The sequence below is a fragment of the Hyla sarda genome, chromosome 1, assembly GCF_029499605.1.
Source record: "Hyla sarda isolate aHylSar1 chromosome 1, aHylSar1.hap1, whole genome shotgun sequence".
Classification (NCBI taxonomy): Eukaryota; Metazoa; Chordata; class Amphibia; order Anura; family Hylidae; genus Hyla; species Hyla sarda.
In genome coordinates this window covers 427,058,760-427,202,938 of record NC_079189.1, presented here as the reverse complement: position 1 = coordinate 427,202,938, position 144,179 = coordinate 427,058,760, and the positions used below count along the sequence as shown (strand labels likewise).

Sequence of the window (144,179 nt, the reverse complement as noted above, 5' to 3'; positions counted from 1 at the left end):
AAAGAGCAGTGCGTGACAGACAGCCCAGAAATCTCAAAGAACTGGAAGACTTTTGTAAGGAAGAATGGGCAAGGATACCTCAAACAAGAATTGAAAGACTCTTGGCTGGCTACAAAAAGCGTTTACAAGCTGTGATACTTGCCAAAGGGGGCCGTTTTTTTCCTTCTGTTATTTTGAAAGTGAAAATGATGGAAATAAAATCTAACTTTTTTTGACATATTATAAGAATGTCTAATCTGTAATTTTATGCCTTTTGGAGATTTTTCCATCTTTCCTCGGCTTCTTTATGCACATTAATACAAATTTTTACCTGGGTGCCCAAACTTTTGATCCCCACTGTACATGTTACTTATATAGGATAGTTGAATTAACCCTAACCCACTCGTATTTGTGAGGATTGGGGTTTTTGTTTGAAGTTCCATGCAAATCTATAGTAAATGTATGTTCCAGCATAACATTCAAATGCTGGAGTTTTTTTTGAAGAAACTTGATATACTTGCTGCTTATATGTGTAACCCCTGCAGATGGCGGATGGAGACCACAAATGACTATTATGCTGTTAAGAAAGACTGGAGCTGTGATCACATGATTAGCAGCCATTTCAGGAGAGATAATGCTGATTGGCGGAGACTTCGGTCACATGATTGTGACATGACACAGGTCCTGTGCCCTGAGGATTTGCGCAGACGACTACAAGCTTAGCTAGAGAAAAGACGTGCTTCTAGCTGTGAGAGACTGCACCACAGAGACAGCACGTAGCTGAGAGAACTTGCTTCACACAGGACCACACTAGCTGAGAGAGAGACCTGCTGGCAGAGACAAGCACTGTGTCCAGATGTCTGGTGAATACAGTGAGAGGAGATTGCTGCTGGACTGACCTGGTTAAGGGTGTTGTAAGGGTAAGATAAAGCCTCTTCCCTGTTCCACTACAATGCATCTGTCTCCTTACTCAAAGTAAAGACTCTGAGGTCCAGTGGCGGATATTACACAGCTCAGGCTGCTTCAGTGACTCTGCGGAGCAGTATTTAAAAGGGCCCCAACACTCCTATGTGCACCAACGGCCATTAGGGCGAAGATAAGGGAGTGGGCCGGAGGTGTGCTAGTGGGTGGGTGAGGAAAATCCACATTGCATTCCCATCTGTGTTACACTATTTTATTATCCTATGTATGTTGTTCATTTGCCACTTACTATATAAAGTTAGTTCACATTAGGCTGTGTCAGTCTCATTGTACCAAGTATGTTCCCAGTGGGACTCCACATCCCTACCCCGGATGCTCCACTGGGTGGAGGCACTGCTGCAGACACGTACCCCAGCTCCCAAATAGCGGAGGCTCAGGATCCGCCTGTCAGGGTTAGTGAGGTAGCTAGGGTAAGGGACCCCAGAGACACTAGGGGGCGCTCTCAAAAACCCACTACATATGTCAAATAAAAGATAGGTCAATTAACATAAATCCACTGGCTTTCATAAGGATTGGGGTTTTTGTCTGATGAAAGTTTTATGGGACTTCCGGGACCTTACTGCACAAGCTCTGCATCTCCGGAATGCGTTGGTCCGGTTTTCAAGTTATGTCCCTCCCACAAGCTACGTCCACTTCTATTCCGGTCTGTTCTTGTATGTTGGCCCGGCTTGGGATCCAAGCACCTCTCGCAAAGGCACAACCCCTTCTACAAAGCCACAACCTCTTCTATGTTCAATCCGCTTTGTGTGTTGGTCTGGCTTGCAAATTACGCTCACTCCTACAAAGTCAAGTCCCTGTCTATTTCCAACCTACAATCTCTTCATCACAATTGAGAATGAGGACATGCACCTGAGGATGGGACATGAGGACGAGATATGAGGACAGAAGCGTCCTATGTTGCTTTTCTTCTTCCACAAGGTTTAGGGAGAAATAAACAGGCAACGCCGGATACTCTGCTAGTTGCATATTAAATTCATTAGGAGCACACATTCTAGTATATAATATAGGGGTATGTGGTAATTTATAAACATACTTCTAAGTACAGGCGATGATATGAAACACTACATAAATAAAATGTAAAATGCAGAAAACTAGTGACTAAAGAGCAATTATATAATTTGTATCAGTTTACATTTTCAATACACCCATATACTGTAGTCCACACTGACACTCCAGCAGATAGATAACATATTAGGTGCCGCAGTTCATAAATATTTGCAATGTAAATACCTTTCAAGAAACATTAGACTTAAATTCTTTAGATCTATGTGTAATGTTTGTACAACATTTGCAAGTAGTATTACTGCACCTATAAGTGCCCAGTATCATTGGTTAATATAGCATATTAGTTTTTTTTATTGTTTTTTATTTACTGGGAGCCTAAATATATTTCAAGGATCTAGTTTACCGGAAACAGAGAAACGGATCTAGTAGAGTAGCTTGTAAAATAAAGCATATTTTCTTGTTGTTACAAGTGTATGCAGTTGTGGTGGTCTTTGGTGATAGACAGGTCTAATTCTAGAGCTTTATTGTGACAATTAGTAATCATAGAGTGGGGTACCCTTCTGACCTGAATCTGTTGGTCAATACTTTGATCTGACAAATGTAATCACTTTTTTGGTGCAGTTACGCTGTAACGGCGAGCGCTCCGGGTCCCGTTTCTCCTCCGGAGCGCTCGCAGCGTTACACTCCTGCTTGCAGCTCCCCGGTCAGACTCGCTGACCGGGAGCGCTGCTCTGTGTCTCTCGGCGGGGATGCGATCCCCGCGGCGGGATGTGCACACCCGCGGGTCGCATCCCGTTTCACTCACCGGCCCCGTCCTTCTGTTCAGTCCCGGCGCGCGGCCCTGCTCTCTACGGCACGCGCGCCGGGTCTCTCAGATTTAAAGGGCCAGTGCACCACTAATTGGTGCCTGGCCCAATTAGTTCCAAGCACTCCCCACACCATAAAAACCCACTTCCCCTTCCTGTCTCTGCCGGATCTTGTTGCCTTGTGCCCTGAGAAAGCGTTTCTGTGTGTTCCATTGCCTGTGTATCCAGACCCTTGCCGTTGCCCCTGACTACGAACCGTTGCTGCCTGCCCAGACCTTCTGCTACATCCGACCTTGCTCTTGCCTTGTCCTTGTGTACCGCGCCTGTCTCAGCTGTCAGTGAGGTTGAGTCGCTATCGGGTGGAACGACCTGGGGGTTACCTGCCGCTGCAAGTCCATCTCGCTTTGCGGCGGGCTCTGGTGAAAACCAGTAACCCCTTAGATTCCGTTACCCTGGTAAGGCCCGCGCCATCACCTGACACAGAGGATCCACCACCCGTGTCCTCCCCGCATACCAGTCCGGATCCTGACAGTAGATCCGGCCATGGATCCTGCTGAGGTCCCGCTGCCCAGTGTCGCTGACCTAACCTCCGTGGTAGCCCAGCAATCACAGCAGATCATGCTACAAGGACAACAGCTGACTCAGTTGACCGCTATGCTGGAACAGCTTCTGCCACAACAACAGTAACCATCTCCTCCGCCAGCTCCTGCATCTCCTCCGCAGCGAGTGGCTGCTCCCAGTTTCTGCCTGTCTCTTCCAGACAAGTTTGATGGGGACTCTAAACTGTGCCGTGGATTCCTGTCCCAGTGTTCCCTACACCTGGAGATGATGTCAGACCAATTTCCTACAGAACGGTCTAAGGTGGAGTTCGTGGTCAGCCTCCTGTCTGGAAAGGCCTTGTCATGGATACACCGCTTTGGGACCGCAACGATCCTGCCACTGCTACAATCCAGTCCTTCTCAGAAGTACGTAGTGTCTTTGAGGAGCCAGCCCGGGCTTCCTCAGCCGAGACTGCTTTGCTGATTCTTGTCCAAGGGAGTTCTTCAGTGGGCGAATACGCCATCCAGTTCCGCACCCTCGCATCTGAGCTATCCTGGAATAATGAGGCCCTCTGCGCGACCTTCAAGAAAGGCTTATCCAGTCACATCAAAGATGTCCTTGCCTCACGAGAAATTCCTGCTAACCTGTCCTACTCGTCCTCCGCATCCGAGAAATTCACCCACTCACCTAGTTAATAGTGTTGCTCGCGAATATTCGCAATTCGAATATTATTCGCGAATATTGCATATTCGCGAATTTGCGAATTTCGCGAATATAGCGCTATATATTCGTAATTACGAATATTCGTTTTTTTTTTTTTTTTTTTTTTTTTTCTTCACAGTACACATCACAGTGATCACCCCTCTCTGCTTCCAGCTTGTGTGGTGTAAAGAAGGCTGTAATACTACTGTGTGAGACTGGCGTGCGAAAATTTGCATATGCGAAAATTAGCATATGCTACTTTTCGCATATGCGAATTTCCACATATGCTAATTTTCGCATGTGTGTATTTTCGCATACGCGAAAATAAAACGAGAATATAACGAATATGCGAATATTCGCGAATATATGACGAATATTCGTCCATATATTCGCGAATATTCGCGAATTCGAATATGGCCTATGCCGCTCAACACTACTAGTTAACGTAGGAGAGTAGTTGCTAGGAGTGAATTCTTCCTCTCCACGATTGACTTTACCTGTGCGGATTGCTATACCCGCTAATGCTACTTCCTTCTCCGCTGAGGCCTTCTTGGACTAGGGTTCAGCAGGAAGTTTCATTGAAGCCTCCCTAGTCAACCCTAGTCAACAGATTCAACATTCCAGTTATCCGTCTTGTCAAACCTCTCTTCATATCATCCGTCAATGGAGAGAGACTGGTCTGCACCATGCGTTACCGCACTCAACCGCTACTCATGAGTGTTGGAGTTCATCATCATGAACATATAGAATTTTTTGTGCTACCCAACTGCACTTCTGAAATTCTTCTGGGCTTACCCTGGCTCCAACGTTATTCGCCTAGCCTCGACTGGCTCACCGGGGACATTAAGAGTTGGGGATCTTCTTAGCATATTAGATTTTTTTATTGTTTTTTATTTACTGGGAGCCTAAATGTATTTCAAGGATCTAGTTTACCGGAAACAGAGAAACGGATCTAGTAGAGTAGCTTGTAAAATAAAGCATATTTTCCTATTGTCACAAGTGTATGCAGTTGTGGTGGTCTTTGGTGATAGACAGGTCTAATTCTAGAGCTTTATTGTGACAATTAGTAATCATAGAGTGGGGTACCCTTCTGACCTGAATCTGTTGGTCAATACTTTGCTCTGACAAATGTAATCCCTTTTTTTGGAGCAGTTACATTGTAACGCCGAGCGCTCCGGGTCCCGTTTCGCCTCCGGAGCGCTCGCAGCGTTACACTCCTGCTTGCAGCGCCCCGGTCAGACTAGCTGACCGGGAGCGCTGCTCTGTGTCTCTCGGCGGGGATGCGATCCCCGCGGCGGGATGTGCCCGCCCGCGGGTCGCATCCCGTGTCACTCACCGGCCCCGTCCTTCTTTTCAGTCCCAGCGCGCGCGGCCCCGCTCTCTAAGGCGTGCAAATGCCGGGTCTCTCAGATTTAAAGGGCCAGTGCACCACTAATTGGTGCCTGGCCCAATTAGTTCCAAGCACTCCCCACACCATAAAAACCCACTTCCCCTTCCTGTCTCTGCCGGATCTTGTTGCCTTGTGCCCTGAGAAAGCGTTTCTGTGTGTTCCATTGCCTGTGTATCCAGACCCTTGCCGTTGCCCCTGACTACGAACCGTTGCTGCCTGCCCAGACCTTCTGCTACGTCCGACCTTGCTCTTGCCTTGTCCTTGTGTACCGCGCCTGTCTCAGCTGTCAGTGAGGTTGAGTCGCTATCGGGTGGAACGACCTGGGGGTTACCTGCTGCTGCAAGTCCATCCCGCTTTGCGGCGGGCTCTGGTGAAAACCAGTAACCCCTTAGATTCCGTTCCCCTGGTAAGGCCCACGCCATCACCTGACACAGAGGATCCACCACCCGTGTCCTCCCCGCATACAAGTCCGGATCCTGACAGTAGATCCGGCCATGGATCCCGCTGAGGTCCCGCTGCCCAGTGTCGCTGACCTAACCTCCGTGGTAGCCCAGCAATCACAGCAGATCACGCTACAAGGACAACAGCTGACTCAGTTGACCGCTATGCTGCAACAGCTTCTGCCGCAAAAACAGCAACCATCTCCTCCGCCAGCTCCTGCATCTCCTCCGCAGTGAGTGGCTGCTCCCAGTTTCCGCCTGTCTCTTCCAGATAAGTTTGATGGGGACTCTAAACTGTGCCATGGATTCCTGTCCCAGTGTTCCCTACACCTGGAGATGATGTCAGACCAATTTCCTAGAGAACGGTCTAAGGTGGAGTTCGTGGTCAGCCTCCTGTCTGGAAAGGCCTTGTCATGGATACACCGCTTTGGGACCGCAATGATCCTGCCACTGCTACAATCCAGTCCTTCTCAGAAGTACGTAGTGTCTTTGAGGAGCCAGCCCGGGCTTCCTCAGCCGAGACTGCTTTGCTGATTCTTGTCCAAGGGAGTTCTTCAGTGGGCGAATACGCCATCCAGTTCCGCACCCTCGCATCTGAGCTATCCTGGAATAATGAGGCCCTCTGCGCGACCTTCAAGAAAGGCTTATCCAGTCACATCAAAGATGTCCTTGCCTCACGAGAAATTCCTGCTAACCTGTCCTACTTGTCCTCCGCATCCGAGAAATTCACCCACTCACCTAGTTAACGTAGGAGAGTCGTTGCTAGGAGTGAATTCTTCCTCTCCATGATTGACTTTACCTGTGCGGATTGCTATACCTGCTAATGCTACTTCCTTCTCCGCTTTGGCCTTCTTGGACTCGGGTTCAGCAGGAAGTTTCATTGAAGCCTCCCTAGTCAACCCTAGTCAACAGAATCAACATTCCAGTTATCCGTCTTTTCAAACATCTCTTCATTTCATCCGTCAATGGAGAGAGACTGGTCTGCGTTACCGCACTCAACCGCTACTCATGAGTGTTGGAGTTCACCATCATGAACATATAGAATTTCTTGTGCTACCCAACTGCACTTCTGAAATTCTTCTGGGCTTACCCTGGCTCACACGTCATTCGCCTAGCCTCGACTGGCTCACCGGGGACATTAAGAGTTGGGGATCTTCTTGCCACAAGCGATGTCTCCACCCAGTTTCTTCCTGCCAGGTCTCCACGGCTACTCCATTGCCAGGTCTTCCTAAGGCCTATCAGGACTTTTCGGATGTCTTTTGTAAAAAACAAGCAGAGGTCTTACCTTCTCATAGACCCTATGACTGCCCTATCGACCTGCTCCCTGGTACCACACCACCCCGTGGTAGGATTTACCCACTTTCTGCCCTGGAAACACAAGCTATGTCTGAGTACATACAAGAAAACCTCAAAAGACGTTTTATCCGGAAATCTTCTTCTCCAGCTGGAGCTGGATTTTTCTTTGTCGCTAAAAAAGATGGATCTCTCCGCCCTTGTATTGATTAATGCGGTCTCAATAAAATTACCGTAAAAAAACGCTATCTCTCATCTCCGAACTCTTCGACCGACTGCGAGGTGCTAAAATTTTCACCAAACTTGATCTAAGGGGCGCATATAACCTAATCCGTATTCGAGCAGGCGATGAATGGAAACCGCCTTCAATACCAGAGATGGTCACTTTGAGTACCTAGTCATGTCCTTTGGTCTATGCAACGCCCCAGCAGTCTTTCAGGACATTGTTAATGAGATTTTTCGGGACATGCTGTACTCCTGTGTGGTAGTCTATCTTGACGACATCCTAATTTTTTCCTCCAACCTAGAGGAACATCGCCTTCATGTTCGTCAAGTGCTCCAGCGACTACGCCATAATCAACTTTACGCCAAAATTGAGAAGTGTCTATTTGAACGCAGCAGTCTTCCCTTCCTGGGATACATTGTGTCCGGACAAGGTCTTCAAATGGACCCTGATAAACTTTCTGCGGTAATGGATTGGCTTCGTCCCACTGGCCTGTGAGCAATCCAAAGATTTTTCGGATTTGCAAATTACTATCGTCAATTCATTCCCCACTTCTCCACCATCGTTGCTCCTATTGTAGCACTGACAAAGAAAAATGCTAATCCAAAATTCTGGCCGCCACAGGCGGAGGAAGCCTTTAACCACCTCAAAGCCACCTTCTCCTCTGCTCCGGTCTTGTCCAGACCAGATCCTCAGAAGCCCTTCTTACTCGAGGTTGACGGCTCCTCTGTTGGAGCCGGAGCTGTTCTCCTACAAAAATCCGCTAAAGGAAAAAATGTCACTTGCGAATTTTTCTCCAAAACCTTTTCTCCTCCAGAAAAAAACTATTCCATTGGAGACCGTGAACTATTGGCGATTAAGTTGGCCCTTGAGGAGTGGAGACATCTTCTGGAAGGATCCCTTCACCCCATCTCCATCTATACAGATCACAAAAATCTGTCTTATGTCCAATCCACCCAGCGGCTAAATCCTCGCCAGGCTAGGTGGTCGTTGTTTTTTGCCCGTTTTAACTTTCAAATCCATTTTCGTCCCGCAGACAAGAATGTCAGAGTTGATGCTCTATCTCGTACCACCGATGCCTCTGAAGTAGAGACCCTTCCTCAGCACATCATCCCCCCTGAGTGTCTGATTTCTTCTGCTCCTGCTTCTCTGGTGCCTATTCCTCCAGGAAAGACTTATGTTCCTCCCTGTCATCGCCTCCGGATCCTCAAATGGGGCCATTCCTCCCTTCTGGCTGGTCACACTGGAATAAAAAAGACTTTACAGTTGATTGCCAGACACTATTGGTGGTCCTCCTTGGAAAAGGATGTGACCGATTTCGTACAAGCCTGTACAGTATGTGCACGTGACAAGACCCCTCGTCAGAAGCCTTCAGGTCTTCTCCATCCGCTGCCGGTGCCTGAACAGCCTTGGTCCCACATAGCCATGGACTTTATCACTGATCTTCCTGTATCCCAGGGCAACACTGTCATCTGAGTGGTTGTTGATCGTTTTTCCAAAATGGCTCACTTTATTCCGCTTCCAGGCCTTCCTTCTGCGCCACAGTTGACAAAGCAATTTTTTTTGCAGATTTTTCGTCTTCACGGGCTTCCCACGCATATCGTCTCGGATAGAGGCGTTCAATTTGTGTCTAAATTTTGGAGAGCTCTCTGTAATCAATTAAAGATCTAATTAAATTTCTCATCCTCCTACCACCCGCAGTCCAATGGACAAGTGGAGAGAGTGAACCAGATCCTTGGTGACTACCTGCGACATTTTGTCTCCTCCCGCCAAGAGGATTGGGTTGACCTGTTACCCTGGGCTGAATTCTCATACAATTTCAAAAACTCTGAGTCATCCGACAAGTCTCCGTTCTTTGTGGTGTACGGCCGTCACCCGCTTCCCCCCCTCCCCATCCCCACTTCATCTGGAGTTCCTGCCGTAGATGAATTGACCCTGAACTTCTCCTCTATCTGGAAAGAGACTCAAAAGTCGCTCTCATTGGCCTCTTCTCGCATGAAGAAACATGCGGATAAGAAGAGAACAACTCCTCCTGCCTTTGCCCCTGGTGACAAAGTGTGGCTCTCTGCCAAATATATTCGGTTTCATGTCCCTAGCTACAAGCTGGGTCCTCGTTACCTCGGGCCATTTAGAGTAAAAAGCTCCATCTTCCTCCTTCTCTTCGTATTCCTAACTCCTTTCATGTATCCCTTCTCAAACCTCTCATTCTTAACCGCTTTTCCCCCAAGGTCACCGTTCCTACTCCTGTCACTGGGTCCTCTGACATCTTCTTGGTAAAAGAAATCCTTGCCTCCAAGGTCGTCAGAGGTAAAAAAAAAAAAAAATTCTTGTTGACTGGGAGAATTGTGGCCCCGAAAAGAGGTCTTGGGAGCCCGAGGACAATATCCTCGAGAAGGAGCTCATCCATAGGTTCCTGGGCTCCAAAAGGAGGGGGAGACCTAAGGGGGGGGGGGTACTGTAACGCCGAGCGCTCCTGGTCCCCCTTCTCCTCCGGAGCGCTCGCAGCGTTACACTCCTCCTTGCACCGCCCCGGTCAGACTCGCTGACCGGGAGCGCTGCTCTGTGTCTCTCGGCGGGGATGTGATCCCCGCGGCGGGACGTGCCCACCCGTGGGTCGCATCCCGTGTCACTTACCGGCCCCGTCCTTCTGTTCAGTCCCGGCGCGCGTGGCCCCGCTCTCTAGGGCGCGCGCACGCCAGGTCTCTCAGATTTAAAGGGCCAGTGCACCACTAATTGGTGCCTGGCCCAATTAGTTCCAAGCACTCCCCACACCATAAAAACCCACTTCCCCTTCCTGTCCCTGCCGGATCTTGTTGCCTTGTGCCCTGAGAAAGCATTTCTGTGTGTTCCATTGCCTGTGTATCCAGACCCTTGCCGTTGCCCCTGACTATGAACCGTTGCTGCCTGCCCAGACCTTCTGCTACGTCCGACCTTGCTCTTGCCTTGTCCTTGTGTACCGCGCCTGTCTCAGCTATCAGTGAGGTTGAGTCGCTATCGGGTGGAACGACCTGGGGTTATCTGCCGCTGCAAGTCCATCCTGCTTTGCGGCGGGCTCTGGTGAAAACCAATAACCCCTTAGATTCCGTTCCCCTGGTATGGCCCACGCCATCACCTCACTGACACAGAGGATCCACCACCCGTGTCCTCCCCGCATACCAGTCCGGATCCTGACATATGCCTTATTCTTTTGTATTACCCAAAGGGAATATTTGTTAGCCATATTTGCCTGCCCATATAGTCAAGATAGCCTTTGCTATCTACAGCTTTACAAAAAAAGTTTTTGAGCTAATAGTATTATCAGGACTATGGGAAACAACCACATCTAAGAATTCAGCATGATATTGAAAGATGTTGTGTGTATTTGTATTTAGGTTGTTAACAAACCTCTCTAGATCTTCTAGATTTCAACCCCCAAGCAATACAAATATTATCTATGTACCTCTTATATGATATACAGTTGGCAAAGAGAGGATTCTTGTAGATAGAAAATTCTTTTTAAAGAGTCCCATAAATAGGTTGATGAGACTGGGTGCAAAGCTTGCACTCATCGCTTTGCACATATCCAGTACTCTCCACCAAGGACACAACAGCATTTCATGGCGGACTCCCTTACTCATTGCATGCATGAGTTAAGGGTGTCTGCCCCAAAAACACCATCATGTCCCTGGTAGAGAGTGCTGAATATGTGCAAAGACTGCAGCTTGCCATATCTGTTATTTACTATTCACATATATTGCTTCATTACATTTAAACTATGAAAACCTAATTGGAAAAATAAGGGTGCATGCACACCACGTTTTCACTATGCGGGTGCCAGTTCCGGCTGGGGAAGGGGAAAACCGCACACTCCCGTATCACAGCCGGACCGGCGCTGAAATCCATTGACTTTAATGAGCTGACCAGAGTCACCGTTTTACTCCAGTCGGCTCATTTTTGTATCCGGTTTTCTGATCGGACCTCAAAACGTAGTATACTATGTTTTGAGGTCCGGTCAGAAAACTCAATGAGGGGCATTTACTAATCTTTTACTATGTAGTCTGGTTTTTACCCTGTTTTTTTCTACTTCATTTTTGACTATGTGCGACAAATTTACTAAATTGTTGCACGGCATTAATAAATTTGGCACACATAGGCAAAGGTGGGAAATTTACTTCATGTAGTAGAAAAAATAGTCTGTTCCTTTTTCCTGCTGTCTGAATAGGTTTGGCTGCTGGTTTCCTTCTGGATCTTTTGTTCTTGAGTTTTTTTTTAGCTTTTTCACCACATCTAAATAATTCAATAACTACAGTGGTCCCTCAAGTTACAATATTAATTGGTTCCAGGAAAACCATTGTAAGTTGAAACCATTGTATGTTGAGACCATAACTCTATGGAAACGTGGTAATTGGTTCTAAAGGCACCAAAATGTCATCCAAAATAGGAAAAAGTGACAAAGAAAAATAAGTAGATAACTAATATAGATAAAGCAAATCCTTACATATAAAAGTAATAAAGATCTGCTGGGAGCTGTAAATCACTGTCTATGTCAGTGTTTCCCAAGCAGGGAGCCTCCAGCTGTTGCAAAACTATAACTCCCAGCATGCCTGGACAGCCAAAGGCTGTCCGGGCATGCTGGGAGTTGTAGTTTTGCAAAAGATGGGGCCACCCTGCTTGGCAAACACTGGTCTATGTAGAGGACAGGAGCTTCTTCAGGGGTCCTGTACAGTACAGGCAATGTCCCAAACAAGTAATGGAGTCGCCCTCACCTGGTGTCCAAAAGAGCAGCTAACCCTGATACAGGTAAAGTGTACAGAACATGTAATACCAGACACCAGTCAGTGCATACACTTCAGTAATACAGGGGTTTTACCAGTGAATGCCCATTTTGATTGGTTGGTTCTTCCAGCCATTGACACGTTTTACAGATCTGGACTGTCTGTAGCATTGTATGTTGAGTCTGGTTTCAACTTACGATGGTCCAGAAAAGACCATTGTATGTTGAAACTATTGTATGTTGAGGCCATTGTAAGTTGAGGGATCACTGTAAATTGTAGTCATGGCTCAGAAGTGGTAAACGGCGTTTAGTGTGTGTGTGTGTGTGTTTATTACATTTTTTTAACACAGTTTTTTTCTCCCTAAATGTACTTACACTTTTTTTTTTTTTTGGTTACTTCTTCTACAGATCTGTGTATCCTGTGGACTCCTTCGGATTCGGTGGACTACTTCGATGACCAGCGTTTTTCTTTGCTTGATGTTAATAAAATGGTTAATGAAGGCTTGTGGGGGAGTGTTTTTTGTAATAAATTTTTTTTAAAACCTGTTGTGTTTTATTTTTATTTTACTTTACTAGACAGGCTTAGTAGTGGAAGCTGTCTTATAGACTGAGTCCATTACTAAGCCGGGCTTAGCGTTAGCCACAAAAACAGCTAGCGCTAACCCCCAATTATTACCCCGGTACCCAACACCACAGGGGTGCCGGGAAGAGCCGGTACCAACAGGCCCGGAGCGTCAAAAATGGCGCTCCTGGGCCTAGGCGGTAACAGGCTGGCGTTATTTAGGTTGGGGAGGGCCAGTAACAATGGTCCTCGCCCACCCTGGTAACGTCAGGCTGTTACTGTTTGGTTGGTATTTGGTTGAGAATAAAAATAGGGGGACCCTATGCGTTTTTTTTAATATATTTAATTATTTATTTAAAAAAAAAAAACGCATAGGGTCCCCCCCTATTTTCATTCTCAGCCAAATACCAACCAAACAGTAACAGCCTGACGTTCCCAGGGTGGGCGAGGACCATTGTTACTGGCCCTCCCCAGCCTAAATAACGCCAGCCTGTTACCGCCTAGGCCCAGGAGCGCCATTTTTGACGCTCCAGGCCTGTTGGTACCGGCTCTTCCCGGCACCCCTGTGGCGTTGGGTACCGGGGTAATAATAGGGGGTTAGCGCTAGCTGTTTTTGTGGCTAGCGCTAAGCCCAGGTTAGTAATGGACTCTGTCTATAAGACAGCTTCCACTACTAAGCCTGTGTAGTAAAGTAAGAAAAAAACACAACAGGTTTTAAAAAATTTTTATTACAAAAAACACTCCCCCACAAGCCCTCGTTAACCATTTTATTAAAATCAAACAAAGAAAAACGCTGGTCATCGAAGTAGTCCACCGAATCTGAAGGAGTCCACAGGATACACGGATCTGAAATGAGAAGAAAACAAAAAAAAATGGGTTAGTACATTTATTATCACCTGCTCACACATCTCCCGCCCCGCATGACTACAACTGCCAGCATGCCCTTACAGTAAGGACATGCTGGGAGTTGTAGTTGTGTGGTGCAGGAGATGTGTGGGCAAGTGACAAGCTTGTCCCCTGCCCCCAGCTGCAGGACTACAACTCCCAGCATGCCCTTACAGTAAGGTGGGGCGGAGGCCGGGCACAGTGTTTCCCAACCTGGGACTTGTAGTTTTGCAACATCTGGAGGCACCCTGGTTGGGAATCACTGTTTTAGGCCAGTGTTTCCCAACCAGGGTGCCTCCAGATGTTGCAAAACTACAAGCCCCAGCATGCCTGGACAGTCAAAGGCTGTCTAGGCATGCTGGAAGTTGTAGTTTTGCAACATCTGGAGGCAACCTGGCTGGGAAACACTGGCCTAAAACAGTGTTTCCCAACCAAGGTGCCTCCAGATGTTGCAAAACTACAAGTCCCAGCATGCCTGGACAGTCAAAGGCTGTCTAGGCATGCTGGGAGTTGTAGTTTTGCAACATCTGGAGGCAACCTGGCTGGGAAACACTGGCCTAAAACAGTGTTTCCCAACCAGGGTGCCTCCAGATGTTGCAAAACTACAAGCCCCAGAATGCCTGGACAGTCAAAGGCTGTCTAGGCATGCTGGGAGTTGTAGTTTTGCAACATCTGGAGGCAACCTGGCTGGGAAACACTGGCCTAAAACAGTGTTTCCCAACCAAGGTGCCTCCAGATGTTGCAAAACTACAAGTCCCAGCATGACTGGACAGTCAAAGGCTGTCTAGGCATGCTGGGAGTTGTAGTTTTGCAACATCTGGAGGCAACCTGGCTGGGAAACACTGGCCTAAAACAGTGTTTCACAACCAGGGTGCCTCCAGATGTTGCAAAACTACAAGCCCCAGCATGCCTGGACAGTCAAAGGCTGTCTAGGCATGCTGGGAGTTGTAGTCTTGCAACAACTGGAGGCACCCTGGTTGGGAAGCCTGCGCAACTTACCGGCTTCCGTAGGATCCAGCGCTGCACGACACTGCCGCGCGACACTGCCACGCGACAGTGCCGCGCGACGATCTCCGACAGCGATCATCGCTGGAGCCTCGGAAGGGTAAGTGAACTTCTTCGCCGGTCCCCTTCAGCTGTTTAGTTTTGCAACAGCTGGAGGACTACAGTTTACAGACCACAAACCAGTGGTCTGCAAACTGTGGCCCTCCAGCTGTTGCAAAACTACAACTCCCAGCATGCCTGGACAGCCAATGGCTGTCCAGGCATGCTGGGAGTTGTAGTCTTGCACCATCTGGAGGCACCCTGGTTGGGAAACACTGTTTTAGGCCAGTGTTTCCCAACAAGGGTGCCTCCAGCTGTTGCAAAACTACAACTCCCAGCATGCCCGGACAGCCAAAGGGTGTCCAGGCATGCTGGGAGTTGTAGTCTTGCAACATCTGGAGGCACCCTGTTGGGAAACACTGTTTTAGGCCAGTGTTTCCCAACAAGGGTGCCTCCAGCTGTTGCAAAACTACAACTCCCAGCATGCCCGGACAGCCAAAGGGTGTCCAGGCATGCTGGGAGTTGTAGTCTTGCAACATTTGGAGGCACCCTGGTTGGGAAGCTTGCACAACTTACCGGCTTCCGTAGGATCCAGCGCTGCACGACACTACCGCGCGACAGTGCCGCGCGACGATCTCCGTCAGCGATCGTCGCTGGAGACTCGGAAGGGTAAGTGAACTTCTTCGCCGGTCCCCTTCAGCTGTTTAGTTTTGCAACAGCTGGAGGACTACAGTTTACAGACCACACACCAGTGGTCTGCAAACTGTGGCCCTCCAGCTGTTGCAAAACTACAACACCCAGCATGCCCTGACAGCCAAAGCCTATGGCTCTCAGGGCAGGAGCCCGGGCTGACATTACAGTGCAGCCGCCCGGGCTCCTCATACGGCCTCCCTGCTACCCCCCCCCCCCCTCCCCTTGTCTCCCGCCCGCGCCGCTCAGCTCCCGCTGCTACAAGACTACAACTCCCAGCATGTCCTCACTGTAAGGCCATGCTGGGACTTGTAGTCTTGCAACAGCAGACAGATGGAAGTTGTGTGGCGCTGGCAGGTGAGAGGGGGGGATATAAATCACTGTAGTGTCCCGGTAGCGCAGTGAGGGTAGCGGGGAGAAAGTATGTCGGAGCCCGGGCGGCAGTAGCTTTTCCTGCTCCATGTTGGAACTGGAGTAAATTTAGTCAATTTTTATGGCCGTTGCGACAGTTTATTGCGCAACTGCGACTGTCTCAGTTAATAAATTCCTGACCACTGCAAGTAAAAACTGAAAACTTGCGTAAATTAAGCGGGAAATTTTTTTTTTACTTTCTAGCTCTTGCTAGGGAAAGTCACACAATTTATAGGGTAGGCGCAATTGCGACAATTTTGCGCCAAAAATAGTCAGAAAAAAATGACTAAACCCCTTAGTAAATGCCCCAAAATATGGGTCAAAAATTAGCCGACCGGAGTAAAACGGTGACTACGGTCGACGCCGGTCCGGCTGGGGTACAGGAGCGCATGGTTTTCCCCTCCTCCAGCTGGATCTGGCACCCGTATAGTGAAAACGTGGTGTGCATGCACCCTAAGAGAAAACTAAAATGTAATGACTACGAGAGTGTGAGTTATTATTTATCTGGATATTACATTGAATCTGTGCTAATCGGTTAAAAAGACATTTACCAATGACAAAGTAAGAGGTAGGTGGAGTGTCCTTAAAAATGATTTCAGGGACTTAGGCTGCAAGCTTAAGGCAAGGACCTCCAAGGTAATATTTTCTGAAATATTACCTATACCACGAGCCACACCAGAGAAGCAGCGGGAGATCAGGGAGGTAAACAAGTGGCTCAGAAGCTGGTGTAGGAAGGAGGGGTTTGGGTTCATGGAGAACTGGGCCGACTTCGCTGTCAGTTACCGGCTCTACCGTAGGGACGGGCTGCACCTCAAGGGGGAGGGTGCAGCCGTGCTAGGGGAGAAGATGGCTAGAAGGGTGGAGGAGTGTTTAAACTGGGGACTAGTGGGGAGGGAACCTACAACATAGAGGGGGAAGATAGTGTAGATAGAGAGGGGGGACTTAGTAATATACCTGGAGGTGGAGCGGAGGGAGGGGTTTGAATAGTTAATAGGGATAGGCTTCATAGGATGAAAAATCATACACCATTGTATTCCATTATGACTAATGCCAGAAGTCTGTGCAATAAAACTGGAGTGGTTGATGTCTGAAGAAAATTATGACATAGTGGGTATAACAGAGACTTGGTTGGACAATAGCTGTGACTGGGCGGTCAACATACAGGGATATAGTCTATTCAGGAAGGATCGGACAAAACAGAAAGGGGGAGGAGTTTGTCTTTATGTAAAGTCCAGTCTGAAGGCCGCACTGCAGGAGGATATATGGGAGGGAAACGATAATGTTGAGTCATTATGGGTAGAAATATATGGAGATAAAAAAAAAATTCTGGTAGGGGTTTGTTATAAACCGCCTAACATAATGGAAGAGGTAGAAGATCAACTACTGAAGTAGGTGATACTAATAGGGGACTTTAACTATTCTGATATAAAATGGGAGACTGAGACCTGTGAATCTCATAAAGGAAACAGGTTTCTGACTATAGCTAAAGACAATTATCTGCCCCAAATGGTGCAGGGCCCGACCAGAGAGGGCACCCTACTAGACTTAATATTAACCAACAGACCTGATAGAGTAACTAATGTGCAGGTAGAAGGACACCTAGGAAATAGTGTTCATAACATAATAAATTATAACTTGTTCTTCAATAAGGGAATCTCTCGAGGGGCCACAAAAACAATGAACTTTAGGAAGGCAAAGTTCGATCAACTCAGAGAAGCCATTAACAATATAAAATGGGATAATGTCCTCAAAAATATGAATACTGACACTAAATGGGAGACTTTTAGGAATATCTTAAATTCTCACTGTAAGATGTATATACCTTACAGGAATAAAAGGGTCAGAAATAAAAGAAAACCAATATGGATGAATAAAAATGTTAATGGGGCAATAAATGACAAAAATAAATTATTTAAACTACTAAAACAGGACGGCAGTGAAGAAGCATTAAAAAGCTATAGAGAAAAAGTTAAAATATGTAAAATACAGATAAAAGCTGCAAAAATAGAGACAGAAAGACTCATTGCCAAAGAGAGTAAAAATAACCCCAAAATGTTCTTTAACTATATAAATAGCAAAAAGGTCAAAAATGAGAGTGTAGGCCCTTTAAAAAATGATGAGGAAGAAATTATAAACGGGGATCAGGAAAAATCAAATATATTAAACAAATTATTCTCCACTGTATTCACCGAGGAAAATGAAATGGCAGGTGAAATACAGCGAGATGAGGTAAACTCCCCAGTACAGGTCACCTGTCTAACCCAGGAAGAAGTACGGTGCCGCCTACAAAAAATCTAAATAGACAAGTCACCAGGTCCAGATGGCATTCACCCCCGCGTTCTAAAGGAATTAAGTATTAGTCAAGGACACGATTGAGTTTTTGGGAGTAATCAACAAAATCCCCTGGCAACCTGGGAGCTTACTGTGTAGCATTGATATTGAAAGCCTATACACCAATATTAACCAAGATATGGCTGTTTCTTGTATATCAGAGTTACTCCAAGGTTCAGATAGAAGTTTGGAGTTTAGGGAGTTCATAATAGAGGGTCTTTCTCTGGTTCTGTCGAACAATATTTTTCAGTTCAATGAAATATGGTATACACAGAGAAGTGGTGTAGCTATGGGGACACCCGTAGCATGCACTTTAGCAAATCTTTATGTTGCAGTGTTAGAAAAAAGATTTATTTTCTCAGAAGTCAACCCATACCGCCGTTTTATTTTGGATTATGTACGGTTTGTAGATGATGTACTTGTAGTTTGGACAGGACCAGAGAAAGACTTTGTTTCTTTTGTTGATTTTTTGAACGTGACAAACAACATGAATTTACACTTTACACATAGAGTAAATTACAGTGAAATTTAATTTTTAGATGTATTGGTAAAAATTTATGACAACAAAATACAAACAATAGGGTATAGAAAACCAACAGCAGGGAACTCCCTGCTTCACTATACCAGTTATCACCCACCGCATGTTAAAAAAGAAATGCCCTATGGGCAGTATTTGAGGCTTCATAGGGTTAATAGTACTTTGGAGTCTTACGATATGCAGGCAGATAGTCTTACCATGAGATTGCTAAGTAGGGGTTACCCCAAGGCAGCCTTGGAGGCTGCATACTTAAAAGCTAGACGCCAAGACAGAGATGCCTTATTATTAAAAACTAATTGTAAAAAACGCATGCAAAAAAAATGAAAAAACGAAATCCTCTAGATTCTGTTTCGTGTTCCAACATAGCCCTTTGTCTAATACCATCAAACAATAAAAAAAAAAATTGGTACCTTATTCAAAAAGATCCCGCCTTGGTAGATTACAGTATACAGAAACCGATTGTTGCATTCAAATGGGTCCCTAATTTAGGAGATATATTAACCAAGAGCAAGTACTGCGAAAAGAAAAATGAGAACTGGTTAAAAAAATCTATACCTAACGGTAACCACAAATGTGGTAACAGCATAACATTACATTAGGGAACTGCAACATTAAAATATTTCATTTATTACAATTTTATGGGAGGAAAAATGCATGCAGTGGTGTCATTCCATTATCATGGTTCCATGATATTACAAGTACAAATGTGATATATATATATATATATATATATATCATTAGGCTCTAACACAATCGCATTAATATGAGTGATAATCTCTTGTGATTTATATTTTTGCTGCCCTGCATAAACAATAGCACAGAAGTACCAAAACACATACTGTATATGGATCTGTGTGAATGTGTAGCAGTGAGTAAGATTGTTGTTCCCATCCTCTGCCCGAAAAACGCATGGGAAATCTATATAATAGGTTTCTTTCAAGATATCTGTATAAGTTTTGTGCATAAATTATTAAGTGGTTACTATAACTTTTTAGGATAAGCTGCCAAGTCTTACATGAGGGATGAGGAATATCACTATTTGTGGCTGTTCTATAACTTGTATGCCATTTTTTACCAAATTAAAGCTTTACAGGCTCCAACTCAAATTTTTTGTTGTCTCTTTTATTAGAAGGTAAAATCTAGCTACTATGATGTCTCCCTTAAAATGCACACACACAAAATGTAAGCAAAGTTTGTAGAAAGATTAGAAATCATTTAAGTATTTGCAAGTTTGTCGTAGAAACTGTAAGGCTATTCTAGGACAAGCCTTTTCCAAAAAAAATCCTGTATGTGACCAGTATCACTCTTTCATCTGTAGGTCTCAAGTGAGTGAAAAGCAAATGGAATTCATTTAATACATCTGGAATTGCTATCAGATTCAAAAGGCTAGTTCTGCTAGAGAATTATAGTGCTTAAAAGGACTGTCAGTTCTGAAGTATCTGTTGGGTGCACAATATAGGGGCCAATATTCAACAAAGAGAGAATGTTTTTGGATGTTTGGTAAGTGTGATTGATATGTATTTAATATGTTAGAATGTCCATATGATTGGCATGTCACTGTCTCAGGATGGGGGAAGTACTTTGGGTTTATCTAAATTCATAGTGAGTCCCGATTTGGGGCCATATGTAGTGATGATGAAAGGTTTTATAGCGTGTTTAGGGTAAGAAAGGAATAGCAAGATATCATTGGCAAAGCCATATCTCTTGAGCATTGATCTAAAAGCCTTGTGTGTATGTAATGTATCTGTGTGTGCGAGAGTCATAGCAGTTAGTAGGGGTAGGAGGCAATCCTATGTTCTGCTCTAAGCATAGAAAGGATTGTGTATTGAGTTCATTAAACCTTTATTGACAAAGCCAATTTTCATTTATGCGGTTTCATTTTTCCTTCTCACCTTTTAAAAGCCATAACAAATTTTACTACGACAGTGCCAAATGAGGGCTTGTTTTATGAGGGACCAATACTTTTGTACTGAAAGCAACAACAACAGGTATTTCTAAAGCACTGTTTAAAGTGCTTTACAGGTATATACAAACAGGGGGGGGAAGTCTAAATTATGACCAGATTATTAAAATGTCCCCAAGTTTGCACATTTGGGAGATTTAATTTTTACGCAATGAACTTTATGATAAAAATTACATGTAGACTATGAATACAATGATACCCAATTTATGTAGGTTTGATTTTACTACCGTATATACTCAAGTATAAGCCGAGTTTTTCAGCACCCCCCTCAGCTTATACTCGAGTGAACTCTCCGCCCTCACTGGTCTTCAACCTGCGGACCTCCAGATGTTTCAAAACTACAACTCCCAGCATGCTGGGAGTTGGAGTTTTGAAACATCTGGAGGTCCGCAGGTTGAAGACCACTGCCCGGGCCTTTGTCATCATCCAGCCCCTCATCCCCCCTTTAGTTTTGTACTCACCTCCGCTCGGCGGGACGTTCGGGTGAGCTGGTCCGGGCCATCTGTGCTGCAGGACCGTCCGGTGGGGAGGGATAGTCGTTCCAGGCTGTCCATCTTCACCGGGGGGGGGGGGGGGGGGGGGCTCTTCTCCGCACTTCGGGCCCGGCCCTGGAATAATGACGTTGCCTTGACGACGACCACTGTTAAATCAGACATTGACAAGCGGTGATGATGAAGGGGGTGGTGTGGGATGATGACAGGGTAATGATGAAGGGGGGATGATGAGGGGGATGATGAAGGGGGGGAGGATGACAGGGTAATGATGAAGGGGGGGGAATGATGAAAGGGGGATGATGACAGGGTAATGATGAAGGGGGATGATGACAGGGTAATGATGAAGGGGGGATGATGACAGGGTAATGATGAAGGGGGGGATGATGAAGGGGGATGATGAAGGGGGGAGGATGACAGGGTAATGATGAAGGGGGGGATGATGAAGGGGGGGATGATGACAGGGTAATGATGAAGGGGGGATGATGACAGGGTAATGATGAAGGGGGGATAATGAAGGGGGGATGATGACAGGGTAATGATGAAGGGGGGATGATGAAGGGGGGGTGATGACAGGGTAATGATGAAGGGGGGGATGATGAAGGGGGGATGATGACAGGGTAATGCTGAAGGGGGGGATGATGACAGGGTAATGATGAAGGGGGGGGTGATGACAGGGTAATGATGAAGGGGGGAATGACTGGGTAATGATGAAGGGGGATGATGACATGTGATGATGATGAAGGGGGGATGATGACAGGGTGATGATGATGAGGGTGTTAATGACGGGGGTCTGGATGATGACAGGAGGGATTATGTATTTCCCACCCTAGGCTTATAGTCGAGTCAATAACTTTTCCTGGGTTTTTGGGGTGAAATTAGGGGCCTCGGCTTATATTCGGGTCGGCTTATACTCGAGTATATACGGTACTTTAATTTTTATTTATTTATTTTTTTGCCTATAACTTTTCTATCTCCAGAACACACCAGCAGCTGTGATATATACATTTAGATGTTACAGTCACAATTGACATGATCGCTGATGTCAGTCATGAACAGTGAGTGCTGGCTTTGTAGTGAACTCTTCTCCTGTAATATTATGAATGAGTTAAAGGGGTATTTAACCCCTTTTTAAAAATCATAATCAACTATTTCAATCTTTCTACCGCTGGTCTGCTCTTGTTCCTGCTTCCTAGATGAGAGCGTACTCAGTCAACCATTGACTGAGGTTGGATAACACTATTAAACTAAATGTCGCCAAATACAATTGTGGTTCAGCATTCTTATTTCTAACTTCCGCCTGCAGTAAAGTAGATGATGAAGGCTAATAAGAGTCTTCACCCTTCCACAGACATACCCTATCCTCATCCTTCCACAAACATATCCTATTAATCAGCAATTAATATTACATTAGTTGTATTCTTGCAGTATGAGAACTTTATTTCATATGAGAACAGAGATGGGTAGATGACAGGACTCAGAAATGAGCCTGCATATAAATGGTTTAGAACTAGGAACTGACAATGTCTTAAGATTAGGTCTCTGGATTGTTATCTGAATTTCTTAAAGAAGTAGTCCAGGATATATTGTACCACTCCTATTTTTCTCTGCAGCTCTTTGCCCACAGGAAGTCCAATAGTTCTTTTAAATAGCTGACTGTCGACTACCCATTCTTTTGATTGTGGCGGCCATCTTGTGGTCGACTCAAGTTTTCCCAGCATCCTTTCTGTACTTCCTTCTTCCAGCTGTTATCCTTGTCAGCAACTTAGTGCTGGAAAGATACAGATGACACTATGGGACTTGTAATATATGCAGCAGTGCGCCAAGCTTTAGGAAGTACCAGGATTTTTGAGGGAATGTAGGCAAACGGATCAAGCGATTTTCATACTGACAAGTTCTACGTGATGGTGAGCAAACATACTTACAGATGAGCTTTAATGTTTTTTTTGCATTTCCCTATCCTTGAGTACTACTTTAACCAAATCTTATGAAAGGATACTCAAAGGATTAGTCACAGCAGTGAATCACACCAATGAACTGCACTACATGGGATGTGAGGCCTCTTCTGTGTTTTCTAGCAGTGTAAGCAAATTCTTTCCTAAATATCTTAGGTGTTAAGTTGGCATGCCTTTAGCTCTGGCCACAGCAGCTAGAACAACAGAGTTTGCACTATTTCATGTTTATGCTCCATGGCTAACGAAGTCGCCAGCGCAGGTTTCACTTGGTATTGAAGGAAAGAAAAAAAACAGACCATTTTGACAAATTTTGATCAAACAGATCTATGATTTAAAGGGGTACTCCACTGGAAAAAAATTTAATTTTAATCAACTGGTGCCAGAAAGATAAAAAGATTTGTATATTACTTCTATTTAAAAATCTTAAGCCTTCCAGTACTTATCAACTGCTGTATGCTCCAAACAAAGTTCTTTTATTTTTTAATTTATTTTCAGTCTGACCTCAGTGTTTTCTGCTGCCACCTCTGTCCATGTCCATGTCCATGTCCAAATCGGTTTGCTCTGGTGATTTGCTCTTGCTCTGGAGAGTTCCTGAGATGGGCAGAGGTGTCAGCAAAGAGCACTGTGGTCAGACAGAAAAGACATTCAAAAAGAAAAGGAATTCCTCTGTAGCATAAAGCAGCTGATAAGTACTGAAAGGATTAAGATTTTTAAATATAAGTAATTTACAAATCTGTTTAACTTTTTGGCACCAGTTTATTTTAAAAAAAAATGTTAATCCCCTTTAAAAGATTACCTTAAATGTTCAGCACCACACAGAGAAGGTGTCTCTAACCTTTCATTACATTGTTACCTTTTTTTAGCTTATACGATCAGAAGCTAGCCATAAAAGGTGATAGAGATGGCAACTTTCAAGTCCCATTCCATTAATTAAGGCTGCAGCAAAATGGGTTCTTCTTGCAACAACACTAAGAGCTATGTAATAGCTGAATCTACTGGTCTACTGGTCTAAAAGTCATACAGTATATGTGTAGGGCTACCTTAAGTGTATTTGTCATACAAAAATAAAAAAATAAACTTTTAACATGTCGCAGAGACAGAGTGAAAAGTTTTGACCAGTTGGGGTCTGAGTGCAGTAGCGCACTTCACCCACTAGCTTGTAGTTTAACTAGATGGCCCCATAGACTTTTAATGCTTCTGTCCACTCGATTGAAGGATCAGTGGAAGTTTCAGCACTGAGAACCTGGGATGGCAGCAGCAAGATAACAGAGCAAATGGTGTGCTGAGAAGGTAACCAGGCGGCCATGGCCACAGGAAGGAGCTATTAACCAATGGGTACAGGCCACTCTTGTTACAATAACATTTCATCAACAGAGATAATGCAATGGTCCTAGAGGAAATCCACCTCTGTATTAAAATCTCTGCCCCATATGACTATTTTTAGTGTTTTAGAACATTTATGTTGTTGTGAAAGCTAATTAGGTGTGGTGGGAGAATAAATGTTGAGGATTTAGTATCTGTGAGAGTCCCACAATATGTCTAAATAGATATAACTGGCCTCGCAGTAATGGCATGTGTCATATTAGGCATAATTGATGTAATGAATGTACATTTTTCTCTAGTTTTGGTATAGTAGGAAGCTGAAAGCGATGTTTTATCCAAATAGCTTTTAGAGTATATTGTTACCCCGTATCAGTGTTCATACCATTGTATGTTCTGCAGTAGAGAGGGAAACGTGTATCATATGTATGTATCATATGTGAGTACTGAATATCACTTTATATATATATATATATATATATATATATATGTGAGGTAATACATTATTATGAATGTGTGTGGTTTAGAAGTAATATGATTAGGTGTTATATGGTGCTATACATTACATTTTATGAGGGGGATTTAGTTACATAAGTATGTTTGTTGGGAAGGGGAATCACAATTTATTTTTGGCCCAAATGAAAAAAAAGAAATGTCTAGCTACAACTGTGGCCTGGAGTAAAGCACATTCCACATGAAGAAAATAAGAATGAGCAGGTTATTCTGCCTTAGGACCTGAAAAACTTGTATTTACTGTAATGACAAGTCCTTCAATTCTGCACTGAACAAGAGAAGATTACATTAGGCATACTTAAAGATTGAATCCATCTAGAGATGAGACATAGTGAGACAGCTGAAGTTCCTTAAAAGTCATTAGAAATAGTGATGTCTAATTATTGGAGTATGAGCTGTTATAGCGGTGATAAGGATTGCCTTCTGGTATGCCATCTAATGGTCCAACATATCCAGAAAGTGCGGTCTAAAAAACTGGTCAAACAAGAGCAATGGTATTCTTACATGTAGTAAGGAACAATCTCCAATCTTCCCCATGGAAATAGCAGCCAACTGATGCTACAATGTGAACATAAATGGTTACAAGATGTAACACGAAGCACATGAAGCACAAAGCCTTTTCAATGTATAGCTTGGGAACACATATAAACAAGCTGTGATTTTTCATTTTTGACCAGTGTTCCTTTAAAAAGGATTCTCCACCTTCAACCGTCCCTATTCCTTTCTAACAATGGGGAGATTTATAAAAACCTGTCCAGAGGAAAAGTTGCTGAGTTGCCCATAGCAAACAATCAGATCACTTCTTTCATTTTTCACAGGCCTTTTCAGAAATGAAAGGGGAAATCTGATGGTTGCTATTAGAGATGAGCGAATAGAAGCTGCCAAGCCCGAATTCATTACGAATTTCATGAAATATTCGATTCGCAACAAAGGCTAATATAGCAGCGATTCTGTCGCTCAAATCGCTTCATTAAACTTCATTTACTGCAGTCCAGGCTTCAAGGTATCTAAAATGGCGGATCCACATGTCAGTACGTGGGGCAAGGAACGCTGGGAAGGCGGGAAGACAAGGTGGGAAGGGAAGTAGGCGGGATGACCCTGAATCATATTCAGGATGCAGTCTATCAGCAGCCAGTTACCCCTGTTATGTCACAGCCCTATATATTCGGCAGCCATTTTGCGGCTCGTCATATCATTCATTACACTGCAGAGAGATAGGACGGACATCGCTGTGTGTGTTACACAGAAAAGCTTTTTGTAGCAGCGTTTCACCTCTTAGTCACCTCAGCCTTCTGTTGGACACAGAGCACAGTGTTTTTGCACAGAAATGAATTCTTACTGCAGCGATTAACCCCTCTGTGAACAGCATTGTATTATAGAGAGGGGCAGAGAGCTGTGTGTTGCCTCAGCTGCAGAAATGTTTTCACAGGAGGGAGAAATACGTTTTTTTTTAGGGCAGATCTGTGTCTTTGTTCAACAACAACTGGTCGGCTGGTTATACTAGCCTGTAGATGGTATAATCCATACCCAGCAGTCCTTTCCTAATAGTATTTAAGAGAGAATCTTTTTGCATTTTTGGGTTTAGTACACAGTGACTGTGTGCTCCAGCATTGTTGTGTACTGCTAATGCTGTGAGCAAATTTTTTTTTTGCGTACTGTAGCGAATTTTTCTGCCCTCATAAGTGCATGCCACATACCTACATCTAAGTGGTGTACTATTTTGTACCTGTTATCTAGTGTTGAGCGGCATGGGCCATATTCGAATTCGCGAATATTCGCGAATATATGGACGAACATTCGTCATATATTCGCGAATATTCGCATATTCATTATATTCTCGTTTTAGTTTCGCATATGCGAAAATTTACATATGCGAAGGAAATTCGCATATGCGAAAATTAGCATATGCTAATTTTCTCATATGCAAATTTTTGCACGCCAGTCTCACACAGTAGTATTACAGCCTTCTTTACACCACACAAGCTGGAAGCAGAGAGGGATGATCACTGTGATGTGTACTGTGAAGAAAAAAAAAAAATACGAATATTCGTAATTAGGAATATATAGCGCTATATTCGCGAAATTCGCGAATTCGCGAATATGCGATATTCGCGAATAATATTCGAATTGCGAATATTCGCGAGCAACACTACTGTTAACCTGTCATGGGCCTACATACTGTGAAAGGACAGCCAAAAGTAATCACCGGCTGGTGTTTTACTCCAATACGTTTATTAAAGCGCACTGTAGTGCATTTTTCTGCCCTCATAAGTGCATACCAAATACCTACATCTAAGTAGTGTACTATTTTAAACCTGTTAATCGGTCAAGGGCCTAGATACTGTGAAAGTCCAGGCAAAAGTACTCACCGACTGGTGTTGTACTCAGATACTTTTTTAAGTGTACTGTAGTGCATTTTTCTGCCCTCATAAGTGCATACCACATCCCTACAAGTAAGTAGTGTACTATTTTGTACCTGTTAATCTGTCAAGGGCCTAGATACTGTGAAAGGACAGTCAAACGTACAAACCTGCTGCTGTTCTAGACAAATACTGTTTTAAGCGTAGTGAAGTGTATTGTACTCCTCTCATATACGCACTAAGTATGGTCTTCTCATGCTTCAGGCTGCAGCATTCAGACACTATATGGTTTCCTCATGCTTCAGCCAACTTCAAGCTGTACCATTCAGATGCTATATGGTCTCCCATGCTGCCACAAATTCCAGGCAGTCATTCAGCCACTATATGGTCTCCTAATGCTGATGCCAACTCCAGGCTCAGTCATTGTGCTGACATGTGACTCCCTGTTATATTTAGGCCTTTGTACCCACACGTTGGGGCCCGGGACACTAAAACTTGGGAGTTTAAATTTCTATTTCGTAATCCTCAATTTCAGTTTCAAAATCTTAAATTTCTATTTTAAAATCTTACATTTCAATGCTTCTACCAACTCCAGGCTGTGCCACTCATACTACTGCTTATACAGAAAAAGTTATAGGTCATCAAAATAGAGGGATTTTAAACGCACTAATTCGCTTAAAAAGTTTGAGATTTTATTTTAAAGCGGTACAATGATAGAAAAGTATGTAATCATGGGTATCAATTTAATCGTATTACCCCCAGAATAAAGAAAACATGTAATTTTTACTGTAAATTGTACAGCGTGAAAACAAAACCTTCCAAAATTTGCTAAATTGCGGTTTTCTTTTCAATTTCCCCACACAAATAGTATTTTTTTAATTTTGCCATACATTTTATAGTAAAATTAGTGATGTCATTACAAAGAACTGGTTGTGCAAAAAACAAGCCCTCATAATCGTCTGTGGATGGAAATATAAAAGAGTCATGATTTTTAGAAGGTGAGAAGGAATAATAAAAAAAAAAACAGCTTCCTTAAGGGGCCGTGAGCACATTGGGGCCGTGAGCGCATTGTTCCCTTGTCGCCGGCTGCTGGCGGGGCTGGGATTTGCATCGCAGGATGCGCCCGCATGCGAATCTCAGCCCGTCACTCTCATCTCTCCCCTGCTGCCTCCGCAGTGCATCAGCTCTGGCACGCGCGTCACCATACCTTAGGGCGTGCGCGCGCCAGAGCCCAAAAATTTAAGGGGCCAGTATGCCCATAATTATTGTGTACACCTGACATCATTCTATAAGTCCAAGCACCTCCCACACTTCACTGCCGATCTTCAGTGCCCCTAGCCTGAGATTAAGCGACCCTTATAGCCTAAGAGCAAAGTAGAAATGAATGAAGCTGCACTCACAACATATGAATTTTACCAAGCGATGCTTTATTTTTCAGTGTCCATACAGCAAAGGCAGGTAGGTAGCTGGATGTGCGGGGAGCGAGAGCCGGAGCTCTCAGGTGCGGGGGGCGTGCCGTCACCTGCCTACATTGACCGTTATAGTCTGTTAGCCTTACCCATGTATCCAGACCTTCCGCTACATTATTAGACTCCGCACCTTTGCCGCCTGCCTTGACCTTCTACGTTTGACTACGCTACTGCTTTATCTTTCGGTACCTTGCCTTGCCCAGCTACCTGTGTGGTCAAGCTGTGTTGGGGTAGTGACCTGGGTGGTGCCTGCCACAGCAAGTCCATCCTGCCTTGCGGCGGGCTCTAGTGAAGACCAGTGACACCTTAGACTCCGCTCCCCGATACGGTCCAAGTCATCAGCCACACAGGTTAGAGGATCCACATCCCGCTCCTGCAGTTGTCTCCGGATCAAGACTCTGCCTGTCTCTTCCCGAGAAATATGAGGGGGATCCCAAGTCCTGTTGTGGTTTCGTGACTCAGTGCTCCATGCACATTGAACTCATGGCGGATCAGTTCTCTATGGAACGAGCAAAGGAGGCCTTCATCCTCAGTCTTTTAACTGGAAGGGCTTTGGCCTGGGCAACTTCACCATTGATGCTCTCACTACCAATCTCCAGGCGTTCCTGACGGAATTTTGGGGTGTCTTCGAAGTACCTGCTCGAGCTTCCTCCGGTTTCGTACCCTGGCATCGGAGTTAGCATGGAATGATGAAGCTCTTTGCGCCACCTTCAAGAGAGGATTATCAAGTCAAATCAAGGATGTCCTCGCTGCCAGTGAATTGCCATCTAATCTCAATCAGCTTATACAGTTGACATCCCGGATAGATATCCGTTTATCAGAGCGACGTGAGGAACTGCGCCATAAAAGGGAGACTGCACGACCTCTGTGCTTTCCTCGTCTGGCACCTGTCTTCCAGCAACCACCGCAACCTCCTCCCTTGCCTCCCGCAGTGGAGGCTATGCAGGTGGATCGGTCTCGCATGACCCCACAGGAAAGGGCTGGCTGACAAACTGAGAACCTATGACCATAATGAGCAAGTGCGGATCACTTTCTAAAAGATTGTCCTCTGCTTCCTCCACACCTCTCCACACTTAAAAATGACAGTCCAGATTTTCCTACCTTCCAAAGAGATCATCTCCGTTGTTGCCTTTTTGGACTCTGACTCAGCGGGAAATTTTATTGATGCCTCCCTAGTACATAGGCATCGTCTGCTGGTGTTAAAGCCTCTGTACATCTCTACGGTAAATGGTGAAAGACTGGACTGTACTGTGCTATATCGCACAGAACCATTGTCTATGCAGGTCGGAGTCTCGCATAGGGAGAACTTGTCCTTCTATGTTCTCCATCATTGTACTTCTCCTCCCTTGCTTGGCCTACTGTGGTTGCAACTCCATGCTCATCAGCTGGATTGGAAAACTGGAGACGTTCTTCACTGGGGTCCGCATTGCAACAACCACTGTATCCACATATGTATCTCAAAATTGGAACCATCATCTCGTCCACAGCCCGGTTTGCCTTCCTTTCTTCAGGACAATGCTGATGTCTTCAGTGAAAAGCAAGCCAAAGTGTTACCACTGCATCATCCCTAAGATTGTCCAATTGACCTGCTACCTGGCACCACACCTTCCAGGGGCAGAATCTACCCTTTGTTCCTGAAACTCTGGCCATGTCTAATTACATGCTGGAGAACCTTCAGAAGAGATTTATCAGGAAGTCCTCTTCGCCTGCCGGAGCCGGTTTCTTCTTCTTGAAAAAAAGACGGGTCTTTGCGACCTTGCATCGACTACCGACGTCTGAATAAAATTACAGTAAAGAACCGCTACCCACTTCCTTTAATCTCGGAGTTGTTTGATCGTCTGCGAGGTGCCAAAATCTTCTCCAAATTGGATCTTCGTGGGGCCTATAATTTGATTCGTATACGAGAAGGGGACGAATGGAAGACCGCATTTAATACTCGTGACTGTCATTTCGAGAATCTTGTGATGCCATTCGGACTCTGCAATGCTCCAGAAGTCTTCAGGAGTTTGTTAATGATATTTTTTGTGACCTCCTATATTCCTGTGTTGTTGTTTATTTGGATGACATACTCATCTACTCGCCCAATATCCAGTCTCATCGCTCTCACCTAAATCAAGTCTGACAGCATCTCTGTGAAAATCATCTCTATGCCAAACTAGAGAAACGTACTTTTGAAAAAACCAGCCTTCCATTTCTGGGATATATTATTACCAGTCAAGGTCTTCAAATGGATCCCAACAAGCTGTCCGCAGTACTGGACTGGCCTCAATCCTCAGGCTTGAAAGCAATTTAGCGCTTCCTCGGCTTTGACAATTACTATCAGCAATTTATTGCTCACTACTCCACTCTGGTAGCCCCCATCGTCTCGCTTACCAAGAAGACTGCTAATCCAAGAGTTTGGAATCCTGAGGATGAAGAAGCTTTCAAACAGTTAAAGTCTGCCTTCACTTCAGCTCCTGTTCTATCTAGACCCGATCCTAGCAAGCCATTCATCTTGGAAGTGGATGCTTCCTCAGTTGGAGCGGGTGCAGTGTTGACGCAGAAGTCTTCTAAGGGGAGAACTTTAACCTGCGGATTTTCTCCAAAACCTTCTCCCCTGCGGAGAGAAATTATACCATCGGAGATCGCGAGACATTTAGTTGGCATTAGAAGAATGGCGTCACCTCTTGGAAGGCTCTGTACATCCGCTTACTATCTATTCCGACCACAAGAACTTGCTCTTTCTCCAGTGTGCCCATCATCTCAACCCCCGACGGGCTCGTTGGTCTCTGTTTTTCTCCAGATTTAACTTCTTAATCCACTTCTGTCCTGCAAGAATGAATCTTCGTGCTGATGCTCTGTCCCGATCCTGTGAGGTTCAAGGCCTGGAATCCCATTCTCAACATATTATTTCCCCTGATCATCTCATCTCAGCAGCACCAGCGTGTCTTCTGCAATTGCATCCAGGGAAGACTTATGTACCTCCCCGTTTAAGACTCTGAGTCCTGAAATGGGGTCATTCCTCTTTACTGGCCGGTCATGCTGGAATTCGTAAGTCCATACAGCTTATCGTCTGACAGTATTGGTGGCCCACTCTAAAACAGGATGTCATTGATTTTGTCCGATCTTGTTCAATTTGTGCCCGGAACAAGACCCCCCGTTCCAAGCCTGCCGGTCTACTACATCCGTTGCCAGTTCCAGAGCAACCCTAGACAATGGATTTTATTACTGATCTTCCCTCTTCTGGCAGAAATACAGTTATTTGGGTTGTTGTGGATCGATTCTCTAAAATGGCTCATTTCATGCCATTACCAGGATTACCCTCTACACCACAGCTTGCCAAGTTGTTCCTCTGCCATAACCTCCGCCTGCATAGATTGCCCTCCCATATTGTCTCCGATCGAGGAGTCCAATTTGTCTCTAAGTTTTGGAAGGCCCTCTGTTCCCGCCTTCAATTTAAATTAGATTTTTCTCCGGGTTACCACCCTCAATCCAATGGACAGGTCGTAAGGGTAAACCAGGTCTTGGAAGACTATCTCCGCCATTTTGTTTCCGCTCACCAAGACGACTGGGCCAATGTGCTACCCTTGGCCGAGTTTTCCTACAACCATAAGGATTCTGAATCCTCTGGGTCTTCTCCTTTCTTTGTGGTCTATGGACTTCCTCCTCGTCCTCCATTACCCTTGTCCACTTCCTCCAGAGTTCCCATGGCTGATGATCAAGTGCAGAACTCCGTCTCCATCTGGCAAAAGACTCGTGAATCTCCTCAGCATGCCGCCACTCGTATGAAATCGCAAGCGGACAAGAAAAGACATCCTCCTCCCGAATTCTCTCCAGGGGACAAAGTGTGTCTGTCTTCCAAGTTCATCCGTTTTAAGGCACCATGTTATAAGCTGGGTCCTCGCTATTTGGGTCCTTACAAAATCCCAAAACTTTAAACCCTGTAGATTATTCTCTCCATCTGCCTTCCTCTCTTTGAATCTCGAATTCTTTTCATGTATCGCTCTTAAAACCTGTTATCCATAACTGCTTCTCTAAAAAAGTCATCACTCCTATTGCCATCTCTGGTACCTCCGATGTTTCTGTCGTCAAAGAAATTGTAGATTCCAAGTTGGTCAGAGGAAAAAAAAAATGTCCTTGTAGATTGGGAAGGATTTGGCCCAGAGCAAAGATCTTGGAAGCCGCAGGACAACATTCTAGACCGAGACCTTATCCACAAGTTATTGTCCTCAAAATAGAGGGGGAGACCAAAGGGGGGGTACTGTCACGTTCCGCGCTCCGGCTACCTGCACTGGCCACGAGCGCATTGTTCCCTTGTCCCCGGCTGCCGTCGGGGCTAGGATTTGCATCGCGGGACACGCCTGCAAGCGAATCCCAGCGTGCATGTCCCCGTCCCTTAAGGCGCGCATGCGACGGAGCTCAAAAATTTAAAGGGTCAGTACGCCCATAATTATTTTGTACACCTGACACCAAGTTCATGCACCTCCCACACTTCCCTGCCAGATCTTCAGTGCCCCGAGTATCCTTACTCGAGTATCCAGACCTTCCACTATGTTATTAGACTCCGCACCTTTGCCATCTGCCTTGACCTGCCTTTGCCCAGCTATCTGTGTGGTCAAGCCATGTCGGGGGTAGCGACCTTGGTGTCACCTGCCACAGCAAGCCCAACCTGCCTTGCGGCGGGCTCTGGTGAAGACCACCGGCACCTTAGACTTCGCTCCCCAATATGGTCCAGTTCATCAGCCACACAGGTTAGAGGGTCCACATCCAGCTCCGCTACATGCATATTTTTGGTCACTTCATTTATTTTAAGAAAAAAAGGGAAAATAAAGTGATCAAAAAGTCCCACCACAACAAAAATTGTACTGATAAAAACTACAGGTCAAAAAAAAAGAGTCATCAAATAATGTGCATACGGAATTAAAAAGTTATAGGGGTCAAGAGAGGACAATTTTAAGCACACTCATTTCTGTACAAAAAGTTATAATTTTTAAAAAGTAGTAAACTAAAACAAAAACCATACAAATTGGGTTTCATTGTAATCATATGGACCTACAGAATAAAGATAAGGTGTAAGTTTTACTACACAATGTGCACTGTGTAGAAATAAAGCCTCCAAATTTTTTTTTTTTTCAAATTCTGCCCCACAAATATTTTTTGGTAGATTCTCTAGTAAAATGAATGATGTATTTACAAAGTACATCTATGAAGCAACAAACAAGCCCTTATATGGGTCTGTAGGTAGAAAATTGAAAGTGTTATGATTTTTAGAAGGGGAGGAGAAAAAAAACTGCGTCCTTAAGGGGTTATAGTCACTAGATTTAAAGGGATCCAAGGATTTATTCTGACTGCCATATTTGGAGTCAGGAAGGGATTTTTCCCCCTATTATGGGGCAATTAGCATTAGCATCATAAGTGTCTTTGCCTTCCACTGGATTAACACAGTAAGGACACAATAGGGATATAGGTTGAACCTTTTTTTCAAACTTATTTTAACGCCCCATGAGTGTGGACCCACTGTGCCACAAATGGCAGCAGGCCAGGCAGGCAGATTGGGGTAAAACTCACACTTAGAAATAGCGCCAGACACAGCAATGCTGGTTATAGTGTGTATTTACAAAGTCCGAAAACAGGCACAGATCAGGAACAGCAGACAAATCAGGCTTCAGGGCAGATCAAAAACAACAAACAGAATCCACAATCGGCAGGTGTGGCCTCTTTAACCCCTTAAGGACGCAGCCCATTTTCACCTTAACCCCTTAAGGACCAAGCCCATTTTCACATTAAGGACCTGAGCATTTTTTTGCAAATCTGACCACTGTCACTTTAAGCATTAACAACTCAGGAATGCTTTTACTTTTCATTCTGATTCTGAGATTGTTTTTTCGTGACATATTCTACTTTAACATAGTGGTAAATTTTCGGCGTTACTTGCATCCTTTCTTGGTGAAAAATCCCCAAATTTAATGAAAAATTTGAAAATGTTGCTTTTTTTTTTTTTTTTTTACTTTGCAACTCTCTGCTTATAAGGAAATTAGACATATCAAATAAATCATATATTGACTCCCATATACAATATGTCTACTTTATATTTGTATCATAAAGTTGTCATGTTTTTACTTTTGGAAGACATCACAGGGCTTCAAAGTTCAGCACCAATTTTCCAATTTTTCACAAAATTTTCCCAAATCGGAATTTTTCAGGGACCAGTTCAGTTCTGTGAATCAATTTTCGTGAGGGGTGCAGTTTCCAAAATGGGGTCGCATGTGGGGGGGGGGGGGGGGGTCCACTGTTCTGGTACTATAGGGGCTTTGTAAACACACATGGCCTTCAATTTCAGATACATTCTCTCTCCAAGAGCCCAATGGCGCTCCTTCTCTTCTGAGCTACAAATTTTGGGAGCTTTTTTCCTATTTTCCCTTGTGAAAATGAAAAATTTAGGGTAACACCAGCATTTTAGTGGAAATTTTTTTTTCTCATTTTCACATCCAACTTTAACAAAAATTTGTCAAACACCTGTGGCGTGTTAGGGCTCACTATACCCCTTGTCACATTCCGTGAGGGGTGTAATTTCCAAAATGGGGTCACATGTGGGTATTTATTGTTTTGCGTTTATGTCAGAACCGCTGTAAAATCAGCCACCCCTGTGCAAATCACCAATTTATGCCTCAAATGTACATAGTGCTTTCTCACTCCTGAGCCCTGTTGTGCGCCCGCAGAGCATTTTACACCCACATATGGGGTATTTCTGTACTCAGGAGAAATTGCGTTACAAATTTTGGGGGTCTATTTTTCTTTTACCGCTTGTGAAAATTAAAAGTATGGGGCAACACCAGCATGTTAGTGTAAAAATTATTTTTTTTTACTCTAACATGCTGGTGTAGACCCCAACTTTACCTTTTCATAACGGGTAAAAGGAGAAAAATCCCCCCAAAATTTGTAACACAATTTCTCCCGAGTACGGAAATACCCCATATGTGGCCCTAAACTGTTTCCTTAAAATACGACAGTGCTCCGAAGTAAGAGAGCGCCATGCGCATTTGAGTACTAAATTAGGGATTGCATAGGGGTGGACATAGGGGTATTCTACGCCAGTGATTCCCAAACAGGGTGCCTCCAGCTGTTGCTAAACTGCCAGCATGCCTGGACAGTCAATGGCTGTCTGGAAATGCTGGTAGTTGTTGTTTTGCTACAGCTGGAGGCTCCGTTTTGGAAACACTGCCGTGCGATACGTTTTTCCTTTTTATTGGGGGGGACAGTGTAAGGGGGGTGTATATGTAGTGTTTTACCCTTTATTTTGCGTTAGTGTAGTGTTTTTAGGGTACATTCACACGGGTGGTGGTTTACGGTGAGTTTCCCGCTAGGAGTTTGCGCCGTGGCAAAAAATTTGCCACAGCTCAAACTTTAAGCAGGATACTCACTGTAAACCTGCTGTTGTGAATGCAAACCTCCAGCTGTTGCAATACAACACCTCCTAACATGCACTGACAGACCGTGCATGCTGGGAGTTGTACTTTTGCAACAACTGGAGGCACACTGGTTGGAAAACCTTCAGTTAGGTTCTCTTACCTGACTCAGTATGTTCCAACATGTGTGCCTCCAGCTGTTGCAAAACTAAAACTCCCAGCATGTACTGATCGCTGAAGGGCACGCTGGGAGATTTAGTTATACAACAGCCGGAGGTACGCAACTACAACTCCCAGCATGGTGAGACAGCTGTTTGCTGTTCGTGCATGCTGGGAGTTGTAGTTTTGCTATATTTAGAGGGCCACGGTTTAGAAACCACCACACAGTAATCTCCAATCTATACCCCTCTAAATATTGCAAAACTGCAAATCCCAGCATGCCCAAACGGCTGTGTGGGTAAGCTGGGAGTTGTAGTTTTGCAAAATCTAGAGGGCTACAGTTTAGAGACCACTGTTGTGTAGCTCTCCAGATATTGCTAGGCAACTACTCAACGGCTTCCGTAGTCTGTACCAGGGAGCTGCACCAGGGAGCCGCATGTTATCGCCACCTGCCGCCGATCGCCGGTAAGGGACCTCCACCACCGCCGCCGGTCACGCTACAGTTCCCCTGTTCTGCCCGGATTACCGTGGGTGGGCAGAACGGGGGAACCGAACATTAACCCCTACGCCCAAGATCTGCTATTGGTCAGTCCCCCATTTTTGCCGGGTCACCAGAGACCTGTATGACCCGAAATCGGAAGATCACCGGTCTGAATTGACATGGTTATGCCTGCTGAATGATTTCAGCAGACATCCTGGTCCTGTCCCTGACCGGCTAGCGGTGGGGACCGGAATTCCCACGGGCGTACCCATACGCTCTACGTACCTAAGGACTCAGGATGCAGGGCATATGCATACACCCTGCGTCCTGAAGAGGTTAAATAGGGAATGCCTTCCAAGGATTGGAAGGGGAACCACTAGGGCACCCAGAATGTTGCACGGCACTGGTAAGACATGTTACGCTCGTGGTTGCCAAACAGCAGTGTTACACTTACTATGTAACTATGTTATTACATTGCATGGTTATTGGCCCGAACAAGCCAATAATTGCCCTGTTATAGGCCCAGCGATCAGCGTTTGCTTGTTTATTGGCTGATCACAAGGTTTTGATAACCGATGAAAGTATAGAACTGCACAAACAATTCAGCTATACCAAGCTGTATAATAGGCTCTTATACCAGTGAGGGGATCGGGCTGTGTAATACAGCTCTAATGCTTATTACTTAAAATTTTATATTCTGACTTTTATATTCTGACTTTAATGTCTTCCTTGGTGTGTCTGTATGTTTTCTTTTTATTACTTCCCCATTTTTTTTTTATACTTGCAACACATTTTACAAACAATCAACATATTTTCTTTTACCCTGTTTTGGAATTCCATATCAAAAGTGTTTTATAATCCTGTCTATTGTTATATTTATGCGGTGGCCCAGTATGGGAAGTGTTACCACGTGCTCCTGCTGTCCTGTCAGGCAGCCTCCTTCGGTGTCCCCAGGGCCCCCTGCACTTGTTTCCCCATTATAAATATGTTTTACCATGTAAAGTGTTATAAAATGCAATGTTCCTTTCACCCCTTGGGGACCGAGCCCATTTTGACCTTAAGGACCAGAGCATTTTTTGCAAATCTGACCACTGTCACTTTAAGCATTAATAACTCTGGGATGCTTGTACTTATGAATTTGATTCCGAGATTTTTTTTTCATGACATATTCTACTTTATGTTAGTGGAAACTTTTCGTTGATACTTGCATCATTTCTTGGTGAAAAATTCAAAAATGTCATGAAAATGTTTAAAATTTTGCATTTTTCTAACTTTGAAGCTCTCTGCTTGTAAGGAAAATAGACATTCCAAATAAATGATATATTAAATTCACATATACAATATGTCTACTTTATGTTTCCATCATAAAATTGACATGTTTTTACTTTTGGAAGAAATCAGAGGGCTTCAAAGTTCAGCAGCAATATTCCCATTTTTCAAGTAAATTTCAAAATCAGAATTTTTCAGTGGCGGGTTCAGTTTTGAAGTGAATTTGAGAGTCTTTATGTTAGAAATACCCCATAATGGATCCCATTATTAAAACTGCACCCCTCAACGTATTCAAAATTACATTTAAAAAGTTTTTTTTAACCCTTTAGGTGTGTCACAGGAATAGCAGTAAAGTGGAGGCGAAAATTCAAAATCTAAATTTATTTACACTAACATGTTCTTGTAGACCCATATTTTTTTATTTTTACAAGGGGTAAATGGAGAAAATGCCCCCAACATTTGTAATCCAATTTCTCCTGAGTAAGGAAATACCTCATATGTGGATGTAAAGTGCTTTTGTGGGTGCACTAGAGGGCTCAGAAGAGAAGGAGCGACAATGGGATTTTGGAGAACAAATTTTGATGAAATGGTTTTTGCGGGGCATGTCGCATTTTGGAAGCCCCCATGGTGCCAGAACAGCGAAAAACACCCCACATGGCATACTATTTGGGTGACTACACCCCCCATGGAACATAAAAAGGGGTACAGTGAGCCTTAACACCCCTCAGGTATTTGATGACTTTAGGTTGAAGTTGGACGTGTAAATGAAAAAAAAAATTTTTTTTACTAAAATGCTGGTGTTACCCCAAATTTTTCCATTTTACAAGGGGTAATAGGTGAAAATGTCCAACAAAATTTGTAACCCCATTTCCCTCGAGTAAGGAAATATCTCATTCATGGATGTAAAGTGCTCTGTGGGTGCACTACAATGCTCAGAAGGGAAGGAGCGACAATGGAATTTTGGATAGAGTATTTGGTTGGAATAGAAGTTTGGGGACATGTGCATTTACAAAGCCCCCCGTGGTGCCAGAACAGTGACCCCCCCCCCCCACATGTGACCCCATTTCGAAAACTACACCCCTCACGGAACGTAACAAGGGGCATTTACACCCCACTGGCGTTTGACAGATCTTTGTAAGAGTGGGCTGTGCAAATGAAAAATTACATTCTTCATTTACCACTGTTACAAAAATCTGTCAGACACCTGTGGGGCGTAAATGGTCACTGCACCCCTTATTACATTACGTGAGGGGGGTAGTTTCCGAAATGAGGCCACATGTGGGTATTTATTTTTTTGTGTTTATGTCAGAACCGCTGTAACCAGCAGCCACCCCTATGCAAATCACCAATTTAGGCCTCAAATGTACATAGTGCACTCTCACTCCTAAACCTTGTCATGCGTCCGCAGAATATTTTACACCCACATATGGGGTATTTCCGTACTTCCGTAAGGGTATAGTGTATATGTAGTGTTTTACTAATTATTTAGTGTTAGTGTAGTGTTTTACTCTTTATTTAGGGTTAGTGTAGTGTTTTACTCTTTATTTAGAGTTAGTGTAGTGTAGTGTAGTGTTTTTAGGGTACATTCACATGGGCAGGGGTTTCCACACACTAGCCCAGGATCCAGCTGTACACCTTCGGGTGGTTTTAGGCTAATCCACGCCCTAGTGTTACGAATACAAGGGGTTAATGCCATCTGCCCCTAGGGTAACAACATCTGCCCTGCACCACACACCCCGCCACCACATTTACAAACCCTCTTGTTGGGGCCATGATTTCGATTAGTTAAGTATAGAGCTTGACAAGGACTGTAGGCACTTACACTGTTGTACTATATATCGAGAGTAAAACTACATGGAGCATCCATGCTGTGGTGGAAAATCACAATAATATAAACAATATGTGGAACAGTTTTCAAATTGATTATTATTAGTCATAAAAGTATGGGTCTATTCAGACAGAGAATTCAACAAGGGATTTCCTATCTGGATTTCATCAGTGGTTTCATGCTGCATGGAACTTTCATCTTGGAAATTCTGAGCAAAATATCTGTAGTGTGTATGGGCCCTTAACCCCTTAACGACGCAGGACGTATATTTACGTCTTGCGCCGGCTCCCGCGAAATGAAGCGGGATCGCGCCGCGATCCCGCATCATATCGCGTCGGTCCCGGCGCTCATCAACGGCCGGGACCCGCGGCTAATACCACACATCGCCGATCGCGGCGATGTGCGGTATTAACCCTTTAGAAGCGGCGGTCAAAGCTGACCGCCGCTTCTAAAGTGAAAGTGAAAGTGACCCGGCTGCTCAGTTGGGCTGTTCGGGACTGCCGCGGTGAAATCGCGGCGTCCCAAACAGCTTGCAGGACACCGGGAGGGCCCTTACCTGCCTCCTCGGTGTCCGATGGGCGAATGACTGCTCCGTGCCTGAGATCCAGGCAGGAGCAGTCAAGTGCCGATAACGCTGATCACAGGCGTGTTAATACACGCCTGTGATCAGGATGAGAGATCAGTGTGTGCAGTGTTATAGGTCCCTATGGGACCTATAACACTGCAAAAAAAAAGTTTAAAAAAAGTGTTAATAAAGGTCATCTAACCCCTTCCCTAATAAAAGTTTGAATTACCCCCCTTTTCCCATAAAAGAAATAAAACAGTCTAAAAAAATAAATAAATAAACATATGTGGTATCGCCGCGTGCGTAAATGTCCGAACTATAAAAATATATCATTAATTAAACCGCACGGTCAATTGCATTTTTGGTCACTTTTTATACCATTAAAAAATTAATAAAAAGTGATCAAAAAGTCCGATCAAAACAAAAATCATACTGATAAAAACTTCAGATCACGGCGCAAAAAATGAGTCCTCATACCGCCCTGTACGTGGAAAAATAAAAAAGTTATAGGGGTCAGAAGAGGAAACGTATACATTTTCCTGCATGTAGTTATGATTTTTTCCAGAAGTCCGACAAAATCAAACCTATATAAGTAGGGTATCATTTTAACCGTATGGACCTACAGAATAAAGATAAGGTGTAATTTTTACCGAAAAATGTACTGCGTAGAAACGGAGGCCCCCAAAATTACAAAATGGCGTCTTTTCTGCGATTTTGTCGTACAATGATAATGATAATAAGAATTCTAAACACCCCCATTTTAAAAATTACAAAACAATAACCTTATGTGTCAGGAAACATGTAATAAAACAGTGTTTCCCAAACAGGGTTCCTCCAGTTGTTTCAAAACTACAACTCCCAGCATGTCTTGCCAGTTGTAGTTTTACAACAGCTGGAGGCACCCTGGTTGGGAAACACTGCAACAAAAGGTGATGAAAAAATCGAATGAAGAATTGTTCATGACTAGCCAATAAAATGAAATAATAATAATAAAAACTATATATTGTGGGTTATACCATGCTGTCTTTATATTCTCCTCGAAAAAGTCCAAATATTTCTTTCTTTTTTTTTTTTTTTTTTTTTGGTAACTAGGCTATTTTTACCTCTTCCACTTTATGAATATTAGGGACAACAGAGTTATAGTAATTATAGGGCTACAGTCCACAACTAGTGCTTTCGTTTCCATGTACTGTCTCTTTAAATCCAGACACCATCCACCAGCAGGAGAGCCCGGTCAGGCACAGTTGTTAGGACTGCAGTATTCCTCCGAAAGTAACCTTCTATCAATACCTGGCACAATCGGCGTTCTGACAGATGTCATGGTCTCGACCAATCAGTGCTCTGTGGGCGGGGATTCCAAAACCAGGCTGTTGTGAGCATCCAATGGACGTCTTCCTGGGCGTGGTTACGTGCATTCTGAGGGCGTGGTTTAGCGCGGCGTCCGCTCTCCCGGAAAGCGTCGTGTGACGTTGGTGCCGCACAGGAGCTGCGGCGGTCGCTGCGGAGGATGGTGTTAATCAAGGAATTGTGAGTGCGGGCGGGGGTGCAGGGCTGGCGGCCGGGTCTGGGGTGCTGCGGGGTGGGCAGTGTGTGAGGTCAGCACGCTGGGGTGGACGGTAGTCGGCTTATAGGCAGCAGGCTGGAGGGGCTGCCGGTTGTCAGGGAGGATAAGTACCGCAGGCCTCCTGTTGCGGGGCCTCTGCTTAGCCCTTAGTCAGCGCCGCAGACGACACCGGTGTAGGGCCTGGGTGGCTGGAGGTGCCGGTTTTTCTGGCTCTGTGCCTTGAGGCAGCGCAGGTTACATCATTAAGTGACTCCTGAGACATGGCTGCCTGAACACTTACCGTGTACCTACCGGGGCCTCCCCGGACCATCACACCGGCCCTGTGTAACCGCTCATGTGCTGTGAATGTGACGCATGTGCGGCTTCTCTACACTGCATCCACCGGCCAAACACTTCTCATAGGGACAGGCGGGGGTACTGTGCCCTGCTGATAGGGACAGGCGGGGGTACTGTGCCCTGCTCATAGGGACAGGCGGGGGTACTGTGCCCTGCTGATAGGGACAGGCGGGGGTACTGTGCCCTGCTGATAGGGACAGGCGGGGGTACTGTGCCCTGCTGATAGGGACAGGCGGGGGTACTGTGCCCTGCTTATAGGGACAGGCGGGGGTACTGTGCCCTGCTCATAGGGACAGGCGGAGGGTACTGTGCCCTGCTCATAGGGACAGGCGGAGGGTACTGTGCCCTGCTCATAGGGACAGGCGGAGGGTACTGTGCCCTGCTGATGGGGACAGGCGGAGGGTACTGTGCCCTGCTGATGGGGACAGGCGGAGGGTACTGTGCCCTGCTGATGGGGACAGGCGGAGGGTACTGTGCCCTGCTGATGGGGACAGGCGGAGGGTACTGTGCCCTGCTGATGGGGACAGGCGGAGGGTACTGTGCCCTGCTGATGGGGACAGGCGGAGGGTACTGTGCCCTGCTGATGGGGACAGGCGGAGGGTACTGTGCCCTGCTGATGGGGACAGGCGGAGGGTACTGTGCCCTGCTGATGGGGACAGGCGGAGGGTACTGTGCCCTGCTGATGGGGACAGGCGGAGGGTACTGTGCCCTGCTCTTACTGGTTGTCCTGATCTGTAAGCCTGCACAGACAGAATGGGGGAGACTTATCAAAACCTGTGCAAGGGGAAAATTTGCCCATAGCAACCAATCAGATCGCTTCTTTCATTTTGCAGGGGCCTTGTTAAAAATGAAAGAAGCGATCTGATTAGTTGCTATGGGCAATATTATTTAGATAAGTCTCCCCCATTATGTTGAAGGTGCATGGTTGGACTGCTTAATCCAGTGAGTTAGCATGAGGGCGCTGTACTGTAGGCCCACCAGTATTGGCAGATTTGGATGACTTTAAAGGGAATCTGTCATGAATTTCATGCTGCATGTACCACAAGTAGTCAGGACAGACCCCAGTGGTTTCTACATGCCCCTCTGGCCTTGACTGGAAGAACTCTCCCTAAACCCAAACATAGGTCTACAATCAAGGCGGTGGGTTAATAAGAAGCTGCCTGAGTCCTCTCTAAAAATAGGATGTTCAGGCAGCATGAAAGAAATGACAGTTTCCTCTTAATCGTATGTGAATTGCAGCTGTTAGGGTTTTGGAAAAGGGAACATAAAGTTAGTTTGATGGTGAGCGATTTGAAAACTTTAAAGTTTACTTGCACCCCCCCTGTTCTGTACGTGGGACCAAGACTGTCCCATAGACTTACATTGGGAGGCCGTCTTGGCCACGTGGCACGGAGCCAGGAATGAACATGCTTATTGCACAATTCTCTTGTCTCAGTCTAGCAATCTGTTGGGGACTGTGCACCCAGACCCCGACCGATCAAAACTTTTGACATATCTCTACAACATGCTAAATTTATAATTTTTTTTAAAGTGACCGTGCTGATTACATTTGGGCCATAAATAGGGAGTTGCAGATCACTGCTCTGGATCAGTACAGTTTATTCATGTATTCCTGCCAGTGTCTATAGGACAGTGGTCTGCAGCCTATGATACTGTCCCTTTGTACAAAACGAAATACCATATTGTCCTTTCTTTATGATTTTTACCGTTCCCTCCAGCTCAGCCCCACCTCATCATCATGAAAGGTCCTCCAGCCACAGTCTCATGTACTTCTGTCCATCCTGCCCCACCCCCAAAACTATCGCCATATTTTTTCCTTTAGTTACAATGCCGATATCCCCATTTTTGTCCTATGATCTTCGGCGACCAAAATGTCAGTGCATCCATATTATGAACCTATATATCGGCCATAAACACAAACACAGTGTGGCCCTAGGCTAAGTCACCTGTCAGCAGACAGCTTTCATACCTCATTACCCTGGCCAAGCTTGTATGTGCCTTCTATGTAGTAGTGGTGGGTTGCAAGCTGCTGCCAGAGTCCTGTCTCAGCTGCTTAAAGGGGTACTCCACTGCTCAGCTTTTGGAACAAACTGTTCCGAACGCTGGAGCCGGCGTCGGGAGCTTGTGATGTCATAGCCCCGCCCCCTCAATGCAAGTGTATGGGAGGGGGCGTGACGGAAGTCACGCCCCCTCCCATAGACTTGCGTTGAGGGGGCGGGGTGTGATGTCATGAGGTGAGGGACTATGACGTCACGAACGCCTGGTTTGTTCGACACACTGAGCAGCAGAGTACCCCTTTAAAGGAGATATCCAGTGGTGAAAAACTTATCCCCTATCCTAAGGATAGGGGAAAAGTTTCAGATTGCTGGGGGTCCGAACGCTGAGGCCCCCCCTGCAATCTCCTGTACGAGGCCCCGGCAGCCCCGCGGGAAGGGGGCGTGTTGACCACCACAGGAAGCGCTGCTTTCGGCAATCTCCGGACCTGCCATAGAGTTGTATTGAGGGGGCGTGTTGGCCGCCGCCAGCGAGCCGGGGCCCCATACAGGAGATCGCGGGGGGGCCCCAGCAGTCGGACCCCCTGTGATCTGACACTTATCCCCTATCCTTAGGATAGGGGATAAGTTTTTCACCACTGGACTACCCCTTTAAATCAGTCTAACTCCCCCACCAGAGTGGTGCGCTATAGAACCTTGCCCTGTCACTACTGAAAGTAGAGCGAACAAAGATAGGACACATTTATGATAATTTCTAACATTCCTTATGACTGTCAATGCTCAACAAGCTGCTGTATATATGTAACAAGTGCCGTATCAATGAGTATATCTCACTCCATTTTATTGTGAAGCAGAAGTTAAATGCTTTATAACCTTGTTGTATTCTATAGCATTGCTGCTTGTCGGTGTCAGGTCTTTTCCCTCTCGGAGGCCAGAACCGCAGTCTCTAGTGAAATAAGCAGACGCCTGTTCATGTCCCTTACTATAAGGACATGATTAGCTTATGATATGGCGGAATTGGTTAAAGGTTAGCAGTCAGGCAGGAATACACATACTTGACATACAAGGCTGTCTTTATAGTAAAGTGCAGCATTTCTAGGAAGATTTTCTATTATCATGTCTGAGTCCACTCCCCCCAATAACGCACACTGAGTAATGTGTAACTAGATTACTAAGATGGTGATTATTTTATCTTCTCCTCCTCTGAATGGGCCGTAGATGTTTGTATGGGAGTATTGGCCTGTAGACTAGTGTATCTAATGCCTGCTGCACTGCCGGGTCACAAAGGCAGTGTGAAAGGGGCCTAAGAATGTCAACCACTATGGTCCAGAGCTGGTGGTGAATTTTCACATGGGTTGCAGTTTTCTGAGTTATACATCAACTTAAGTCTCAATATATTCCAGGAAACTGCCTAGATTATATAAAGGATAGGCCATCAATAGGCTCCGCACCATGTGATTGGTGTTCTGCAACTCGGTCCAGTTCATTAGGGTGGGGGTAAGATGCTGTACTGGGCACAGGGCTCAGTGGTCCCTAGTCGGCTGAAGTCACAAACCCACTGATCAACTGTTCAGTCTTTAGTGTCCTTGAAATTATACAAAACTTCTGACATATCGTCAAGTTTTATCAGTCTTCGTCTGAGTGTTCAAACCACTGTAGATCTCTAGATATATCATGGGGGATGTTGGCCGCGATCTCCTTCCAGTTTCAGGAGATGGCCTTCATTATTAAAGGGGTACTCCGGTGCTTAAACATCTTATCCCCTATCCAAAGGATAGGGGATAAGATGCCTGATTGCGGGAGTCCCGCAGCTGGGGACCCCCCGGGATCATGCACGCGGTACCCCGTTTGTAATCAGTGCCCCGAGCATGTTCGCTCCAGGTCTGATTATGGTCGACCGCAGGGCGGGCGGCGTGTGACGTCACGCCTCCCACCCCCGTGTGATGTCACCCTCCACCTCAATGCAAGCCTATAGCTATCACGCCCCCTCCCGTCAGCTAGCATTGAGGGGCGAAGCGTGACGTCACACGGGGGTGCAGGTGTGACATCACACGCCACCGGCGCTGCGGTCGCCGGTAATCAGCACTGATTACAAACGGGGTGTTGCGTACATGATCCCGGGGGGTCCCCAGCTGCGGGACTCCCGCAATCAGGCATCTTATCCCCTATCCTTTGGATAGGGGATAAGATGTTTAAGCACCGGAGTACCCCTTTAAGTCTATGGGCAGTCTCCTGCAACTGGGGAGTGAAGCTTGCTACTGTGTGATTTACCTGCTATATCTAGAGATCGGTATGGGTCTAAACACTCATGAACTAGTGACTTATCAACAGTTTAGTATAATGACTGGGACACTCTAAAAACTTTTTTATTTAAAAGACCATGATTTTCATATCTAGCCGTTTATATTTATGTCAATCTGCTGGCAGCGTGCTTAGTGTTAGAATGGTGCTTAGGCTGCTAGTGTCTAGGTTTATTTGCACTATAGATAATGTAATAATAAATAAAGGGAACACTAAGATAACACATCTAGAGATGAGCGAACTTACAGTAAATTCGATTCGTCACGAACTTCTCGGCTCGGCAGTTGACTTTTCCTGCGTAAATTAGTTCAGCCTTCAGGTGCTCCGGTGGGCTGGAAAAGGTGGATACATTCCTAGGAAAGAGTCTCCTAGGAAAGAGTCTCCTAGGACTGTATCCACCTTTTCCAGCCCACCGGAGCACCGGAAAGCTGAACTAATTTATGCAGGAAAAGTTATCAACTGTCGAGCCGAGAAGTTTGTGACGAATCGAATTTACTGTAAGTTCGCTCATCTCTAAACACATCCTAGATCTTAATGAATGAACTAATTGTATGAAATACTTTCATCTTTACAATAGTTGAATGTGCTGACAACAAAATCACACAAAAATTATCAATGGAAATCAAATTTATCAACCCATGGAGGTCTGGATATGGAGTCACACTCAAAATCAAAGTGGAAAACCACACTACAGGCTGATCCAACTTTGATGTAATGTCCTTAAAACAAGGAAAATGGGGCTCAGTAGTGTGTTTGGCCTCCACGTGCCCGTATGAATTCCCTACAACGCCTGGGCATTCTCCTGATGAGGTGGCATTGTGTTGCAACGTGGCATTGGTGGATGGAGCGAGACATGATGTCCCAGATGTGCTCAATCGGATTCAGGTCTGGGGAACAGCGGGCCAGTCCATAGCATCAATGCCTTCCCCTTGCAGGAACTGCTGACACACTCCAGCCACATGAGGCCTAGCATTGTCTTGCATTAGGAGGAACCCAGGGCCAACCGCACCAGCATATGGTCTCACAAGGGGTCTGAGGATTTCATCTTGATACCTAATGGCAGTCAGGCTACCTCTTACAAGCACATGGAGGGCTGGGCACCCCTCCCCCCTCCCCCCACAGAGAAATGCCACCCCACACCATTACGGACCCACCGCCAAACTGGTCATGCTGGAGGTTGTTGCAGGCAGCAGAACGTTCTCCACGGCATCTGTGTGAACCTGCTTTCATCTGTGAAGAGCCCAGGGTGCCAGTGGCGAATTTGCCAATCTTGGTGTTCTCTGCCCAATGCCAAACGTCCTGGATGGGGTAGGACTGTAAGCACAACCCCCAGCTGTGGACGTCGGGCCTTCATACCACCCTCATGGAGTCTGTTTCTGACCGTTTGAGTGGACACATGCACATTTGTGGCCTGCTGGAGGTCATTTTGCAGGGCTCTGGCAGTGCTCCTCCTGCTCCTCCTTGCACAAAGGCAGAGGTAGCGGCCCTGCTGCTGGGTTGTTGCCCTCCTATGGCCTCCTCCACGTCTCCTGATGTACTGGCCTGTCTCTTGGTAGCGCCTCCATGCTCTGGACACTATGCTGACAGACACAGCAAACCTTCTTGTCACAGCTCGCATTAATGTGCCATCCTGGATGAGCTGCACTACCTGAGCCACTTGTGTGGGTTGTAGACTCCGTCTCATGCTACCACTAGAATGAAAGCACCGCCAGAATTCAAAAGTGAGCAAAACATCAGCCAGGAAACATAGGAACTGAGAAGTGGTCTGTGGTCACCACCTGCAGAAGCACTCTTTTATTGGGGGTGTCTTGCTAATTGCCTATAATTTCCACCTGTTGTCTGTTCCATTTGCACAACAGCATGTGAAATTGATGGTCAATCAGTGTTGCTTCCTGAGTGGACAGTGTGATTTCACAGAAGTGTGATTGACTTGGAGTTACATTGTGTTGTTTGTCTTCCCTTTAATTTATTTGAGCAGTGTATTTTATTGCTATATATAATGTGTTATTTAGTAAAAACACATTGACCGGGAAGTGTAAATTCCCATTTAAATGTTTTTTATGACTGTAAAGTTACTTCATGTTATAAAAGTGCCTGGTAAAATATTCATTTCTTACTTGGCACGTTTTCTTTTGTTTGTTTTCCATGTAAATGAAATGGTTCTCTGCTAAGGAAGAAGTTGTTAGAACTGCTGTAAGGTTATATTGGTAGCTCATTAAACTGGATTGCCATCTTAGAGGCATTACCACAATGGACCCACATGTGGGACCCCTACGATTATTAGAACCATGGTCCTCAGCACCCTGTTCCTTGTCACTGTGCCACCACAGGGAGGAGAGGCTTGACTTGAGCGTTAAGTGTCAGGAAACAGTGCTCAGCCATCTTCATCTGGTCCAAATACTTTGAGGAGTGGGGCACTACATATACTCAACCACCAACCACTATTCCAGCTCTTTCTCTTTGCACTCATGCAGTAAAGAACAGACATATAGGATCTTGGCTCAAAAGAAAACCCTGACAGTAGAGAGTGGCATGGATGCTAGCCACTCAGGTCTAGTGTTTATCAATATGGACGCTCTGTTTGCTAACTGTAATATAAAGTAGCAAAAAAAAAAACACATAAAACAACTTCTCTTTAGTTAAACAATATTTGCAAACACAAGTCTGTACAATACTTCACATATATAGATTATGTTGTTCATATCACCCAAAGTGCAGTTAGTAGCAGATCTTTCAATCCATTGGCCTCTTCTTTACAAACAGAACATTACGATCCAGATTGCTTTACATGAAAAGTAGTAAGCGTAGACACGCCAACCTGCTCAGGACCACAACGTTTAAAGGTTTCCCAAGCTGGAGAATCCCCAGCCATCAGAAATGTTTCACTTTTCCTATGGATAAATTTATCATTTAAAAAATAAATAAATAAAAACTTTTGACATGTTGCCCCGACATGTCAAAAATTTACATCGAAACCGATGCCACGCTTAGCCAGTACAGTGGGTTATAGTGTGGGTGAATAGGAGTCTGTAATGTGCTCACTTGCATAGTAAAGTTTTGTTTGGGGTGAGTTTGCGTCCGCTAAAGTGTCCACCATCCATCCCGGTTTTGCGCGCAGCAGGCAGGTCTACTGCCGGCAATCTCAATTTGGGTTCCGGAAGCAGGCTCCCGAGTCCCGCCCCCCCTTGTTGCATATTAATTTCTTGTTTCTCCACGTCCTAATGACGTGGAGTTATTCGCCCCTCTGAGCGCTGCGATCTGGCTTCAGAGCGCATGCGCTGTTTTGTTTTACACAGCTCTCTGTCCTGATGATGTGAGAGCCGTGCTTACCCAGAATCGCTCTGCGCCGCGAAACTGTGCATGTGCTCTGGAGCCAAATCGCAGCACTCAGAGGGGTGGCTAACTCCTCCTCATTAGGACGTGGAGAAACAAGAAATGAATATGCAACAAGGGGGGTGGGATTCGGGAGCCTGCCACCGGAACCCAAAGTGAGATTGCCAGCGGGGGACCCGCCTGCTGCGCACAAAACCAGGATGGATGGCGGACACTTTAGAGGACGCAAACTCTCCTTAAACAAAACTTTGATAAGTGACCATGTTACAGACTCCTGTTCACCCGCACTATAACCCAATGTACTGGGTTTAGTGTGGGAGAACTTGCTTTAAAGGAAGTTAACATTAACGTCCAGTTATACATGGATATCTCATAAATGCTTAGAATAAAATGCCTTGTCACACTATATACCTTCTAGGTTGGGCTGCAGATCTATTATACCTTCCGTGCACAAATGTGACCTCATAGGGAAGCTACATCAGGCCACTCATTTCCCCTCAGCTGTCAGTGCCTGTAGATATCCAGTTTGAAATACACTTAAAGGGGTACTCCCTTGGAAAACTTTTTTTTTTTTTTTTAAACTGGTACCAGAAAGTTATACAGATTTGTAAATGACTTCTATTTTAATCTTATTCCTTTCAGTATTCATCAGCTGTTGTATACTACAGAGGAAATTCTTTTCTTTTTGAATTTCCTTTGTCTGACCACAGTGCTCTCTGCTGACCTCTGCTGTCCATTTTAGGAACTGTCCAGAGCAGGACAGAATTGCTATGGGGATTTAATCCTATTCTGGAAAGTTCCTAAAATGGACAGAGGTGTTAGCAGAGAGCCTTAGATGAGCTAAGGGTGGAAGTTGGCCCCCCAGCAGGCATCAGTGACATTGCGCCTGCTGGGGAAGTCTGCCTGGTAAGTTAGCACACTACCAGGCAGACAAAAATATAATTCTAAGGGGGTACAAAAAAAAAATTAAGGCAGGGATGGGGTTAGGGATAGATGTGCAATAGGCAGGGACAGAAACTTTTTTTTTTTTACATAGTGGGAGCTACTCTTTAAAGTCACACAAACAAAAAAAAAAAGTCTTTAACGGCTGTTCTTGACAGGGAGCAACGGCAGTGTGAAAGGGGCATAAATGATGCTGCCCTTACTAAGAACTGCATAACCTAGCATCAGACACATTTCCAACGATCTGTTCCTTATTAGAATACTTACAGTAGTTTTTGAGAAGTAGGCAGCATGCGCGCCCAGCAGTGCAGAGTAAGGTGTCCTGTATATTCATTGGTGGCTGGTAGCCTCGCCCACCCGCTACTGATTGGCAGGTTTCTTCCTATTTCTGCGTCAATCAGTAGCAGATGGATAAGGCCAGATGAGTGAGAACAACAAACCTCTTTTGAAAACACTTTTACTTTATCATTTCAATCGTTTTAACGGACAACTGTATTGTGTGTTTTTTTTTGTTTTTTTTGTGGTTTTTTTTGGTGTTTTTTTTCAAATAAAACAAGGCTGGAGCAGGTTTTGTAACTGGGTTGGGATAACCAGACAGACCCCTTATCTTGGGGATGGGTATGTACTGGTAATTTCAGTGTTGAGCATGTTTCTATATCTGGAGGTTGGGTCCTTTTTATATATTTCCTCTAGGGGGGCCAAGCTGAAGATAACCCTAGTGTAGCCTGTCATCAAACTATAGCATGGAAAGACTGTATTTTATTGTTTACATACTTAGATCTCATAAAAGGAAATGTAAAAAAAATAGCAGGAAATGATAAAATTGCAAAAATTGGAAAACCCGCTGACTTAGGACACTGCCTTAGTTATACTTGGATCTGTCGCTTCAGACAGTGGTGGGAAGTCCTGCTGCCCAGGGAGTTCGAAGTAAAATCCTTTAGTCATGTTTCTCCATAAAGCTAGCCTCAGCATTTTTGGAGATTGTTAGGTCAAGTGTATCTGATGGGAAGCCACGTCATATGTGAGCGTATTGTACTTTACTTAAAATACCTCCAGTACTCATTCTTTCACGCTTCATCCTTTGTGTGTCTGCATTTTCTGAACAACTTACACGTTTATGTTGAAACTTCCCCATTGTTTTCAATAAGTAATAATTGTGAGATTTTTCTGGGCCACACTGCTGGGACCCGGCCAATCACTAGAATAGGGGTCCTGAGCCCCCTGTTTCTCTTCCATGTAGTTGCAGATTATTTTATTGACTTGCCCATCACAAATACTGAAGAATTGCTTTTCAAAATCTGCAGTTGCACATCCGCACCCGCAGTCTACAACTTCAAATCTACAGTGGGTCCAGTATGTGAATGTACCCATATTAGGGTGCCTTTCACACAGCGGTATTTCTTCCGTTCTCTACTTTCTTCAGTAGGCCATTTACCTACCATAGGCAGCAGAAGTGGGTGATATAGCTGGTATTGATAGTGGCAAAATAGTGGGAAAGTAGAATCCAAGAGCCACACCTGTACTTAGGTCTAGAGTGGCACTACAACTCTGCTCCATTCACTCCAATGAAACTGAGCTGCAATACTGCATACAACCTAATGGCAAGAGGGACAATGTATTTTTTTTTTTACCAGAGCAGCTATGTTATTCTAATGTTGGATAACCCCTTTTAGGCTGCATTTACACCACTATTTGTTAATACTGTCACCGGATCCGACTGGGGGATGTGAAAAAAGGGCGCTTCCATACCCCAGTCGGACCCGGCCTGCATCTCATTCATTTGAATGAGCGGAAAGGAATCAGATAGCTCATTTTTGCCCTGTATCTGGTTTTGTGACAGAACTAAAAACAGTGGTATAATACGTTTTCAGTCCGGTCTCCAAACTGAATACAGGGCAAAAACTAGCCAACCGGAGTCACTATCTGACTCCAGTTTGCTCATTGAAATAAATGAGATGCGGGCCGGGTCTGACTGGGGTACGGGAGCGCCTGGTTTTCACATCCCCCAGCCGGATCCAGTGACCGTATTAACAAATTGTGGTGTGAATGCACCCTAAGACTCATCCCCAATATACGGGACAGAGGGTCTGTGTCTGTCTTCTGGTACCTCTGTAAAGGGGCACTCCAGTGGAAAACTTTTTTATTTATTTTTTAAATCAACTGGTGCCAGAAAGTTTATTAGCTGCTGAATACTACAGAGGAAAATATTTTCTTTTTGGAACACAGTGCTCTCTGCTGACATCTCTGTCCATTTTAGCAACTGCCCAGAGCAGCATATGGTTTCTATGAGGATTTTTTCCTACTCTAGACAGTTCATAAAATGGACAGAGATGTTGGCAGAGAGCTCTGTTTCCAAAAAGAAAATAATTTCCTCTGTAGTATTCAGCAGCTAATAAGTACTGGAATGATTAATTTTTTATTTTTTTTATTTTTTTTATAGAAGTTATTTACAAATCTGTTTAACTTTCTGGCACCAGTTGATTAAAAAAAAAAATTATAATTTCCACCGGAATACCCCTTTAAGAATGGGATCCTGAGACTGCGGGAAGGAAGTGGCGGTAACGCAGGTGTACTTCCACTCCTTTCAGCTGCAGGACATAGCAGTGTACAGCATTCATCCCACTTGTCACCACTACTCCGTTGAGACTCTGGACCCTCCCCCATGATTAAACATTATCCTCTGTGGATAGGGGAGAAGACTTAATTATCATGTTTCTTTCTTTTTTCTATATACTGGTTTATCATAATATTTAATTTCTGAATAAATGTTTGTCCATTTGTGTATAAACATTCCTTAAAAATCTTACCACATGTCTTACTTTCCTTTCTAAACAAATGATTTTTATGTTTTTTTCAGCCGAGTAGTTTTGCCATGCTCCGTAGAAGAGGTATGTATTCTATATTTACTTTATTCTCTTACTGGTATTTAAATGATCACTTACCTTTTAACAGAGTTTTCAAGATAAGCTGTCATGTGTATACATAAAGAGGATTATTTTTGGCCAATATATTACACTTAGTAAAAAATGTTGCAGCCTTTCAGTGTGATTCTGTCTGCTTTTGTCTTAGTTTGCAGCTATTTGCAACTATTTCTCCACCTTTCCCTGTCCATAGCCTTTCATGGGCAGCATTTCACTTGATCCTTCTGTGAGTTGACTCATCTCATGTGTACAATGAGTTTGGCTTGGGAGTGGTGGATAAAAAGTAGCTTGGTAAGTGGTGATGCAAAATTTTCTCTAATAAGATATATTACAAAGTTTCTTATATTGGCTTGCACTATTAATTTGAATGACAGTGCATTAAATACAGAAAAGTCTGGCTGCATTTATGGCCGGTAAGTAGGCACTTAGTAAGTAAAGTAAACTTTTATATATGCTGGTCTGTTGACTAAGAGTTGTGCCAGTGTTTGGTACTTTGTCATTTTGGGGCAGGAGATTGTTGGATTTGAATACATTTTGTATTTGGATCGTAATAGTAATTCCAGAGGCAATTGAAAGAGGTCCTTGTTATATGTATGTTACCCTGGGTTTGTGTTGTTGTATCTGGGGACAAAAGAAAGCCCATCCCAAAATTAGAAGACTGAAAATAGGTTTTTGGATATTTCTTAAAGATCCAAACAACATTTCGGATGGGTTTCTACAAGATGATTTTACTTGGAAGGTGAACATACTTTTACTAATGCAAAGGCATTAATGCTACTAAAGCCTTAATACTGAGACTCCCTTAATCTTTTTTGAAGCATTTGTATTGAGGTATGTTCACACTACGGAATCTCCGCTTGCGGATTTCGATCATGAATTCCGCTTGGAGATTCCATCTGGCGGCCACTGTTGAAATCCTTTACACTGTGTTACTGGCTTGATTTATGTTACATGTTAGTCACTTCCTGCTGTCTATTTGATGTGTGTATTGTTAGCGGAGAGAGGACAGAATTATAGCTGACACAACAAAGAAATATGTTAATCTAAGGCGAACGTGTTACAAAGGACTTGACTGAAACTTGTGCGGTGTGCCACAGAATTTGCATCCTGTCATTTGGTTAAATGAGAAGTGTTTCTGATGTGGAGATAGTACACAAGGTATTAATGTGACTATTGCACCTTGCCATACTTGTCTACATAGCTATTGTCACTTGTACTTGTTGCATTTACTTCTTTACACTCCTAAAGGGAATCGGTCAGCAGGTTGGCTTATACTAACCTGCTGGTATGGGGTATAGCTCCCATTACACTGATCACTAAGGTAACTGCATTATGTTGTTCTGTTGCGCCATTTATGAGAAATCTTAATTAACAGCAATATGCAAATGATGGTCTTTGGTGCACTGCAGCCGTTACCTTACCCCCAAGTGCACCGCTATACCCACTCGCCACCTCCGGTAACTCCTCCCCCTTATAAATATTCGTAGGCCTCTGCTGCAGTGACTCAACAATCTCACTTGGAAACCTCACACGTATGCAGTAACATCTTTGGCACGGGGGCCATACAGTGTAACTAGCGCAACATAATAAAGCTATCATAGTGATCAGTGTAATGAAATGTATTACCCGATACCATCAGGTTAGTATGGGCTAACCTGCTGACAGATACCATTTTTAAGTTTGTTTGGCAAGTTTGAAATGACTCAGTGAGAACATTATATATGCATAACCTCCCCTTAATCTCTTTGCCAGGTGATTTCCATTACGTTAAGGGTGTATTCACAGTCGTGCAGTATCTTGCACATATTTGATGTGGATATGAAGCTGCATATTTGGAGCTCTGTTTAGTCATTTAGTTTACATTAAACTCTGCTGCTTCAAATCCACCACATCAAATATGCGCAGGGTTCTGTATGTGTGAACAGATCCTAAAGGTGTTTTCCCGGGAAGGACACTCATCACATGTCCATAAAATTGAGGATGGGTATCTGATTGGTGAGAGTCCCCCCTTTTCATTTAGTTTGGAAGCCTCCTGGCGCTTACATCAAACGTGTCCATGGCCCACCACTCATTAAAGGGGTACTTTGGAACATTTTGTTCCGAATGCTGGGTGTGGGCTGCGGGGGTTGTAATGTCACAGCCATGCCCCTTGTGATGTCACGCCATGCCCCCTCAATGTAAGTCTATGGGAGGGGGCATGGCCTTGACGTCTCAACCCCCGCATCCCGCACTGTTTGGAACAAAATGTTCCAAATGCTGGGGCAGTGGAGTTCCCCTTTATGTGTTTAACAAAAGTGTGTCTCTTTATGCATTAGACCTATATAGAAAACATAGTATGCTGTGTTTTCCTATACTGATTAATACAGTAAAGAAACATTTGCTTTGATAAATACAGGACTCTGTATTACTCTGGACTGCTATTGCTGTGCGTTATGTGCTATGTAGCCTATTACTGTGTAGCATGAATACTTGAGTATATTTCTAAATACATATACAGTCATGACCATAAAGGCACCCCTGAATTTTTTTTAACAAACTGAAGTATTTCTCACAGAAAAGGATTGCAGTAACACATGTTTTGCTATACACATGTTTATTTCCTTTGTGTTTATTTGAACTAAACCAAAAAAACGGAGGGAAATAAGCTAATTGGACATAATGTCACACCAAACTCCAAAAATGGTCTGGACAAAATTATTGGCACCCTTAACTTAATATTTGGTTGCACACCCTTTGAAATAATAACTGAAATCAGTCACTTCCTATAACCATCAATAAGCTTCTTACACCTCTCAGCCGGAATGTTGGACCACTCTTCCTTTGCAAACTGTTCCAGGTCTCTCTTATTGGAAGGCGCCTTTTCCCAACAACAATTTTAAGATCTCTCCACAGGTGTTCAATGGGCTTTAGGTCTGGACTCATTGCTGGCCACTTCAGAACTCTCCAGCGTTTTGTTGCCATCCATTTCTGGGTGCTTTTTGATGTATGTTTGGGGTCATTGTCCTGCTGAAAGACCCAAGATTTTGGACGCAAACCCAGCTTTCTGACACTGGACTGTACAGTGCGACCCAAAATCTATTGGTAATCCTCAGATTTCATGATGCCTTGCACACATTCAAGTACTGGTGCTAGGCAGGAAAAGTACCAGGTTCTATAGCGCAATCCACCACTCAGGCAACTTCTTGGGATAAAAGGTTCGATTTATTTAGCCAAAAACATAACGCGTTGCGAAGGTTTAGACCCTCTTCATCAGATGTACAGGCAATGTATGACCATGGTTAAACAGAGCAGGTTTAAATGCAAGACAAGGGCGCCAAAAAACCACTAGGCTCCGCCCCCTAGTGGGCGTGGAGGCTGACTTGCATACATAGAATCAAGCTAAGTTAAAAGATACTTCAAAATAGCATTCAATCATGCTACGGTAAAGTCTATACAATAAATACTATATATAGTTTAAAAAGGACTGGTTATAAGGTACGTAGGGGATGACAGTGTGTGTCTGTCGGCGTTCAGCTTTCATTAGCGGAGCCGCCGGCAGTGTGCGCATGCGCGAACTCGGGAAGTTAATAATGATGACGGAAACCTAGTAGCAAAATGTAACGGCACGGCATGTGTGCCGCTGGTACATTGTGTCAGCTTATGGGGAATGAGTGGGCTGCGGGGCACCACCCGAAAACACCGTAAATGATGGAATGGATTATATTAAGATAAAATGGAATAGAGGAAATGTATGAATGAATGATGATGGGGCCAATGTGGAGCTGCACCCATACATATATATATATATACATTTACACATAGAACATAGGCACTACATAGGTATAGTGTGCAAGATAGTCAGCATATGTGATCAGCATAAGCCAGCATCACATGTGTCAGCCTATATAGTTAACAATGCATTGTCAGCATATATAATAGGATTAAGGTGAAGTGGAGGGATAATTTGAATGTATATGATAGTATAAAAGGAACATAATAAAATATATATGTTATCATCTTCCTAAAATACATAAATGTACAGTTAACCCTCCAGGCCGCCCAATTATAGCAGGCATTAACTCCATCTCTAGTAACCTTTCCCAGTATATTGACATCATCTTACAAAAATATGTGATAAAGTTAGATTCATACCTCAAGGATACACCCACCTTAATTGAATTATTCCAGGACTTCGTATGGGAACCCGATTTCATATGGGCCACATTAGATGTTTCTTCATTATATTCCAATATACCACATGATAAGGGTATAAGTGTCATCAGAAAAGTTCTAAACCAAGACCTTTCAATGCCATCAGTACAAAAAGAATTTATTTGCAATAGCATTCAGTATATTTTGCATCATAACTATTTTTCTTTTAATAATAAAATATACCTACAAATCCAGGGGACCGCAATGGGTACCCGTTTTGCGCCAGCATTTGCTAACCTTTATATGGGGTCATATGAAGAATCCCTCATCTACACCAACCACCCTTGGAAGAACAAGATAAAACTCTATAAACGTTATATCGACGATTTGTTATTTATTTGGAGAGGAACGGAGGAGGAATTTACAGATTTCACAAAATACCTCAACAATAATAATTTCAACATCACATTATCTGGAAAAAGTAGCAAAGCCTCTATAGAATATCTGGATTTGGAATTATCTAATCATAACAGTAAAGTCATCACTAAAACCTATTTTAAGAAAGTAGACTGTAACAGTCTCCTCTCTTTCAACAGTAGTCACTATAAAAAATGGAAGTTAAACATTCCGTACGGTCAGTTCCATAGAGTCCGTAGGAACTGCTCTGATATCTCGGATTATAAGGAACAGAGCAAAATCATAAAAACTAGACTCTCGGAGAAGGGATACCCGTCAAAGATCATCAAAGCAGCATATCAACGAGCCCTAATAGGCCCTAGAACAACCGTGAAGAAGACACCCACCATAGTGAATAACCATCCCATTGAAGCAAACCAAGACACTTTCAAAAATAACTTTATCACGACCTACTGCGCATCACACAACAGCATTCGCAGTATCTTGAATAAACATTGGAACATTTTATTACAAGACCCCCTCCTGAAAAACGATATTTCCAATCAACCTTCTATTACTTATAGACGCGCCCAAACGTTGAAGAATATACTAGCACCTAGTCGTCTAAAAGAAGAATCTATTAACAAACGCAAAACTAACCATCTCACCCCGGGAAATTACAAATGTTATAAGACAACATGCAAATGCTGTGCAAACATCACCAACGGTAAAAAAGATTTCCTTTGCAGCTCCACCAGGGAATCTTTTCCTATTAAAACTAGGATGGACTGCTCTACAACCCATGTAATATATCTATTAGAATGCGACTGCAAACTACAATACGTAGGTCGCACTATTCAACAGTTGCGACTACGTATGAACAAACACAGATCCAACGTACATAAAGGATTTATCAAACACAGCGTCTCTAGACACGCAACACAATACCACAATAAGGAATTTTCAGCTTTTTCCTTAACCATTTTAGAACACATCCCAGAGGATACATACAATAGGTTTGAAAAACTACAACGGAGAGAATCATTTTGGATATATAAATTAAATTCTTTAATACCCAATGGACTGAACGAAGTAATGGATATCATCCGTTAGGAGTCCTATCATTTATATTATCCTCCATCCTCCAGTACCCACACTATGGTATTCTTTCTCAATTTAATGGTATTTTTAACATATTTATTATAATAATACGAACATATTTGTATTTAATTTATTTGTTATTTGTTGGTTTTTTTCTATTTAATTTTTTTTTTTTCTCTCTCCCTGTATACCATGTAACATATATATTTTATTATGTTCCTTTTATACTATCATATACATTCAAATTATCCCTCCACTTCACCTTAATCCTATTATATATGCTGACAATGCATTGTTAACTATATAGGCTGACACATGTGATGCTGGCTTATGCTGATCACATATGCTGACTATCTTGCACACTATACCTATGTAGTGCCTATGTTCTATGTGTAAATGTATATATATATATATGTATGGGTGCAGCTCCACATTGGCCCCATCATCATTCATTCATACATTTCCTCTATTCCATTTTATCTTAATATAATCCATTCCATCATTTACGGTGTTTTCGGGTGGTGCCCCGCAGCCCACTCATTCCCCATAAGCTGACACAATGTACCAGCGGCACACATGCCGTGCCGTTACATTTTGCTACTAGGTTTCCGTCATCATTATTAACTTCCCGAGTTCGCGCATGCGCACACTGCCGGCGGCTCCGCTAATGAAAGCTGAACGCCGACAGACACACACTGTCATCCCCTACGTACCTTATAACCAGTCCTTTTTAAACTATATATAGTATTTATTGTATAGACTTTACCGTAGCATGATTGAATGCTATTTTGAAGTATCTTTTAACTTAGCTTGATTCTATGTATGCAAGTCAGCCTCCACGCCCACTAGGGGGCGGAGCCTAGTGGTTTTTTGGCGCCCTTGTCTTGCATTTAAACCTGCTCTGTTTAACCATGGTCATACATTGCCTGTACATCTGATGAAGAGGGTCTAAACCTTCGCAACGCGTTATGTTTTTGGCTAAATAAATCGAACCTTTTATCCCAAGAAGTTGCCTGAGTGGTGGATTGCGCTATAGAACCTGGTACTTTTCCTGCCTAGCACCAGTACTTGCATCATATACCTCGGACAGGTTTCACCTGCTGCCGATTCCAGGAAGCTGCTCCACCATTACTTTGAACCACGCGCTTATTGCTGTTGTGTCTATATACACAACAGTACAAGGTGAGCGAGACTACTTACTTGTTTGACTGCCTCACCTTATACATATTTACATTGTTCCAAACGTATTGCCCTATGAGGAGCTCTGCTCTATCTTTCTCTCCATAGAATACATTTTGCACACATTCAAGGCACCCAGTGCCAGAGGCAGCAAAACAACCCCAAAACATCATTGAACCTCGACCATATTTCACTGTAGGTACTGTGGGGGAGATTTATCAATACCGTGTGCAAAGGAAAAGTTGCCCAGTTGCCCATAGCAACCAATCAGATCCCTTCTTTCATTTTGCAGAGGCCTTGTTAAAAATGAAAGAAGCGATCTGATTGGTTGCTATGGGCAACTCAGCAACTTTTCCTCTGGACAGGTTTTGATAAATCTCCCCCTGTGTTCTTTTCTTTTTAGGCCTTATCCGTTTTTGGTAAACAGTATAATCATGTGCTTTACCAAAAAGCTCTATCTTGGTCTCTTCTGTCCACAAGAAATTTTCCCAGAAGGATTTTGGCTTACTCAAGTTCATTTTGGCAAAATGTGGTCTTGCTTTTTTACGTCTGTCAGCAGTGGGGTCCTCCTGGGTCTCCTGCCATAGCGTTTCATTTCATTTAAATGTTGACGGATAGTTCGCGCTGACAATGATGCTCCCTGAGCCTGCAGGACAGCTTGAATATCTTTGGAACTTGTTTGGGGCTGCTTATACATCATCCTGTCTATCCTGCGTTGACACCTTTCATACATTTTTCTCTTCCTTCCATGCCAAGGGAGATTAGCTACAGTGCCATGGATTGCAAACTTCTTGATAATGTTGCGCACTGTGGACAAAGGCAAATCTAGATCTCTGGACTTGTAACCTTGAGATTGTTGATATTTTTCCACAATTTTTGTTCTCAAGTCCTCAGACAGTTTTCTTCTCCTCTTTCTGTTGTCCATGCTTAGTGTGGCACACACAGACACACAACGCAGACTGTGAACTTCTCTCCTTTTTATCTTTCAGGTGTGATTTTTATATTGCCCGCACCTGTTTAATTGCCCCTGGTGAGTTTAAAGCAGCATCACATGCTTGAAACAATCTTATTTTTCCACAATTTTGAAAGTGTGCCAATAATTTTGTCCAGACCATTTTTGGAGTTTGGTGTGACATTATGTCCAATTTGCTTTTTTTCCTCCCTTTTTTGGTTTAGTTCCAAAACACACAAAGGGAATAAACATGTGTATAGCAAAACATGTGTTACTGCAATCCTTTTCTGTATGAAATACTTAATTTTCTTGAGAAAATTCAGGGATGCCAACACTTATATAATTTTTATTTTGTATTTTTTCAAGCTCTATTGTTTTCTGATCCAGAACTCCAAATCCCATGCAGCCAGTTAAATGACAAAATCCTTGCTGCCAGCGTCCGCCCCTGAACAGAGCTTAGGAGCTTACTGCCTAGTGTGTTATGGTGAAGTGCTGTGTATAAGCTGTATACAATAAAGGCTTCATAGACATTAGAAAAGAGTGAAGTGGAGCAAACACACTTCAGTGGGACTGGTTAACTATGTAATGGGGCCTCCTGACTCCAGATAATGTCAGGGGAAAGAAGGATTAGAAATGTTGGATTTCAGCTGCCCTATCCTTTTGTTCTCGGATAGATAAACCTCCTTCAGAGTAGTCTAGCAGCAGCTTACCCCTCCTCTGTCCATTCAGAACACGAATGCTCAGCCGAACTGAAAATCTATATGTATTTGCCAAACCTTTGCTCGACCAAGTTATTGTATGCAAAATAGTACCTTTAAGGCAATCTGTCTGCAGCAATGCACATTTCAATCTGCTGAGACTGTTAGATAGTTGAGAGGACAGGAAGACACTTGGTACCTTTTTATATATTGGTCTGTTTTTATTATGTAGAAAAATAACTTTATTCTTTAAGTGTCTCCCTGAGGAACAACTTTTTGACAATTGAGACTGAGAGACACTCAAAGAAGGTAGGAAAATACTCAGCAGCAAATATGGCACATGTGACCCTACCCTAAAGGGTTTATCCTGGTGTAAAAAACAAACAAAAAACCTATGAGCCCAGGTTTGGTAATAAAATAAGATGCGTTTACGTACCTCCCTCACTCCCCGCCTCCTTTTGGTAACAGGGTGTCCTTTCTGCGGCCTCTGAAACTTAGCTTCTTGTAGCGGCAGATCGTAGCATCTTCAGCTGACATAGCACACAGGGATTGGTGGAGCGGCACTGTGCTGCAGACAGAACGCCCTGATGTTGGAGCCTGGTGGGTTCTAAAAAATAAAATGGTTTTATGGTGAAGTATCAGGTTTTAGTCAAAAAGCCATGGTTAAGTTCGGCAAAGCACTGAATTCAAGCAACTCCTAGTCTTTTATTGCTATCTATACTATCTATATCTGTATTACTGTAGACCCTCAGAAGCCTCAGCTATTGCTGTGTGCATTGCTGAAGTTTATCCTAAAGTCAATGTGCGTTCCCTGCTGATCTGGCACTGGGTCGACCACATTTTTGCCTGCCGTTGGGAAACCGCATACGGCCGAAAACGCAGCCGACCGGAGGCTGCGGTTCACTCCGGTCGGCTCATAGACATGCATTAAATACGGTTCCCCTATACGGCTGAGTGCGGGCGCTGCGATTAAGCCCCGCCCCCTCCTCCCAGCCTTATACGGGAACCGTAGTTACAAAACCTGGTGTAAACCTAGCCTTACCCTCTGTTCATAGTTTCATAGTTAAAAATGGCAGATTAAGAATTACTGAGGGGGACCGATGGGAGCAGACTGTCAGTATAAAATAGTTTTCCTTTTTCTACATTTTCCAGTATCAAGTTGGTCAGCTGTATTCTGTAGCAGAAGCTAGCAAAAATGAAACGGGTGGCGGTGAAGGAATTGAAGTCTTGAAAAATGAACCATATGAAAAAGATGGTGAAAAGGGCCAATATACACACAAAATCTACCATCTAAAAAGGTAAGTTCCTACTCCCATTAAGGACACAGCCAAAAACCAAATGCAGAAATCTGCCTAAAAAAAACCTGCTTCAAAAACGACTTTTTACTTGTGTTTTTTATTATCTGTAGCTTTTATTCTAGTGCACAGCTAGGCTGGGGTCGCAGAAAAAGACTGTACTAGAAACCTCTTAAAAATTAAGAACAAGTGGTTTTTCAGCTCTCCCATTGATTTCAATAGTGGCAAAACCACTCTGCTTTAGTCACTTTAAAGGGGGGTTCCCACTAAGCAACGTTGGTAAAATCAAGATGTATACCACCTACACAAAATAGCGATGTAGGTAAAATGACCTGCATCCCCTGTACTGGTCTTCTCCCCCATGGATCTGGTTTCCTTTCTGAGCTGTGACACTGCTGTTCCCATACAACAGAGCACACACTTTTCCACAATCCCTCTTGCTTGAATACACAGTAGAGACTATCGAGCAATACGCTGGTGAACTGAGCATCTGTGACAGTCTTAGTGAATGCCCGAAGACTTGTTCTTAACAGAGAAACTAGGTCTAGATAATTAAAACCCAATCTATGTGCCTTAGACCCTGTTCACATTAGTAATGGAGCCTACTTCATCCTATTTCCATCATTACTCTTCTCATCAAAACGATGGACATCATGGGCTTCTTCACACTACAAAATTACTCCGTACGAAAGATCCGTATGAAGTTCCGTACGAAGCCCGCTGTGCCCGGGCTGTAAAACTATACATAATAACCTTTCACTTACCTGCCTACGATCCCCCGTTGTTCCGATATCGCCGTCCCGTTCTCTTCCACTTCCTGCGGGTCGGTGATTTCACTCTGCGCTCAGCCTATCAGCGGCCGCAGCAATGTCCCGTCGCTGAGCGCAGAGTGAAGTCACCGACCCGCAGGAAGTGGAAGAGACCGGGACCGGAGAACGGGACAGCGATATCGGAACAACGGGGGATCGTAGGCAGGTAAGTGAAAGGTTATTATGTGTAGTTTTACAGCCCGGGCACAGCGGGGGTTAAAAGATTTCAGTTGGAGAACTCCTTTAAAATGGGTTAAAACGGCTATTAGAAAAATCCCAGAAACTATAATGGGATTTTCGAACAGCCGTATAGGATTTTGTAACTGCTGTTTTCAGCTGATTTTCAGACGGAACTTCGTACAGAGCTTTAAAATGGAGTTATTTTGTAGTGTGAAAGGGGCCTTAGTAAGTCAGTGCGGCTCCATAAGGCACCAATGATTTTCTACTTTAGTGACTGAACTAGAAAACTAATTTCACAGCATAGGTGTAAACGCTGCCTTATTTGTACTATGACCGCACAGACATTGCTGTCCCCATAGACTGCCATGTCTGTTGTGTGCATTCCTTGCAATCTGTCCTCCCCTTATTAAAGGGGTACTCCACTGGAAAAAAAAATTGTAATTAACTGGCGCCAGAAAGTTTAACAGATTTGTAAATTATTTATATTTAAAAAATCTTACTCCTTGCAGTACTTATCAACTGCTGTATAATACAGTTTGAATACAGTTTGAATTTCCTTTGTCTGACCACAGTGCTCTCTGCTGACACCACTGTCCATTTTAGGAACTGTCCAGAGCAGGATAGGTTTGCTTTGGGGATTTGCTCCTACTCTGGACAGTTCCTAAAATGGACAGAGGTGTCAGCAGAGAGCACTGTGGTCAGGCAGAAAAGAAATTCAAAAAGAAAAGAACTTCCTGTGTCGCATACAGCAGCTAATAAGTACTGCAAGGATTAAGATGTTTAAATAGAAGTAATATACAAATCTGTTTAACTTTCTGGCAACAGTTGATTTAAAAATTTTTTTTTTTTTTTCCAATTGAGTACCCCTTTAAGTGAATGCCAATAAATTCTCTGGCTTAGTTTATTTCATAGGTTGTTTATCCAACTGTATACAATAGAGAGAGAGAATGGAAAGCGAATAACCAATACGTTGATCTCAATTAGAGATAAATATTATGAATAGTGTGGTGAGAGAGGTTTATATTGTACTGCTTTAAAGGGGTACTCCGGTGGAAAACTTTTATTTAAATCAACTGGTGCCTGTAAGTTAAACATATTTGTAAATAAAAAATGAGCAGGAGTGCGTGCTGAGTGAATTACGAATCGGTACAAGATGACAAGAAAAGAGTGGCTAAGTGGTAGGTGGATAGACCTACCTTCTAAATGAGGTGTTTTGGTGGTTCAGAATGATGTTGATATATAGACTGCACCCTGAAACAATGATAAAACTTTAGGTGAACAGAAACCTAAATTAGGCATCCCAAGTCTGAAGTAGAGATTAAACAGTTGTGCTCAAATGATACTACATCTAATTTTCAGGTATTTTACATGTAATATGATGCAATTCTTTGCTTGACCATTTTATAAAAGCACACTATGTAAACGGTGTATCGGTCAGTCACTGGTTTAGTGGGCCAATTTTTGGGGTACTCCAGCACTGCAACTAGTGACAACTAGTGGTGGTCCTCCTTTATACCTTAATGATGGAATACAGCAACATCTAACATAATGTTCCTGATAGCGGTGGGTACCTGTTGTCCTTTGGTGATGCTTTGTGCACCTAACGTGTCTCTGCAGCAGCAGAGTCCACATTCCACAGTATCCTCCAGCGATTGTGTTATATTAATATTTGATAGATTTGTAAAATACTTCAATTAAAAAAAATCTGAATCCTTCCAGTACTTATTAGCGGCTGTATGCTACAGAGAAAATTATTTTCTTTTTGGATTTCTTTTCTGTCTGTCCACGGTGCTCTCTGCTGACACCTCTGTCCATGTCAGGAACTGTCCAGAGTAGGAGAAAATCCCCATAGCAAACATATGCTGCTCTGGACAGTTCCCAAAAATGGACAGAGGTGTCAGCAGAGAGCACTGTGGTCAGACAGAAAAGAAATCCAAAAAGAAAAGAATTTCCTCTGTAGTATTCAGCAGCTAAAAAGTACTGGAAGGATTAAGATTTTTAAATAGAAGTAAAAAAAAAAGCTTTCCACCGGAGTATCCCTTTAACATATTCTGTATGGTCCTTGGGCGCACATGAGGTGCATTTGCATTGGTTAATAATATTAGAACTCTGGGGTTTCATAATGAAGTGAGCAGAAAGGTCAATATCTCATCCCAACATGGAGCCCGCTCTGAGAAGTCCAATTACATCCAAACGTCTGTGTCAACAAATGCCTGACATTTCAGATGCATATCTCCAAATTCACTTGTGACATTGACAATTCTAGGTCTATATAAGCCTAATATTTCTAGATGGGAAAATATTCGTAATGAGAAACGACAGCTAAACACTGCTAAAAACGGTGATGGAGACATGTATGTGTAATGAATGAATATATTTCTTTTTCCAGTAAAGTCCCTGGCTTCGTAAAGATGTTCGCTCCAGAGGGATCCTTGGTTTTCCATGAAAAAGCATGGAACGCATATCCTTACTGTAGAACAAGTAAGAAGTGTTTTGTTTCTTGCTCGTGGGATTATTTTTAATTTTTTTTTCATTTGCCAAGTATGAATTCATACACTCCATCAGAAGAGCTTTGACACCTGTAAATCACACTGTCTTACACTATAGGTCGATTGGAACCACCTATGTAGTTAGATGGTACATATATATATATATATATATATATATCTTATTTGCATATGTAGGCAGTACATGTTTACGTATGAAACTTAAAGGGGTACTCCACTGCCCCAGCATCCGAAACATTTCGTTCAAAACGTTGGGTGCGGGGGTCGTGAATATGTCATGGCCACGCCCCTTTTGATGCCACACACCCTCAATGCAAGTCTATGGGAGGGGGCGTGATGTCCGCCACGCCCCCTCCCATAGACTTGCAATGAGGGGGCGTGGTGTGATGTCATGACCCCCGCAGCCCCTACCCAGCATTCGGAACTAACTGTTCCAGACACTGGGGCAGTGGAGTACCCCTTTAAAGGAAGCATGCATGTTATCTAGTAAATAGAAGAAATGTAAAAAATGAGTCCACCTCACCTTCTAATACCTATATCAGTTTTTCCCAACCAAGGTGACTCCAGCTGTTGCAAAACTACAACTCTCAGCGTGCCCAGACAGCCGAAGGCTGTCTCGGCATGCTGGGAATTGTAGTTTTGCAACAGCTGGAGGCACCCTGGTTGGGAAACACTGGGCTATATGAAAAGGTGATGACAGACAGAAAGCATTCCAGGCTAAGGCTGCATTCACACAACGTTTTTTGCAATACAGTTCCCATATACGTATTCAATTTGAAAACCGTACGGAACTGTATTGAAAACCATATGCATTGACTCTCCATTGTGTCTGTTTTTGCATCAGTTTTTGTCAGTTGCATCAGTTTTATTAGTTTTTTTGTCAGTTTTCCCATACCCAAAACCGTAGCCTACCACGGTTTTTGGTCCGAGTGAAAAACCGTATTTAAACCGTATAAGTTTTATTTATTTTTTTAAACATGGGAGTCAATAGGAACTGTATGTGCGTGCGGTTCCATCTGGTTTTCACCATACGGTTTTTGTCTTTGCACAGTTTTTTTATCTTGGAATTTCAATCAAACAATTGAAACTTTATTCATAATGGAGTGAAAAGTTAAAAACATTCTTTTTATTCTTAAAAAACTAATGCAAACGAATATCATTCTTCAAACCGTATACGGATTAAAATTTGTTCACATGTTTTGATACAGTTTAGTCAGGTTTTGATATGGGAACTGTATTGCAAAAACGTGGTGTGGGCCCAGCCTATCACAGACAATAACACAGTATCTCACATATGGGTCACACAATAAATGACTGATGAAATACAGTACAATTGTCATTGGTTAGGTGAGGGGTATGCTGCAGGTTTAGGAGCCCATCCCGCTCTGTACCCAGTTTTTGTTGGCTGCTCTCTGCAGTGTTGGAGACTACTTAGATGCAAGTCGTTTAACTGTGTAGATGCTGCGATAACTGCATCTACAATTTTAGATGCATCAGCAGTGGTACATAGCCAGATGGTGTCTCTATGGGTTGTTATGGCAGCCAGAGGACCTAACAGGGTCTCGGTGGCTGCTGTGAGTGAGCTGCTAACACCCTGCTGATGGTGACCCTAATACACCCAGCCAAGGTGACTAAGGACCCAATTGTCCCTCTGACTGAGCACAAAAGAAACTAGGGATCGACCGATTATCGGTTTGGCCGATATTATCGGCCGATATTCACGATTTTGGACGTTAGCGGTATTGGCAATTACTTTGCCGATAATACCCCAATCCCACCATTCGCCACTGCACCGCCAGTGTGATTCTGTGGGGGTGTTTTTCAGTGGCTGGGACAGGAAGACTGGTTAGGATTAAGGGAAAACTGAATGGAGAAAAGTAAAGATATATTGTTAATGAAAACCTGATCCAGAATTCCATGGAACTCAGACTGGGCTGAGGGTTCATCTTCCAACAAGACAGTGACACTAAGTGCACAGCCAAGACAACACAGGAGGGGCTTAAAGGGGTACTTGGCTAGAAAACATTTATTGTTGTTATTATTATTTTTTTTTTAAATCAACTGGTGCCAGAAAGTTAAACAGATTTGTTGACACCTCTGTCCATTTTAGGAATTGTCCAGAGTAGGAGCAAATCTCCATATCCTGCACTGGACAAGTCCGGACATGGACAGAGGTGTCAGCAGAGATCACTGTGGTCAGACAGAAAGGAAATTCAAAAAGAAAAGAACTTCCTCTGTAGTATACAGCAGCTGTTAAGTCCTGGAAGGATTAAGATTTTGAAATAGAAGTAATTTACAAATCTGTTTAACATTCTGGCAGCAGTTCATTTAAAAAAAAAAAATAGTTTTCCACTGGAGTACCCCTTTAAGACAGAGCCCTGACATGAACCCAGAAGGGCATCTCTATAGAGACCTGAAAATAAATGGCTGTCCGGTGAAGTTCCACTTCTAACCTGACCGAGTAATGGGTCTGAATACTAAATGCAATATTTAACTTACTTTTTAAGTACGTTGTAGTTAGTAAAACGGAAGTATAGTAAAATGGAGCACCAGAGACCCAATGCGTTGGAGATTTATCGGTCTGACCTTGCACATAGATGATTTCCTGCTAATTCGGCATTGTGACTGTTTTGGTGGAGTGCCACGTAAGCAGTCATTTCAGGCATGCCCGTTTCAGATGAACAGTTTTACGGACTTTTAATCAGTCTCTTTCCTGGAGAGTTACATGCCCCCTGGGTTCTGGATTCTGCTGCTGCTTTATCTGTTACTGGATTTTTCGTAGAATTCATTATTTTTGTAATGAAATTTGTAAAGATTTAGTGTTAAATCGGTATTATTTGTAGGAATTATTCACAAACCTATATAAACCAGTAGTGGTTTTAAGTGATTTAAGTCCCAGGGTTCATTGGGTTCCACTAGTGGATACGGGATATTACCTCATTAATAGAATTATTATTTAATCACTGTCTCCGACTGCCTTGGTTAAAATCTCTCCAATACACTCTAGTATTTTACTCTAATTATTGCTGTTACTCTGCCACTGAGCATTGTCAGCGCACTAGTGAAGGGCTACCTGTATAGTGATGGGTTAAAACGTCACAATGTTTAGTCCATAAGGTAATCCGTTCTACTCAGCTATGCATAGATGTACTATAAGGTTTTTGTTTTCTTTAATATAGTGTCCTTTTTCAGTTTAAGTATAAAGAGCCACTGCCATAAAATAGTTAGACATTAGAGAAGCGCCTATCAGCCATAACATTAAAACCACATGGATAATATTGAGCAGTTTTCCCTCGTATCGCCAAATTTGCTTTGACTTTTTAACCTTGAAGGTGTACTCTGGTATCTGGCACAAAAACGTTAGCAGCAGGTTTCTTAGATCCTTAAAGTTTTGAGGTGGGACCTCTAGCACATTTTACAGGAGCTTGACTGGATTGAGGTCTGGTAAATTTGGAGGCCAAGTCAACACCTTGAGCCTCTTAGTCATGTTCCTCAAATCATAAGTCGGGTAGGGTGCCTTATCCTGCTGAAAGAGGGATCTTCTGTCTGCATGATGAAGAAGAATGTGTGATTATCAGACCAGGCCATCTTTTCATTGCTCTATATTCCATTCCTGATGCTCATTTGTCTGTTAGGTGATTTCGCTGTTGGGCGGCACGGCATAGTCTCTGATTGGTCTGCAGATATACACAACAATCTGCCATTTGTTTTCTGACCCCTTTCTATCATAGCCAGCAGTACATTTTTCATCAATTTGTGTTACTGTAGGATAGAACCAGATGACAAAGCCTTTCTAGCCATGCCCACCAATGTAAATTTGGCACCATAACCAGTCACCTGTTGTTGTTTCTTCTTAGACCACTTTTGGTAGGTGTCAGTCATCCAGATCCGTGAGCTTACCCATGTTTGTTCTGCTTCCAACCCATACACTTTAAAAACTGACTGTTCCCTTGCTGTCTAATATGCCCGACCTCTAGACAGTTACCAGATAATCAATATTGTTCACTTCACTTGTAACACTTAAAACACACCCTCAAGCATATCTATCTGGAACAAGGTGGGGTGTATGTTTTGGTTCTTTGGGCTCAAGAAGAGAAAACCAAATTTAAAGTGTACTTGTCAATTAAGAAGATTTTTTAAAAAGCTGCCTGGTTTTTATTAGTTTAACCCATCAGAATGACAATAAGATGATTTAGGGTTCTCACTGTTGTAAAGCCCCTGAGAGTCACTTCTATGGTGCACAGCTATTTCTCATTCTCTCCATTTCAGGGAACAAGACCACTGCTGGACTCTTTGCCAGTAGTACACACAGGCACTAACTCCCTTAGTTGCCTAGCCAATTTACAGCACAACTCTTAATCCTTTCTGCTATGCCTTAGTGTTGGTGAAAGTGCACTAAACAGGCTTTGTACTCTGATGGACTGATACACAGTATGGTATTCTAGATGACACGTAGAGGAGATAATGGATTACTAATGCAAAATGCTGTGTGAGTAGAAATGTAAGAAGCATGAAGTGATTTTACAAATATTTTAGGAATCAAATAAGGGGAAGTTGTTTGAAACATAGACCGTTTAAATGTAATCTGTGTCACACCCACTAACCTATTGGTACCGGCTTGTATTGTGGATGACTCTAAAGACAATGGTACTTAACATTCCCAAATCCATGCCGGTGAAATTCCTTGTTTTCTTACTATGGTAATGAGTTATCTTGATGCACAGGGGGGGGGGAGTTCCCAAGCCCCGGGTGCACAGTGACATCTGGCTTGAATCTTCCTCCCCTGTGCTGAGCCCCCTATTCTGCAGCATAGAGCTCCACTATGCAGCTACATCCCTCTTCTCCGCATAAACAGCTGACATTTCACACTGAAGGAGAGGGGTCTAGATGTAGAGTGGAGCTTCATTTTACAGCATAGGAGGGTTTCGTATAAAGTTTCAAGCCGGAAGTCACCGAGGTGTGAGAAAACCAGAGATATCGGCGGAACAGTAAGTACTTTTGTCATCACTAAAAGTCTATACCAGTAGGTTAGTGCGGGTGATAATGAAGACATATTCAAATGGGTTCTCCACCATAAGGTGACTTTAGTCCTTACCTGCCAGACAAAATTAGACATGCTTAGGAAGGATCCATAATTGCCTTTGGTCTAAATGGCCGTGTTGTGTGTTCACCAGAACACTGCTGCTTTCTTTTTGTGTACTGGCTGTTTCCTGTTGGAGTCTCCTCCCTCCAACTAAAAGTCCCAGGATCCCTTGTTTGTAAGTGTGAGGTCACTTTTCTCCCTCCCATATATCAGCCACCCCACCCATTGCAGTACAGCTCAGCTGCCTTGCATGCTGTGCTCTGCTTGAAACTACAATTCCCTGCAGTCCTGTGGAGAATTATCTTCCTCCCACCCAGCGGTCGCTCCACCCATTGAAGCAGACGGCTCCCTTTTAACACCTGCCTAGTGATGTAATGTCTTGGGCTGCACTGCAACCTGGGAAAAGCTGAGACAACACTCATTTTGTTTGCTGGTAAAAATGAACATCCGGAGCAAAGATCATGTAAGAATTGCGAGACCAGCCATCAAACACAGGTACAGACACTATATTATTAAATACACTAACTTAGTCAAATAATAAAAAAATATCTCAGAATACCCCTTTTTAAGCTTTTTCTGTTGTATCAGTGAAACATTACTCTTTCTATCATATTAAACTTTGGACTCTACTAAAGAAACAAAATAAGTAACACGTGATATTTAAGAGATAAGTGTAAAGATGTTAATCTAAGGCCTTTAGGCAGAAAGTGGTGACGTTTTTTACATTTGTACTTGTGAAACAATGAATCAGCACATCTTTTATCATATACAATCTGTGTGTCATATTCAAATCCTCAATGATACATGATTGTATTATGTGCTTTGTACAGATGATTCAGTCTTTGGGGTAAACCAGGTATAAAATCACACTTGACCACCCTATTCATATTTTGGCATATTAAAAAGACATATGTAACTCTTGTTATCAGATTTTAAACAAATTCTGAGTTTTTTGTTTTGTTGTAATATTTGTATGCTGTCTATTGTCATTTCTAATCTATTTCTTTTTCTCTATGTGTGTTCCTGTTTTTTTTTATGGATCAGTTGTAACGGTGAGTTTATTCTTTTGGTTTTTGTTATAGAATTGTGTAGTATTTTATTTATGGCTGTTGTAAAATTTGATATTGAAATGCAGATGTGTTAGAATTTTCCCTACAACATACATCTAGAATTCCTGTAGTTAAAGACAAAGACCATGCTTTACGGGAACCTGTCACTATGTCCATAATATGGATCAGGAGAGATATGTATTACACATTGGATGCCTCAACAATCATGGCAAATTAAGCTTTCTGTGTCCCAGTGTATTATTTTTTTCTAAACCTGGAAGTAAGTATCTTAGAAAATCCCTTACTACCTGACCTGCACATCCCTTTTACCAGTTGTCATTTTATGTTACATAGCACAGCAAGCATACTAAGGAGTGCAGTGTAGAGTAAAATATGGTAATATCACCTTTGCTGTTTCCAGATCAGACAATTGTTTGCTGGATTTCTGGAATTGTTAGACTATTATACGCTGCATATGTTCAGATAACAGGGCTCTTCATTTGTTTTGTTTAAATTTGTACATATTATTATTATTTATTATTTGTTGTTCACTGAAGAGAAGTGTAAAACCACCCTTCACTATATGGATAAAAGTATTGAGATACCTACAGGAGCTTTTAGGACATCCCATTCCAAATCCTAGAAGTACAACAAATTGCCTTTGCTTTTCATTCAGAACATTTGTGAGGTCAGACACTAATATTGGAAGAGAGGCCACAGCTCACAGTGTCCCTTCTAGTTTATACCAATGGTGTTCAGTGGGGTTGAGGTCAGGGCTCTGTGGGGGACAGTTCAGTTTTACACACTAAACTCATCCAATCCATGCCTGTTATGGACCTTGCTTTGTGCGCTGAGGCACGGTACTGCTGGAACAGATAAAGGCCTTCCACAAACTGTTCCTACAAAGCTAGAAGCATACAATTCTCCTAAATGTCTTGGTATGTTTTGCTTGAGCAAAGGGTCCAAAGCATAGTGGATAAGATGTCTGATCGCCGGAGATCCCAGCCGTCATAGACATGAATGGAGGGGGCATGGCGTGACGTCATGTCTCCAGTTCCAGAAACCAGAGTTTCCAAAACTGGTGCAGCACCAGGCACAGATTGCCAAGTGCTGCACAGAGATCAGACCTCTTATCCCCTATCCTTTGGATGTCTATGGGCAGAATACTCCTTTAACAATGCATTCAGGCAGGTAAGGTTTTCCTAGCATTCACTAAACCCAGACCTGTCCATCAGACTGCCAGATAGAAATGTGATTCATCATTCCACAGAACATGTTTCCACTGCTCCAGGAGTGGCATGCATTACACCCCTTCATATGATGCTTGGCATTGTGCTTGGAGAAGTAAGGTTTACATGGAGCTGCCCAGTCATAGAAACTCGTACCATGGAGCTTTCTGTTTTTCTGCAGATTTCAATGCCAGATGAGCTTAAATAGGTACTCCGCTGCTCAGCGTCTGGAACAAATTGTTCCGAACGCTGGAGCCGGGAGCTCGTGACGCCATAGCCCCACCCCCTCATGACGTCATGCCCCGTACCCTCAATGCAAGTCTATGGGAGGGGGGCGTCGCACCCCTCCCGTAGACTTGCATTGAGGGGGCGGGGCTATTACATCACGAGCTCCCGGCTCCAGCGTTCGGAACAGTTTGTTCCAGACGCTGAGCAGCGGAGTACCTATTTAAGACATCGGTTATTATTGAATTACCAGTGCATTGGTGAGCATCATATGACTCTAACCTTATGTGGTTTCCACATCATGGCAGAGAATCGTAAACATTTCCACTTCTTAATTAAACAGTGGATTGTGGAAGGTCTAGGAGGAAAGGGGTTTCACAATCTGACTGCATTTGTTGTCATCCTATTAGAGTACGGTGCTGGAGTTCAGTGAGATATTTAGAATGGCCCGTTCTTCTACAAATATTTACTCTGACAATTTACACTGGTAGGTGCTGAATGTTATATACCTGTGACAATGAAGCCAAATTCAATGATTATGAGGGGTGTCCCAATATTTTTTTCTTTTATAGTGTGTATCTACAAGACTTAAATTTATTGATTTTTATTTTTTATTTTTATTTATACAGTTATCTAATTCAAAATTGTATAATGAGAACTTAAAGGGGTTATCCAGGAAAAAACTTTATTTTATATACGGTATCAACTGGCTCCAGAAAGTTAAACAGATTTGTAAATTACTTCTATTAAAAAAAAATCTTAATCCTTTCAGTACTTTTGAGCTGCTGAATTTGAGTTGTTCTTTTCTGTCTAAGTGCTCTCTGATAACACGTGTCTCGGGAACCGCCCAGTTTAGAAGCAAATCCCCATAGTAAACCTCTTCTACTGTGTGCAGTTCCCGAGACAAGTTACTGTTGCCAGACAGAAAACAACAACTCAACTTCAGCAGCTGATAATTATTGAAAGGATTACGATTTTTTAATAGAACTAATTAAAAAGTCTGTTAAACTTTCTGGAGCCAGTTGATATAAAAAAAAAAAAAAAAAAAAATTGCTGGAATACCACTTTAACATTTTTAGTATGGGTTGTATTTAAAAAGAATGTCACCCAAATCTCTCCACAGCAATGCTACACAGAAATAGGATCCCTGTTATTTCCCTTTTCCCCATACCATTTTAATGCCTCTTGCTGGCAGCGAAATAGTGGAAAACTGTTTTAAAATCCATAACTGTGTCCTGGGGGATTAGACTGACAACCTACACAACGTGTGCCCGTGCTGTTTCCGGCACACGTGCAGACAAGCTCTCCCCTTTCATCTGCCCCTCGGACACTGCCATGGATTGTAAAACTGTGTTTTCTATGTTTTCTACACTTTCTTGGCCAGCAAGAAGCATTAAAATGGAAGGAGGGGAGATTAAAGAGATCCTATTTCTGTGTAGCATTACTGTGGATAGATTTAGGTGACAGATGCTCTTTAAATAATGGATAACCTTTACACAAAAAAAAATCTCAATAACTAATGAAAAAATACTGCAGGGACTGTGTAACTAGGCTGACCGAACTTCCTGGGATGCTGCCAGAGTTTATGGAAAGCTGCAATGGGCATTATGGAGCAACTCAACGGGAAGTTCAATGATGATTCCTTTTTTCATTTAATTAGTTATGTTTTTATACATTTTTAGATGGGCTACTTTTTTTTTTCAAATAAAAAATATTGTTTTCCCCACTTACCGCTCAGCACCAGCAGGTTTGTGAAGATTTTATGTATGTATAATGTATGTTTTGTCTTTTAGAATGAATATATGAAAGAAGACTTCTTCATTAAAATTGAGACTTGGCACAAACCAGATATGGGGACTCAAGAAAATGTAAGTCATTTGCTCTGTTAAAGGGGTACTCCAGTGGAAATCAATTGTTTTCATATCAACTGGCTTCAGAAAGTTATACAGATTTGTAAGCTACTTCTATAAAAAAAAATCTTAATCCTTCCACTACATATACTACAGCAGAGTGCTCTCTGATGACACCTCTGTCCATGTCTTGAACTGTCCAGAGTAGGGGCAAATCCCCATAGTATACCTCTCCTGCTCCAGAGATTTTCTGATATGGACAGAGACGCCACCAGAGAGAACGGTGTTCAGACTGAAAAGAACAACTCAACTTCCTCTGTAGTACACAGCAGCTGATAAGTACTGGAAGGATTACGTTTTTATAAGTAATTTACAAATCTGTTTAACTTTCTGGCACCAGTTGATATGAACATTTTTTTTCCACCAGAGTACCCCTTTTAAATATGGCTTCTTGTGGTAGTTTCTGAAGAATGTACACTTTGCTGGTGTTGAAGGACTCATTGATCCCTTTATTTCTCCCTGTAGGTACATTGTTTAGATCCCAATGTGTGGAAAACTGTTGAAGTGGTCCAAATCGATATTGCAGATAGAAGCCAAGTAGAACCAGCAGTAAGTGATTTGCTATATGTGTTTGAAGAGATGTAAATGAATGCACTTAACTCAGGTGTTAACCCTGGTAACTGCAGTTAGTGCTAACCTTTCATTATCATCTCATAGTCTCCAGGATTCTATGGGGAGATATGGGGCCCTCGTGTGGAAAAAGGCAGAGGGCGATCATTGTGTTGTCCCTGGAAACTCCAACAATGTGATCGTCAGGATTGACTAGTTAATCAAGATAGTCTTGGCCCTATTAAAAGCCTACAGTGCTACAGTCTCATTGTCATGTGTGTTATGTCCTGACATGCACAGGCTGTAATGTTCTGTCATATAGACATGACAAATAAATGATAAAAAAATGAACCTTAAATGGGCACTGTCAGATACAAAAACTTTTGATAGTTTTTGTATCTGCACTAGGTTTTGCAATTGCTTTCATAAGAAAATGTTAAGTATTTCATACTGACAAACCCAGTCAAACAACTGCCCCCCTGCCTGCTTGGACACATACTAGTCCTGCTGTGTCCATGCGTCATCACTTATGTCATGGACACACTTCCTTGATTGACAAGGAAAATCCTCCTACTGTCATCTTGTGTCCCGCTATTGGTGCGCTCACAGCGGGAGGAAGCACACTGTCTTCCTGCTGTGAGTGCGCTTTGCTCGGGCACACAAGTTGTTTCTGCGGGGAACCTTTCTCTGCGTCTGTATCCCTGATCTCCACACTCGGGGATCGGGGGACGGAAGCGCTGCACTGCGGGAGAGATAACAGACATGTATCCCCATGGGGGGATACTTTGCACTGCTGCCGTTGATAGGTTACTTTCACTTTGCCCATTCCACCACTCACTCTCAGCCTCTTGCTTTCTGCTGGCATCTCACTGTCCGCAGCTCACATCTCTGCCCCCCGCCACTCACTGTCCGCAGCTCACATCTCTGCCCCCCGCCACTCACTGTCCGCAGCTCACATCTCTGCCCCCCGCCACTCACTGTCCGCAGCTCACATCTCTGCCCCCCGCCACTCGCTGTCTGCCTGCCCGCCGCTCACATCTCCCCTATGGTTAGCTATACTACAACACCCAGCATGCCTTGACACTGTGGACATGCTGGGAATTGTAGTTTTGCTAATGCTAGGGAAGATGTAACCATTTGCCAGCTCACATCTCCCCTAGCATTAGCAAAACTACAACTCCCAGCATGCCCTGTCAGTGAGGACAAGCTGGGAGTTGTAGTTTTGCTAATGCTAGGGTAGATGTGAGCAAACAGCATACTGAGGGAGGGGGCGGAGACCTGCAGTGAGGCCACGCCCCCTCCATTTGAGAAGAATTCAGTCTAGTGAGCTAGAATAAAAGTGTAATAAAAAATAAATAAAGCTGCTAGACACAAAGTGTTACTGTCATTTTTTTTAAAGAAAATGTTGCATTTCACACAGACCTTTTTTCGAGCAAGATATTGCCAGGTGAAGCGAGCGGCACGGCACTTTGCTCATTCAGGCTAATTGCCGGATACTGATTCCATAGACTTTAAAATGGAGACCATCTCCTGCAGCCCATACTTGACTTGTCTAAAAGTACTTAAGATAACAGTAACAATGAAAAAAACATTTAGTGCAGTACTAAAAAAAAATTTATCAAATAAAACATTGTCAAACACATATAAAAGATAATGTATACATTATATTAGGGATCGACTGATATCGATTTTTTTTAGGGCTGATACCGATAATCTGTGGAGGTTGGGGCCAATAGCCGATAATTTATACCTATATTCCGGTATAAATTATCGGCTATTTCTCCACGGTGGGGGTGTGCGGGGCATTTTCGAATTATCGGCAAGGTAATTGCTGATAACGTCCAAAATCGTGATTATCGGCCAATAATATCAGCCAAACCAATAATTGGTCAATCTCTACATTATATACAGCTACATTCTTCTTGACATGTACAATAAATTTGTAACACTTATTTTTTTTGTATATTCTTTATTTTTTATCAAGAAAGCAATAATTCAATACTACTTCACATTGGGATAGGGCAAAGTTATAACAAAACATACCGGTATCTTACTTCCCAATGTAAAGTATGTCAGATTGGATGACAGAAAAAATAGGTAGTGTAGAAGTTTATCTGAAACCTACCTATAACCATGAATATGCTATCTAAGGTTATCATGTTATGGAGCAGAAAGAGATTGCTATAGATCTTTGTGGTAAAATATTTAGTGTAACGTTATTCAATGCTTCAAATATTTAGGCATGTACAATAAATAGAACAGGAAAAGCTGAGCAGATTAATATATAGTGGGGCTGTACGATATATTGCAAAAGCAATCAAATCGCCATTTTAGATTTTTGCGATATAGCGATACGGCCCCCCCGGGAAAACATGTGGTTATCTGCTCGGGCTGACTCCTGTGGCGGGGGCCGGCCAGAGCAGGTAAAAACTAACTTAAATACTAAGTCAGTGTTTCCCAACCAGGGGGCCTCCAGTTGTTGCAAAACTACAACTCTTAGCATGCCCGGACCGGCAAAGGCTATCTGGGCATGCTGGGAGTAGTAGTTTCACAACAGCTGGAGGCCCCCTGCTAGAAAAACACTGAGCTAAGGGCGCAGGGAGAAAAAAAAAAAAAAAACTTCTGCTCACCTAGTCCCTGCATATTCGTTAGCATGCTCTCGGGAGTTTCCTCTCTTCTTAGTACAGGCAGTAGGACCTTTTCAGCCAATCACTGGCCGCAGTGCTGCCACGTGTCAAGCCAGTGATCGGCTGATGGGGAAAGGTCTTGTACTGAAGCAATACACTAGGTTTCCCGGGTCCTGCCGAAGATTTGAAATCTGCCCGGGGAATCAAGTGTATTGCTGCAGTACAAGAATGTGACAGGAGGGGGGGGGGGGGGGGGGGGGTGGTAACGGACGGAGTGTGACGGAAGGGGAGGGGGGAGTGTGACGGAAGGGGAGGGGGGAGTGTGACGGAAGGGGAGGGGGGAGTGTGACGGAAGGGGAGGGGGGAGTGTGACGGAAGGGGAGGGGGGAGTGTGACGGAAGGGGAGGGGGGAGTGTGACGGAAGGGGAGGGGGGAGTGTGACGGAAGGGGAGGGGGGAGTGTGACGGAAGGGGAGGGGGGAGTGTGACGGAAGGGGAGGGGGGAGTGTGACGGAAGGGGAGGGGGGAGTGTGACGGAAGGGGGAGATGTGAATTAGGCGGTGGGCATAAAATGGGTAGGTAGATGTGAAATGGAGGTGATTGGACATGAAATGGCGGGATTTCACAATTTTTTTTTATACTGCATATCGAAATCGCAATCGCACATTTCTCCCATATCGTGCAGCCCTAATATATAGTATATCATTCTGGGAAAATATTCAGTATAACTTGTTGTAACCTGCTGAAATCCCTGCTCTATCTCTTCTTAGGAACTATGGGGAAGAATTATCCAAACCTGTCCAGAGGAAAAGTTGCCCATAGCAACCAATCAGCTCGCTTCTTTAATTTCTAACAAGGCCTCTGCAAAATGAAAGAAGCAATCTGGTTGCTATGGGCAACTGGTCAACTTTTCGTTTCTCCCCAGTGTCCATTAATAATAGGACCACCCACTAGACTCCTAAGCAGGGAACAATCAGAGATTACATAGCATTTTAATGGCAACAGATTCTCTTATAAGAAATTCCAGTCTCTCAGTATATAGGTTGTAACATACTGAGTCCTTGTATCTGTAACTGCATGTACAATAAAGTAATTGTGTCAGATTTGCTGAAACAGTCTAATATTTATGTCAGTGTTTCCCAACCAGTGTGCCTCCAGCTGTTGCAAAACTACAACTCCCAGCATGCCCGGACAGCCTTTGGCTGTCCGGGCATGCTGGGAGTTGTAGTTTTGCAACAGCTGGAGGCACACTGGTTGGGAAACACTGACTTATGTCATGTTAAACTTAGACTAGACAGTCACGCACACGCGGGGCGGCACAGCGGCCTCTTATCATGTTTATCTAGGAGAGGGTAACATGGAGGAAGATCTACCCCAATACTAACAGTGAATACTTGGGTCTCAAGCTCATGGTTACAGGCCTGTAGAACCTAGGTCTCCAAACTGTTGCATAACTACAATTCCCAGCATGCCTGGTCAGCCAACAGCTGTCCGGGCATTCTGGGAATTGTAGTTTTGCAACAATTGGAGGTTTGCAGTTTGGAGGCCACTGCTGTAGAATTTCTTGCCACTCTAAACAATAGCAAATAAATAAAATCTCTGTCTCCAGCTGTTTTTCTGCTCGTTTCCTCTCATTTATAGAAATGGGTATGAATGTCAGTAGAGCGGAGAATAGGTGAGCAATGCTGGTATAGAAAATGTCCCCTTACACAGGCCATCGGAGGTAATAACTAGAGCACGAATATTCGTAATGCAAATTTTTATCGCGAATATCTGTACTTATACAAATATTTTAGAATATATACTGCTATATATTCGGAATTTTTTTTTTCTCACATGCGCATTTTTATGCGAATTTTCGCATGGGGAAAAAAGGGAAAGAATGTAGCGAATTTTGCAAACATAGGACAAATAATCGTCAATATATTCACGAAATATTGAGAATTTGAATATGGCCCCTGCTGCTCATCACTTGTAATAACAGATGATCGATGAGATCATGAGGCCATTTACACAGTGATGTCATACTATCCTTGTTAAACCTCCATCAACAAAAGTGGTACAGAGCTTATAACAGTGGGGGGGCTTTTTTTCCCTTATTCCATAGATGCCTTTGCTGGTCTCTAGTGGCCAAGAAGAGAACTGCAGAAGCAAACTTTACATTTGTTTTACATGTAAAATTGTTAAAATGAAGTCACTATCTGATTAGGAAGCCAAGCCTGAGGTCAAGCAGTTATTTAATGTTAAGCCATGAAGTACAGTACAGTTCAACTGTGACTTGTATCATGTATGTCATTGAAAGCACAGATTAGTATCCTTAAAGATTATTGTAACTTCCCTGAACCTGGTAGTATTCCTGGGGTATTCCAGAAAAAAAAAACTTTTTTTTTTTTTTTTGGCTAAACAGATTTGTAAATGACCTATATTAAAAAAAAAAAAAAAAAAAAAAAAAAACCTTAATCCTTCCAGTAGTTATCAGCTGCTGGAGTTGAGTTGTTTTCTGTCTGACAACAGTGCTCTCTGCTGACACCTCTATCTGTTTCAGGAACTGTCCAGAATAGGAGTGAATCCCCATAGCAAACCTCTAATACTTCGGACAGTTCCTGAGACAAGCAGAGGTGTCAGCAGAGAGCATTGTTGTCAGAAAGAAAAAAAATTACTCAACTTCAGCAGCTGATAAGTACTGAAAGGATTAAGATTTTTTTTTATACAAGTGGTGCCAGTTGAGAGATATATATGTATGTTTTAAAATACTCCTTTTAACTCCTGAGGGTTCTCTCATCTATTTTCTCCTATGCAGTTTGCTGTATGTATGTACTCCCCTATATATGTATGTCTTGGGTCAGCATCACATTGAGCCCCTGGGATGGCTCACTTACCTTTGAGGGTAGGGTCACACACACATCATATATGCAGCGTATTTAACGCTGTGAAAAAAAATCAGATGGGCAGTGTGAAACACACTGAAAATCCTGCTATGAGCAGACACACAGGGCTTCCCCGCCGCAGCCCTGTGTGTAGTAAGGTTTGGCGGTGGGTCAAGTGCTCCCATTTGAGGTGCTGGGCCTGCCTCCAAACCTTTTCCTCACACTCCCGCTGTCTAGCAATGGCAATCTTGCAATGTGATCGCGGGATCCCGTTTGTTGCCATTGCAGCAGGAGGCCAGCTGATGGCCCCCTGTCTGCCTTGTATGGCAGCCTGTGATGTCCAGCCATAGGCTGGATTGCACAGGCTGTTAGTTAATGTAGTACTGACTGTTATACTGTGCCGCAGTACAGATGTACTGCAGCATAGTATAACCTGTAAAAAGTGAAAATAAAAATAAATAATTAAAAGGGTTTTAAATAAATTAAGTGTTAAAATAAATAAATGCCCCTTTCCCAATAAAAACCCTATATTATCACCCATAAAAATAACAAAAACGTCCAAACCTATAATAACAAAAACGTCCAAACCTATGCAATAGATATTGCCACGTCCGTAATGACTTGTACAGTAAAACAATAATTGTATTTATCCTGCACGGTGAACGCGTAAAAAAATCAAATTTTGGTCCAAAACATGGAGTAAAAAAAATCAAAAGGTAGCATGAATAGTAAAAATGTTAAAAATAAAAAAAAAACAGCTTGTCGCACAAAAAATAAGCCCTCACACAATGGCGTTGGGCAAAAAATAAAAAGTTATGGCAACACAAAAAAGGGGAAAAAAATATTTTTTGTTGAGAAAAGAAAAAAGAACATAAAAAAAAGCTATATAAATTGGGTATCCGCCATAATCGTACCAAACGACAGAATAAAAATAACATCATTTTTACCATACAGTGAATGCCATAAAAAATAAATAAAACACCATAAATTTTCCAATTTCTCACAATTTTTTGGAGTTTTTCACAAAAAAAGCTGCAAGAATCAACCAATTTACCACTAATATAAAGTACAATATGTGATGAAAAAGCTGTCTCAGAATCACGTCGCAAAGTTAAAGCGTGTCAGAGGTTTTACCACTTAGAGACGCGGGCCAGATTTGAAAAATTGGGCCCGGTAATTTAAGGTAAAAACAGTTGGCTTCCTTTAGGGGTTAAAGCACTAGAGAGCAGTGGTCTTCAACCTGTGGCTCTCTAGCTTTGGAATAGTAACTCCCAGTATGCCCGGGCAGCCAATGACCCATTAGGCATGCTAGGCATTGTAATTTTGCAACAGCTGGAGAGCCACAGGTCGGAGACTTTTGCTTGTAGAGCATAGATTCGGGTGAATTCTGCATTTGACATGTCTTGATGTGTAAACAGTTTTCATGCTCTACATCAATGCTCTTCAACCTGTGGACCTCCAGCTGTTGAAAAACTACAACTCTCAGCATCCGGGGAGTTTGTTTTGCAACAGAAGGGGGTCTACCGTTTGGATACCACAGCTCTACAGGTCGAGTGAGAGGGAGTCCTAATGTGGTTGACAATTGTTGTGGTCAAACCTCTGCTTCTGTAAAGGGTGGGGGAGATGTCTGGAGCCTAAGCAGCTATTGCCTGCATACAGTTCCAGTACATGGTGATAGCCTAGCCCAGGGTTTCCCAACCAGTGTGCCTCCAGCTGTTGCAAAACGACAACACCCAGCATTCCCGGACAGCCAACGGCTGTCCGGGAATGCTGGGTGTTGTCGTTTTGCAACAGCATGTTGAGGATAGTATGTAGGGAGTTGTAGTTCTGCAACAAGTTAGAAATGATCTACCGTATATACTCGAGTATAAGCCGACCCGAGTATAAGCCGAGACCCCTAATTTCAACCCAAAATCCCAGGAAAAGTTATTGACTCGAGTATAAGCCTAGGGTGGAAAATACATCATCCCCCCCCTGTCATCATCCAGACCCGTCATTAACATCTTCATCATCATCACCGCCTGTCATCATCCAGACCCTCATCATCATCACCTGTCATCATCCCCTTGTCATCATCCCACACATCCCCCTTCATCATCCTCTTGTCATCATCCCACACATCCCCCCTTCATCATCCCCTTGTCATCATTCCACACATCCCCCCTTCATCATTCCCTTGTCATCATCCCCACCCCCCTTCATCATCCCCTTGTGATCATCCCACACACCCCCCTTCATCATCCCCACCCCCCTTCATCATCCCACACCCCCCCCCCCCCCTTCATCATCCTCTTGTCATCATCCCACACCCCCCCCTTGATCATCCTCTTCTCATCATCCGCCCTCAGTGGTCTTCAACCTGCGGACCTCCAGAGGTTTCAAAACTACAACTCCCAGCAAGCCCGGGCAGCCATCGGCTGTCCGGGCTTGCTGGGAGTTGTAGTTTTGAAACCTCCGGAGGTCCGCAGGTTGAAGACCACTGCGGCCTTCGACATCATCCAGCCCCCTTTCACCCCCTTTAGTTCTGTACAGTACTCACCTCTGCTCGGCGCTGGTCCGGTGCTGCAGGACGGTCCGGTGAGGAGGTGGTCCGGTGGGATAGTGGTTCCGGGCTGCTATCTTCACTGGGGGCGCCTCTTCTCCGCGCTTCCGGCCCGGAATAGATGCGTTGCCTTGACAACGACGCAGAAGTACATTGGCAATGAACGCACCTCTGCGTCGTTGTCAAGGCAACGTGACTATTATGAGGCCGGGCCCGAAGCGCTTAGAAGAGGCCTCCCCGGTGAAGATAGCAGCCCGGAACCACTATCCCACCGGACCACCTCCTCACCGGACAGCCCTGCAGGACCGGACCAGCGCCGAGCGGAGGTGAGTACTGTACAGAACTAAAGGGGGTGAGAGGGGGCTGGATGATGTCGAAGGCCGCAGTGGTCTTCAACCTGTGGACCTCCAGAGGTTTCAAAACTACAACTCCCAGCAAGCCCGGACAGCCGATGGCTGTCCGGGCTTGCTGGGAGTTGTAGTTTTGAAACCTCTGGAGGTCCGCAGGTTGAAGACCACTGCGGGTGGAGAGTTCACTCGAGTATAAGCCGAGGGGGGTGTTTTCAGCACGAAAAATCGTGCTGAAAAACTCGGCTTATACTCGAGTATATACGGTATATAGCATTTCTTCAGCATCTGCAGTTTCGGCTACTCTCTCTAGTGTTTCCTGGCGGCAGTCTGGGCATGCTGGGAGTGGTAGTTTTGCAACAGCTGGAGGGCACAGTGGTTGGGAAACACTGGTCTAGCCTGTCTCACCCTGCTGGCCTATTCAGGGCATCTCATGTACCACACAGTAGCTATGGTGTTATGTCATATATACCAAATTATACAATTGATATGCTAATATGGATTGCTGGCTTAACTTGGTGGTTTACTGTTACAAATCCTACAGAGACGGCTGGCTTTAAGCCTGCCAGTGCCGTTTCCCTTGTTGTAAAGTGAATTACAGACCCCCCCCCCAGACAGGAAGCCTTTCTCATGCGTTCTGACATCTTTGCCGGTTGCGTTTTTAACCTACATCAGGAGCTCAAACAGTTTGTGCTGTACGGCGATCTGTAGTGGACGCGCTGGTTTAAAGGGCTGCAAAAACTGCACAGCGGAATTAGCCTCCAGTAATCCTCCAGAGCCGAAGATTGGAGTGGGTTCCAGCTGTCATCCCCCAGAGTCTTCTAACTAACCTAATGAGATGAGAAGTGTACAGCTGGTGGCAAACAACATCAACCACAAGCCAAAGGCTCGCCTACAGTGGCTCCGCTCTCCCTGTGGGATCCTGAAGGAGATTGCAGGCTAACAAAGCCAGAAGGCTGTCTTCTTCCACACTATTGCTCATTTACAGCTGTAATTGGGAGCTGCGCATTGTGCTTCCTATGCTGAATTCTGTCATGTATCGTAGAATCGCCTTTTGGTTTTCTTCTGCTGCTTTAGCACACCAAATCCTTGGTTAAATATAAATGAACTGAATTATTATTATTTTTTATATGCGATTGATATTAATACATTCCGGCTAGTGATGAGCGGCATAGGTCATGTTTGCGATATTTCGCGAATATATGGACGAATATTCGTCCTATATTCGGGAATTTCGCATATTCGTTCACTTTTTTTTTTCTCATGCAAAATTCATAATGAAATTCGCAAAATGTGCATGCACGATTATATCTTTCAACTAACTACTTTCCTATTGGTTGCTAGGGATTTTGCTAACCTCTGACTGTATTTGCATCCTTCTCATTGGGCCGCAAGCTAAAAGAAGGGAGGGATCAGTGTCCTCTGGAAGTGCCGATATTTGCGAATTTCCGCATATTCGCCTTTTTTGGACCACAAGCTGGAAGCAGGGAGGGATGATCACTTTTTGTTTACACAGTACGCATCATTGTGATGTGTACTGTGAAAAAAACGAATATTTGTCATAACGAAGATTTCCCCTTCGCCATGACAGCACCACCTGAGACAGGGACTCCGCCCATAAGGACAGGAAACCGGAGGATAATAAGAACCCTCCTCTCCAACCTCAGAGGGTTTCCTGTCCTTACAGGAGCCTGACTGAGCAGGAGTCCGGTGTCAGGTGGATGAAGAGGCTGAGGGCGGTGGTGCAAATCCCCATAGTTTTGGGGTATCCCGCAAATGTAGTGCTTAAAACAACTTTGATAGCTGTAACCTCAGCTAGGAGGGTAGGAGACCTAGCTGCTCTCTTCTGTATAACCATATAAATATTAGATGATAGTATTGTATTTCTTCCAGACCCTGCTTACTTGCCTAAAGTGGTTTTGCACTTTCATGTGTCTCAAAATATAGTCTTACCCTCCTTTTGTGACAAACCATCCAATGATAAAGAAAGGACTTTCCAATCGTTAGATGTGTTATATTTGAATAGAACTAAAGATTTTAGGAAATCTTCTGCTTTATTTGTTCAGTTCGGAGGGAAGAATAAACATTTTCAAGAAAGCAGTAACACATTGGCAAGGTGGATAAGACAGGCGATTACTTTAGCCTATATAACGTTTGGGTTAGACCCTCCGATAGGGCTTAGGGCTCACACTACTAGATCTGTAGCATCTTCTTGGGCAGAAAGATGAGGTGCTTCAATAGATCAGATCTGTCAGGCCACTACCTGGCCTTCACCACATAATTTTTTCCTCACTACAGGGTGGATGTGGGATGCTCCTATTCTCTTGCTTTTGGGTGTAAAGTCTTACAATCTTTTGTCCCACGCTATTCGAATATTCGCGCTCAACACTAACTCCGGCCATTCTTCTCTGTGTAGGTGCAGTCCATATCTATGAATAAGTACCAGAATACAAGAGTGATGTAGAGGTGTACAGTATAAGGTGTTGGATAACTTATAAAAAGTGACAACGCATAGTGTGAGTTGTAGGTACAGTAAGGCTTGAGGAAGATTGGGCACATGTGACATGCTCGCAGCTGGATCTTTATCAGTGTTTCCCAACTAGTGTGCTCCTAGCTGTTGCAAAACTACAACTCCCAGCATGCCTGGGAGTTGTAGTTTTGCAACAGCTGTGGGCACACTGGTTGGAAAACACTGATCTATATTGATATGTAAGTTTGTGTGTCATGGCTCGAGCATGTGCAGATTTTAGCAAACTATAAATTACATGTCTGTTTGATAAAGGCTTAATAATGCTAATGATATAATCTGACTGGAGTTGAGCTAGCTCTCTGAAAGTTCGGAAGTGAAAGGGGTAAGATGTGCTGCTGCGCAGCGCAATTAAAGTCCCAGCGTCCGGAACTTTTTGTTCTGAACGCTGGGTGCGGGCTGCGAGGGTTGTAACATCATGCACATGCCCCCTAGTGATGTCACGCCACACCCCCTCAATGAGAGTCTATGGGAGGGGGCGTGGTGGCTGCCACGCCCCTTCCCTTAGACTTGCATTGAGGGGACGTGGTGTGTCGTCATTATGGGGCGTGGCCGTGACGTCACAACCCCCGTATCCCACACCCAGCGTTCGGAACAAAATGTTGGTGCTTGGGCATTGGAGTACCCCTTTAACTCTTTTGTCCCAGTAAACTCAACTCCCACCCAAGGAGTTAACTAGCACTCAGCACCACTAATTAACTCCTTTCTTGCTGGACTGAGATGGACAGGTGGCTCACAGCTCATCTCCGACATTGCCAGGATTGCTCAAGACGAATATGGCAATGTTTGAAAGTTCGGCGAGCCCCAACTAAACACCCACCCCTCCGGGTTCAGGGTGCTTGGCTAGCTCATCTCTGAGGCTGCGTTCACATGGTCGTCTAGACCCGTGTTCTTATCCCGTCAAAAATAACGGACTTAAAAGAAAAAACCTGACGATAACAGATGCAAACGGATGTTATTCGTTTGTATCTGTTTGGATCCGTTATTGTTCAGTCAATAAACCAAAAAATATTAAGTAAAAACGGATTAAAAAAGGGATGCATGACATTAAAGGCTCATCCATTTTCCTTAGACTTCAATGTTAAATTTACTGTATCCGTTTTTTGTTCAGTTTTTTTTGACGAGAGAAAAAATACTGCATGCAACGTCTTTTCTCCCGTGAAAAAAATGGAAATAAGCGCAGACAGATGCAAACGGATGTGAAAGGATTGTAAAAAAAATCCCATTGACATCAGTGGGATTATTTTACAACAGTTTGTAATCCGTTTACGAGCAGCAACGACGGAACCTAAATGGGGGGTAAAAAAAAAACGGGGACACACGGCCGTGTGAACGCACCCTAAATCTGACAATATGATAATGCAATATTCAATTCCGTATCTGTTTTGTGTGTTGCAGGATTACAAAGGCGATGAAGATCCAGCAATATTTCAGTCCATCAAAACAAAACGGGGGCCTCTGGGACCGAATTGGAAGGTAAAGTGTGAGATGTAATAGATTTATATATAAATGTTACAGTTTACTACAATTTCCTATAATGATAATAAAAGGTAAGTGCCCCATAAATGCCGTTTATTTATTTTTTTAAACCTAGGCCTGGGTGACTACCCTACTTTGCTCTATTGTTGCTTTCTGTTTGCTCTTTATTAAAGGTTATATTTGAGGGTTACATTCTTCATTGGATTATTGATGTAGCTTAAGGTGTCCCAAATGGTTTTGAAACAATATATCCTTTATGTTTGCGTTTTTTTCTTTTAAACTGTAGTAGTGCATTAAATGATGGACTCGCATTTTAATTTATTGAACCTTTACAATGTCAGGCCATATCTCTATGTGACAATGTTCCCAAAGAAATCAATGGATGGAAAACACTTGTTTAAAAAAAAAAACATCCAGGTCTTTTTTTTTTCCTCTTTTCCGATTTTCAGTGTGCCTGTCGCTTTTTTAAAAAAGGGGGGAAAAAAAATTTGACATAGGGACACTAACTTTGCCCTACAGACATGTCAAAAGTTTTTTTCGTTCGGTGTCTGCCATGACCAAGTCCGGAGAAAACATTTAAAGTTGGCCTCTCTTGGTGTGCTCTACTCTCAGCTACTTCTAGTTATCTGTCGCAGTCTAAACACCTAGGGCAGTGTTTCCCAACCAGGGTGCCTCCAGGTGTTGCAAAACTACAACTCCCAGCATGCCTGGACAGCCAAAGGCTGTCCAGGCATGCTGGGAGTTGTAGTTTTGCAACATCTGGAGGCACCCTGGTTGGGAAACACTGACTTAGTGGGAGGTTTATCAAAACTTGTTGCTCAGTTGCCCATAGCAACCAATCGGATCGCTTCTTTCATTTTGCAGGGGCCTTGTTAAAAATGAAAGAAGCGATCTGATTGGTTGCTATTGGCAACTCAGCAACTTTTCATCTGGACAGGTTTTGATAAATCTCCCCCTTTAGAACCTAACTGATCAAATAAATATAGGGAGGCCAAGACTCTCCTGTGACATCTGCAAAAAAAAGGACAGAACTGACCCAGAACGGGACGGACTACAACGGTAATGTGAACCTAGCCTTAGTCCTATGGTTTACACTGTATTTCTTTGCAGTAAATAATGTTGCCACCAGATGGCAGTGCACTAACATCCTAACTCAATGTGAACACCTGCAATTCAGTCTTTTTTTTTTCTTTTAGTTTGAATACCTTTAGTTAAATTAGCAATACTAATCTTCTACTGTTTGCTAATTTTTTTTCTATAAAACTATTAGTTAAAATTTTCACTAGAGTAAAGTCTAAATGGAACCCTCCTTCACAGTAAGACAGAGGTTCCCATACAGTAAGCCAGTCAGGGCAGGGTTTAGTTACCTACTAAGTTCATGTAGCAGAGGTTTGTTTTGGATTTTTATATTAATAAGTTTTTTCTTTTTTTTTTTTTTTTTTTTTTTTTTCTTTTTTTTCTTTCTTTCTTCTTTTAATATAGAAAGAACTGGCAAATTCAGAGGACTGTCCACGAATGTGTGCTTACAAACTAGTTACAATTAAATTTAGATGGTGGGGACTTCAAAATAAAGTAGAAAATTTTATTCAAAAGGTAAGAATCTCCAAGTAAACTAGAATATTTTTCAAGCGTTTTCCCCATTTTATAAAGTGGGGGTAAATTGCTAGGATATGCCATCACTTTAGAATGATGGCATATCCCTACTGATCCTAAGAATGAAGGGTATGTGGTGCTGGTTTAGTGCTGTTCTCCGTATAACAGCAATCCTGGCCGACCAGCTGAGCAGGGATCTACAGCCACATTCACAGGACTGTACAGCATTTACTTGCAGTTCAGATGTCTGGGCCCCGCTCTGCATGAGAAAATAGAGAAGGGGATGCATCATTAAATTAGCTCTGCAGTTTCTTCATTCTAAGACCCCCATTAATCACAAAGTGGTGACATATCTAGCAACATGCCAACATTTTATAAGAAGGGGGAAAAAAAGTTTTTAACCGCTTTAGTTTTTTGGGCGTTCCAACCGGAAATTCAGAGATATGCACAGGTGACTTTTTCATGGTAAAAAAATGTTTTCTATCCTTATTACTTTTGTCAGATATAAATGTTTTATCCTGCAGCCCAGGTCTCATTTATATTGTAAACTATGCAAATATGGTTAAAGGGGTATTCCAGGATTTCTATTTTTATTTGACTATGCTCCATTGGCTGTAAAGTTAGTGTAGTTTTTTTATTAGTGTCTGTACCGGTGTGTGACGGTGGTCTAGCAATTTTTTTTGTGATTTTCGCCCCAATATTTATCTTTAACAGCATGCAAAATTACTCAGGTCTCGGGATTCCCCAGGTTGCAGTGCGTCAAGACATGACATCACTAGTCAGATGATCAGAGGGAGTCTGTCCTGCTTCAATGGGTGGAGCGACCGCTGGGTGGGAGAGAGCAACAGCTGTAGGCACCCTGGTTAGAAAACACTGGTCTATTAAATAGAATGCAACTCATTTGTGTTTCAATGGGTGGGGTGGCTGATGTGTGGGAGGGAGTAAAGTGACCGCACACTTACAAAATATGGGACTTGTAGTTTGAGAACAATATCCAACAGGAAATACCAGCTCACAAAAATCTAGCCACAGTGGTGTGGTAATCTCACAACATACCTATTTAGCTCCAAGACAAGCGCAGATCCTTCCTAAGCATGTCCATTACTGTCTGGCAGGTACGTTCTAAAATCACCTTATGGTGGATAACCCCTTTAAATCATGTCTTGCTGTATACATTCTATTGGTAAGTGGAAAGCTAGGCCTACAAGATATATGGCCATTATTGCAGATTGCCATATTTCGATTTGGCTTTTGGGGAAATTTTGCGATTACCTGTTCTGTCAGCTTCTGGCGGCAGCAGTGGCTCTGGTGGAGGCTTTGGGCCCGCCTGCTTCCCATCTCCACGTGCAGCTATATGTGAGGGACGCTCTGGTGTCCCAGGAGATTGTCGGCATGTGCGTCAGCTCCTCCTAGCAGTCTATGGTGCAGCCGCGTAAGTAAGTAAATAAGTAACATTGTGTGTAGGCCAGGCCAGGTACATGAAATGAGGAGGAGGAGGAATTAAATGAATTCCTTCCCGTTTCATCACAGTTAACATGACATGGAGGGGATTGGGCTATAAGAGGGGAAAGTCTTTATGAGAGGATTGGGCTGTATGAGGGAATGGCTGTATGAATTTCATATAGCTGTTCCCCTTCATATAGCCATCCCCCCTCATATAGCCCTATCCCCTCATACAGCTTTTTCCATCTTTCCATGTATGTACACCCGGACATTTAGAGGATACGGCTGTTTGGCATTATATATGATATTATATAAAACCATTAAATAGAATAAATGGGTGACTTGATTCTTGGCTGCCCATAGTGTTAGATTTTTCTCTGCCACCAAGCTGCTGTCTATGGGACTCGGCAGATACATAAGGCCTACCTGAGTGAGGCAGACCTGAGAACTGGCTTAACCATAATAAATGTAGGGAATATTGCATTTAATGATTTAGACTTATTTAATTTTTTTTTTTTTTTAAGCAAGAAAAACGAATATTTACAAACTTTCATCGTCAGTTGTTCTGCTGGATTGACAAATGGATTGATCTAACAATGGAAGACATAAGGCGAATGGAGGATGAAACACAAAAAGAGTTAGAAGCGGTAAGAAGTTTTGTTTTCTTTCTTTTCTCTGTGTAAACAGTGCATAATAGTACATTTTTGTAGCCTTGTTCATTAATACTTTTATAATTCCATTGCATCACCCTTTATCTATGGTGTAGTTCCATGTCTAACCAATATAAACAATGCACTTCCTTACCTGAGAAAACAGAACAGAATTAAAGTGTTTTATATTTATTAAGTTTAAAGTGTTACAGTCATTTAAATTAAATTTTGACATGTTGTCCAATGCTGAAACCCGCTTTGAACATTGATTATAGCTGGGTGAAGTGCCCAGTAATGTGTTTCACTCCCTGCTTTGGCACACAGCCTGACTAATCTGTGGGAAAGGTCAACAGTTACTTTTAAACGGCAACATGTCATCAACAGAGTTTCTAGATTTCTTAGATCATGTAAAATCAGTATTTAAAAAAATAAATAAATTGACTATAGAATTTGGCCACTAGGGGTCCTCATACCGCTGAACGCTGTCCTGTTTTGCTACTTCTATCTCTGTCTTACAGTAGAAGCACATGCCAAGACACAATCTATAAAATTTGGACTAGACATATCGCTCCTCGGTGCACAGCTGTCAGCATTCATTGGTTGCAGGGCTGTGTGTGCTCCTGCGATATAGCTTTGCATAGAAGAGCGAGGGCAAAAGTTCCTGCACGGCATGTGGTAGCAAACGTCTTCACTGCCGAGAGGAATGCCCCCTCTTTTTTCAAGTGGATTGCCAGAGAATGAGCAGCTCTCCAGAGGTAATTAAAGGGATACTCCGCTGGAAAACTTTTTTTTAATTAACTGGTGCCAGACAGTTGCGCTGGTTTCACGTCATGTGACGCATCGTCAAGGTATAGTAGGAGGAGACATTTCCGTATCTTAACCCCCTTATTTACCCAACATGCAATGTTCCGATAACAAGTTAATACAAAACTGATTTAAAAATTGCAAGATTTACGTCACATAATATATTAATCATAAGTAATGATATCAGCCTGCAAATATTCATAGAAAAGAAGATAAATCATTACGGTCATTTAGAACCAATATTCCTGTTGCACCTGTGCGGATAATCCACACTGCCTCCACATGGAGGAGTCTGGTATGTCGGTCTATTCTGCTGTCCGACTGCAAGATACGCTGGAGACCCTGGAATCTTAACCCCTTTGTGTCGCTAGCATGTACATTCTGGATATGAGAGATCAATCTTGGACATCCCTTTCCAGTTTTCACTGAATTGATATGCTCTCGGAATCTGTGAAACATAGGACGTATCGTTTCACAAATGTAGAAGTGATTGCATGAACACAATAATGCATAAAACACGTAGTCTGAAGTGATTAAAGGACATCTGCAGCGTTACAAACACTTATCCCCTATCCTCAAGATAGGGGATAAGTGTTTGATCGTGGGGGGTCCGAACGCTGGGGCCGCGGCTCTCCCGTGCAGGGGGCGTGGCGTGGCTTATGGCAGCGCCCCGTTAGCAAGATGGGGGGGGGGTCCCAGCGGTCGGACCCCCCACGATCAAACTCTTATCCCCTATCCACAGGATAGGGGATAAGTGTAATGCCGCTGCAGATGTCCTTTAAGTCCGTGACCACATGGTTTGTGCATCCTAGCTGGATGGTACGTGAGGTTTCCAATGATTCACAATAGGCACAATGTTTGCATCTGTGATTATCTTTTGGCAACCCTCTCTGGATTCAGTTCTCCCTGCGTGTTGCCAGCTGGCCTTTCACCAATACGTCCCGCAGATTCCTCGTTCTGCAGATAGATATTAGGGGAGGTTCAGAGGATATACCTGTAAGTTCCTTGTCTGCCTGAAGGATGTGCCAGTTTTTCCTGACTTTTTTCATTATCTCTGACATTGGGCTATACTCAAATGAAAACATGGCACGTCTGTTCTGTGTTCTAGTTTTAGTGTATTTGCGTTTCCTAAAGAGGAGTTGTTTTCTGTCGTCTTTGCATGCACGTTGAAAGCAGTTGTATATTATCTGTTCCTCATACCCTTGATCTCTCAATCGGTCCATAAGGCCACATGATTGTTCTAAGAAGGAGCTATACTCAGAGTTATTCCTACGGATTCTTAGGAATTGTCCATAAGGTAGAGATCTACAGACATGATTGGGGTGGAAGCTGTTAAAGTGTAATAGGGAATTTGTTGAGGTTGGCTTCCTGTATCCCTTTACCTTTAATCCCTCTGTACTTTCATGTATGGTCACATCCAGGAATTCCACCATTGATTTCCCATAATTGGCAGTGAATTGCATGTTCACATCATTGTGATTGATGTAACCACAAAATTCATTGAGCTCTGATTGTGTACCCCCCACACTATCAAACAATCCTCCAAATATCAGGTCCAATGTTGTAACAGATGTCGATATGCATTGTTTGGGTTGTAAATATAATGTTCTTCCCAAATGGCCAGGAAAAGAATAGAAAAAGTTGGTGCCACTGCCATCGTCGTCCCAGTTCATTAGGCGTACCAGGTTTCTCCAAATTGAAAGGCATTATGCTCAAGAACAAAAAGTAAGGCTTCACAGATAAAATCAGTACATTCTTGACTCTTATCTAATCTCTCCAATAGGGACCTAAATTCTCTGAACCCATCTTGATGGCGAATCCGGGTATACAGACTGACGACATCCACGGTTGATGCCATTCAAGATCTTCCACCATCTGTAGAAGTGATTTAGTATCCTCCAAGTAGGAGGGAACAGACTTTAGCAATGGTCAGAGGTACCAATCTAGGTAGCTCGACAGGGGTTCCGTGAGGGAGCCCCTGCCCGCCACAATGGTTCTCCCCGGGGGCTTATCACAGACTTTATGTATTTTAGGTACATGGTACCAATATGGTTTTTGGGGATTTGTTGGGTAAAATTTTTCTGCCATCTTTATCTTTGTTATTATGTTCCTTTCAACTCCTTTCCTTAGTAGTGATTGTAATCTGGTGGAATATGTTCTTGTAGGATCTTCATCCAATTTTGTGTATGTCTCCATATCTCCAAGTTGTCGGTGATCCTCCTGGATGTAACCACTCTCTTATTTAGAATCACGATATTGCCCCCTTTATCTGCAGGCTTCACTATGAGTTTGTCATGATTCCTAAGCCACTGCAGTGCTTTTTTCTCTATCGGCTCCATTGAGGGACACAGACCATTGGTGTATGCTGCCGTCTCTAGGAGGTGTGACATTATGGCAATAAAAAAGTCGGCTCCTCCCAGCAGGATATACCCGCCTCCAGGCCCTGAGCTAATCAGTTTTAGCTTAGTGTCTTGCAGGAGGTGGACATGGTCTGGAATTCTCCAGATCAGGTATTCTGATTTATTGTTTTCCTAGTATAGGGACGTGTTAGTTTTCATTCCTTTTTCTTTCATGTTTTCAGGTGGGGACTCGGGGACTCCGGTTCCCTGTTTCCCCATTGCGAGTAAGGGGGCACAGACATTGCGTATATGCGCTGTTCACCCCCCCCTCGTCAACGGTCAGCGCCTGGGTTGGTACCGCATGGGTCCGGGTCCCCCTATTTCCCTGCTCGCCTCGCTCGCGCATGGTAGCTAGGCGTGATGCAGGGACAAAAAGCTTACTGAATACTTCACAGAAGACTCCAGTAGGTAAGTTCTTCTGACTGAGGTGAGTACATTTCCCTTTCTCCCTTATGTGCAAGGACTTGCAACCTCTGGAGACCCTCAGTTTTTGGCCCACCTTTCAGGTTTATGTGGCTGGCTGGTACTGGGGCGAGCAGTGGCATCTTTGGGGGCATGATTTATTTTATTACACTGTGTGTAGGTGTTTTTACTTCTTACACCGTGTGTTTTACTATGCGGCTGTAGCCGCAGCGCCTTATATGCGGCTGACATCCGCGGCGATTTTATTGGCCGAGCGCACGCAGCGCCGGCTTACTTTCATTTTCTCCGGCAGCTGCTGCCGGCGTGTATGCTGTCCGCTCACTTCCCCCGAGCGCATATGCTGCTGGGACAAGGAGCGGGCGCCATTACTGCTTCGTCCCCGACTTCTACATAGCTCCGCCCCCAGGGGTCGGAACCCTCTGGAGGAGCTTATTATGCCGTTGTGTGTGTGGATGAATGCGATACTGTCGGGCGCATGAAGCGCCGTCTTTCACTTTCGGCAGCAGACGACTGCCGGGGATATGTGTATCGCCCGCTCACTTCCCCGCGGGTGCATATGCGGCGAACATGTGCGCTCGAGGCAAGGAGCGGGCGCCATTACTGTGGTGGTTCTCGGCGGCCGGGGCGCTATAGCTCTGCCCACAGGGCCGCCAGAGCTTACTGGAGGCGCAAATCGCCCTCCATTCAGCACTGTGCTCGCGATCCAGGTGGCGGGGGGCCAATCGGTCAGTGCCCCTGCTCTGGGAATGCCCCTCTCAGGGGTTAACACTTTACTGTCATAGGGGACGCTATTCTGTTCCTCCCTATATACTGACAACTAGACTGCTAGTCTTCTATTTTGTCTGTATGACATATTATTCCTAAAATGCCCACTGATTCTGCCTGCTCCACTGCTCCCCCAGACCCCCTAGCTTCCCCGGATGTTACAGTTCCGGTGGATTCGGCCGCCCTTCAGCCTGGGTTTCTTCCTATCCCGTTATATGGCTGACTTGACTCAAGTCCCCCTTGTGGTGGCTGAGGCCTCACGTGACATGGTGTCTACCTTGAAGAGGTCTGCCCTGCGCCGGCCCTCTGGTGGGTCCCGCTCCTCTTTTCCACAAGCCTCACGCTCTCACAAAGCGTACTAGGGGTGTTTTGTCTCCAGGTAGACGTGGGCGTCCCTCCGTGGGTCTCACCTCCCCGTGTCATCTGGTCACAGATGTCACTCCTCCAGAGGACGTTTCCGGAATCATCGCTCTGCCCCGCCAGAGCTGCGTACCTGGTCAGGGTCGCCCCCCTCCAGGGCTGCCTTCACGTGTTCACTTTCTCCTGGTGAACTGGCGGATGAGGCTTCCGAATCGGCATCTGACTCAGAGGACCGCTCGGATATAGTTGAAATGGTGAACTCATTGGTTGCGGCCATAAGAGACTCCTTTCACTTAGAGGACCCAGGATCTTCGGACGTTACTCCTGAAGTATCCTTTCATCGTGTTTAGCCAGCACCTCAAGGGTTCAGCTCTCATGCTAAACGTCACATCCTTCTGTAATCTGCATGGAAACATCCGGACAAGAGGTTCACGGGAATGAAGAGGGTTCAAGTGCGTTACCCATTCGCCAAGGACCTTGCCTCTAAGGTGGTTTCCCCTCTCTCAGTGGTTCCACCAATTTCCCGCCTCTCTAGGCTACTACACTGCCGCTGGCAGATGCAGCTGCCTTCAAGGACTCAACAGACCAGACGGAGGAGTCCTTAGCGGAGTTTGCCTTGGACGCAGCAGGCTCAGGGTCCGAGGCCATATTCTTGTGGTGCTCACAACTCAGTCAGGGTATCCTGGCGGGATTTCCCCCGGAGGATCTATCTTGCTTTGGTTCTCCAATGCTGGGGACTTCTGTGCACAGCTTCCATGCAGTCAGTCCGTTGTGCTGCCTTTGCTGTGGGTCTCCTAGTGGCCCTCCGCCGCCCCATGTGGCTTAGGGCGTGGGATGCGGATGCCGCCTCCAAAAGGTCTCTTACAGAGTTGCCTTTTACTGGTACCCGTCTCTTTGACAAGCTCCTTGACGAGATTATCTCAGTGGCGACGGGGGGTAAAAGTTACTTGTTGCCTCAAAATAAGACTCTTTTCTTCCCAGGGGAAGTCCTCTTCCTTTCGGACCTTTGGCCCCAATAAGGGGTCTCGGCAGGCGCCTTCGCGGGACAAGAGGTCTCCCTCGTTCCGGGTGCGTTCGTCTTGAAAGTCGGACACCAACCGCTCTGACCAAAAATCGGGTAACCGCAATCCACATGGAGTGCAGCCATCGCCCGCAGGTTTTTCTCGGGTGGGAGGTCGTCTCTTACTTTTTCGAGAAGTCGGGACCACACATTTTCAGGAAGTCCCGAACACCCCGGTCTCCTTCTCCGGGAAGCAGTCTCGGGAGGCCCTCTAGTCCCGGCCCAGGGAGTCATTGTCCCGTTGGGAATATTTTCAGGGTTTTTTATTTCACTTTTTTTGTGGTCTCCCAGGAAGGCGGTTCTGTGTGGCCGATTCTGGGCCTAAAGCGTCTCACCGTCATCTTTGCCACTTCTGTGGCATCCAGGGCACAAGAAGAGTTTCTTTCCTCGGTGGAAATCAAGGATGCCTACCTTCATGTTCCTATATTTCCCGGCCATCTGCGGTTCCTCCGCCTTCCGGTTCTGGAGGGGCTTTTTCAATTCGTAGCCCTACCCTTTGGTCTGGCCACTGCTCATCGGGTCTTTACCATGATCCTTGAACCAGTGATAATCCTGTTGCGGTCGTGCGGAGTCTCAGTGCTTCCTTACATGGACGACCTTCTCGTCAAGGCTCTCACCAGAGTCCAGCCTGTGGATCCAGACTGTGGATCTTACTCTCCAGACCCTGAATTGCTTCGGGTGGACGTTCAGCCGAGACGAGTCGGTCCTCTCTCCCACCCAGTCTCTGATCTTCTGAGACTTCACTTCCATGGTCTCTGACCGGATTTGTCTTCTGCCGGACAACCGTCTGACTCTCCTGTCTGGAGTCCGCTCTCTTTGGGCAAGGCCCCAGTTTCCATCCGAATTCGTATGGCAGTCTTGGGTCGGATGGTAGAGGCCATGGAGGCCATACCCTTATCCCAGTTTTCATTACCATCTCCTTCAACTGGCGATTCTCTTTCTATGGGACAGATCTCCTTTGTCTCTCAATCACAAGGTTGCTCTCCCGGATCAGTCAGTCTCTGCTCTGGTGGCGTCCGTTCCGTTCTTCAGGGGTGACCATTCCTTCCCTCCACGAGCAGGTAGTCACGACAGATGCCACTCTTTCGGGCTCGGGCGGTGTGTTCAGGGATTGGTCGGTTCAGGACCTCTGGTCTCTCCGGGAAGCCCTTCCAATAGACATTCTGGACCTGGGGGTGATTCTTCTTTGTCTTCTTTATTGGGAGTCCTATCTTCTGTCCCGTCCTGTCCGCATCCAGTCGGACAACGCCTCGACGTCAGTCTGTACGGTGGCGCTCGCAGTTCGGCAGCATGGCCGAGGTGTCAAAGATTCTCCTCTGGACGGAACGTATGTTTTCGGCGGTTCCTTCCGGGTGTGCTCACTGGGAAGCGGACTTCCTCAGTCGGTCCTCAGCCGACCTCAGCAAGTGGTCTCTACATCCAGTAGTCTTCGCGCAGATCTGCGACCTTTGGGGCATTCTAGACGGGGACCTTTTCATGTCCGGCACAATCGGAAGATTCTTTCATTTGTGTCGAAGTCCCCGGACCCCCTGGCTTTAGCCATGGCTGCCATTGGGATTCCTTGGGCGGGGTTTCCCCTGCCCTCTCTGTTTTCTCTCCTTGCTCTCTTTCCCAGGGTTCTGAGGAAGCACAGGCGGAGGGCGTCCTCGCCATACTGGTAGCTCCAGTTTGGCCCCGAAGGACGTGGTACGCCAACGTGGTCAGGCTCCTGGACGATGTTCCGCTGCGCCTTCCACTTCATCCGGACCTGCTGTCGCAGGTTTCTCTTTGCCACCCCAATTTACAGTCGCTGCAGTTGACAGCGTGGCAGTTGAGGCCGCAGTTTTGAGGGACCGCGGGTTCTCTTCCCAAGTCATTCGCACCATGCTCGGGGCTCGTAGGCCCTCCTCTGCAAATAATTTACCACCGTACCTGGCGGGCCTATTTTAGTTGGTGTGCAACTCAGGACTTCTGTCCTGTTACTTTTTCTGTCTCCCGTCTTTTCGCTTGCTTGCAGTCGGGATTGGGAATTGGGGTTGTCTCTCTGTTCCCCTAAGGGTCAGGTTTCGGCTCTTTCTTTTCTTTTCCAGCGTCCTCTGGCTTCTCATTCTCATGTCAGGACTTTCCTTCACGGAGTGGCAAGGGCTGCTTCTCCATCGGTCCCCTTCTCCCTGTGGGACTCAAATCTGGTTATGGGTGTCCTCCATGGTTCCCCTTTTGAACCTCTTAGGGAAGTGTCCTTGTGCCTGCTTTCCTGGAAAGTGGCGTATTTTATAGCTATCACCTCTATTCGGTGGATGTCTGAATTGGCAGCTCTCTTCTGCCGTTCTCAGTTTCTGGTGGTTCACAGGACAAGGTCGTTTTTCGGCCAGCTCCTTTTTTTTTGCCTACGGTAATTTGGGCTTTTGATCTCGGTAAGGACTTCGTCCTTCCATTTTTGTTTTCGTTCCGCTCCTTCTCATTCTGAGGAGCATTTACTCCACCATCTGGATGTGGTGTAGACCTTTCAGTCTTAACTCTCTGTCACCGCTTCCTTTCCTCGATGGGATTCCCGTTCGTCCTTACGGAAGGTAGTCGCAATGGACAACCTACTTCCAAGACCACCATTTCTTGGTGGATCCGGTCTGCCATTTTAGACGCCTTTCGCTGTAGGGTGAAGATCCCTCCCTTCTGGGTTTTGGCTCATTCTCACTGTTCTGTTGGGGCATCTTGGGGATCTGCAAGCGGCTACCTGGTGGTCTTTGCATACTCTCTTGGGATTTTGCTACCTGGTCATCTTTGCATACTCCCTCGGGATTTTTTCCCTGGTTCATACCTTCGCATCAGCTAATGCTAGTCTGGGCCGGAAGGTACTTCAGGTGGCGGTGGTTCAGCCGTCCGCCTAACCAGGTTTTTCTTCTTCCCACCCAAGGGACGGCTTTGGTACGTCCCATGTTCTGTGTCCCCCAATGGAGCCGATCGAGAAAGAGATTTTACCGTAAGTAAATAAAAAATCTTCTTTTCTCTAAGGATCCACTGGGGGACATAGCTCCCGCCCTTTTGGGTTTCTCTTTGGTTCTCTGTCCGAGGGTGAGTTCAGTTATATATATGTTCTCGGACAGTTCGTGTTTTCTCCTTGACCTATATTGAACGACCTTTAAGGGATTGCCCCCTCTTAAGCCCCTCCCCTAAAAAACAACTTTTATTGAATTAATATAAAATCTTATAACCCCTTCACACGTTTTAAAATTATCAGCGATGCAGTACTGTGCTTCAGTGGGGGTATTCTATTGACCCCCTACTGTTATAATTCAAACTGCCGCTGGTTAAAACTCAATCAGAACCTCCCCGACGTTTCGTGGATGAATCCGCTTTGTCAAGGGTTGTGAGGCTCGCAACCCTTGACAAAGCTGATTCATCCGCGAAACGTCGGGGAGGTTCCGATTGAGTTTTAACCAGCGGCAGTTTGAATTATAACAGGACTGGCAGTCTATGGTTAGGTGATGCAGATACTGTAGCACACCAATCATATACACTATTTAGGTACCATAGCTCCAGTGATACCGGACACAGTAGGGGGTCAATAGAATATCCCCACTGAAGCACAGTACTGCATCGCTGATAATTTTAAAACGTGTGAAGGGGTTAAAAGATTTTATATTAATTCACTAAAAGTTGTTTTTTAGGGGAGGGTATCTAGTAAGGGCTTATCCCCGAGAGGGGGCAACCCCTTAAAGGTTGTTCAATATACAATTACCCTGAGACCCTCAGGGACATTTTTTTGTTTGTTTTTCACATGATTCTCCTTGACCTGTCGGTCCTCTCCTATTGCTCTGGAACTAAAACTGATTAGCTCAGTGCCTGGAGGCGGGTATATCCTGCTGGGAGGAGCCGACTTTTTTATTGCCATAGTGTCACACCTCCTAGAGACAGCAGCATACACCCATGGTCTGTGTCCTCCAATGGATCCTTCGAGAAAGAGATTTTACGGTAAGTAAATAAAAAATCTCCTTTTTTCTGCAGATGTAAGATTGCTTACAAGCTTTTAATTTCTGACAGTACTACTTCATTGAAGATTTCTAAACTGGAGCCTGGGGATAAAGGGGGGAAAGTACCGGGATTTAACTCCACCTGTAAATGTTTCATCCGTGTTCTCGGCATATTCACAGCCTTCATTTAGCAATTCAAATAACTCTGTGACTATTTTGCGATCTGCTTCTGAGTATTGCTCATTGTGTAGGAAACCTAATGGACCAATGTCCACCACGGTTTCCCCTGTCAGGGTTTATTACATAGATTTTATTACATAGATTTATGTTTAAAAATCTTATACAGATTTAACTTTCGCAAAGATTTGGCCAAATCTATATGAAAACGTACCTCATCATACGTATTGTTAAAGCAGTAGTTTAGACCTTTAGACAAAAGTAACATGCAATAATCAGATATATGAATGTTTTTGATAAGTTCACAATGTTAGTTACTTTTACCTATCCTGGAGTCTTTGGGTACAGCATCTCTTATGACCACCAAGAGACCTGTTTCCGCTTGGCTCCAGTCCCCTGGGGTATTTGATTTTTTTCTGTGCCCCCCTTGGTGTGGCAGGTGACAGTGAGGAACCAGCACCTCCCATCTTAGTATTTGGAACTCGATTCCATCAGATAGTCCTCGGTAGAGATGAGTGAAGTTGCAGTGATTCAATTTGTCACTAACTTCTTGGCTTGGCAGTTGCTGACTTTAGCCTGCATAAATTAGTTCAGACTCTCCTAGGACTTTATGCATCTTTTCCAGCGCACCGGAGCACCTGACAGCTGAACTAATTTATGGAGGCTAAAGTCAACAACTGCTGAGCCAAGAAGTTCGTGACGAATCGAATCACTTTAACTTAGCTCATCTCTAGTCCTCGATGTTACTTGAGTCCGATCCAGAATCGGTCGTCCAATATCCGTTTTTGGACACTTGACTCTTGCCCTTCCAATAATTGTATCTCGGGCGTCTGTTTCTGCTGGGATTGTTGTTTCCAAGAAAAAACTTGATCTAGGTCAAAGTCCAATTTGTCCCTTAAGAATTTGTCCCTTTTTCCTTTCTTTTATCCCATTTTGGATAGGGACTAGACGTATTTCTACTTTGTGTTGGAAAGCAGTCCATTGGGCTTCAGTCTTCCTGCTTCTCAATTCTGTTCCAAGGTGGATTGCACCATAGTATATTCCAAGGTTGATCGATGCAGAATAGTGTTAAATTCATAGCGTGTTTCAGGTTCGCTTGTTGCCATTTGGCCTTGAATATTTTGTCCTCATGAAATTGTGAGACCTCTTTGTAAACTCTGAGGCCCCTTGGTGAGCGATTACATTCCACATTTTTAAGGATTTTAAGGTGTTAAGTCCAATACAATGTAACATCTTTTTCAGAAGCCGTTAATACCTTATTCTCCAAGGCTCTGCTGCTCAGGACTTTACATTCATCTTGCAGGTTGCATTTGGCAAAGAACATGTTCACATCCTCCCGTCCTGCTTCAATGGCCGCTATGCTGTATGAGTCAATCTCCTGTTCCGCTGTTGTATCCATGCTACTTGCCTCTTCCATAGTTTGGGGCAGTTGTGCTCTAATCCAGAGACATTCTGTATATAATACGTGAAAAGAGGAATGTTGGGATCGGCACCACCTACTTAACGGCCAGGAGATGACTACTCACAGTACGTGCTGGAAAACGATGCTCTGTGAGTGGTTGTCAGTAACAGCTTGTCATCAAATAGGTAGAAGAGACCACAGCACTCGAGGTATCCGATGCACTTAAAAACTCTTTATTGTGGCACACAAGTTACATAGGCAAGGTGTGAGCGCACTCCAATAAGCGCTGGTTTCACGTCATGTGACGCATCATCAGGGTATAGTAGGAGGAGACATTTCCGTGTCTTAAGTCTCTGAGTATAGCTCCTTCTTAGAACAATCGTGTGGCCTTATGAACCGATAGAGAGCTCGAGGGTATGAGGAACAGATTATATACAATGGCTATCAACGTGCATGCAAAGAAGGCAGACAACAGGAATGCAAAAAAAAGGCCATTTGAGTATAGCCCAATGTCGGAGATAATTAAAAAAGATAATAAAAAAAGTCTTCAGGAAAAACTGGCACATCATTCAGGCAGACAAGGAACTTAAAGAGCACCTGTCATCAACAAAAACTTTTAATATGTTGTTCATAATCATTAATGATGAGATATTGTAATATATCTTCATTAAAAAATATTAATATTTATACCAGTTTTTCATTTTATACTTTTGGCCACTAGGGGTCACTCTTCTATGCCTGGTCTGCAAGCAGCATCCTATGCTTTTCATAGTAAGTGTACAGCTTTTAGGACTAATGCTGAAGGGCTCTGGTCCTTCCACCGGAAGTTCAGTGCTCTCAGCTCAGGACTCCCAGCCTGTGAGCTACAAGCCTGCACATGCCTCTCATATAACAGAGGCCAGTCACCTCCCCCTCCCCCCTGCTTTGTGTTCTCCCTGCCCCTCACCACACGTTATCTTATACATTGTATCATCTCACTGCACTCCCTGCTCTGTGCCCCCGCCCCTGACATTCATCTTAATCACTGCCTCTATAATTGCTCCCACTGCCCCTGGTTCTCAGCATTGACTTTTTAGTGCAGAGAGACACAGGCTGCTGTCCCTACCCTGTACTTAGTCTGTATGCACACTGCAGAGCAGTGTTTCCCAACCAGGGTGCCTCCAGCTGTTGCAAAACTACAACTCCCAGCATGTCTGGACAGCTGTTGGCTGTCTGGGCATGCTGGGAGTTGTAGTTTTGCAACAGCTGGAGGTGCCCTGGTTGGGAAACACTGCTGCAGAGGGAGAGCAGCATACAGGAAGACTGGCAGAAGCAGAGTCCCAGCCAGGCTTCATGTGACATCATGCCTACTGGGACCCGCCTCCTTCCACCCCTCAGAAAGACAGTGCTCCTGAGCTAATGAAGAGGGATAAAAAAAGGTATTTCCACAGCGTTTTAAACCTCAATAAACACAGGGATAGGCATAGTTAGAGAAAGGGACAGACGGGAAGGGGGATCAGGGAAAGTTTAGATGATGACAGGTACTCTTTAAAGGTATATCCTCTGAACCTCCCCTAATATCGTTCCGCGGGACGTATTGGTGAAAGGCCAGCTGGCCACACACATGGAGAACTGGATCCAGAGAGGGTTGCCAAAAGGTAATCACAGATGCAAACATTGTCCCTACTGTGAATCATTTGAAACCTCACGTACCATCCAGCTACGATGCACAAACCATGTGATTATGGACTTAATCACTTGTTGTTCGGACTGTGGTTTATGCATAATTGTGTTCATGCAATCACTTCTACATTTGTGAAACGATACGTCCTATGTTTCACAGATTCCGAGAGCATATCAATTTGGTGATAACTGGAAAGGGATGTCCAAGACTTATCTCTCATATCCAGAATGTACATGCTAGCGACACAAAGGGGTTAAGATTCCAGGGTCTCCAGCGTATCTTGCAGTTGAACAGCAGAATAGACCGACATACCAGACTCCTCCAGGTGGAGGCAGTGTGGATTATCCGCACAGGTGCAACAGGAATATTGGTTCTAAATGACCGTAATGATTTATCTTTTTTTTTTTTTCTATGAATATTTGCAGGCTGATATCATTACTTATGATTAATATATTATGTGATGTAAATTTTTAATCAGTTTTGTATTAACTTGTTATCGTTGTAACATTGCATGTTGGGTAAATCAAGGGGTTAAGACATGGAAATGTCTCCTCCTACTATACCCTGACGATGCGTCACATGATGTGAAACCAGCGCTCCTTGGAGTGCTCTCACACCTCGCGTATGTAACTTGTGTGCCGCAATAAAGTGTTTAAGTGCATCGGATACCTCGAGTGCTGTGGTCTCGTCTACCTATTTGATCACAAATTTGCAACTGACTACCACCCACAGACCACCGTTTTCCAGCACGTACTGGGAGTAGCCATATCCTGGCCGTAAACTAGGTGGTGCCGATCCCAACAATCCTCTTTCCACGTAGATTTGTAAATAACTTCTATTTAAAAATCGTAATCCTTCCAGTACTTATCAGCTGCTGTATGCTCCAGAGGAAGTTCTTTTCTTTTTGAATGTCCTTTCTGTCTGACCACAGTTCTCTGTTCTGACACCTCTGTCCATACCAGGAACTATCCAGAGCAGGAGAGGTTTGCTATGGGGATTTGCTCCTACTCTGGACAGTTCCTGACACAGACAGAGGTGTCAGCAGAGAGAACGGTGGTCAGACAGAAAAGAAACTCAAAAAGAAAAGAACTTCATCTGGAGTATACAGCAGCTGATAAGTACTGGGAGGATTATGATTTTTTATAGAAGTAATTTACTAATCTGTTTAACTTTCTGGCACCAGTTAATTTAAAAAAAATGTTTTCCATACCCTTTAAAGGCAACTAAATAGGAGGGAAGTCAACTTGGTCATGATCCCTCGGTAACGCAGGGTAATCCTGGGTGTTAGTTTTTTTTTTTTTTTTTTTACTTGGTGACAGGTACGCTTTGAGTGACCGTAACACTTTAAGTATTCTTTAGATTAAAAACTATGCAACTTTGTTCTACTGTGAGTTTTAACTCCTCACCTTACTCACTATATTTGGTTGCTGTGAGTGAATGACACTAGGTTACATTTAGAGGTAGCAGACCCTTATGTACCCGGTCTTGCTCTGTTGAGAACCAGCTGCCCTCCTCTCTTCAGTCTAGGCGATGAACTGAAGGGTGAACAGCCTGGCCTCCAGACCAATACATTGTAGCACACCATTAGAGAGATTTGTGTTTTGGGATAAATACCTGTTGGGAATTCTGCTCCTAATCCTGTGCAAACTGGAAGCTGCATCACCAGAACTGCATGGGAATGGGTTTTTTATGCCCCAATAACTTCCTTTTGTGAGATGATCTGTGCTGTGGATATTATAGTACTATATGTAGCATGTTCACTAAATAACAGTATGAGTTTTTTCTATACAGCATCATTACAGGGTTCTGATCAGGTTTAACCCCTACGTGGCCTGGTGTGTTTTTCCTTTACATTTTTCTATGGTGGGCTCCTCATACATGAGAGGACTATAGTCTGTCCTTCTTTCTGTGTTCATTTTATTTTTCAGTGATTTTATTTTTTGAGCAGCTTTTAATTTCATTCCACATTTAGATACGTAAGAGGGGTCCTGTTCGAGGTACAACTGCGTCAGACAACTAAACAAGCCAAGGCTAGTTTCAGGGGCAGTATTGAGGTCTGTAAGTAAGTAAGTAGAGGGCACATAATAAGGTGATGGGTCCTATACTACGTCATTGCCCAAAACGTTTGATCCAGGCTTTTACTCTTTCTTTTGGCTGCACATTTCTATGTAATTTCTGTATACCTTCTATATCTTCACCTTATCTGCTTGCCTTATGGAAGTTTAAAGGGGTACTCCGCCCCTAGACTTCTTATCCCCTATCCAAAGAATAGGAGATAAGATGTCTGATCGCGGAAACCCCTGCGATCTCTGTGTAGCACCCAGCATTTGTTTAGAGCGCTAGGTGCCGGCGGCAGGGGTCGTGACGTCACGGCCATGCCCCTTGTGACATCACACCACACTCTCAATGCAAGTCTATGGGAGGGGGCTTGGCAGCCGCCACGCCCCCTCCCATAGACATACATTGAGGGACTAGGGTGTGACAACACGAAGGGCATGGCCGTGACGTCACGACCCCTGGCTGCCGCTCCAAGCATTCAGAACAAAATGTTCCGAACCCTGGGGCAGCGGAATACTTCTTTTAAGCATATTCTGGTGTGGGCGGTGACTCTTCTCCAAGCACCAATCAGTTTTCTGTCCAGCGATGTTAATAAAGGCTTATATTATACAGCAGGAATTTGTATTTCTATTTTATACAACTTGTTGTAAAGATTATCTCTTAGGCTATGTTCACATCCGCGTTGGGGAGCTTTGTTTCACCTGCTGATTATGGGGCTGGTATAGAGGTTGTGACACCGGACAGGTCCTATTTAATTTAAATGGGGTCCATCGGGGTTCCATTAGATGCCTGTTATTTTTCATGATTTTAGCAAAGAAAAAAACATGACATGCAGGATTTTTTTTCTCCACTAAAGTCCTATCATTTTAATGAAATCAGTGAAAGGAGCTCCTAGCGGTGATGTGAACATAGTTTAAATTCTTACCAATGTTTCACATAGCTTTAACAATTCTTTTTTTTTTTTTTTTTGCGGTAGCTACGCAACCAAGGTCAAGTGAGAGGAACAAGTGCTGCCAATGACGAATGAAGACGGACCTGACCAAAGCGCATGCTGAATTTTGTCATTTACATCCGTGTTTATATACCTGTATGTTTATAGTTATATAAACACTCCGAGCATAAACTACTTAAGTGTACTGTACCTGACATGAGCAAAAAAAATGTAAAGAAAGTGTACTGTACATGACTAGTTTACAAACCCTATGAATGTCACTAGCATTGCGAGGCATGGACTCCTGACAGCCAGGCCATCTTTTTTTCAACTTTTTAATTATTTAAGTTTCACACCAGGCAAATATACTATCATTTTGTTCTATAATAAATTTACCAAATAATAACGGGATTATTATGGCGTTACATAAAACCTGATACTCGATGGAGATGATGCTAATGTCACTGTTTATATATGAGGCACCTGCTATAAGCTACTTTAGGTTTTCTTAGGGTAAATTTTAGATTTTCTCCAAAATGCCCAGTAGTTCATATGCTTATTTTTTTACCAGAATAGTTTACTTTACCATTTTATTTGGTTAGTTGATCTCCGTCCCAAATTTAAATATATATAGTTATTCGTGGGAGATGTCTGTCTTTCCGGGGTCTTGTCTACTGAGTCGTCCCTCCCCCAAATCTGTGTTTACATGGAGCAAAGTACAAGAAAACCTCTGGTGAAATAATGCATGACACACCGGTATGCTGTGCACACTTTCAGCTGGGTGGTTATGGGATATTGTTTCTCCTGTAGTTTTCTGGATGCCATCTGGAATGCATTGTGCACATTCTTTTGCGCTTTCTCTCCTTCGGTTTCCCTCCTTACGCACACAGTTGGAAGATGTTGCTCATTTCAGATGTTGCAGTTTGGAATCTATGCAAACTGTTTCATTTCTACATTATTTCTGCTTTCCACTCTGAAGGCTCTTCTATGTGTAAAATGTAACTTAAGATGATATATAAAAACATTAATAATGCGAGTGAGAGGTTAACAAAATATTATACAGTTCAGTTGTAGATATATCCGCAATAGATTTTTGTAACGGAGCATGTTCAATACTTAGTATTTGTTTGGCTTATTAAATTGAAATCTAAAGGAAATATTTTACGAAAGACAGGAAAGATTTTTTTACGAAATGTTCAGCTAGAACTGCAACGTTAAGCTCTTGTAGTTTGTGTTCACACTTGCCTTTACACTACACCTCTTTAGTAAATGCCCCTGGTTTCGACCTTAATACTCTAGACCTAAAGCTATACATTTTTGAAGTCTGTTATTATCATGATCCAGATATTATTTCCCTCAGGTGGGAGTTAGAGTCAAACACAAGGAAATGTTGCAGTGTCTTAGTCCAGATTTTAATATTCAGGGGAACTTTTAATGAATGTAAAATGTCAAGAATTGCAGTCTGGTGTGTGAACAGTACGTCAATTAAGTGTAAGTAACCAATAAATTTGATCACCAAATATAACTGAAGGCTCTTTATTTCAGATACCCTGGTGTCAGTGACCTTAAAGGGGTAGTCATGGATTAAACTTTTTCTTTTTATAACTTGCCCCGAATGGTGTTATAAAAAAACAAAAACAAATTGGACTTGCCTTCTGCTGTTCCCCCAATGCCTCTGAGCCGCAGGGTGTCAAGTTGACCAGAAGAAGCAGGAAGAGGTTTCCAGTGGCGGATGGATGACCCCTTCTAAGAGAATCTGCCACCTCCCAAAAAACATCATGGATAAATAGAAGACTAAAATATTAAATATTTTTAAAATTGATATTAAGGAAATTAAAGCAATATTTAGTCTCTATTTTAGTAGTAAAGCTCTGGCCCTTCAAGAAGGAGTCAGCACAAATTTGACATCTCCAAGAGACTTCCTGCTTCTAAGCTGAGAAAGTCCACTGTGTAAGGGAAGAGATGAATGTACATTATAGGGGACTTCTGACCTGTTATATTACTTACATAGTATTCTAGGTGTTTTATTAGCAGCAATGTAAGGTGGAGCAGCAGCCTGAAGCTAGAAGCAGAAGGAATGGGGGCAAGTCCTGTCACAACTTTTTCCTGTGGGGTTTTACATGCGTACATGTAATGAGAGGGACAGATTAACCCTTTATAAGCAGTTGTGTCTCCCTCCTATAGTTGAGCTATATTATTCACAGAGAAATCTTAACACAAGGCCAACATTTTGGCTCTCGTCAGAAGTAGAAGAAAAACTTTGCTGATTCACACCTCATTGGGATGTATTGGTGAATGAATGCATTATTTGTCTGCTACAAAGTAAAGTCAGTGTAGTTCATAATATAGTGGCTGATCTTACAATTCCTATGTGGTCTTTGCCCCGGATGTTCATTTTTAGATGCATACGAAATTAGTGTCACCTTGGGCCATTACCAGGTTGCAGTGCAGCCTGAGACAATGCATCATTAGTCAGGTGTTGAAAGGAAGCGTGTCTTGGCTTCAATGGGTGGGGTGACCGCTCTGTGAGAGAGAGATCATTCATCGTAAGGCTGCAGGGTATTGTAGTTCCAAGCACCTCACGCATGGAAGGGAGCCTAGCTGTGCTGCAGCTCCCACTTATAAACAAGGTATCCTGGGGATTGTAGTTGGAGGAAGGCCTCGGAAACCGGGTATAGCCAGTTCACACAAACAAGCCAACAGTGTGATGGGGGAAACAGGACACGTCCATTTACCACCAACAAAAACATGGATCCTTGGTAAGCATGCCCATTGCTGTTGGATAACCATTTTAACATTAAGCGTAGTGACACAAAAGCTGTATTTTGCTGCACCATTGAAGTCAGTGGGTAGCAAAATCGGCTGCATATTTTGCTACCCACAGACTTCAATGGGAAGGAAAATATGCAGCAGCAAAGTATGGCATGTGTGACCCTACCCTAAAGGAAACCTGTCACTAGCAGTTTCAATACTGAGGTGACCTACAACAAGGTGTAGATCTATAGTAAATGCATTACAAACGTACCGGTCGTAGTGTTCTCAGACTAACCTTTCTGTTATTACTCTTTATTCCTGCAAATGACCGGCCAAGAGTAAGCGGGTTGTTGTACAGGCATCATGTCACTCAGCCTGTGATGTGTATCAGAACCGCTCCCACCATGCCTCCTGCTCTGTGATTAAAAGCCCAAGCAGTGCGGAAACACAGGAAGGGTGCTTTTGAGCAAGAGCTGTGGACGGAGTGGTGCTGTATGGATACTGTGTATGAAGTAGGAATGAAGAGTACTAAGAGGACAAGCATTAGTCTGAGAACGCTACAACTAGCATGTTTAAAATGCGTTTTATTATGTAGTAATATATAGATATACTGTATATGCAACGATCAACAAATAACATTCAATAATTTGTCTAATATTGTGTAGGTCTACTTTGTGCTGCCAGATCAGCATAAAAACTTTTAATGGTGTCCTGTGATATCTGTCAAAAAGATATTAGTAGCAGCTCCTGTAAGTCCCATACATTGTGAAGTGGGGCATCCATCCTTTGATCTTTGTCATTTTCCATCTGGTGCAATTTGCACCAACAATCTGTATTATGCTATATTTTTAATGTGTTTTTAGACTTTTTTAATGTCTTTTTTTTATTTTTTTTTTCCTGTTTGATAAATGGTGTGTAATACAGGAAAGTGGAGGTGGCTTGTATATGCAAGATACCATCCACTGCATATGAGGGACACCTCATAATACCTGCTGATTTGGAAATGTTCTGGTTATCTAGCCATCACAACAGTCACTCAGATCTTAAAGGAAACTGTCATTAAGTTCACCTACACTAAACCCAATACACTGGGTTATAGTGTGGGGGAACAGGAGTCCATACACGGGTCACTTAATTTTTCATGTTTTCTTGTTGCTGAGTTGTCTTCCGTTAAAGTTCTGCTAGTTGCACTTCACTTGCGCTCTGAAGGTGGGTCCCCCGCCGGCAGCCTTGCTTTGGGTCCCGGAAGAAGGGGCCTTAGCTCTTCCCCCTCATTTGCATATTCATTTTCCCCCTGAGTGCAGCGCAGCGCATCAGGAGAGCGCTCTGTACAGTGTAACAGCGCATGCCTCGATCCCTCGCTACACCCGGAAGTACCTTTTTCTGAAGTCTCGCTACTCCTGACTTCTGGGTGTAGCGAGGGACCAGTGCATGCGCAGTTACTGTACAGAGCGCACTCCCGATGAGCTGCGCTCAGGGGGAAAATTAATATGCAGGCTAAGGCCCCTTCCTCCGGGACCCAAACCAAGGCTGCCGGCTGGGGACCCACCTTCAGAGTGCAAGTGAAGGGCAAACAGCGGAATTCTAGCGGGCAACAAAAGTTGACCCATGTATGAACTCCTGTTCACCCACACTATAACAAAGTGTATTGGGTTTAGTGTGGGTGAACTTGGTGACAGTTTGATTTTAACGCTTGCCCATTTTCACAGCTTTAAACACATAAACTTCAAGAACGGACCAGTATCACTGTATCCTTGTAAGTCTATAATTCATGTTATTCACTCCACCGGTCAATGGTTTTAATGTTGCGACTGATCAGTGTAAATCCTATGTTAGTACGGTATCCATATTAGGACATTCTCAGGCATCATCCTGAACTCCCTAGGGCAAAACTCTGTCCTCCTTCATCCCTCAGGCAAAACTCTGTCCTCCTTCATCCCTCAGGCAAAACTCTGTCCTCCCTCAGCCAAAACTTCCTCCTCTATCATGCAATACTCCGTCCTCCCTCAGGCCAAAATCTGTCCTCTCTCCTCCCTCAGAAAAAACTGTCCTGCCTCAGGCCTAAAGGTCTGCCGAGTGTGAGAGAGGCCACACACACCTCCCTCAGCTCTCGGCAGTGCAGGCAGCCCCGAACAGAGTGGTATGCATAAATGCATTGTGCAGGATTTCCCAACTGGGGTGCTTCCAGCTGTTGCAAAACTACAACTCCCTGGTGTGAGGCAGGACAGAGTTCTGTCTGAGGGAGGTAGGAGTATGGGCTGAGGAAGGATGGAGTTTTGGATGATGGAGGAGGGTCAGAGTTTTGCCTGAGGGAGGACAGAGTTCAGGATGATGCCTGAGGATGTCCTAATATGGACACCGTATGTAAGTATGTTTTATGGACTTCCTGCAAGTACACATTCTGCTGCACCTATAGCTTGGGGCAAAAATCTAATGCCTACTTTCTTACAAAATATAGTGGGGCTTTAAAAAAAAAAAAAAAAAAAAAGTTGCATTTCTAAATAGTTAGTAAGCAGGGATGGGTGAAATGCACATAAATGCTGCCTGTTCACATGGTTAATTGGTCCAGCTGACATGGGGCTACTGTTCTAGTTTGGGGGGGGGGGGGGGAAATTGTCATTTAAAAAGAATATATAGAACGTGTGAAGAAATACTATGTTGAGGGAAGTGCAGTGTAATTGGTCCTCCTGGGTCACATCTTGTTCTCTCTTCACATACTTCTTGCTGGCAGCTCCTATCCTCTGGACAAGGACACTGTCACCTTGTGTGAGAGCTGAATTTTATGATATACAAAATGTTTGTTAGTTTTTTGTCTATATTCTGTAGAGCCCATATTGCATTATACCATACAGTCTTGACCTTAAGAACTCCTAGAGTTTACCTGTTACTGCTAGTGCCAGTGAACAGTACAGCTGGTATTTCTCTTGGGGGCCTTATTAAATTAGGGGCCCCATTGCTGGATCCACTATCTTGCATACAGGAGAAGCCCTCTCTATTCTTATCTATTCATTTTGTATTTCATTCAATGGTTGATGTATACATTCAAATGCAGCATAGATGTTTGATGGCAGAAAAAAAGGCCACTGGTCCCTTTAGTCTGCCCTTATTTCCTCTTTATTTTTTATCTATATATATATATCTATATATATATATATATATATATATATATATATATATATATATATATATATATATATATAATATATATACTCATCCCAGGCAGGTCTACATTTACTTACTGTGGATTTTCCAACCACATTTGCTGGAGGTTTTGTTCCAAGCATCTACTACTCCTCAATAAAATAATTAATTATTCAATCCCTTGCATTAATTTCAGACAGTGTTATGGTTTTTAGTAGAATGAATTCTATATTTAAGTATTCGTGTAGTGCTAGATAGTAAGATCTGTAGCACACAAAACACTGGCCAAGCTGTGTACAGGTCCACACAAACTTATTTTGGAAGAGATGACCTACAAGGAAACATACAAAAAATTTAACTATAAAAGTAAAATTTGTGAACCTTATCTAAAGCCCTAGGACACATCCAATTCAGTTGGCAATTGTTTTTGTTTTTTCCCATTCAAAGCTCAATATTTCTACAAATAAGTGTGCGCTGCAAGAGTATCACACAAAAATTAATAGTTAAAATAAAGGTATAATACTATAAATATCAGATGTCCTAAAGGCATTTAAATTGTTGTCTCAAATACTTGTCACTACAGTTAAAACACCACGGTGGGCAGCAGTTGGGTGCGTTGGGCATCACAATGAACATCATGTCACCTGGCACCTTTAAGAACAAGTGGGGAGATTTATCAAAACCTGCACAGAGGAAAGGTTGCTGAGTGGCCCATAGCAACCAATCAGATAGCTTCTTTCATCTTTAACAAGGCCTCTGCAAAATGAAAGAAGCGATCTGATTGGTTGCTATGGGCAACTGGGCTACTTTTCCTTTGAGTATAGTATAGATCAGCAGCATGGAACAGAATAGGTAAGGTGGGTAGTATGTATATGTAGTATAATAGTATGCATTGTGTCATACAGTTGTTTCAAGATCAGATCCTTAATTCATCCCCCAGGGCCCTCCAAGTATTCTGTATCCTTCAGCGTGTAGTTATCATTTAGTGTTCATTGTACCAAACATTACATTTTATTTCACACCTATTAAACATTTTGGTGCCTGAAGTCTTAATCTTCTGTAGGCATAGTGTATACTGTACACATACTCATCCATGTGTTTTTTTTTCTATAAAAAGTTATAGACCCAATTATACAGCGCAGTGTAAACAATGAAGCATAGAAGAAATGTGGGGCACTCACCAGGTAAACTGATCAGGAGCTTCTTTATTGTAGTTCAGTACCGTCGAGTTAACATGCAGGGGAGCAAATGGAATGGACGCGGGGATAAGCAAGCTGGCGCCAGACCGTTTACACGCCGAATCGCTTTGTCAGGCCGATGCTTGATGACGTGGGGCGAAGAGGTGTGTTTTATACAGGTGAGAGTTGCCATAAACACATATGACAACAAACCAAAACACCTAAAATAACATGTAACATAAAAAGTGAAAACACATTTAAAATCAACCTCCTACTTGTGAATCTTTCTTTGATGTAGTACAAGAAAGAAAAGAAGTATTGCACTGTTACTTCTCTTCAGTAAATACAAGCATTATTATTTTAAATAAGAGTACTCAGCTGAAATTTATCATTCAAGCCGAGCGGACCCGTAGCGCTGGTTCGGAGGATTCATAAAGCCTCCTTTTTCAATACTTGATGTTTAGTGTAACCTTGTTCAGGAATTTCTACTCTTTCAATAGCAAAAATGTCAATGCTTCCAGATTATTGTTGTTGACACATAACATATGGGAAAGGCATGGGGCTCCCATCCCTGTTCTAAGGATCTCAGGTACTCTCTCACCCTATGAAATATGGGCCGTATTGTTGTCCCTATGTAGAAGTATCCACAAGTACAGAGTAGGTAGTAGACCACAAATGGAGTTCTACATGTGAAAAATTGTCTAATATTTATTTCATATCCTCTCAGTCTTGCTGATTTATGTTTACCATAAAATTTACAGAATGAACAAGACCCACAGGTCAAATTCCCTGTTGGTCAGCTATAACTTAACCAGTTACATACATGAGTCTTATTTCTCTTTTGTCTGTTAATATAATCACATATAGTGATATTCTTCCTATACGTGATTAAAGGGTTGTCCTTGGTAGCGTCAACTAGATCGTCATCTCATTGAACCATATACCAATATTTACCAATAGCTCTCTTGATGCATTCATTCATAGGGGTACGGTCTGGCGCCAGCTTGCTTACCCCCGCGTCCATTCCATTTGCTCCCCTGCATGTTAATTCGACTGTACTTAACTACAATAAAGAAGCTCCTGATCAGTTTACCTGGTGAGTGCCCCACATTTCTTTTATGCTTCATTGTTTACACTGCGCTGTATTGCATGTTAGCACTGTAGAGAATTCAGGTGTGGCTTCCAGGGACTGTGTGAACGGGTTGGGATTGTGTTCTGTTCACACAGCAGCATATGGATGGTGCCGGGATTACTCTTTTCTCGCATTTAATTATACAATGTACAGGCCTGCTAAGAGACTAAGCCGTATAGGTGAGCTGTGCATATGATCCAACAACTACTGGTGTGAAAGGAAGAGAAGAACATGTGTTGTGGGAACACTGTTCACCAATTAGTCCATTTACCCGGCAGATATCAGTCATGTTAATACTTCCTACCACAGCCTGTGCTGCCTAGGAGTCTGAAGCAAGGTCACACCAGTCACACAGTGTTGATTTGCCCAGTGAGCTTCTATAGTCATTATGTCACTGCCCTTCACAGATTGATCAAGGGCATACTGTCATCTATGTGCTGCTCAACTTAAAGGATTATTCCATCTTATATCTGTCTGATCACAGGGTCTGACTGCTAGGAACCCCCTCCCCCACCAACCCCCCCCCCCCCCCCCCCGCCATTCCCCTCCCCACACACACACACACAATTTTTGGAATGGAGCATTGAGTCACCCATGCGTGCCCTCACTCCATTTGCTTCTGGAGATAGCAGCAGGTCCTACATACCCCTATAACCAGAGCGATGACAGTATGTCTACTTTGCAGTACACAGAGGAACCTTTTAACCTTTGGTTCATCTTTCAAGAGTCCACTGGGTTTAAGACAACCCCATTCATCCCAGTGAAGGGCGGTGGGTTGACTGGGTGAGTTGAACAGGCTTCTCAATATACCTTAGGACAGCCAATCTAGCGAACTGCTCTTCTCTCTATAGCTGTATTCAATCATTTAAATTGTTTGCTGGTGTTTTTATTGTATTCGTCTGTTGTACGGTTGTATTTATTTCTGTGTGTGAACATACCCCAACTCGGACATGGTACATCCACTGGCCAAACTGACCAAGGAATGGAGCCTAAATAAGCAATGTTATGCTCATTGGGGGATATTTATCAAAGTTGTCTATGTCCCGCATCAATATAGACCAAACTACAGAGGGTTAGGCCGGTCTATTGTGCACCTAATTTATCAAAAGGCGCACGGCTCTTGATAAATTCTGCGCACAGACTTCAGGATCTATACTTTAGACTTTATTTAAACCTGCTCCAACACTGTCTGACATTTCGGCGTACTTTCAGCCGATGCGACATGTCGCTGAAAAGTCGCTTTTGATAAATTCAGCACCAATGCATTTTTCAATGCATTTCCGTCTAAAATAGACTAGAATGCATCATGTTCTAAAAATCCTCTAGAGCAAAAGTCGCAAAAAAGTCGCACATATTTAGACTGCGACTTTCTGTGCGACAAATTAAGACAGGAAAAACCAGTCTAAATCCTTTGATAAATCTCCCCCATTGACTTCTGAGCCAGTGTCAACCCTTAGCACTGCTTGTGAAGCATCACTCTGTATCCTATGGTCTCTCCTTCTAGCCCACTAGACTTGGTGCACCACTCTTTTTAAGCTCCCTGTCAATATCATTCACAGCCCACCAATGCACCCCCAGTGGCTGTGCTCAGGCCTGCTTTGCTCTCACATTCTAAATTGTCTTTTCTGGCATCTCACATGGTCGCACCTCATTTTACATCTCTGCTGGACAAATAGCATAAAAAAAAACTAGAAAACAAATATTTTTTTTGTGGAATTTTTACTTCTTAATGATTAGGATCTTAGGCTGCACTCGTTTTTGCGATACGGTTCTTGTATCAGGTTTTTTGTAAAAAAAAAAAAAAAAACCTGTCTCAAAACCTGACCGAACCGTATACAACTGTATATACCTCTGTACAGTTTTTAACCGTATACGGTTTGAAAACGAATGTCCGGTTGCATATGGTTTAATACGTTTTTAAAAAAACGTATACGGTTTTATGTTTGTCCTTAAGTAAATAAAGTTCTTGTCCGATTTGTGGGAAGAACTTTCGGCGTGCACTGCTCATGTGCAAACTGCAAAACCGTATTGTACAAACTGGATGGAACCGTATGCACATATGGTTCAGTACGGTTCCCATAGACCATCATTTAAAAAAAACGTATATGGGTTGTATCTGGTTTTTCACCCGGATATAAAACCGTAGTAGACAACGGTTTTGTGTACGGGGAAAAAAAATGGATAAAACCGTAAATGAAGCAAAACATACACAACCGAATGCTACGGTTAGCATACGGTTTTCTATGGAATGTCTATACATACTGTTTGCAATAGGGTTCCATACGTTTCTTTCACTGAAACCGGATACAGGAACCGTATTGCAAAAACGAGATGTGAATGCAGCCTTACCATGGTTAGATAGCTAAAGATACCAGTATTGATATTGTTTGCTGTAAATATTAAATATCTGGAGTCAGATCATAATGAACACGTCGACATGAATCAATGAACTGTGTAAAGATATTACACTACTTATTTTGTATAAGACATAAGTTGTTATGGTACGTTGGAAGGACCCTCTTTATCTGTAAAACCGATGCCATAACCTGCTGAGTCCACTAGAGGGCACAGCTATCTAATCTTTCATTGCTTGGTCTTCATCACACCTCATAGTAATGCCAGTTACAAAGGATTCTATATAACTGTAATAAATTGTAAACAATGTCTGATATATTTAAAAAAGTGCTGCAAGAATGTTGTCAAATTTGTGTCAAACAATATTGTAAAAGTTAAATTCCTATATATTAATATACTATATCTTGAGTTTCAAAAGCCTTAGTATAATTTCCTTAATTACTGGGAGAATCAAGAACAAGTGCCATGAAGAGATTTCTGTGGGCAATTCCAAGTGCAGGACTGCAATGCCATAACCCCTACCTGGTGGTTATAATCAGACCCCATCCCAAGAGTTCCTTTGCCCCTTTTGCCAAATTCTGAAGGGTTCTAAGCTGGGGGCGTATGGAAACTATAACAACCCTGATTCCTTTAAACACATGGGGAGCAGGTGTCATCTGCCGCTAGCACAACGTAAAAGGGAAGGATGGAACCAAGAGGTGAGCGTTCTACCGTGTGGAAACTTACGGCTGGCAATATACTCAGAAGGCCCGTGGAAGCATGTGGCTGTGTAAAGTGTTGTTGCTCTCTGTACTTGTTCCCTGTAGGTGCCATTGTTAGAGGGCTCTATAAACATTCCCTCTCTGTCTAAAAATTGGGAGGTATGCAGTACTACAATGTGACACACTATCACCATCTTTTTTTAATATCCCCTTTTTGGGGCATTTAAGTATGACATTTAGATAATGCTATGTATACATATAAAGTCATTACATTGTATACTATGTATATCTACTTGTCCTTAAAGAGTACCTGTCACCAAACTAAACTTTTAATTAATATATATCCTTATGTAATTATAAGACACTTTGCTATTTACTTGCTGTTAAAATTCTCAACCTTTATATGTTTTTTATGTGATAAAAAAAACGTCCATTAGGTGGCTCTGTTCAGTTCCCTGCGCAAGTCAAACAGTTAGGTCTCCTCCCGTCCTGGCAGGAGACCAAACTCAGGAAATGCGTGCGGGGCATGGGGAGGCACAGCTCTCGTAGGCTTCAATGACATCACACCTGCTGGGGAACACCCACTTTCTCCTGCTGGGAGCTCACACAATGGGAGGAAGGGAAAAGGTATGATACAGAGGTTTTTAAAGCTCGGGGAAAAAATGTATGGGCAGGAGGGGTGTTAGGAGTAGTTGGGGAATATAATCTGAGTTAGTTTAGAAAATGTGGTTTGATGACAAATACTCTTTAAGCGGATTGTCTGATTAAGACAATCTCTGTCCATATGACCTAGAAGGGATGTTATAGAGGAGGTTCCCCTGCTTGCTGTGAGCCTAAATAGAGAGGTGCTGTATGACTGCAGCTCTCATTCTGGTTGACTCAAATCTTTGTATACTTATTCTAAATTGCTGCAGAACATGTGGTCTATATAGTTAAAGGGGGTAGTCTGCAGAGCTGAATATATCCCCTGCAATCTCCACTCCAAAAAGGGGACCATTAATGCACCCATCTTTGCGTGGTCTGGCCCCCACCCAATAAGATGAGTGGGAGTGATGGCCTGCTCAGAAAATCACCAGTTGAACCATGAGTCCCCATCATGGCCCATCTCGGAAGGTAAAGGCAGAGCACGCCAAGGACGAAAGAGTTGATGGGCCCCGTTCTGAAGATTGTGCGGGTCTCAGTCATCGCCCCCTCCCCATGATCAGACACAGCCTGTATCCTTTAAATAGGGTGAATAGGGGATACGTTCAGTTCCCCAGATCACCCCGGAGTGGCCTGCTGACTCTTTTACAGCCTGGTCTACTGGGTAACTAAAGTATGCATAGTATACATTTAAAAATTACTGCCGCCCTTTTCCCTCCATTTGAAACTATAACTCCCATCATGCCCAGACAGCTGTACTTCAGGACCTACTGGGAGTTTTTTGTGTTCAACAAGGAATGTGCTACCTTCTAAGGCTGAGTTCACACTGCGGAATCTCTGGATGGAATTCCCCGCAAGAGAACCTGTGGGCTGCGCTGGGAATGCATTGCTGTCTTCGTAGACAACAATGCATTTCTCAGCACAGATCTTTCTGCGGATGTGCTCAGAAATGCATTGCCGTCTGTCCAAGCTCCACCCACGGGATCGCCGGTGGAAATTCCATTCAGAGATTTGCAGTGTGAACCCGACTTTAAAGGGCTTAAAGTTATGTTATATTGCTAGGGTGATTTGTGGAGTCTGAGAATGAAGGGTCTGGAGAGCTGGTGTAGGGCTGTGTCCCCCTTTTCAAGATTTATAAAAACCAGTGCAAATTAAAAGTTGCCCATAGCAACCAATCAGATTGCTTCATTCATTTTGCAGAGGCCTTGTTAGAAATGAAAGAAGCGATCTGATTGGTTCCTATGGGCAACTTTTCCTCTGGACAGATTTTGATACATCTCCCCTGTAGTTCCTTTCACAGTAAAACAGAGAAGGGGACTCTGTGCTACGTCAGTACTGCATCCCCTTTATTCCCAGAACTAGGATTCATATAAGATCAGTGGAGATTTGCCTATTGACAACCCCTCTAAGCAGTTGTTTGAAGGGTCTATGGCACTCCAGCATGCCCATATCCCTTTCATTGTTTACCAGACACAGTGCCATACTTTCTTTAACCCCTTAAACTGTCTCCAGAAAGTTAAACGGATTTGCAAATGACTTCTATTAAATAAAGCTTAATCCTTCCAGTACTTATCAGCTTCTCTATGCTACAGAGGAAGTTGCGTTGTTCTTTTCGGTCTGACCATACCTTTGTCCATGTCAGGAACTATCCGGAGTAGGAGCAAATCTCCATAGCAAATCTATCCTGCTCTGGACAGTTCCTGACATGGACAGCAGAGAGCACTGTGGTTAGACTAAAAAGAACTATACAACTTTCTTTGGCACATACAGCAGCTGATAAGTCCTGAAAGGGTTAAGAATTATTAATAGAAGTAATTTAAAAATATGTATAACTTTCTGGCACCAGTTGATTTATAAAAAAAAATTGCTTTCCACCGGAGTACCCCTTTAATAATATTTATTTATATTGTGTCAACAGATTTCACAACACACACACCATATTCATAGGCTTTAGATGCTGAGTAATATCCTATGCCAATATTTTTCTTACGTTTATTCTTCACTTTCTAGGGAGTTAAGGCCTCAGGATGGGTCACCTAGTTCGTGGCTCTCTAGCAAACCCTTGTGTGACGGGTTCCAGCCAGACAAGAAGAAGGGTACCATAAAATACCTCATTCACATACATTACCAAAAGTATGAAGAAAAGTTTAAAAAAAGTCCAGCGTTGTATAGTCGGTTAATTATTGAGGAGTTTATTCGTAACAAAACATGCAGGTACAGGTAAGTGACGCGTTTCGGCTGTCAGTACACAGCCTTAGGCTGTGTACTGACAGCCGAAACGCGTCACTTACCTGTACCTGCATGTTTTGTTACGAATAAACTTCTCAATAATTAACCGACTATACAATGCTGGACTTTTTTACTTTTCTTCATATTCTCGGAATTGGTCAATTCCAGTCCGGGACGTTGTGAGGTTACAAACGGTGAGCTGGAATCCATTGCACATTGGACTTTATTACCAAAAGTAAAACAAACACTTTCCCTGTATGCAGCTGTATACAGGCTGCACACCTTTTTGTAAGGATAATTTGCGCTTCCACTTATATCCAAAAGATGGCAGTAAAATATCCATCAAATCCATGTCACTTCACCAAGAAAGAAATCTTCCATTTTCAAAGTGAAAGTAATTATGGATGCACGTGAACGGGGGAGCATTTTATTTTGTGTTCTAGTAGTAAAAATAGTAAAGGAAGAGTAAAGTCACAACAAACAATGCATTTGGAGAAAAAGATTGCGAATGTTTTTTTTTCTTTGTATTCAGCATTGTTTTTTATTTCCCTGACTTAACACATAAAAGTCTTCCTCACTGTGCAGCCACATCTCCGACAATATTAAACATAACAGTGTTTTCCTATTTAGTATTACCTCCTATGAATTCTATTATTATTTATACCTTAGAACCGCCTGAAATCTTCGTACAAACAACAATACTTGTTGTTCTAATTAGTATTTTTGTTTGTGTTGTGTTTTGCTGTTAGAATTATAAATATTATTCCTTCCCCCCAAATGATACTAATAATAATAAAATTCTGAAATAATAATGGGGGGGGGGGGGGGGGAATGAATGTGGCCTTTGCTTTAAGGAATGCAGCTGTGATGTTAATGCGGTTTATTATAGTGTGTGCCTCGTACTTGTCTGTACAGCTCCGGATCTGTAATCAGAAAGCCTATGTCTAAGATGTACAAATACAGAAGAGAACGTCAATCTATGTTTGCAATGAGCTTTTAGCAGGATTCCTATAAAAATAAAGTGAGCCGAAATCTCCGCTCCCCTGAGAGTCCTAAGCCCTTGACTATTATTATAGAGGATGTGATACTGTGTGCCCTTTGAGGTGAGGAGCTTTAATAAACCCATAATTCAGAGAAGGTCAAGTATGGACAACTTGGTGAGATTATGTCAAATTATTTGCATATTATTGATCCTCGGCACATTTTAAATAAACAGCCTCATTGAAATGACTGTGAGCAGCCATGGCGCAAACTAAGGGAGCTCCTGTCTGAATGCTCTCCAATCGATACGCTGCAATTTCTTTGATATAAACCGTGTTTAGGTAAGCACATTCAATACTGCTTGGAAGGGGGAGACTCAATAGTAAAGAGACCAAAGACAACCCTTCACCCCTTTCATTTCACAAACATCAGCGTTGCTCAGTATGATCTGTACCACCAGATAATGGAGCATGAATTATCCTGTTCTGGCTATAGGCGATTAAACTACTATATATATATATATATATATATATATATATATATATATATATATATATATAAGTATTTGGCTATTTTGTTGACCATGTTTTTTTTGTTATTTAACTATTTTGTTAAACCATATTTTTAGTTTGTTACCCACCTCTTCATTTTACTATAGTTTCTCTGTGTGTTTTTTTTTTTTGTTACGTCTTTTTCTGTCGTGTTTTTCCCGTTACAAATCATGTGACTCGTAGATCATGCGATTCATTTGATTTTCTTTGAATCACGTGTTTGGTATTGCATGCATGCCAAAAAAATTCATAAATAAAAATGCAACACACATTTACATATTTGCTTTTTTTTAAGCAAGGAAAAATGAAAAATACAAACTGGCTGAAAAAAAACACGTCAATCTAGAGCAGGAAGCATGGAGCAGGGTTTCCCAACTGTGGTGCCTCCAGCTGTTGCAAAACGACAATTTTCTCACCAAACTATAAGGCCATATATGGTAACAATAATGATAATCTTTCTTAAACACATGATACTGAACAGGTATTGGTAAAACAGGGTACACATACTGAAGAAAAAGAGGTGAGTATCACATAAGTCATTTAACTGAGCGTGTTGGAAATAAATGCAAAAGTAACCTAAATGATGATAAATGAACAGCTAAGTATATACGTCAGAACACTTGTGAGACACACTGTACAAGAACAACGCTATCAGGCTGGGATATTACAATACAACAATAGGTGTTCCCCAGGAGGAACGCTGGCTAAAGGGAATATAAAGCAACATTAATGCCAAGCCATGCACCCTCACTCAAGATACCTCACCGCACCCGAATGTGTTTTCGCAGATAGTTTTGTCAAGGGGCGTGCCAAAGGCTGTCCGGGCATGCTAGGAATTATAGTTTTTGCAACAGCTGGAGGCACTACAGTTGGGAAACACTGGCATGGAGACTAGTGGGCACATAAAAGAAGAAAAATGTCAAACAAAAAAAAGTTTTATGTGTAAGATCTGGCCACAACATTGTTCAGCCAGAATAACTTGGCTAAAAACACCATAAGGGTGCGTTCCCACAGGGCGTATACGCAACGTATTTGACGCTGCGCAAAATGTATGTCAGCAGCGGGAAATACGCTGCGTATCCCTTGCTCACTATACACACAGGGCTTTCCGGCGGCAGCCCTATGTGTGTAGTGAGTTTTGGAGGCGGGGCCGCGTGCCGGCGTATCTGTGACGCGCGGCCCCGCCTCCAAAACTCACTACACACATAGGGCTGCCGCCGGAAAGCCCTGTGTGTATAGTGAGCAAGAGATACGCAGCGTATTTCCCGCTGCTGACATACATTTTGCGCAGCGTCAAATACGCTGCGTATACGCCCTGTGGGAACGCACCCTAAGGGCACATTCCCACACGGCGTATTTGCTGCGTATTTGCTGCTGCGTATTTTATTTTCCCTGTTGGGTAGGAAAATACGCCGTGTGGGAACGTACCCTAAGGGTACGTTCCCACACGGCGTCCTTAAACAAGTCTACAAGTATAGTGCAGCTCACCCCCTCACCCATGTCGCAATTTTCACAAAAGTCTGTCTTTAAAAAAATCCTGCACATGTGAATATACCTTTCGTATTAGTGCAGAAGTCCACACCCCATATAGATCACCAGGTACTGATAAAAACAGCTTACTGGCCATACATACAGCCAAATAGTGACACTGGAGGAGATAGATCAAAACCTGTGCAGAGGAAAAGTTGAACGGTAGCAACCAATGAGATTGCCTGTTTAATTTTTAAAGGGGTACTCTGGTGGAAAACTTTTTTTTTTTTTTTTAAATCAACATAACTTCTATTAAAAAATCTTAATCCTTCCAGTACTTATTAGCTGTTGAATACTACAGAGGAAATTCTTCTCTTTTTGGAACACAGAGTTCTCTGCTGACATCATGACCACAGTGCTCTCTGCTGATATCTCTGTCCATTTTAGGAACTGTCCAGAGCAGCATATGCTTGCTATGGGGTTTTTCTCCTACTCTGGACAGTTCTTAAAATGGCCAGAGATGTCAGCAGAGAGCACTGTGGTCATGATGTCAGCAGAGAGCTCTGTGTTCCAAAATGAAAAGAATTTCTTCTGTAGCATACAGCAGCTAATAAGTACTGGAAGGATTAAGATTTTTTAATAGAAGTAATTTACAAATCTGTTTATCTTTCTGGCACCAATTGATTAAAAAAAAAAAGTTTTCCACCGGAGTACCCCTAAAAAAAAGTAAGAAGCGATCTGATTGGTTGCTATGAGCAACTGGTCAACTTTATCCCTTCCCAGGTTTTAATAACTTTCCCCCACTATCTCTAGTAAAACGAGAGTCCTTGCCTTAGTTTTAAGATGAACCAGGATTATGACACCACTTAATGTCACTTTTACCTATGCACTTTTGCCGAAGTGGTGTTATAATCCTACAGAAGGAGCTAGTTTATCCCTCCGCTCAGTGTAAGTTCTTACATATTTATCTATTTTACCTAAATCACACAATGTAGGATGTGTATTGACACACAGCCCATCTGCTCTCTTCATTGACAGCGTGGCAATATGAAATATAGTATATATAATATTTGGTAGTACTGTCACCCCTCTCCTACAATAAAACAAATCTGCTCATAGAGATGCATTAGTGAACACGTTTCTTAAATGCTGGGATACATTTGTCTCCAGGGTTAGTCTACACACACAAATACAACTAGATCTGACAATCATTCCTTCATCCAGATGGTAGTGCATATATGGGCCCACTATGATATTTCTCTTATACTTATATATATTATTTATATTATGCTATATAAAGTTAATATATATGACTTTTTCTACAAGACTCAAATTTTTGTTTTTATGGCTAATGTTTACCTGTACCTTCTAAAATAATTTTTTGTTATTTATTTATTTATCTTTTACAATGTACCGTATTTTTCGCTGTATAAGACGCACTTTATCTTCGCCAAAACTGGGGGGGAAAAGTTGGTGCATCTTATATGGCGAATACACCCCTATCGGTCGGTCCCTGCGGCCATCAACGGCCGGGACCCGCGGCTAATACAGGATATCACCGATCTCGGTGATGCCCTGTATTAACCCTTCAGACGCGGCGATCAAAGCTGACCGCCGCGTCTGAAGCGAAAGTCGGGCTGTTCGGGACCGCCGCGGTGAAATTGCGGCGTCCCGAACAGCTTACAGGACACCGGGAGGGACCTTACCTGCCTCCTCGGTGTCTGCTCCGTGCCGGGATCCCCTGCATGGCGGCGCTCTCCTTTGACGTCATCACGTCGTCGCGCACAGCGTCCCGTCATCCAATAGGAGCAGCGTGGGGAGCGGCGTGCGTAGCGACGTGATGACGGCGATGTGATGACGGCGACGGAGAGCGAGGATCCCGGGGAAGAAGACGTCCGGAGCGTTGGGGACACGCAAGTACTACCTCCTATACCAGTGGTCTTCAACCTGCGGACCTCCAGATGTTGCAAAACTCCAACTCCCAGCATGCCCGGAGTTGTAGTTTTGCAACATCTGGAGGTCCGCAGATTGAAGATCACTGTTGGGTGCAGAATCACTTTTTTTTCTAGATTTTGCACCTTTAAAATTGGAACTAAACCAAAAAAGGAGGAAAAAAAAGCAAATTGGACATAATGTCACACCAAACTCCAAAAATGGGCTGGACAAAATTATTAGCACCCTTTCAAAATTGTGGAAAAATAAGATTGTTTCAAGCATGTGATGCGCCTTTAACCCCTTAATGAGAAAGGACGTATATTTACGTCCTCCGCCGGCTCCCGCGATATGCTGCGGGGTCACCGGGTCGGTCCCGGTGGCCATCAACGGCCGGGAACCGCGGCTAATACAGGACATCATCGATCGCGGTGATGCCCTGTATTAACCCTTCAGACACGGTGATCAAAGCTGACCGCCACGTCTGAAGCTAAAGTGGAAGTATCCCGGCTGCTCAGTCGGGCTGTTCGCGGTGAAATCGCGGCATCCCGAACAGCTGACAGGACACCGGGAGGGCCCTTACTTGCCCCCTCGGTGTCCGATCGGCGAATGACTGCTTTGTGCCTGATATCCAGGAAGGAGCAGTCAAGCGCCGATAACACTGATCACAGGCGTGTTAATACACGCCAGTGATCTGTGTAAAAGATCAGTGTGTGCAGTGTTACAGGTCCCTATGGGACCTATAACACTGCAAAAAAACTGTTTAAAAAAAGTATTAATAAAGGTCATTTAAACCCTTCCCTAATAAAAGTTTGAATCACCCCCTTTTCCCATAAAAAAAATAAAACAGTGTAAATAAAAAAAATTTAATAAACATATGTGTTTCACCCCTCGGTACTTATCTATCTCTCCCTCGCTACGCTTTCCCCTATGCCTCCTGCTTCCTGTTTTCCATCTTTTCTTCTCATTCTTTTTCGCATGACCTGCCCTACCCGCTCCTTCCCTCCTCTCCCCCCCCCCCCCCTTCTACCCTCCTGCCCCCAGCCCCCTCCTTACCCTGATACCTACGCTCTTATAACCAACGGCTGTCCGGGCATGCTGGGAGTTGTAGTTTTGCAACATCTGGAGGTCCGCAGGTTGAAGATCACTGTTGGGTGCAGAATCACTTTTTTTTCTAGATTTTGCACCTTTAAAATTGGGTGCGTCTTATATGCCGGTGCGTCCTATAGGGCGAAAAATACGGTAATCTTTCTCGTTTTATTTTATTGACAGTAGTCATTCTCTTCATAGCAAATAAACGTAATGGAGAATTAACTTGTAATGACCCATAAACTCATAATGCCCCGAAACGAATAAGACGTATGTGCATAATAGTAAAACCTAAAAAAATGAAATAAAAAAAACCCAACAATCATAATAATATAAAAAACGTGTAGCATGCATTCCCAACTGACACAGTATATATGCTTGTAAACCTCTAGACTTCTAAATAATATATCACGTTTCATGACACTATGACGTAACGTTGCAGCCATGGTTTGAATCTTGCTTCAAGGGTAATGTTAAATTCTGCAGATTATTCCCCATTCACCCGGTTCTACAGATCTAAGCCTATTGGTAACAATTAAGAATATATCCTTTAAGCGTAGGGGTCACAGCGTGACCTTTTTGTGTTTTTCTAAACCATTATTTCATTGGAACTTTCAAAGCATGACTAATCCGAGACCATGGATTCCAGCAAAACAGGAATTTCTAACCATTGGGGTTTATAGAATGAAACTTCTGCAGCTCACTTTCCAGGTTAAGGATCAAGTTATTTTAAGTTTTATAGTGCAAGCTGCGCTTTTAAAACGCTACCACGTGAAAGCCATCATTTTATACTGTCGCCCTGCATTCTGTATACATAATCGCTCTTCTTTTAAATAACATCATCTGGTCTATGAAGAGAACATTTCTGAGGAAGGCTGTTTGATAAATGTCAGCTTCCTTCTCAGATACCAGGGAGTAGTATGTCACTTCAAGCCAGATTCAGTCAATATACTGAAGACGAGATGGGTTTTTATATTATCTGTCAGCGTTTGTGGCGAAGAAAACTTTCTATTTACAGTAGTAATTGCGTCTTCTACCAATAAACTAAAACCAATTTCGAGTGTACTGTAGCGCTGCGGAATCTGTGTGCGCTATTTAAATAAATAATTATTAGCATTCATTTTATTGTAATGTAAACAAAAAAAATATATATATATATATATATTTAGAATAAAAATGAGGAATATACAGCTTAATATTGCTTTTGGCCTTATGGATAAGAGTCACTGATGACAAACGGTGGAAAAATTGTCCATAGACATCAATAAAATCACTGCTTTGATCTTCTAAACTGTGTTGGCGCCCAGATTCCACCTGACAATAATTTTTTTTTAGCAACATCTCCGTGTTCTGTCTTTGTTTGGTAGAAATAATGCTCTTTGTACGCTGTTTTATGTAATAAATAACTAATAAAACTGTAAAGGAAGTCTAAATCTAGAAATAAATCAAAAAAGTTAAACAAATAAATAAATAAAATAAATAAATAATGCCCTGTGCACTTTGTCAGTCCACTGGATGCCCTTTGCACTTTGTTAGTGTACAGGATTTTCGGCATGTTCCCTAAGGGTATGTTCACAAGTCCGCAGATTTGGGGGGGGGGGGGAGATTTATCAAAATCTGTTCAGAGGAAAAAAATGCCCAGTTGCCCATAGCAACCAATCAGATCGCTTCTTTCATTTTGCAGAGGCCTTGTTAAAACTGAAAGAAGCGATCTGATTGGTTGCTATGGGCAACTGGGCAACTTTTCCTCTGCACAGGTTTTGATAAATCTCCCCCTTGATGCGCAGGATTTTCTGCTGCAGATTTCAATGTAAACTAAAAGAGTGAACACAGCTTCTAAACGGCAGTTACAAATCCTGCGCATCAAATCTGCATGAGTGATGAGTGCATGTGTGAACGTACACGAAAGATGAAATTCTTGTAGAAGACAGAAAAGGAGTTGATATCTTTATTTATTTATTTTAGTCTGTTTGACTGGCAGATGGAATAGAGGTGGAGGTAAGTCAAAGGGCAGATTGCAGTGTTCCTGGTCTCCTGCTGCAGAAAGAACAGTGGGGGGAGGCTCATTCTGCAGCCAGTTACCTTACAGCCAGGCCCTGGTTTACAAGAAAAAAAGAGGAGACATGGGTGATCTGCAGGGGTGCACACAAAATATATATATTTTTACATATAGGTTTCTCTATCGGAACAGAAATATTCTAAAAAAAAAAAACATAAGAACAATATGTATGTGTATATATATATATATATATATATATATATATATTATAATTTTTTTTAAATGGTACATAAAAAATAAATATATAAAACACCACCTAATATGCCTATAAAATGTCAAACTCATGGCATTTTGTATAGGCGATTTAAAAGGCTTAAATGGGCACTGTCAGATAAAAAAAAATGTTGATATGTTGTAAAGCATGCAAAACCAATAGGTTTTGCAATTGCTTTCATTAGACAATTTTCAGTATATATATATATCCAGTCAAACAACTGCCCCCCCCCCTGCCTGCTTGTACACATACTAGTCCTGCTGTGTCCATGCATCATCACCTATGTCATGGACACACTTCCTTGATTGACAGCTGTGAGCGCAGGACTCACACCCGGAGGAAAAATCCTTCCACTGTCAGCTTGTGTCCCGCTACTGTCAGTGAGGACAAGCTGGGAGTTGTAGTTTGGCTAATGTTAGGGCAGATGTGAGCAGACAGCATACTAAGGGAGGGGGTGGAGACCTGCACAGTGAGGCCACGCCCCTCCCCTTAAGAGGAATTCAGACTAGTGAGCTAAATTAAAAGTGTAATAAAAAAAAAGAAATAAAGGTGCTAGACACATATTAGGTACTGAGGATTAGGTAATGAGTGATATATTTAAAAAAATATTTTTGTTGGATCTGACGGGTATGCTTTAAATAATGTGTAAAGGAAGCCTGCTGTTGCAAAACTACAACTCCCAGCATGCCCGGACAGCCAAAGGCTGTCCGGGCATGGTGGGATTTGTAGATTTGCAACAGTTGGAGGCACCCTGGTTGGGAAATACTGCCTTTGGCTATGTTCACACAGTATCTTGATCAGAAGAGAAACCAACACTGAAAAACACTGTAATCGATAGCTATGCATCTCTCTTTTTTTTTTTTTTTTTTTGGACCCCTTTCTGCTGACCAAAATACGATGTGTGAACTCAGTCTTCCAGTTTTTCCGTGGTGGATTTTGTCCAGAATCTTGCTGTGAATTTCACCCTTTGTATTGGGATGGCTGATATCAGTGTTAACTCCACAGCAGAATGGGCAAGCAGCCAAGTAGAAAATCTTCAGCATGTCCTGAATTTCACATGGATTTTTCTTTCTCCACTATATGTGGATAGGTTCTGAAAAACATCCATTCCCGTGGATTGCTCCATAATTTGTCTCAGATTCTGTGTCAGGATTGCTTAATAAATCGTCCACATCTGAACATGAATTTAAGGAGGTTCTGTAGTCATATCTATTGGACTGGAGGAGCATGCTGTATAATATAACATTTTACATCACTTAGCTTTCCATGCGTCATGTATTCTTAATACTGTGTAGCAGACAGCCGTATAGTTGCCTTCATGGACTACAACAATGGCTTAACACTTTACATTCTGAGCCTGTCTCTTCTGGGTGTGAAGGGGGCTTGATGCACTGTTGTAGTCTATGCAGACAAATATGAAGCTGTTTGCTATACTGTACAGCGGTATTTTCCAACCAGGATGCCTCCAGCTGGTGCAAAACTACAACTCCTAGCATGCCCAGACAGCCTTTGGCTGTCTGGGCATGCTAGGTGTTGTAGTTTTGCAACATGCTGCTTAGAAAACAGCAGTGTATGTACTGAAGAGTGTGATGGAAAGCAATGTTTTCTGTGCAGATTAGATGCTGTTCACACCGTCATGATGATATTCATAATGAAATAAACCATAGCAGTGGTGCCAGATCCAGGAATGGACACCGACGGTGCTGCATGAAGCTCACTGAGTTAGGCTGGGTTCACATATATCAGGTGTAAGGCATAGTTTCCGTCTGGTGTGCACCGGAAGGAAACTGATGCTAGAACTGATCATATTCATTTGAATGAGACAGTTCACAATCATCCAGCGTCTCAATTTTGGCGCCAGATGGTTGGACACGCCGTAGGGCACCGGACAGGGGAACGCAGCTTGCTGCGTCCGCCATTCAGAAACAATGGACGCCGGATGCCATACAACTGATAACAACCTGTCATCAATTGTGGCATCAGTTGGGTCGAGATCTATGTTCACCTATAGATGCCGGTTGCCAGACATAGGTGAACTCAGCCTCATAAAGAGGTTTGTCGGGGTCCGTCTCAGTGTCTGTTGCTTTGACAGAAAAAAAATAAAAGTGCAGCGTGCTGTGCCATTCTTCCTGTCAATTTTTGACAGAACTTTCACGTAGGATCCCGGCAAAGCCTCTGATGGTGGTGTGAACACAGCCTTACTACATCACAGCAATGAATATCCAGTCAATTTAGATGGTTGCTAATATTCAGTTACTTCTGCAAATATGTAGTTAAACGTATCCACTGCTGTATACTTCAGAGGAAGTTGTGTAGTTCTTTCCAGTCTTACCACAATGCTCTCTGCTGCCACCTCTGTACGTATCAGAAACTGTCCTGAGCAGGAGAGGTTTGCTGTGGGGATTTGCGTCTACTCTGGACAGTCCTTGACACTGACATAGGTGTCAGCAGAGAGCACTGTGGTCAGACTGGAAATAACTACATGACTTTCTCTGTAGTATACAGCACCTAATAAGTACTGGAAGGATTAAGATTATTATTTTTTTTTTTTATAGAAGTAATTTACAAATCTGTTTAACTTTCTGGCACCAGTTGATTTGGAAAAATTAGTTTTCCAGCAGAGTACCCCTGAAGAGACAGAAAAAAAGACTGTTTCAAGTATTGCCAAGCCTTGTTAACCCATCTACCATTATCTGAATGCCAGTTTGGCCTTGAATAGAACAGAGAGATGATCTGAAACCAGGCTAGTGGCATAACACCTGGCAACCTGATTTACTGTAGAAAGCTATAACCACTTAAACTATATTGGCATTGTGCTGACAACGACTAAGGGGAAAGCACATTGGCAGGACCCGTGCCATACTGTCAGCCACTTTATCCAGTGTTAGGAATCAAATTGTTCTAAAAATAAACTGTAGGAAATATCTTTCTTTCAATGGATATAGACACTTTTAACCATTAATCTTAAACCATTATTTATTGTGCTAATGCTTCTAAAAGAATTGTGACTATTTCCATGAAGTGTTGTTTAAAAATATTTGTCTAAACAGGTCTGGTGTAAATCCAGGCTACAAATATTCCCCGTGTAGTCTGACCCTGCAGTTATTAGAGCTTTTAACTTCCCAATTTCTTGTTTATATTTGGTAGGTATTAAGGAGTGGACAAATAAAAGAGCGGTAAAATTGCACTACACAGAGTTTGCGTGTTTACACATACAGTCATGGCCGTAAATGTTGGCACCCCTGAAATGTTTCTAGAAAATGAAGTGTTTCTCACAGAAAAGGATTTCAGTAACACATATTTTGCTATACACCTGTTTATTTCCTTTGTGTGTATTGGAACTGAACCTCAAAAGGGAGGAAAAAAAGCAAATTGGACATAATGTCACACCAAACTCCAAAAATGGGCTGGACAAAATTATTAGCACCCTTTCAAAATTGTGGAAAAATAAGATTGTTTCAAGCATGTGATGCGCCTTTAACCCCTTAATGACGGAGGACGTATATTCACGCCACGTCATATTGGGTCGGTCCCGGCGGCCATCAACGGCCGGGAACCGAGGCTAATACAGGACATCACCGATCGCGGTGATGCCCTGTATTAACCCTTCAGACACTGTGATCAAAGCTGAACGCCGCGTCTGAAGCTAAAGTGAAAGTATCTTGGCTGCTCAGTCGGGCTGTTCGGGACAGCCGCGGGGAAATCGCGGCGTCCCGAACAGCTTACAGGACCCCGGGAGGGCCCTTACCTGCCTCCTCGGTGTCCGATCGGCAAATGACTGCTCCGTGCCTGAGATCCAGGCAGGAGCAGTCAAGCGCCGATAACACTGATCACAGGTGTGTTAATACACGCCAGTGATCAGCATAGGAGATCAGTGTGTGCAGTGTTATAGGTCCCTATGGGAGCTATAACACTGCAAAAAAAAAGTGTTAATAAAGATCATTTAACCCCTTCCCTAATAAAAGTTTGAATCACCCCCTTTTCCCATAAAAAAAAATAAAATAGTAAACAGAAATAAAAAAATAAACATAAAACATAAACCCCTCGGTACTTATCTATCTCTCCCTCGCTACGCTTCACCCTATGCCTCCTGCTTCCTGTTTTCCATCTTTTCTTCTCATTCTTTTTCGCATGACCTGCCCTACCCGCTCCTTCCCCCCTCTCCCCCCCTTCTACCCTCCTGCCCCCAGCCCCCTCCTTACCCTGATACCTACGCTCTTATGACCATCATAACAGTTCACAAGGTGCAACAGATGATAGGAATATGCCCAGATTACTGACTATTTTTCCTCCCCACCACACGCGGACTTGTGTTGGTAGTTTGAACCTATATGTTTTTTTTTGATCGCTTTAAAATACTTTCACCACGATTGTTGTTTTGAACCCCCTATGATTCCCTGATGGACAACCGCCCAAGTGCCAGCGGGGTCAATTGTTATGGAATAGTCTACGAGTTTGTATCCATGTGCCTTACTTGTACATTTCTTTTGTTGTTTTCTCTAAAATAATAAAAACCTTGAATTAAAAAAAATAAAATAAACATATGTGGTATTGCCGCGTGCATAAATGTCCAAACTATAAAAATATATTGTTAATTAAACCGCACGGTCAATGGCGTACGCGCAAAAAAATTCCAAAGTCCAAAAAAGCTTATTTTTGGTCACTTTTTATACCGTTAAAAAATGAATAAAAAGTGATCAAAAAGTCCAATCAAAACAAAAATGGTATCGATAAAAACTTCAGATAACTGCACAAAAAATGAGTCCTCATACTGCCCTGTACGTGGAGAAATAAAAAAAGTTATAGGGGTCAGAACGTGACATTTTTAAACGTATAAATTTTCCTGCATGTAGTTATGATTTTTTCCAGAAGTCCGACAAAATCAAACCTATATAAGTAGGGCATCATTTTAACCGTATGGACCTACAAAATAATGATAAGGTGTAATTTTTACCGAAATATGCACTGCGTAGAAACGGAAACTCCCAAAAGTTACAAAATGGCGTTTTTTCTTCGATTTTGTCACACAATTTTTTTTTTTGTTTCGACGTGGATTTTTATGTAAAATGACTAATGTCACTGCAAAGTAGAATTGGTGACGCAAAAAGTAACATAATATGGATTTTTAGGTGGAGAATGGAAAGGGTTATGGGGTTAAACTCACCTTGGGCAAGTAACAGATGTGGGCAATATAAACATCACACCTGAAAGTAGATAATAAGGAGAGGAGTTCACTTAGTCTTTGCATTGTGTGTCTGTGTGTGCCACACTAAGCATGGACAACAGAAAGAGAAGAAGAGAACTGTCTAAGGACTTGAGAACCAAAATTGTGGAAAAATATCAACAATCACAAGGTTACAAGTCAATCTCCAGAGATCTAGATTTGCATTTGTCCACAGTGTGCAACATTATCAAGAAGTTTGCAACCCATGGCACTGTAGCTAATCCCCCTGGGCATGGACGGAAGAGAAAAATTTATGAAAGGTGTCAACGCAGGATAGTCCGGATGGTGGATAAGCAGCCCCAAACAAGTTCCAAATATATTCAAGCTGTCCTGCAGGCTCAGGGAGCAGCAGTGTCAGCACGAACTATCCCACAACATTTAAATGAAATGAAATGCTATGGCAGGAGACCCAGGAGGACCCCACTGCTGACACAGAGACATAAAAAAGCAGGACTACATTTTACCAAAATGAACTTGAGTAAGCCAAAATCCTTCTGGGAAAACTTCTTGTGGACAGATGAGACCAAGATAGAGCTTTTTGGTAAAGCATTTTACTGTTTACCGAAAACCGAATGAGACCTACAAAGAAAAGAACATAGTGCCTTGAATGTGTGCAAGGCATCATGAAATCTGAGGATTACCAATAGATTTTGGGTCGCACTGTACAGCCCAGTGTCAGAAAGCTGGGTTTGCATCCGAGATCTTGGATCTTCCAGCTGGACAATGACCCCAAACATACATCGAAAAGCACCCAGAGATGGATAGCAACAAAGCGCTGGAGAGTTGTGAAGTGGCCAGCAATGAGTCCAGATATTAATCTGATTGAACACCTGTGGAGAGATCTCAAAATTGCTGTTGGGAAAAGGCTCCTTCCAATAAGAGAGACCTGGAACAGTTTGCAAAGGAAGAGTGGTCCAACATTCCGGCTGAGAGGTGTAAGAAGCTTATTGATGGTTATAGGAAGCGACTGATTTCAGTTATTTTTTTCCAAAGGGTGTGCAACCAAATATTAATTAAATAATTTTGTCCAGCCCATTTTTGGAGTTTGGTGTGACATTATGTCCAATTTGCTTTTTTTCCTCCCTTTTTTGGTTTAGTTCCAATACACACAAAGGGAATAAACAGGTGTATAGTAAAACATGTGTTACTGCAATCCTTTTCTGTGAGAAATACTTCATTTTCTAGAAACATTTCAGGGGTGCCAACATTTACGGCCATGACTGTAAGTCTGCATAGAAGCTGTGGACTCAAAACAGAATAGTCTTAATAAAGACTATTGGCAAAGTTCCTTCATTTCTTTCATTTTACCTACACTCGAGAAGTAAAAAAAAAGTTTTAAATGTGAACTGTGGATATAAAAAGTCTACACACCCTATTAAAATGTGAGGTTCTTGTGATGTTAAGGAATGAGACAAAGAAAAACCATGTCCTTTCTGGGGACTGAATAACAAACTGAAATCTTTGTTTGGGAAAATAAAAAAAATAATACACTATGGGGGAGATTAATTAAAACTTGTCCAGAGGAAAAGTTGCCCATAGCACCCAATCAGATCGCTACTTTCATATTTAACAAGGCCTCTGCAAAATGAAAGGAGCGATCTGATTGGTTCCTATGGGCAACTTGGCAACTTTTCTTTTGCACAGGTTTTGATAAATCTTCCCCTATAACCTGGTTGCATAAGTGTGCCTACCCTCTTATTACTGGGGATGTGGCTGTGTTCAGAATTAACCAATCACATTCAATCTCATGTTAAATAGAAGTCATTACACACCTGCTATCATTTTAGAATGACTGTGAATAATCACAAATGTTCAGCTGTTCTAGTTACATCTAGTTACATCTCAGAGCAAAAGCCATGGTCCGCAGAAAGCTTCCAAAGCATCATTGGTCTAATTGTTTAAAGATATCAGTTAGGAGAAGGGTTCAAAAAATTTTCCAAAGCATCGGATATACCATGGAACATAGAAAAGGCATTCATCAGGTGGAGAAAATATGGCACAACTGAGACATTACGAAGAACTGGACATCCCTCCAAAATTGTTGAGAAAAATGAGACGAAAGATGGTTAGGGAGGCTTCCAAAAGGCCTACTGCAACATTAAAGGAACGGCAGGAATTTCTTCCAGGTACTGGCTGTGTGCTACAAGTGACAACAATCTCCTGCATTCTTTGTATGAATGGGCTATGGTGTCGGGTGGCAAGACGGAAGACTTTTCTTACAACGAAAAAACATCCAAGTTTGGCTAAAGTTTGCAAAAACAAACATTAGGTCCCTGAACAGTATGAGAGAAAATGTGTTATTTTGATGAAACCAAGGTTGAACTTTTTGGCCCTATATCCAAAAGGTATGTTTGGCACAAAAACAACACCGCACATCACCCAAAGAATACCCTACCCACAGTGAAGCATGGTGGTGGCAGCATCACACTTTGGGGCTGTTTTTCTTCAGCTGAAACCAAAACCGTAGCCAGGGTGAAGGGAATTATGAACAATCCCAAATATCAGACAATTTTGGCACAAAACCTTCAGGCGTCCGTTAGAAAGCTGAAGAGGACATTCACCTTATAGCATGACAAAGACACAAAGCACACATCCAAATCCACAAAAGCATGGCTTCACCAGAAGAAGATTAATGTTTGGGAATGGCCCAGCCAGAGTCCAGATTTTAAAGGGAGACTGACAGCCGGTTCACCAGCACTAAACCCAATAAATATGGGAGGAAGGAGGCAGGGAAGCTTGGAAAGCCAGCTCCACCTCCATTTTGCAGATGGCTGTACACAGGAGATGTCATGGCAAAACTGACAGATTTGGGCTACTTTCACACTGCAGCTGTGCCCTGTCCTTAAATAGTCGTTAGGCTCTTTTTTTTATTTTTAACGGCCATTATCGGGAGGGGACACAATACAATGTGACCCTTCAGGTGCTGTTATTTTGAAGCAGGAGTAGTGGGAGAATAAGATGGCGGCAAGCAGTATTTTTTCTCCCGCTATTCCCCCGGACTCCCCCGACAGCCGTTACACTGCCATGTCCTAACGGCACTGTGAAAGAAGCCTTAGGCTAAGTTTCCACACCACAATTTTTCTGGCAGTTTTTGGATATCTGCCACTGCAGTTTTTGAGCCAAAGTTAGAAGTGGATCCATAAAGGAGGAGAAGTGTAAGTCCTTCCTTTATATGTCCTATTCCTTTTGAATACACTTCTGGCTTTGGCTCAAAAACTGCAGTGGCAGTATTCCAAAAACTGACAGAGAAAAACAAGTGGAAACTTAGCCTAACAGGGTTTTTGCAAGGAAAAATGAGCAAATATTACCAAGACAAGATGTGCCATACTTTACCAAAGTATTAGTTTAAGGGTGTGCACATTTTTATCTTTAACATCAACAATGCAAGAGCCTAGCATAAAAGGGTGTGGAGAGACTTTTTATAGCCACTGTATATATTGTGTTGAGTAACATGGTGTGGCAGTCTATATTTATCAGGAACCTTATTAAATTAAGTGTGAATTGTTATACACCAACATTCAGGTATGTTCACACATTCAGGTTTTTTATAGCAATTACTGAATACAAAACAAGGAACAGATCATACATGGAGGACATATAAAAAGGAATGACTGGGACATCTCCTCATTTCAAACCCATTCCTGGCTTTTTAATTTAATAATTGCAATTAAAAACCTGAACGTGTGAACACAGCCTCAAGCTACCACCAACACTTGTCAATGAAAATAATTAGTTCCTGAAAAGACTGGTGTTCCACGAGTTTTGTTTACATCATACATGTTTCAGGGCAATCTCCAATAGTGAAATGTTCATGGCGGAATGTGAGATAGCAGTGACATGGGGGCAGGGATTTTCTTTAGTATACTACAGTCACCTGCCTGAAAATGAATGGCTACAGAGAAGAACAACAGATTACATTTCTGCTGCTCACATCTTATACTGTTATAATAATTATAGGAATAATAAGATATGAAATGAGCAAACAAATACATACGTGTACACACATACTGAACAATTCAAGGGGTACTCCCCCCCCCCCCCCAGACGATTATCATAAAGGGCCATTCCCCGCTACAACACCTATGGCATATCCACAGCATACGCCATAAATATGTAATAGATTCCCATTCCACCTCTAGGACCCCTATATATGTCATACCGAGTGCCCTCCGACCAGAACCCAGCCTGCTTGAAGTGGCTGGGAGGTGGAAACAGCCAAACGCAGTTTATGTAACTCCCATAGAGAATCATTGGGGGAGATTTATCAAAACCTGTGCAGAAGAAGAAGAGTGGTGCAGTTGCATATATCAACCAATCAGCTTGCTTCTTTCATTTTTAAAGAGGCCTCTGCAAAATGAAAGAAGTGATCTGATTGGTTGCTATGGGTAACTGCACCACTCTTCCTCTACACAGGTTCTGATAAATCTCCCTCATTGTGTAGAAAGAATACAATACAGTACAGTGAACTCCCGACCTACCATGGCCCCGACATATGATCATTTCAAGATACGATGGCCTCTCAGGCCATCGCATGTTGAAGGCAGCATCAACATACGATGCTTTTGTATGTCGAGGCCATCGCATAAACGGCTATGCGGCAGCGCAGACTGCTTCAGCTGCCGCCGGATAGCTGTTTAAGGTGCCCGGTATGGTCCGCTGACAATCACTTACCTGTCCTCGGGGCTCCGGCGCGTCCTCTTTGGGATCTCCTGCATTGTCGGCGCTCTCCATCGTCGTCATCGTGTCGCTGCGCACGCTGTCCCGTCATCCAATAGGAGCAGCGTGCGTAACGACGTGATGGCGGCGACAGAGAGCGAGGATGCCGGGGAAGCAGAGACCTTGTCGGAGCATCGGGGACACCGATGGAAGGCGACATCCAGGGCAGCGGTGATGGTCCGGAGTGGTGGGGACACGTGAGTATAACCTCCAAAACCAGTGGTCTTCAACCTGCAGATCTCCAGATGTTGCAAGACTACAACTCCCAGCATGCCCGGACAGCCGTTGGCTGTCCGGGCATGCTGGGTGTAGTAGTTTGGCAACATCTGGAGGTCCGCAGATTGTAGACCACTGTCCTATACTTTACATTGCACGGATCCCTCAACATACGATGGTTTCAACAAACGATGGTCCATTTGGAACAGATTACCATTGTATGTTGAGGGACCGCTTGTACAATTAATGACACTTTTTAGGCAAAGAAAAAGCAGGCACACAATAAAAAAAAAAAAAAATTCCAGACGTTTACTGTGTTGTCCTGTGTTTTTTTCTCGGCAGGAAAAAAAAAGTTATGTAGATCTATGGGAGAAATGTGTCAGAAACTGCTTGGAAAGACGCTATGCCTGGAGTATGCTGTGTATTGAAAAAAATAAATAAAATGCCACTGACCCATAAAAGTACTAAGCAACAGAATACACACTACTACTTTTCAGCCTTTTTCTAGCACATAGAAAGTGTCAGTATTCTGTTACAAAAGAGCAACTGAGGAGCAAGTGGAAGAATTCTAAATGAGAATTGTAGTAATTCTTTACCGTAGGGAACACATAATAGTTTAGAAGGAATCCTCATTCATGAAAGTGACTGTGCTATCGTTGGTGTTGTTAACATGTATATATATATATATATATATATATATATGCATATGTATATATATATATATATATATATATACATATGTATATATATATATATATATATATATATATATATATATATATATATATAGATATATAATCTTGCTGCCTGTTAAACATGGATGTACTACCATGGAAATGCTATTAGATGTGATAGTGAATGTAATTCCTAGCTAGCAGGGCACAAGGTCTAAACACTGCTGGAATATTCATAAGGATTGTGTTTCCCTAGAGAATCCTGCGAGTGTTATTTCTAGAAGAAAATGGATTATCTTTGCTGTACATACCATCCTGTATTCAAGCTTCCTAACCAGAACCATTCTAAATGTGATGAAGTTATTGCAATGGAGCAGTAGAGACGACTTTATGATGGTAAAATAAGGCATTGAGGGAAAGTTCCTCCTCTAAAATGAACAAAAATCAATTGGGTGTTTTTTATTTAAAATTTTTTTTTTTCATTCGGGGCCCAGTGAGGTAGGTGAACACTAGGTGGCAGTGTGGCTGTTTAGTAGAATGTCCTCCTCACAGCTAAGTTACACATTGTACCAATCTTAAAAGAAATCCTCTTGAACTGACTTTGAACTAAAAAAAAAAAAAAAAAAAATCATTGTTACATATAATGAGATACAAGCCTTTTGGACTTGGGCTACTCATAATTAGTCTTAGATCTGATGCCTTTTTATGTGAAAGAAAAACAAGTGATAAAGATGCCAACTCTAAAACGTCTTATAAAGTACAGCAAACAACCTTCCTTCATCTTCTATGTAATATCCTCTCCATAGGAACCGTCTCCGCATGCTGGTCAGTTAGTATAATAATCAGCACAATTGATTCTATAATAATGTTAAAGCAGAGTAGGCCTTTGTGCTGACACTTCCAGGATCTACAGTCGCTTATGGCATTACACTGGAGTTTTTCTAATGATCCTATTTTATATCTATCCCATAAACTGTGCCAAGCAAACAGATCACAAGTCCCCATTCCCCCGTCACTTTGCAAAGTAATAATTTCCATGTCCAAATCCATTTCTTTTCTACTTGTGAAATCTCTAAGCCATCAGCAAGGAGGATAGTTCACATGAAAACTAATTACATAAAATCAATATTTAATCACAGCCCAGCATCCAGATCTAGCTGGAAAAAAGCCTCCGAAAATCTACTGCAATATACAAATTGGCTGCCATTATTCCTTATTTATTTATTTATTTATTACCAGCAGGTTTGATTCTATCACTATTTCAGGGATTACACATTTGGGTCTGGTCCTGCTAAATAACGCTTTAAGCGTATATATCACTTTATTTTTCTATTTCTAACACATATTAATATACTTTAAGATAGATAGCCTCAGCTAGATAGATAAATAGATTCACAGTTACATACTTAGCATTATTTATCTTTAATAAACACTCTCACATACTTAACATTTTGTATCTTTAATAAACACACTCACTGATCTACAAACATACAACTATACTCATGTAACATATAAGCATTGCAACACAGTATTATAGGGGATAATATGGATATAAATTAAATGGATAGATATTAAAGATACATACTAAGCATTATCTATCTTTAATAAACACACTCACTGATACACAAACATACAACTATACTCATATAACATATAAACATTCCAACACACGGTATTATAGGTGATAATATGGATATAAATTAAATGATTAGATATTAAAGATACATACTTAGCATTCTCTATCTTTAATAAACACACTCACATACTTAGCATTCTCTATCTTTAATAAACACACTTACTGACATACAAACATACAACTATACTTATATAACATATAAGCATT

The 144,179-nt window shown here is 43.2% G+C and overlaps 2 protein-coding genes across 2 annotated transcripts; one reads left to right on the top strand and one right to left on the bottom strand.

The window, feature by feature from the left end:
* Positions 1-41,731: 41,731 nt before the first annotated feature.
* Positions 41,732-110,618, top strand: PITPNB (phosphatidylinositol transfer protein beta). Its single transcript, XM_056529603.1, has 11 exons — positions 41,732-41,858; positions 53,659-53,689; positions 63,332-63,477; positions 66,853-66,944; positions 73,098-73,105; positions 76,350-76,424; positions 76,932-77,015; positions 89,323-89,400; positions 90,886-90,996; positions 92,964-93,086; positions 109,124-110,618. The coding sequence occupies exons 1-11, from the start codon at positions 41,839-41,841 to the stop codon at positions 109,172-109,174; spliced, it is 819 nt and encodes a 272-aa protein (XP_056385578.1). The 5' UTR covers positions 41,732-41,838; the 3' UTR covers positions 109,175-110,618.
* Positions 94,358-105,585, bottom strand: LOC130281852 (uncharacterized). Its single transcript, XM_056529558.1, has 2 exons — positions 102,779-105,585; positions 94,358-96,226 (listed from the first exon to the last, which is right to left on the bottom strand). The coding sequence occupies exon 2, from the start codon at positions 95,564-95,566 to the stop codon at positions 94,790-94,792; it is 777 nt and encodes a 258-aa protein (XP_056385533.1). The 5' UTR covers positions 95,567-96,226; positions 102,779-105,585; the 3' UTR covers positions 94,358-94,789.
* Positions 110,619-144,179: the final 33,561 nt, after the last annotated feature.

Excerpts from the sequence above, each read along its gene's own strand:
- PITPNB (XM_056529603.1), top strand. The coding sequence starts at position 41,839 with ATGGTGTTAATCAAGGAATT. Across the intron at positions 41,859-53,658 it reads ATGGTGTTAATCAAGGAATT|CCGAGTAGTTTTGCCATGCT; the intron begins GTGAGTGCGGGC and ends TGTTTTTTTCAG. Across the intron at positions 63,478-66,852 it reads AAAATCTACCATCTAAAAAG|TAAAGTCCCTGGCTTCGTAA; the intron begins GTAAGTTCCTAC and ends TTCTTTTTCCAG.
- LOC130281852 (XM_056529558.1), bottom strand. The coding sequence starts at position 95,566 with ATGAACTGGGACGACGATGGCAGTGGCACCAACTTTTTCTATTCTTTT.